This window comes from Geotrypetes seraphini, chromosome 7 (assembly GCF_902459505.1).
Source record: "Geotrypetes seraphini chromosome 7, aGeoSer1.1, whole genome shotgun sequence".
Lineage (NCBI taxonomy): Eukaryota > Metazoa > Chordata > Amphibia > Gymnophiona > Dermophiidae > Geotrypetes > Geotrypetes seraphini.
In genome coordinates this window covers 99,393,008-99,528,638 of record NC_047090.1, presented here as the reverse complement: position 1 = coordinate 99,528,638, position 135,631 = coordinate 99,393,008, and the positions used below count along the sequence as shown (strand labels likewise).

At 42.9% G+C, this 135,631-nt stretch overlaps 3 protein-coding genes across 7 annotated transcripts; 1 reads left to right on the top strand and 2 right to left on the bottom strand.

Moving 5' to 3' along the window:
* Positions 1 to 1,201: 1,201 nt before the first annotated feature.
* PIGH (phosphatidylinositol glycan anchor biosynthesis class H) lies at positions 1,202 to 20,563 on the bottom strand. Of its 2 annotated transcripts, XR_004540224.1 has the most exons (6): positions 20,271 to 20,563; positions 16,179 to 16,388; positions 13,842 to 13,925; positions 5,149 to 5,263; positions 4,201 to 4,338; positions 1,202 to 2,163 (listed from the first exon to the last, which is right to left on the bottom strand). XR_004540224.1 is itself a non-coding variant. In XM_033953486.1 (5 exons), exons 1-4 carry the CDS (start codon positions 20,448 to 20,450, stop codon positions 5,180 to 5,182), a joined length of 558 nt encoding a protein of 185 aa, XP_033809377.1. In that variant the 5' UTR covers positions 20,451 to 20,563; the 3' UTR covers positions 1,202 to 2,163; positions 5,149 to 5,179. The 2 variants fall into 2 exon arrangements, 1 of the variants encoding a protein (XP_033809377.1); XM_033953486.1 differs by lacking the exon at positions 4,201 to 4,338.
* An 8,582-nt stretch (positions 20,564 to 29,145) lies between these two features.
* On the top strand, positions 29,146 to 95,192 carry ARG2 (arginase 2). 2 transcript variants are annotated; one of them, XM_033952112.1, is made up of 8 exons: positions 29,146 to 29,445; positions 29,809 to 29,881; positions 71,722 to 71,899; positions 73,089 to 73,248; positions 77,915 to 78,009; positions 85,391 to 85,495; positions 89,543 to 89,679; positions 94,709 to 95,192. In XM_033952112.1, exons 1-8 carry the CDS (start codon positions 29,329 to 29,331, stop codon positions 94,912 to 94,914), a joined length of 1,071 nt encoding a protein of 356 aa, XP_033808003.1. In that variant the 5' UTR covers positions 29,146 to 29,328; the 3' UTR covers positions 94,915 to 95,192. The 2 variants fall into 2 exon arrangements, with proteins under 2 accessions (XP_033808003.1, XP_033808004.1); XM_033952113.1 differs by lacking the exons at positions 29,146 to 29,445; positions 29,809 to 29,881 and adding an exon at positions 33,732 to 34,009.
* On the bottom strand, positions 95,093 to 119,189 carry VTI1B (vesicle transport through interaction with t-SNAREs 1B). 3 transcript variants are annotated; one of them, XM_033952117.1, is made up of 8 exons: positions 118,957 to 119,093; positions 105,237 to 105,325; positions 105,071 to 105,089; positions 103,668 to 103,726; positions 103,113 to 103,304; positions 100,708 to 100,881; positions 97,789 to 97,850; positions 95,093 to 95,552 (listed from the first exon to the last, which is right to left on the bottom strand). In XM_033952117.1, exons 2-8 carry the CDS (start codon positions 105,237 to 105,239, stop codon positions 95,456 to 95,458), a joined length of 606 nt encoding a protein of 201 aa, XP_033808008.1. In that variant the 5' UTR covers positions 105,240 to 105,325; positions 118,957 to 119,093; the 3' UTR covers positions 95,093 to 95,455. The 3 variants fall into 3 exon arrangements, with proteins under 3 accessions (XP_033808008.1, XP_033808006.1, XP_033808005.1); XM_033952115.1 differs by lacking the exon at positions 105,237 to 105,325; XM_033952114.1 differs by lacking the exons at positions 105,071 to 105,089; positions 105,237 to 105,325 and having other exon boundaries at positions 118,957 to 119,189.
* Positions 119,190 to 135,631: the final 16,442 nt, after the last annotated feature.

The window sequence follows — 135,631 nt, the reverse complement described above, 5'->3', positions numbered from 1 at the left end:
GGGGTGCGCAGACTAGATGGGCCGTGGACCTTATCTGCCTTCTATTTCTATGTTTCTATGTAACATACATGCCAGATCAGTGCAAGGACCTGGAGAACTGTAGTGCCTGTGACTTTCCCCTTTATCTATTGTCCACTCTGTGGACCCTTAGCACTCTCCTCTAATCTGCTGTCTCACTTTTCTGCTTCTTTTCCCTTTTTCTGAACTTTCCTTTCCAATTTTTGGCATTCCTCTCTTTATACTTTAGTTTGTAAAACACTTGGCTATTCATGGCAGGAAAGTTTGTATATGTATAATCAAATTTAATAAACAAGATTTATTGTGACCAAGAACAAGTTACAGGGAAACCAACAGATAAAGGAAGTTTTCAAACACAGCCAGTTATATCAGAAGGAGAATGACAATGAAGTGGAGACAGTGATATAATAAGGGGGAGGCGGTGGGGGGACAGACCGCCCTAGCACCATCTTCGTGTGGGTGCCAGCACTACTTCGCTCCCCCCCACCACCACAATCACACCCTCCTCACCCAAACCTCACCCCCATACCTCTTTACATTTTCAACAGCATGAGCAACTTCTCCGGCCTGCTGCTCGCGTTGTCCTAGCTCCCCTCTAAACTTACTTCCTGGTCACGGGGCCAAGAAATGACATCAGAGGGTAAGCAAACACCAGAGTAAGTAGCAGGCCGGAGAAGCTGCTTGCGCTGGTTCAAGTTCAAGTTTATTGATATTTGATTAATCGCTTATTCAATTTGCTAAGCGATGTACAACCATATAAAAAAGAAACTAAGTTACAACAAAAAAACTAACAAAGTAACATGAATCTTACAATTAAAACAAACATGAATCGGGGAGGAAAAGAGGGAAAAGTTACAATTCTTTCTTAGAGGGAATAAACAAAAAAGGATAAAACGAAAGGGAGGGGAGAGAGTTAAAAGCCTAAAACAATATATCATGTCTAAAATTTAAATATTAAAAGCGTCTTTAAAAAGATAAGTTTTTAAAGATTTTTTAAAAGAAGGTTCTTTTCGTCTTTAATATATTGAGGTAATGAGTTCCACAATTGAGGACCCATTACGGAAAACATATCGTGTCTTCTGGTGCCTACTATTTTCAGAGATGGGATAGCTAAGAGATTCTGAGTGGTCGACCGAAGAGGTTGAGAGGTATTATGAGGGATTAGCATTCTGGTTATGAATTGGGGTTCATTAAAGATTAATGTTTTATTTTATTTTTTTTTGTAATTCTTTATTCTTTTTGTAATTCTTTATTCTTTTTCATTTCTTACATCAAGTGAAAATACATATTGAATACAATTATTTCATAACACTTGAATTACATTCAATTACTCTTATAATATAAAGTAAAGAAACCCCAAAGATTAATGTTTTTAAATACTAAAAGTATCACCTTAAAGGTGATGTGATGGCTTATTGGAAGCCAATGGGAGTCAATCATTAAGGGCGTGATGTGGTCGTATTTCTTTGCATTGTGGTAATCGCTTAACGGCTGTATTTTGAATAATTTGTAGTCTTCTTTTTTCCTTTTGTGAAATATTAAGTAAAAGAGAGTTACAATAATCCATTTTAGCTATAATCAAGGAATGAATTAGTATGTTGATAGTATGGTGAAGGTTTAAAGAGGTACACAGAGGTAGGGAGGACGCGAGTGAGGGGTGGGGGGTGCCATCACCCCGAGCATCTCCTAGCCTCGCTATGCCAGAGTGGAGAAGGAATTTATGTCAAACTCTGAGCACTCTGCAAAATCAAACAATTCATAAAACTGAACTCTCCATTTAAAACTTAGATTGAAGAATGATTTTAAAAGAACCTAAAAATGGTAAGGAATTTGAATGGATGGTTATGGTGCAGAACTCTATAAAATGTGGACAGCACAAATAAACATTTCACTCAAAGAAATATGCAAGGTCTCAGTATTAAGAAGAAACTGCTTGAATCATCCAACATAGCAATAATTGCAGCAGAACTGTGTATCTCCATTAGAACCCAGCTCATACAGACCTATATGTTTATTAAGTCAAGATGCTAACATTTTTGCTGGAGTAATTGCAAACAAACTAATTATTCCAGATAATGAGACGGGATTTGTCCACAGCAGATACTCCATGGTCTACATCTGTAGACTTCTGGCAGCCATCCAGTGCTGTAAAAGAAGAAAATGACAACCAATAAATCATCACTGTTGATTTGTGAATGTCTTTTGATTGTCTATCAAGCTCTGACAGATACTACATGCACTAAATTAGCAACATGAAATTTTGAAGGCAACGGAATCGTTTACCACACAGTACTAATACATAGGGTTGGTTTGATTTATTACACTAACATAGTAATATAATAAATGGTGGCAGATAAAGACCTGAACAGTCCATCCAGTCTGCCCATAAGTTATACCCATTTAAAAAATACATGATTAGATTAACTTGTCTCTTCTTTGATATTTCTGGGCCATAGACTGTATGGGGCTTATTTTCAAATCCTTAGACACCTGGGCCAATCAGGGCCTTAGACCCCTCCTAAAGCATTCCAGGATGAATCAGGAAGGGGAAGGCCCGCTATTGTGAACAGGCAGGCCTGCTGGCAGGAGGGAGTGGGCATCCCTCTTGCCGGGCTTCCTGTAAAGGTATGGGGCGTATTGGGGGAGGGGGGTCGTTCAGGCAGGAGAGAGTGGGCATCCGAAGCCAGGTGTGTGTGGGGGGGATGTTGGGGGGAGATCTTCTGCTCAGCTGATCACAGCAAGAGCATTTTTCCTGATCAGCTGAGCCAGAAGGACTCCTTGAAACCGCGGTTTCGGCAAATCCTTCTGGCTCAGCTGATCAGGGGAAATTCCCCTGCCACGATCAGCTGATGGCAAGCCAGGGTTTTCCAGGCCTACATTTCAGCCACCTATCTTGTGCCCACATAGACGCTTTAGGCCACCTAAAGTCACTTCTGGTGTTCACCATGCTTACTTTGGCATTTGGTGGCCTAAAGCACCTACATAGAACAATTCCGGCACCGTTTATTTAGGCGCCTCAACCTTGCCGTGTTTTGCCATTTCTAACACCATTTTTCAATTAATTTAGGTTATTGGTATGGCATTTTAGAATTTTTAGAATTTCCCCAAGTGACATTTGAAGAATACAATGAAATAATCACACAAGTTGAATGCAAAAAAAAATATCTATAATCAAAAATACATCCAAATAACATGCAATAGCTGATGCAGGGACTAACCAATAATAATTTAAATTAGTGGAGAAAAAGACCTCAGTGTCACTCAGGATAAAACTAAGACATATCCAAAGGGACTCAGCTACCTTCAAATTAACTTTATTTGAAGGAGGCGGCATATCCTTGGTCAAGAAAACTCCACTTTAATGCTCCTGTCTTTATTCAACAAAATCTGTTTACTACCAATTCGCTAAAAAACTTATATCAAAAAATATAAATTCAAGAGAAACTTATCTTTCAAATACTTAGTCCACTTGCCAGTCAGCATACAAGCAGAATCACAGGCTGGTATGTCCTCATCGCGAACAGGGGCCCTGCTATGAATCTGACAACTTTGCAGTTTGGATTTATATAGCAGCATGGAAAATAAGTGTATAACAGCTACGTGTACGTTTGTACCAGCCTGCTATTCCAATGTACAAGTGTCTGCAATTGTATCAGTCTGTGATCCTTCTCTTATGCTGACTGGCAAGTGGACTAAGCATTTGAAAGATAAGTTTCTCTTGGATTTATATTTTTTGCTATAAGTTTTTTTGGCGAATTGATGATAAACTGAGATTTTTTTTAAATAAAGACAGGAGAGTTAAAGTGGAGTTTTTTGACCAAGGATGTGCCGCCTCCTTCAAATAAAGTTAATTTGAAGGTAGTTGAGTCCCTTTGGATATGTCTTAGTTTTATCCTGGGCGGCGCCAAGGTCATTTTTTCCACTAATTTAAATTATTATTGGTTAGTTCCTGCATCAGCTATTGCGTATTATTTGGATGCATTTTTTGATTATAGATATTTGAAGAATACATACATAAAAGCCTTAGATTCCAATATGCCATTGTGGTGTATTTTCTCAAACTCCTTTTATTGGCTTTCCAGAAATAAAGGGGCACTATAATTATCCTGCAAATGTAACTCAGGTCATCAGACTCAGCCAATCAATTAAAGTCTCAACTAAGGAAATATCGATATCACTAACCAGTGCCTCGTTTCCCTGCCCCATTCCAGAGGTCTCTGGAATGCACTTATTAATCTCCTGCTGTTCTGATCCTTCTGTTGCAAGGTCCAATGGCTTTTGAAGATGTCCAATAAGTGATAGGTATCTTGAAGCACTAGTCTGCACAAGCAAAATTAAAAAATCTAATAGTAATATTTACAAGATAAACTTAAATCATCATAACTACTAGTGAAGTTTGTCTGCTTATTTTGAGGGGGCAAAAGGTAAGAGTCAATAAGCAGTGGAAGCGAGGGTGAGCTGCTCTCCATAGCCAGATCAAACTACACCTATGATTTTATATTCATTTCAATGTTTAAAGTATTCTTGTCTACTAGCTACATACAAGTTTTGGGTTGGTACCTTCAGTAATGGTAAATCAAAGAGTAAAGCTGAAATCCTTCATTTTCACACAATATAGTGCCATTAACAGGAAGCCCATCTTCGTCAGCCTACTCCATTAGCAAATGGATCTGACCCAATTCTGACAACAGCTCAAGTTTTAGATCAAAGAACTCTAGAATGTACCTCAGTCTTGCCCTACAGAACCCTCTAATTATCCAGCATTAAGATCCCCATTTGCATAACCCTGCCTCAATCCTGTCTCAAAGCAGCCCCTGCAAAAAGTATCAGTATCAGAGGCATGCATATTCTTCATACTGCCCCACCGCAATGTCCCTTACATCTGTGGTAGAGGCCCACTCAAGCCTTGGCATTTCTGAAGAGGCTGTCAATCAGTGCATCAATGTGATTCTAGTGATGTGGACATCACTGGGAACTGAACCAAGACCAATGGCTCAATCCCAGTTTTCTCTGAAGCTTTGCTCTACATAGATGGAATCATATGGGCAACACTGTTGCTACAAACTAAATTTTTGTAAAAACATATTTCCGCCTGCACAGAAGTTGTTAATTTGACAAAATGCCATCTACCTTGATAGATTCTTTTATTTATTATTTTTTTTTACAGAGATGTCTTCCTATGGTCCAAGATCTCTTGACAGCTTTTATACACGTCAACCAAACAGTCCAGTCGAGGCTTGGAGCTCTGGAATTTAATAAAAAAAACATTCATTGTCGTTTCACAGAAAAAAAAAGCAAGGAGAAATTTAACAGTCATTTTTACACTGGTCCAATATGATTAGTTATTAGTATCCTTACATTCTAGTTCAATATCATCACTGGCCCTTATTCATTTATCTATGTTATTGTTAGCTGAAGACACCAATTTTATCTTGGATTAGTGACTCAGCCTCATTAAATATAATGGAATGGCAGTAATTAACAGAGGCACTAACCCCTGGATTCTATATATCGCACCCTAATTTCTTTTTTTGTAATTTTTTATTTAGAAAAATGAACACGTCACTTAGGCCCTCTTTTACAAAGCCGCGCTAAGCACTTTAGCGTGCACTAAATCAACGCGTGCGCTAACCGCTAACGTGTCCACTCACTCAGCATCCTGAGGATGCACAAAGTGGAGCCTAATGCCATTCAAGGGAATTTTCCCTTAAATTAATGAAAAATTACCCAGTTTGTTTCTTTCCATCTGATTGAAAATCCATACTTAACATGGTTCAGTCACTGAGACTAGGATACAATCCACCCAGCAGCGCAGATGTTGGAGGGAAACTGCCCACAAGCTAGGCTTCCCCAGCTTGGAGATCTATAGGCTTCAAGGTGCTGACTTCATTTTCCTGAGTCCAGGACCCACCCAACTACCTACCTTATAGGTATCCATATAATTTGTAGAATGGTCTCTCTGTTTTCCCCACTTTTTTAATCAATCCCCCTTTTTAAGGTCCGTCACAAGTCCTTAGAGCCTAGTTTACTATTTTCCTATTCTGTCTCTATGGGGGAAAAGTAGTAGCTTAGCAAACAAGCTCCCCCTCCCCCAGCAAGCTAGCACCCCTGAGAAAGGACCCAAGGGGGAAAATTCTGTAAATAGTGTCTAAAAAGATAGGTGCCTATCACGTCAATCACACTGAGGCACCTTTTACAGATTCATACCTGCAATGTAGGCCAGGGTTTTAAAGGCCTACATTATAGGACCTAAGTCCTTTAGAAAATCTAATCTAATTTAACCTTCAATTTCTGGGTCACTGTAAAATCACATCTACTGACACCTAAGTCCTTCTCCAACCCTAAGCATGCCTACTTTGGCACTAGGCGCCATGCAATAGGTGCCTACCTTTTGTAGAAGACTCTTATAGGCCTAGGAAGCCTCTTATAGCATTCACATCCTTGCTTTATCTATCACTGTGGCACAGGATAACATCCTTCTCTTACCCCCAAAGTGGCCATCTCCCCAAAACAGCTACTTCTGCTTGGATCACTATTATGTGGCTTTCAACAAGTGCTGTCTAAACTAAACTAAACCTTGGGTTTATATACCGCACCATCTCCACGAATGCGGAGCTCGGCACGGTTTACAGGAAGAAAGATGAGAGAGGAACTACAGTGGAGAGATTAAAGAGTTAGGTGTAAAGGGGGAAGGTGAGAGGCCTAAGAGGGGGGAAGTATCCTAATCCCCACGCTGACCTCAAGTCTCACAAAACCAGCACCAGAGTTCAGGTACCGCACAGTTCAAACTCACCAAGAGCCGCAATAGTAAACCAAAACCAAACACTTATTCTAGAACAGTAGTGGTGACTGCTGAAGCAGTGCAAGAAACTCCTAGACATCACAGTGAAATTTTTGACCACTAAGGCAAGCTAGCACCCAAGATTTGTTATGTCCTTATGCACCTTTTGTCTATACCCCGTCCCTTCTGAGAGAAATTCTCCAGTGCTGCACACAGTATTCGGGGAAATATGTGTAATGGCATGACAATTTTCTGTTTTGTTTACAAATTCATTTGACTGCTGTTACACAATGGGCCACTGTTTTTAGTGAGAGCACAAAAACAACCGAAGCTGGGAGCAAACACAAGGACAAGCAGAAGAAATGTTACAAGGCGGTGAGGGATGCCAAAAAGGACTATGAGGAGAAAATAGCACAAGAGGCCAAAAATTTCAAGCCCTTCTTTAGATACGTAAAAGGGAAAAAACCCGCAAAAGAGGCGGTGGGACCGCTGGATGACCTGGGAAGAAAAGGGTACATCAAGGAAGACAAACAAATTGCAGACAGACTAAATTCCTTCTTTGCGTCTGTTTTTACGAAGGAGGACACCGCATCAATACCCGAAACAGTGAAAGCGTTCAAGGGAGTAATAGAGGACAGCCTCACCACAGTAGAAGTGGACTTGGACCAGATATACTACCAGATCAACAAACTTAAAAGTGACAAATCCCCTGGACTGGATGGAATTCACCCGAGAATCTTAAAAGAACTGAAGGTAGAAATCGGGGGACTACTGCAAAACCTTGCCAACCTGTCAATTAGAACTGGACAGATACCAGACGACTGGAAGATAGCGAACGTCATGCCAATTTTCAAAAAAGGATCAAGAGGAGAACCTGGCAACTACAGACCTGTGAGTCTTACGTTTGTCCCTGGAAAGATGGTTGAAGCACTGATTAAAGATAGCATAGTCCGGCACTTGGATACTCATGACCTGATGAAAGCCAGTCAACACGGCTTCAGAAAAGGGAAGCCATGTTTGACGAATTTACTTCAATTTTTTGAGACAGTGAACAAACAAATTGATAGTGGACAAATGGTGGATATAATATACTTAGACTTCCAGAAAGCATTCGACAAGGTTCCACATGAAAGACTTCTCAAGAAACTACAAAGCCATGGAATAGAGGGAGACATACTGAGATGGATAGGCAAATGGCTGGAGATCAGAATGCAGAGGATGGGCATAAATGTGAAGTTTTCAGACTGGGAGAAAGTGACTAGTGGTGTGCCCCAGGGCTCGGTACTTGGGCCCATCTTATTTAATATTTTCATCAATGACCTGGAAGAAGGAACGTCCAGTGAGATCATCAAGTTTGCAGACGACACAAAGCTATGCCAGGCAACCAGATCACAGAAGGATAGCGAGGAACTCCAGAGCGACTTGTGTCAGTTAGAGAAATGGGCAGAGAAATGGCAGATGAAGTTTAATATGGAAAAGTGCAAAGTAATGCATCTGGGCAGAAAGAACAAGGAGCACGAGTATAGAATGTCAGGTGCAACTCTGGGTAAGAGCAAACAAAAAAAGGAACTGGGTGTACTGATAGATAGGACCCTGAAACCGTCGGCGCAATGTGCGGCAGCGGCAAAGAAAGCGAATAGAATATTAGGCATGATAAAGAAAGGAATCACGAGTAGATCAGAGAAAGTTATAATGCTGCTTTATAGAGCAACTAGTCTTTAAGCCCGTTACATTAACGGGTGCTAGAATAGATGTGTGTGTGTCTTTCTTTCTTTCTCTCTCTTTCTCCTTGGCCGCTTTCTGTCTGTCTTTCTTTCTTTCTGTCTCTCTTTTTCCTCGGCTGTCCACCATCACCCCTTGCCTGTTCCACCTGTCCAGCAGTAGCCCTTCTTCCTTCCTTTTACCTTCCCCTGTCCAGCAGCACTCCTTACCTGCTCCCCCTTTCCCTCTTCCCTGTTCCCCCTGTCCAGCAGCACTTCATACCTGCTCCGCTGTCCCTCTTCCCTGCTCCCCCTGTCCAGCAGCACTCCTTACTTGCTCCCCCTGTCCCTCTTCCCTGCTCCCCCTACAGCAGCACTCCTTACTTTCTCCCCCTGACCCTCTTCCCTGCTCCCCCTGCCCAGCAGCACTCCTTACTTGCTCCCCCTGTCCCTTTTCCCTGCTCTCCCTGTCCAGCAGCACTTCTTACCTGCTCCCCTGTCCCTCTTCCCTGCTCCCCCTGTCCAGCAGCACTCCTTACTTTCTCCCCCTGTCCCTCTTCCCTGCTCCCCCTGCCCAGCAGCACTCCTTATTTTCTCCCCTGACCCTCTTACCTGCTCCCCCTGTCCAGCATGCGGCTCCTCTTCTTTAAAACAGCCTACTGATGATCTAAGAGTTTTAGATTCTGACCTGCCGGCTAGGCTGAACCAAAGCGAGGCAGACTCAAAGCAATTCGCAGTCTTGGGTTTCTCGTGTGATGAAGCACCGTGCCAGCACGGAGCTGCAATAATTAATTGGTCTATGTCTAATTTCTGTTTTAGAAATAATTGCATAGTTTTTACAAATATAAATGACTCCCCCCCCCCCCCCGAGATGCGCCATACTGAAAGCTCCGGGGGAAGCTGTTCTCCTTTCCCTCGGTGCTGCTGTTGCGCTGAGGGGGGAGGGGGCGTATGCTTCCGTCTCCTGCGTTCTCAGTGCTCCCTTCTGGAAGCAGCGACTCCGACCTTTACCGGGCTAGCCCGTTACATTATGAGGTGCACGAAACCTCCTCAGTGGATCCCAGTTGTTTAAAGTAGCGTGCCCTTCCCGCCGAAAGCTCGCGTGTGCAGCACTCTACACACGCTGCTTCGGGGCCTTCTACTGCCCTGATTTACTCTGGCATGTTCCTGATGACATCATCAGAGATGCGGCAGAGCAAATCAGGGCAGTAGAAGGCCCCGAAGCAGCGTGTGTAGAGTGCTCCACACGCTGCTTGAATCAGCGTTTGGAGTCGGGCCCGCGAAGAAAGTAGCAGCTGGAGTCTTTTTTTGGCGCTTCCCTTCCCGCCCCTTGAGGTGTCGCCGCGGCTCCTCTCGATCCCCTCTCGATTGCGTCAGAGGGAACGTGCTACCATGTGGAGAGCGGCCTGCGAGGTTCGTTACAGCGGCCGCGAACCTCAGCAGGCCGCTTTGAACAGGAGCGGTAGCGGCTGTTGCAGGAGGATTGGGGGGGGGGAATTCGTGAGCGGCGGCAGGACCATGAGGCGGGATTGATTTTTTCAGCTTCCCCTATCTGGGGAAACCGCTGTGCCGAACTGAACTGCGCGTGGGGCCGTAGTAAGCGCGGGGCATGCTGCAGTCTTGGCGGCCACGGACATACGGATCATGGAAGCACGCTGATAAGACTGCGCATGCGCCGCCTACGGTTTTATTATATAGATGGTCAGACCACACTTGGAATACTGTGTCCAACGTTGGTCTCCCTACCTAAAGGAGGATATAAAACTGCTGGAGAGGGTGCAGAGGCGAGCAACGAAGCTAGTAAAAGGTATGGAGAACTTAGATTATGAAGAACGACTTAGGAAACTGGGACTGTTCTCCCTTGAGAAAAGGAGATTGCGAGGGGATATGATCGAGACTTTCAAAATACTGAAAGGAATTGACAAAATAGAGCAGGAATAAAAGTTATTTACGATGTCCAATGTGACTCGGAAAGAGGTCATGGACTAAAGCTGAGGGGGGACAAGTCCAGGACAAATATCAGGAAGTTCTGCTTCATGCAGCGAGTGGTGGACACCTGGAATGCTCTCCCAGAGGAGGTTATTGCGGAATCCACTGTTCTAGGATTTAAAGGCAAGCTAGATGCACATCTCCTTGCAAGGCGCATAGAGGATACGGGTGACTAAGGTTACGCCAGGCTGGGCCTCTGCGTGTGCGGATCGCCGGACTTGATGGACCTAAGGTCTGATCCGGAGATGGCAGTTCTTATGATTCAAAGATCATTTCCTCAGTAACAATGGCCTAACCACAATCCAATACAGTATATGAAGCCTGGGGGATCTTTTTTCTTTTTACTTTGTATGCATTGTTCACACTTATCTATGCTGAAGTTTAACAGCCAATGTATCTCCTATCAACTAAGCCTGAAAAAATCTCTTTCATAACTATTTGTCATCTACTTTGGGTTAACAGCAATTCTGTGTCATATGCAAAACTGCTTACCTTTTCCACACTTTTTATTTACAAATATATTTAACAGCTCTAAAGGTGGAATTCATCAATGGGTGCTACCAAATTAGCTTGCGCTAAATGCTAAAGACGCCCATTATATTCCTATGGGCATCTTTAGTGGTTAGCATGTACTAATGTGGTCGTGCCCATGAATAAATTCCCCTCTAAATCACAGTACAGATACTCACAAGATGCCATTTTTTTCTTTCTACCCTTCTCCACTGAGAAGATGGACCATTTTATCCTGTTTCCTCTTCCAAACAGTTTTTTGGCCTAGGGAACACCCCCCTCCCTTCCATAATAATTTAGTTTCATTAACAGCCTGTCAAACATTCTATAAAAATATATCAAACCAATGGTTTCTCAGGCTTAGACCATAGGAAAAAGAATGTGAATCAATGCCAGAAAATACAGGATTTCACTCTCTATATTGTCTAACACTCTTAAAAAGTTGTGGTATACTCGATCCACTCTTTCACATTCTCACTCTTTCTTTCTATATTCCATCCTCTCCAGATCAATGCTTACTTTGGCGTTTGGTGGCCTAAAGCACCTACGTAGAACAAGTCCGGCGTTTTTTATTTAGGCGCCTCAACCTTGCCGTGTTTTGCCATTTCTAACAGCATTTTTCAATTAATTTAGGTATCAGTATGGCACCTACCCGTGCCTAAATGTAGTCGCTATTTTAGAATTTCCCCCCCAGTGACATTTGAAGAATACAATGAAATAATCACACAAGTTGAATGTAAAAAAAAACATCTATAACTAAAAATACATTCAAATAACACGCAATAGCTGATGCAGGGACTAACCAATAATAATTTAAATTAGTGGAAAAAAACGACCTCGGTGTCACCCAGGATAAAACTAAGACATATCCAAAGGGACTCAGCTACCTACAAATTAACTTTATTTGAAGGAGGCGGCACATCCTTGGTCAAAAAACATGCCTATAAAATCAATATCTTCCATGTTTCACTCTTGGCTTTTTATTTGGCATATTTAGCTTTTGCCATAGCCTCTTCATTTTGCCATCCCTATTAGTGCCTCTTCCAAACTGCTACTGCACAAACCCTCTCCCATCCAATCTCACCCCACTTTTCCACCCAATAAACTGGCTCCCAGTTAAACCTCTTCTCATTTTCAAACTACTGCTTTTCACCGCCTTCTCTCAGCATTAGTATACTGCTGTACACTTTTGTGCCCTCTGTTCTGCATTCTCTGCAGAAACAAAAGCTGCTTCTTACACTTCTGAGCAGCCCAACCTATTGCCTAATATCTAAGAAGCCACTCTTAGCCTAAAAGCAAAACAACACCTCTTCAAACTGCTTTATCCAAACTTGTAATTGCTCTCTCATTCACTGACTGACTCTTCACTGCTATAAGGGGCCCTTTTACAGACGTGAACTATTTAGCATGTAAATTAGCACATAGTAAACGTTAGTACATGACCACAGTAGTACTTACCACACCAATATAACAGAACACACCAACTCATACACTACTTGAGGTGGAAATTGGGTGTAGAGTACCAACTGCAGTTAGCACACGATCACTTACCACATATCAACTGTCACCGATGCAGAGGCACTGGGGGGGATTCTATAAATGGTGCCAAAAAAGAACAGCATTCAGCGCTATTCTATAAAGAGCAGTGGTTAGTGCCGATTCCCATGCTCATCTCTGAGCCCCAGACTTACACCTGCTGAAACCTAGTGGGAATGCCGGGGTCCGAGTTGGGTACAGAGACCCATTATTCTCTAACAGAGCGCCTAACTATTAGAATGCAACTGACACGCTCATGCCCCCTTCTGGATTGTATGCTATGGGATTTAGAAGACCCAACATTACAGGATAGCACGCAGCCAGATGTGCCCACAAATCCTAATCTATGCCAATTAATATCAATAATTGGTTGTTAGCATCCAATTCTTGATGGTTTTCAGCTTGTTCTCTAGTCGTGGGCTTGTCTTGCCATTGGGGCTTGAGCATATCTGAGAAGCTGAAAGCTATGCTGTCGGTAGTTTCACTACCAGCAGGGCCTCCCAAAGTGGACAGGTTTCAGTGGAGATGTCAGACTAACTATGTACAACCCATCTAAGCAGCAGCACACGGGGCAGTGCTGGAGGCGGAGGATCGTGTTTAATGCGACATCAACAACATCAAATTTATACTGCGCCCAGCAATCTACTTCTGTATTCTGTCACAAAATCTTGATGATGTTCATCAAGTCGCTAGGACTCGAACACAAGTCAATGGCACCTAACAACTGCTTCTTGGCCAATTAAGTTGTGCATGCATCTCAGGAGCGATTTGGGCACCATATATAGAATCAGGGGTTACTGCCTCCTAAGTAAGTGCATCTATGATCGTTATCTGTAGAGGTTTTCTGTACAGGAAGTGTATGGCAACATACTTTGAACACCTCCCCCCAACAGTTAGCTCATCTTAGTAAATGGGCTCCCTAAGTTCATGTTAGTTGCATTTGTTTTACAGTGAATTGGGTAGGCTGCAATGTAACAGCTGTAAATATAAGTTCACTCCCTTTATTCAGTTGGTAACATCCTCAAAGATATTCAGCAAATAAGCAAGACACAACTTCCTTTTCCAGAAGGCATAATAATAATAATAACAGTTTATATACCGCAGGACCGTGAAGTTCTATGCGGTTTACAATGAATTAGAAAGATTCTACAAATTGAATGGAACATTCATAGTTAGAGATTAGTGGTTAACAGTTTACGAGATCAGATTTGGGGGTGGGATTGTGATGGGGTCTATTGTCCAGATTTGTTACCTAGGTATAGTGATTCTTCTTCCAACATACCACCATTTAGCTGCACAAGCCTCACCTGGAATACTGGTACTACTTCCGATATCCCATGAGAGTCCACTGGATCTTTCAGAAGAATGCACAAGTAGTAGATAACTTTTTGCTAAGGAGAAAAAGATTTTTAAAAATCTGAGGCAGACTCCAATTTCAGTATTCAACGTGATATAAAAGGCATAGTTCCCTCAAAATATTTTCCATTTTAAATATCTTTAACTGGCATCTATGGCAGCTGGAGGGTAGGGGGGGTCAGTTCTGGGCAGAAAATCATCATTGCTGTATTAATCCTCTTGGATAGGTGGAAATAAAAGTAAAAACAATCAATTTGTATACATTTTTATTGGATTAACTTAATGTATCACCCCAAATTGGTTATTTTACCTTAATTTTCTGGTAAATTTCTCATCTTTCTGCTTGGTTTTGATTCCCATTCCTAATTCAAATTAGATTCTATAGGTAAAAAAACACTTGTCTCCTATCCATACCAGGAGTAACTCTCTCTTATGATTTATAGAACAGTAAGAAAAGTTAGTTTCTGCAAACCGCTAAACTACTCTTCCTCATTACATAGCTGCAAACATTCTTTTTTAAGCTTTCCTTCTTTCCACATCAATTACTTCACTAAAACAACCAGCATACTCAAGATTGTTCTCTATTTAAAATACTCACATGTTGTTAGCTGTTTGCACATTTAGAACTAGATTCAGTAAATGGTGTCCAAATCTGTGTTAAAAAAAATCTGCACGGAGTGCAATTCTATAAATGTTGTTCCGAGTTGCACGCTGATTTATAGAATAGCACTTAAGAGCCGATTTCCATGCCAAACTTTGGGCGCAAGGATTTATACCAACTGAAACCTGGCATAAATCCCGGTTTGTAAGTTAGGCATGGATCACCACTATTCAGCTATACTGCCTACATCTTTAGTGAATGCCCCCACTCACCCATGCCCCCTTCTGAGTTGCACTTTATAAGATTTGTGTGTACATCTTTATAGAATAGCATTTAGCAAGATGCAAATCCAAACTGTTGCCAATTAATGCCAATAATTGTTAGCACCAAATTCTGCCTGCATAAATTTGGGTTCATTTATAGAACTACCCTTTTACCGTATCATCAGAAATGTATCAAGTGAGTTTCATAAAAACCAATATGATAATTTTCAACTTAAAAAATTCATTTCCTTTTAAATTTCAGAGCATAGGAGGCATAAAAAAATCTAACTATGCAACATCTACAGAGAAGGCAGAGATCTCATTAGTGAGTGCTCCCCATGATTCTCTCCAGGAATCCTTTCAGTCTATTAACACGAGCCATGCACATTATACCTAAGCTGCATGCAGAAACATTTTCCTCGTATTTCAGACATATATTAATCAAATAATTGTGTCCCTAGTATAAACTATTGTGTGGGAACATGGGTTTCAGTATATTCAAGGCCATCTCTTAGCTAACTCGTGCCCTGTAGAAAAACAAAAAAAAAGTGTTTCTCCTTCCAACACAGCATTCTTTCCTCTGATAATAACAAATGGCTACAGAAAGAAAATCAGAGGGACTACAGACCTTATAGGCTTTATCTCCTAGCATAATCTACATTTCTGTGATTCATCTTAATAGCAATTTGATGCTATTCAGGGACTTTAGGCACAGCTCAAAATGTGCAGAGGTGCAGGAAAAATAAGCCACACACAGCTACGTGACTCATCTTCTACCAATCTTGCTACGCTCATGTCACCCATAAGAACATAAGAATTGCCGCTGCTGGGTCAGACCAGTGGTCCATCGTGCCCAGCAGTCCGCTCCCGCGCCGGCTCCTAGGTCAAAGACCAGGGCCCTAACTGAGACCAGCCCTGCCCCTCTCCTTAAGTTACTTCACTGGCTCCCTATCTGCCATCGCATACAGTTCAAGATCTTATTGCTGACCTACAAGTGTGTTCATTCTGCTGCCCCGCAATCTCTCTCCTTGCTTCTCTCTCCTTATACACCTCCCAGAGAACTCTGTTCCTCAGATAAGTCACTCTTAGCGTTACCCTTCTCCTCCACTGCCAATTCCAGACTGTTTCTTTCATCCAGCTTCCCCATGCCTAGAATAAATTGCCCGAGTTTGTCCGTCAAACCCCTTCCCTTGTTTAAAAGCAAACTGAAAACCTATCTTTTTGATATAGTTTCCAATCCTTAACCCTACTTCTCTGCTCTCCAACCCAGCCCGCTTATTAACCATTCCCCTTAACTGTATCCATGACATCCTGTTTGTCTGTCTTGCCCGTCTTGACTGTTTTCTTACTCTTTGTGACTCTGTGCAGCGCTGCATGCGTCTGGTAGCGCTATAGAAATAATTAATAGTAGTTTGAGCAAATACCATGTAAATGGCTTCATTGATGACAACATCCTTCACATTGTTCATTTCTATAAAAGTCGTGCTCTCCTTTCCTGAAGCATAGTATGAAGTCATCTGGATTCCAAGCGAGGCAATGACCAGCAAAGACTCCTGATCAATCTTCACAAAATGCAGGTAAAACAACAACCCAATCAAGGTAACAAATATGGCAGCTGACAGCACTGCAGTGTTCTGTCAAAAGACAATGAGAAGCATTTCAGCTGGTGTCATGTTTTATTTACACATTGTCTCACTAAGCAAAATTAACTTAAAGACATTTTTAGCAAATCTGCCATATAAAGCTAGACCAAATAAATGTATCCGTTAAGGGGGACAGCATCTTAACTTTAATCAGATAAGTTTAGGACAGCAATATTTCATGGTCCTACTTGAATAGCAAACAAAACGTTAAGCAAACATTTTACTCCCATCTATCCACCATCGTTCAGAAATCCTTTACAGTTGTCATGTTTTGATCAAAAGTTATTATGTAGTCTCTTACTGTGATGAGCAAAAGAATTACCCCCTCCTGATTTCCCCTATTATTTCATATGTCACAATGAATGGTTTCTGATCTTTAAACAAAATATTACACAATGGGAACCTGAATAAACACAGAACACAGGTTTTAAATTATTAAAATCATTTACTTAAGGAACAAAGTTATCCAATAACCATATTATCCATGTAAAAACGTTATCTGCCCCCACCCTCCCATAGTTACTTAAATCAATTAATCAAATTTAATTGATATTTTGATTCCAATAGAACACAGCCAAGCTTGATTGCAGTCAGCCCTCTTAAATCTAAACATCGCTATATATCACTATATATAATTTCATCATGAGAAAGGAATATCACCACAAAATATCTCCTGGTCTCTTTAGAATTCCTTTTTTTTTTTTAATTCTTTATTTTCATTTTATAGTATTGACATAATATTAGTCAAAACAAGAAAATAATACAACTCAGTACATACATTAAAATGAGACAATAGGTAATAATAAAAATATACAATTGAAATACAAAAACAGAACAAAATTTTTCTTTCTCATACGGCAGTCATTAAACCCAAATGTGAATTATTACTGGTTTGTATCTTTAGACCTCAATTAAGGGGGGAGAAAGCTTTACAATGGCTGAAATCTTTATCAAATAATACAAGAAATTAAAGATGGTAGCAGGAGAGAACAAAAACCAAAAAGCTTGTGCTTGAGCAGGTTGAGACTGAACTTCTCTCAGGAATGAGACTGAACTTCTCTCAGGAGAATTCCTTTTAAAATCTTAACATTAGTACACAAAATTATCCATCCCGGTCATCCACTTTATGCTTTCAAACTGTTTATATATGCCTACCAAAAGCCTGGATCAGCTCAGCAACATCTAATGCATTCAAATGAGTCAAACTTTTACTCTTCAGACTTTGCCTCAAAAGCTCCACATTGTTTTCTGCACACTTCACTACATATGCACAGAATAGCTAATAACTTTATTAACGGAGTTTAACTATGCTGTGCACTAATGTGTCCGAGACTTGTGCAAACTCATTTCTACAAAGGGGTCAAGCAATAAATTTACAATACAACCATGCCCTGCAACACCAATGCAAAAATGTAACTCCCAGATGCACTAATTAAATACAGTGGTATGCCACTAGACCAGTGGTCTCAAACTCGCGGCCCAGGGGGCCACATGCGGCCCGCCAGGTACTATTTTGCGGCCCGCAGCCTCTACTAGTGCTGTTCGCTCTTTGCAGTGTCCTCTGGCTTCCCCCTGGCCTCCCACTCTTACCTTCAGATAATTACCGCGGCCTACAGAGAGGATTGCCGGTGCTGCAGCGATCCTTGCAGGCTGCCGTGGTCCTCGGCAGCATGTTCCCTCTGCCGTAATCCTGCCCCTGACATCAGAGGAGGGGCAGGACTGCGGCAGAGGGAATGTGTTGCGGAGGCCGATGGCAGCCTGCAAGGAACATTACAGCACCGGCGATCCTCTCTGCAGGCTGCGTTAATTAGCTGAAACTAAGACTGGGAGGCCAGGGGGGAAGCTGGAGGATGCTTCAAAGAAATGGGGAACATGCAGGCCTTCAGGGGAGGGGGGGAAGTTTATAAACTATAAGGAGTTTTACCTCATGCAAAATTGTCATTTCTTTAATAAGACATTAACTATTTTTTCTGAGGCCCTCCAAGTACCTACAAATCCAAAATGCGGCCCTGCAAAGGGTTTGAGTTTGAGACCACTGCACTAGACCCAACACAATAGTATGGGGGCAGAATGCACCATGTACAGTGACGGGCTGGGTCAGAAACTGGTTGAGTGGAAGATAACAGAGGCACATCTCATGAAGAGGCACGTCCTGTAAGCAATCTCCCAACACCAGCACCCCTTCTCTCTGCCGGCCCTTCTCTCCAACTCAGGTCCTTCTCTCGGCGCAAGGCTCGTTTGAAGGGCCTTTGCACATGTGCTGACGGCAGCGCACTGATGTAATTCATTCGCATGACGCCATCATGCCGATGCCAGCGCACTTCCAGGTGTCTCGAGCTGGGGACATTAGGTTTAGTGTGTCCCGGCTCAAAAAAGTTTGTGAGACACTGGTTTAGGGGGTAAAGAACTTATGTGCACGACAGAAGAACAGAACTTGGGTGCGATTGTATGTCATGATCTTAAGTTTGAAAAGGAGACAGCAAAAGCTAGAAGGATGTATTGATGCTCCTGTATAAGACCCTGGTGAGACATCATTTAGAATATTGTGTACAAGAGTAACACATTCTGAATGGAATACATTTTGGTCAAAGACGAACAGACCTCTCCTGTCAGCTAGCTTATGTGGACGGTCACCTGGACTCTCTCACGTATGAAAAAAGCTGCACTTAGAGATAATGATAAATGCTGGCATTGCCTCTCATCTGAGGGTAATTTGCCTCATATGCTTTTTGAATGTGATGCTATTCGCCCCTTCTGGGAAGCTATATGGTCCACCATTAAAGTGATCACAAATTGTACTGCTGATATATCATATGATATCATTATTTTGTGTTCCCTACATACCTGTTTTGATAATTCAAAATGTAAACCAAAACTAATTGATTTGCTGATATCTATTGGCCTTCAGCAGGTGTTACAACATTGGAAATCGGCTTCTACACTCAACGATCCCTTTTGGTGGAACTCGGTGTGCTTATTCAAATGATACGAACAATATGCTGTTGAGAAATGTTATCCACTATTACGTCCCCACAGAATCAACTATGGACTCCTACTGACAATTTTGTAACTGCACGAAAATTGTAATTTATCATTGTCATAATATTCTTTGCTTTTATGACATGTCTAACCATAATCAAATTAACAGTTAGACATCTCCTCATAGTTCTGTTTACTGTTCTTTTGTATATTTGAAATATTCAATAAACAGATTGAACTTAAAAAAAAATATATTGTGTACAATTCTGGAGGCCGCACCTTCAAAAAGATATAAAAAGGATGGAATCGGACCAGAAGGCGTATGGGGACAGACTTAAAGATCTCATTCTGTATACTTTGGAAAAAAGGCAGGAGAGGGGAGATATGAGAGGGACATTTAAATATCTACTTGGCATAAATGTGTATGAATCTCTTTCATTTCAAAGGAAGCTCTGGAATGAGAGGGCATAGGATGAAGACTCAGGAGTAATCTAAGGAAATACTTTTGTACAGAAAGGGGTGGTGGATGCGTGGAATGGTCTCCCAGAGGAGGTGGTGGAAACAGAGACTGTGTCTGAATTCAAGAAAATGTGGGATAGGCAGGGGGAAGAGGTCATGGTTACTGCGGATGGTCAAACTAAATGGGCCATTCGGCCTTTATCTGCCATCATGTTTCTATATTGGTCTGTAATATTGTCGACTAAAGGTCTTACAGTTTGAATGCGTTTTACTTGCCTACTGCGCTACTCTTCAGCACTGAGATTTTACTCATATTTTCCTGCGCTAATACTCATCAATGAGATCAGCCAAAGAAAATCACGGGTTGGGGCAGCGCACGCAAAATTGCCGGTAAAGGCCTAGTGCAGCATGCTGCCGACGGTGAGCGCGCCTCACCTCGGTATAGGCGAAGAGCGCGTAGGCGGCCAGCCAGACAGCGCAGGTGCAGGCCGTGAGCCCGCGCAGGGACAGCTTCGGGGAACAAACCGAAAACTCGCGGCAAGAAGCGGCCTCATAGGATCTGCATTGCAGACTAATGGCGCCACCGTAGATATTGGTGAACTGCTGCTCCTGCATGATTCCGCAGCAGCTTTCTTCTGGGAGGGAGGGGGGCCGGGAAACAGTATCGCCCGCCTCCTGTTCCCGTTTAGTTAACCGGGGGCTCGGCTTCCGGCTTGTCACGGCGACGTCACCCTCGCCGCAGCCCCTCAAGCTGTGCGCATGTGCCGTACTCCCCCTCCCCCCTTCATATCCTCTATAGTCAGTGAACCATCGCCACAGCCTCCCCCTCCCCCCATATCCTCTACTGTCCATGAACGGCTGAGGTATAGGAGAGCCTTGTTGTAAGCAGCAGCAGCAGCTGTTTAACGGGGTGGAGGGGGGGGAGGGAGACAGTGGCGAAGTCCTACGAGGGTTGTTGCACGAAATCGGATGGGAAATAAGGTTCATTTGCTTTTCAATAGCTCTTCTTGCCGAGAAGCATTTGAGTTGAAGGTGGCGCTCCTTTGATAAAGGCTCCCTGGCAGTTCTTATACAGATTGTGAAGGGAGGAGGGTTAGTGTGTGTAAACAGGAGGCAGAATGGAGAGATATTGGACTCGGTGGGGTATTAGAAGGAAGGAAGGGCAATATGTTAATAGGGTAATGGAAAAGAGGAAGGGCAGAGAGTAAGGTGGGCTCGGGGAGGAAAAGGGTGTGGTTACTGCAGGGGCGAAGCCATGCATAGTGACCCCGCCCTTATTGCCCGGTACGAGTACTGGTACCTTTGTTCGTACAAAAAAAAAAAAAAGCACTATATGTTGTATATCAAAGGGACAGTAGGAGGTTCACAAATTAGTCGATTTGGAGACCAAGCTAGATAATTTAAGAGAGGTGTTGGCTGTTCAGGTGATTGATAAAGGAGAATCGGGTTCTGGAGAATTGAAAAAAGTGGAGCATACCCTGGCCTACAGTCTTGTAATTTAAGATTTCTGAATTTCCCAGATTGCAAGTTGATTTCTGCTACAAAAAAAAAAATTAAAAACATCTTCATTCTGCATCTCTCCCACAAATTGTTAAAGCATATTATATCTCTACCACTATTAAGAATGGTTTTTGTTTGGGGGGGGAGAAACAATCAAGTTCAAGATGTTAATTTGAATAAACTGGTAGAGACCTCTGTACAAGAGACCATTTAGAGAGCAATGTTTCTCATCTTCAAGACAAGTAACTACTAAACTGAACAAACTTCTACTGAATACCTCCAAGCTCAGATCAGGAGAGATTTGGGGCATTTTAACTAAACTAACTACTAGTGCTGAAAGGCGTAGGCAGTGCTGTACATTTAATATTCAATAGACTGTCCCTGCTTTGTAGAGCTTACAATCTAATTTGGCAGACATACAGGACCTCTCAGGGTTGGGGAGTTTCTGGTAGAAGGAATGATACTAAAGGACATTAATGGGTCCTTTTACAAAGCTGTGCTGCTGAACAGCACACTATAAATGCCAAACTATTGTATTCCTATGGGCAGCTCAGCATTTAACATGCACTGTTTGGCAGCACAGCTTTGTAATAGGCTACTGTATAAAGGCATTAAAATGTATTGCAGTATTTGCCTGTTAGCTTGTGCTAATCCATGTGTTACCTATTTTAAAAAAATATTTCCAGGAGGGGATATGTCATGGGTGGAGAGTGAGCATTTTTGCATTATCCAGCTAGCTCATTAGGATTAGTGTACTTTAAGTGGATAATGTGAAATTAATGTGGGAGTATCTAGCACCTCCTAAAAAGGAGGTGATTAAGTGTGCTGCTGTTAATTTTTTTTGCAGATACCTGTAGGACTAATTAGGTGATTAGCTGATAAACTACTTTGCTAATAATTACCCTGTTAGAGTTTGTGGGTTGTCTCATCTATTTAGAGGATAATTTTGCCCTAAAGTGATCCCAAAAACAAAGAAATGGTTATTTAATGTATTTATTCATTTATTCATTCAATTCTCATGAAGAGTTTGCTGGCAATATGAGGAAAGAATACCACACCTTTGAAATATATTGCAATACATTGCTAATATGAAATGTATTAAATATTATTGTCGCAAAGCAATTACAAATTTAGAAGCAAAGCTTATCAGTACTTGTCAGAATGATGAAGTAGCAATAGCAGTCCAAACAATACTTATTCCCGATAAGAACTAGATTCTCAAAAATCTGTGTAAAAATCCGACAGCCCCATACCTAATACATACCCATCTATGACTGGCCCACCACCATGCAAAGTGCCCTATCCCCATAGCCTACCCCTTACAAAACTACCTGCAACTTCCACACCAACACCAAACTGCCCTACCTCAGAAACTACTCCCTTAACTGTTGCACCCCGCAAAAACATTACATTCTGCTTTTATAATCTGCCATTTGTCTCAGCTAACTGTGATATGATAACTAAGCAGATGATACCTTAGCAGATCATTTAGCTATGATATGACAGGGAAGTCAAAGAAACTGGATTGGAAGGTGGTGTAGCTCAATGAGTAAAAGCGCTGTGCTGACCTTACAGAGGTTATGAGTTCAAGTCCAGGCCTGTCTTTTACTTATGGCATTCTACCTTGCAGGTGCACCTTGATGATGTCACAATGAGGTCAGCATTGTGCAGCTGCATACCTCCATTTGCAATAAACTAGAAGCCACATTCAGGTCTGTTCTGTGTTTTATTCTGTTTTTAAGCTTGGTCAAGTGAAGTTATGGGCTTTCTCTTTGCTTTGAAGAATGAGCTGATTGTTATTTAGAGCAAGGAATGATTTCTAAAAACATCTCCCAAATAACATCTGTGTGATGCCCAGAGAAAGCTCATTGGATGACCTAGGCTGCATAAATAGCATGTATCCTGCTAAAGCCTTTCTGGAGCTTAAACCAGGTCGATCGCGAAAGCAACGCGAGTCAATCGTGTTGCCTTCGCGTTCCACTTGCTTCCCGACTCAGAATTGCCGAGCCAACCAACTTCCCCCACAGACCAGAACTAGGCAGCTCACAAAAGACAAAAACTGAGAACACCATGGACATAATAGAAGTATACATACTCAACCCTTAACTTCTCTGTTATCATCATTACACAATTGATACATAATTTTGAAACTATCCTGTAACTATTCCATCATCTCACAAACCGTCCCACCCTCAAAAAACTAACTCCCATTCACAACTGCTTTTCATCCCACAAACTACTTCACTCAAAACCCCCCAAAACTACCCTTCCTAAAAACATTTCATAATGCCTCAACTTCAAACACTACCCTTACCTCTCCAAAACTACCTCTATATGTAATGGGCACAGCTAGCTTAAGACATGGGAAATTCTGCACATACTTTGGGGCTTATTTTCAAAAAAGATAGACATCCAAAAAACAATATAAACCAGTACTTGGATGTCTTACTAGTCAAAACGTCCAAGTGCGTATTCTCAAAACAGACCTTCTAGACATCTTTCTGGTTGTTTTGTCTCTAGTGCATCCAAATCTTAAGGGGGCATGTTAGAAGTATGTTTTGGGTGGGCTTAGGACTTGGATGTTCCTCAGGCATAATCAAACCTTGAACAAAAGGTCTTGGCCTTTTTTTAGATGATTGGAACTAGACCTGTTTTAAAAGTGTCTAAATGCTAAAAAGGTGCCCAAACTGACCAGATGACCACTGGAGGGATTAAGGCATAACCTCCCCTTACTCCTGCAGTGGTCACTGCCCCCTCCCACCATCCAAAGATGTAAAAAAAAAAAAAAGAAGTACATTCTAGCCTAGGGGTGGGCAAACTTTTTCACTCGTGAGCCACAATGGGTTCTTAAATTTGACAGAGGGGCCAGACCAAGATCATCTTTCTATCCCTCCATCCCTCCCATCCCCCTGTGCAGCAGAACCCTTGCCCACCTTCTATTCTTCCCTCCCATCCTTTGTGCAGCAGAACCCTTCAGCACCCACCCCTGCCGCACAGCTGAACCTCCGCTGACCCTCCATCCTTCCCTCCCATCCAAACCCCACCAACAGCGAGCCCTACATACCTCCCTCCAGAGTAGAGTTGGGTTGGCAGCACTCTAAACAGGCTGCTTTGCAGCCTTCTCTTGTCGGGGCCTTTTTTTTTTTTTAAGATGTTTGTAGCTGAGTGCAGCAGATTTCACACCTGAGTGCTACAGTATGGGTCCTTTGAAAAAGCCCAGGCGAAACACGTTAGCACCCAGAACGTGTTTCTGAGCCCTACCCAGCTTTTTTCAGATAAGTTTTCACGTTTTGAATTTACACATTGATTTCTTTGAATATGAATTTGTACACCATATTTCACGTGCAATGATTAGAGGTGATTACTTCAGATGATCTATCATGTGGATTTGTTCCACAGTCTGACAACTAATTCTCTGAGCACTTAAAGAGATATGCATATGAGTTGCAGTTTTGAATCACCTTTGCTTTAAAACAAGTAGTGTCACTTCCATATTTTGTTTTTTTTGGTATTTGCTCCTTTCGGAAGTGAGTTGTGAGTTTTGTTTCCCCGATTCTTTTGGATACTCTAAAATGTAAGCAGCTACTGTAATTAGGTTGAGAATCTAAATTTAAGCTCCTAGGGAAATATGAAGAGAGCACAAAAAAGTCCAAAGCAGAATCTTAAATACCCTACTTATAAAAGCATAATTGTTAAAACCCAATGTGGCCACATTTCACCCCCAGACCCCGGATTTAGAGATAGATAGAACTAGGGGTGTGTGCCCAAGATGGCATCCGCACGAGGACTTTTGTGTGATCTCTTTGGTTTCCTTTGATTATGTGGAAAAAGCGGAAGGGATGGTCTCAAAACTCATATTTATTCGACTCTTGTTTACTGGTAATATTATTTATTGTTTGCTAGTTATTTTTGTCCCATTGATTTCCTGTGAGAAGTTGATTTTGGTTCTCAATAAAAACTATTTAAACATAAAGGGAACGGGAATTGGGACTTGTATACATTTTTGTAGTTTTACAACCACATTTAAAGCAGTTTACTTACAGGTACTTCAAGCATTTTCCCTATCTGTCCCGGTGGGCTCACAATCTAAAAACATAAAGGGCTCCTTTTACATAGCCGCGCTAGGGCCTTAACGCACGGAATAGCACGTGCTAACCGCTACCGCCTCCTTTTGAGGAGGCGGTAGATTTTCAGCTAGTGCGCACTAATCCAATACGTGCACTAAAACCACTAGCGCGGCTTTGTAAAAGGAGTCCAAAGACTTTTGAAGAAATTATTAGCAGCAGATGGAGGGCTGTTTTCTACAAGAGGTTAAGCACAAATATAGTCTAAGGCAGTGGTCTCAAACTCAAACCCTTTGCAGGGCCACATTTTGGATTTGTAGGTACTTGGAGGGCCTCAGAAAAAATAGTTAATGTCTTATTAAAGAAATGACAATTTTGCATGAGGTAAAACTCTTTATAGTTTATAAATCTTTCCTTTTGGCTAAGTCTTAATAATAATATTGTAATTTATAGCTAAAGAGACATGTGATCCAGAAACTGTTTTATTTTACTTTTGTGATTATGGTAAACATACTGAGGGCCTCAAAATAGTACCTGGCGGGCAGCATGTGGCCCCCTGGCTGTGGGTTTGAGACCACTGGTCTAAGGTGTTTATGAGAATTCTGATGTTTATTCCCTCCTGAATTGGAAAGGTGTTCAGTGTGTTAATGAAGTTATTTTTCTTATTTTGTTCTACATATTGAGTCGCTCATTCCTCCTTCTGGTTAGGGTGTAAGGTAGCAACATAGATCAAATACATAGACCCCCGCCCCCCCCCCCCTTCTTTTACTAAACTGTGATAGCGGTTATTAGCGTAGGGAGCTAGATGATGCTCAAACACTGAGCAAAACGAGAAAGAAAGCAAAAGAAAAGCTCAGTTTAACACACCATAATAAAATAAGTTATATGAGAGCCGATATTCTACCTTCCCACAATGTGCAGTGCAGATCAGAAATAGAACATTTCTTTGAAGTTGACATACAAAAAAAAAAAAAAAGAAAAATCTTGATTTTCATGTTATCTGAGTAATATATTGCTCTCCACTACCAGGCATGTTGTGAAATACAAAATCTGAAAAGAGGCTTCATATTTTGTACTGAATACAGTACAAAGATATCTGCAATTAATATTTCCCAAAGCTAACATATTTCAATTAATAAATTCCAAATAAAACACTTATATAAAGATAGCAGATGTAAATTTAGTAAAAACCTGAGAAATAACAATCCCGGTGGGCTCAAACTCTATCTAGTGTACCTGGGGCAATGAGGGGATTAAGTGAATTGCCCAGGGTCACAAGGAGCAGTGAGGGATGGGAAATAAGAAAATATCATTTTATTGAACTAATCCATTTTTCAATTAGCGTTCAGAGACCAAATCCTCCTTCTTTAGGTCAGTACAGTATACTGCTGTTAAAGTATCTTGTCCTGACCTGAGGAAGCGGGTTTAGACAACTAAAATGGTTGCCTTATTTCCATTTCCTGTTTATAAACTTTTATCAATACAACTACAATCGTATTTTATTCTAAAGCAACAAAAAAAATATATTTTTCTCCCTTTTGTTGTTTCTCTTTTAATCCTCTTCACTCTCTTCTTTTCATACAGCATTTCTCTCTTTTCATACAGCATGTCCTCTCTCTGCCCCTTCCATCCACTGTCCGCCCTCTACCTCTCTGCCCTTTCCATCCACTGTCTGCCCTTTCTCTCTTTTCTATATGACATCTTCCCTCTTTTTATGCCTCTTCCATAAACTGTCTATCCTGTTTCCCTTCTCTCCTTTGTGCATGATTTATTTCAGCTTCACCCCCTCTCCATTTTTCTCTCTCTGTCTCCACTCTTCCCCTATGCTTTGGCATCACTCTCTTCTCCTTTCCTCCCTCCCTTCCTTCCCTTTCCACCCCACAGTTTGGCATTTCTATCTCCTTTCCTTCCCTCCCCCATGCCCTGGCATCTCTCCTCCTTCTCGTCCATCTTTCCCTCCCCCTCCATGATGTGGCATCTTCTCTCCTTCCTTTTCCTTGGTCTGGCATCTCTGTCTCCTTCCCTCCCCCCCCATTCCCTGGCATATCTCCCTCCCCCTCCTTGGTCTGGTATTTCCTTTCTTTCCCTCCCTTCCCCATTGTCTGGCATCTCTCTTTCCTTTTCTGTCCCTTCCCTGGTCTTCCTTATCCTTCCTTCCCTCCCTCTCTTGCCCTAATTGGGTGAATAATTTCTCTCCCCCTCCTCTCTCCTTCCCTCTCTTTCTCACCCTCCCCCCCCCCATCGACAGAGCAGCTCCACAACTGCAGCTTATGTTGCTTCAAGCCTTCCTCTCTACCAGATGGGACTTGGCAAAAGGCCAGATGCCGGCAGAGAAGTGAATTGTGAACGCTGCCACTGCCAGAAAAAGATCAAGACGCTGGCTCTTGGAGCACCCGGGGCAGACCACACACCCCTTGCCCACCCCTTGGTATGCCACTGCCTCCGAGTCCAATATTTGGCACCCTGCTGCCCTTCCTGGCATCTAATCTTTTCACCCTCTTCCCTCCCCCCTCCCCCTACCCTCTCCAATCGTCATTTTTTTTTTTCAATCCCCCACATCTACCTTTAGATTTGTCAGAGTGGCTCTGCCGACCCAGGAGCTTTTCTCCACTGTGGCCCGCCCCAGCAGAAACAGGAAGTTGTCAGGGCGTGCCGCAGTGGAGAGAAGCACCGGGGTCAGCAGGGCTGCTCTGTGAAATCACTATCGCTGCTGTCAAATCTAAAGATAGATGGGGTGGGGGACGGGGAGGAATGAAAAAAATGCCGATGTGGGGAGGGAGAGGGGAAAAAGATTAAATGCCAGGAAGGGGAGCGGCAAAGAGAGATAACCAGCAGGTAGGCTGGCTGGCAGCAAGATGCTGCTCCCTCAACAGTGCCGCCGCCTCAGTTGGCCTCATTTTAGGACCCCTCCTGGGGGTGGGTAAGGAGAAACTGGGAGAGGTCGATTGGTGATAAGAGGGTGACAAAAAAAGCAGTATAATTTTAGAGTGTGATAGAAAACCCAGATTTTTGTCAAGTCCTTTCTGATGGGTGTCGAAATACTTCAACGGTCTTGCTTACCCACTCCTACCCTCTTCCTATGAAATTGTCATTGGAATGCTTTTATGTTTCATTTATATATTCTGATATATGTGAACACTTGTATTGCCTTTAAAAGCTAATCAAAAATGTTTTGTTGGTCCAATATTTTCTTTTCTATGTTTTGTTTTACTTCTATTACTTGTAATGTCAAAAAAACATCAAGAGACATTGGAGCTCCTGACTCATACTGTGGGCTCAGGCTCTGCAAAACTGCACTAGGTGGGGGTCTATCTCTGTGTGTAAAGGAGTAAACCATGACATGGTAATTCCAGATGTGCACAAAATAGCAAGGCTGAAATGTGAGTCAGTAGCAGGCTGTCATTTTTTTCAAAGTCATGAGTTAGGAATCCTGTTTTGGACGGTAGCTACCAGTCTTCACCGCTGGTCAGACTCCTTATCCCAGAGCCCCCGGCGGCTCGTCCTTCCTCCACACACATCATTGACTGCCGCCGATTTCGGAGACTGTCCCAATTAGAGTACTCATAGAGTACTGACCTGGCCTGGGTAAAATGGGGAGAGAAATAGACGAGCACAGAACCACACCATCTGCCAACCAAGACTGTCTCAGGGTTGAGGGTGTTGCCTCTGACGTAAAGGCACACCTCCACCAGAGCCTGCGCTGATTGGAGAGCAGAGCGGAAAAGGGCGGAGTCAGCGCGGGCACAGCCTAGCCGGCTCAGTCTTAAGGGTTGAGGTCATGCTCTACAGCTAGACTGATTCCACTCCGACTACACCTGCTCTGCTCTTGGCAGCGTTTCCCCTCCGAACCGGCCGTCTTTATTTTATTTTCTCGTTTTTATTTATGTAATTAATTCTGCTTTTAATCTTCCAAATTCGAGAGGAGAAGCATGTCTATTAGAAGGAATTTCGTCCGCATGCTGAAAAAACAGTTTGATTCAGTCGCTGGGCAGAACAAATGTACCCACTCGGTGGCTGTGATCGGTGCACCTTTCTCTAAGGGACAGGTAAGAGAGCCCAATCTGGCCGTTCATTTGTTCCCCGAGCACCAACGATACGCGAAGACAGGCAGTGCCTTTAGATCGGAGATCTGTTGGTTTCCCTTCATTGTTCTCAAAGCATCTTCTTGTAACAGATGCGCTTGCAATCCGTTAAACCGTTCGATATCTTATTGTTTAAAATCATTCCCGCAGTCTTTTGAGAACCTACACGCAGGACAAATGCGGAATGGGATCCGTTATTATCCATCAAAATGGGTAGGAAAGGGGAAGGTTATATAAGCCTTAAGTGGCCTATATACAGTAAGGCAGCGAGATCATGTTTACAAATATAGTTTCCAAATTTCTTGTTTGTTTTCTATGGCACTCCAGAAAAGAAGAGGAGTAGAGCATGGCCCAGCTGCCATTAGAAGTGCTGGACTGATAGAAAAGCTATCTGGTTTGGGTAAGATCAACTTTCTTATGTGTCTGGGTCATGGTGATGGTTTGTTCTAAATACAAAAGTTGGCACCCCAAAAGTGGGCTTCCTGATAGTAAACTTTTGCAGATAGCTAGTTATATAAAAGTTTATTCATGGAAAATTTGGCCAAAACAAGCAAAAAATTGCTATTTACTCTTATTTTGGGGGAAAATCCAATAGAGCAATAAAGAAAATGCTCTCATTTTAATAAGATATATATGTATGTATATATATATATATATACTACTATTTATTATTTCTATAGCGCTCTCATTTTAATAAGATATATATGTATATATATATATATATATACTACTATTTATTATTTCTATAGCGCTCTCATTTTAATAAGATATATATGTATGTATATATATATATATATACTACTATTTATTATTTCTATAGCGCTCTCATTTTAATAAGATATATATGTATGTATATATATATATATATACTACTATTTATTATTTCTATAGCGCTCTCATTTTAATAAGATATATATGTATGTATATATATATATATATACTACTATTTATTATTTCTATAGCGCTCTCATTTTAATAAGATATATATGTATGTATATATATATATATATACTACTATTTATTATTTCTATAGCGCTCTCATTTTAATAAGATATATATGTATGTATATATATATATATACTACTATTTATTATTTCTATAGCGCTACTGAACGCATGCAGCACTGTACATTAAAAACTCAAGAGACAATTTAATTAAGACAGACACACAGGACAGATGTGAACCAATGCATGTTGCTTGGGTAGGGATTTACAAGGGGACTGATGAGGATAGGGTAGGGGACTATAGATGGAATGACACAGATGTTGGTAGGATTAGGACTTAAACGCAGCTTCAAAAAAGTGGGTCTTCAACCTGGATTTGAATACTTCCAGAGAGGGAGCCCAATGCACCGAGTCAGGCAGAAGGGACGGAGTCATGAGTTGGCAGTAGAAGAAAAGGTTTCCGACAAGAAAGACTTATCTGATGAATGGAGTTCTCGGGGTGGAGTGTAGGGAGAGAGGACAGATACTGAGGAGCCATAGAGTGAATACACTTCTAGGTCAGTAAGAGGAGTTTGAACCGTATACGGGTACGGACAGGGAGCCAATAAAGCAACTTGAGGAGAGAGATAATGTGAACATAACGACCCTGGCAGAATATGAAGCGTTCAGCAGCATTCTGGACAGATTGAAGGGGAAAGAGATGACTTAGTAGAAGACCTGTGAGGAGCACATTGCAGTAATCTAGGTGAGAGGTGATGAGGGTCTTGGCAGCGTACTCAGAAGGGAAACGCCAGATTTTAGCAATGTTGTAGAAATATAATCAACAATTTTGGCAGTCTGCTGGATAAACGATGAGAAGGAAAGATATGAGTTGAAGATGACTCAGTCCAGCAATTTTCAACTTTTTTCCAACAGAACGAAAAAAGTGGAAACTCATTGGACTAAGTATATAGCCCTCGATGGAGACTGCCCCAACTTTGTTAGTTGGACTGAGAACTTTTAGGCCCTGATTCTCCAAAAGTGCATCCCGATTTTAGGCAGCTGTAGACGTCCTACAGCTGTCTAATTAGCCAATCGGGATGCACGTTTTTAAAAAAAAAATGCTCCCCAGGCAGGCCCCCGGGAGAGGCGTCCTATACTAAACACCGATTCTGTAACCGGCGTCTTTAGAGAATCGGGTTAAATTAGACGCGGCCGCTATACTTATGGCAGCAAGGGATCTCCCTGCTGCAATATGTATAGCGGCCGCGGTTGTTGCGGCCGCCTGTCCCATCACCGACAGGAGAATGCCTAACTCCTCCTGTCGGAACCCCGAGCCCCCTCCCCCCCAAACTCGTAATCGCCAACAGGAGGATGCCCAACTCCTCCTGTCGGAACCCCGGACCCCCCTCCCCCCCAAACTCGTAATCGCTGACAGGAGGATGCCCAACTCCTCCTGTCGGAACCCCGGACCTCCCTCCCCCCCCAAACTCGTAATCGCCGACAGGAGGATGCCCAACTCCTCCTGTCGGAACCCCGGAACCCTCTCCCCCCCCAAACTCGTAATCGCCGACAGGAGGATGCCCAACTCCTCCTGCCGGAAAGCCCAACGACCCCCCGCCCCAACTAATCTCCCTCCCCCAACTAACCTTTCAATGTTGGTCAGCTGGACGGGTCTTGCTACCGTCCAGCCGACGGGTCTGCCTCGTGGAAATGAGATGGCACGCCCCTTCCCGACCCATCCACGCTAAATCTAAGGCCTGATTGGCCCAGGCTAGGCACCTTGGCCAATCAGGCCTTAGTATTAGTGGGGATGGGCGGACCCGCTATGCCTAAGGCCTGATTGGTCCAGGCTTCTACAGCCTGGGCCAATCAGGCCTTAGATTTAGCGGGGATGGGCCGGGAAGGGGCGTGCTGTCTCATTTCCACGAGGTAGACCCGTCGGCTGGACGGCAGCAAGACCCGTCCAGCTGACCAACATTGAAAGGTTAGTTGGGGGAGGGAGATTAGTTGGGGCGGGGAGTCGTTGGGCTTTCCGGCAGGAGGAGTTGGGCATCCTCCTGTCGGCGATTACGAGTTTGGGGGGGAGGGGGTTCCGGGGTTCCGACAGGAGGAGTTGGGCATCCTCCTGTCGGCGATTACGAGTTTGTGGGGGGAGTGGGTTCCGGGGTTCCGACAGGAGGAGTTGGGCATCCTCCTGTCGGCGATTACGAGTTTGGGGGGAGGGGGTTCTGGGGTTCCGACAGAAGGAGTTGGGCATCCTCCTGTCGGCGATTACGAGTTTGGGGGGGAGGGGGTTCCGGGGTTCCGACAGGAGGAGTTGGGCATCCTCCTGTCGGCGATTATGAGTTGGGGGGGGGAGGGGGTTCGGGGTTCCGACAGGAGGAGTTAGGCAACCTCCTGTCGGTGATGGGACAGGTGGCCGCGGCCGCTATACTTTATTGCAGCAGGGAGATCCCTTGCCGCGATCAGTATAGCGGCCGCGTTTACTTACAATGTAGACCAGCATTTTGCTGGCCTACATTTTAAGCATCTCTTCCTCTACTAGGGAGACGCGTAGGGCCGCCTAAGTTCGCCTAAGGCTTGTAGGAGCTTAGGCATCTTGCAGGTCTCCCTAGGCTCCCGGAGGCGCCTTCAGGCCTGCCTGGGGAGCATTTTTTTTTTTTTAAAAGTGCATCCCGATTGGCTGATTAGACAGCTGTAGGACGTCTACAGCTGCCTAAAATCAGGATGCACTTTTGGAGAATCAGGGCCTTAGTGTCTATATATATATATATATATATATATATATATATATATGTGTGTGTGTGTATATATTGTAAAAACAAACAAAATGACCCCAAAATAAAGTCCATTAAGGAACATCATCATTCCACAGAGTTCTTTTGGTTTCTTGTATATATATATTGTGACAGGGAAGCTCCCGTCACTGATTCAAAATCTACTTTAAACCCTGCCACTAAAGCAAATGTGCCTATTCCTAAGCCAAGGAAGCTGCCCATTAACTCTTGTTCCCAGTGCTAAGATCAGACAGGCAGGGCAGAACAGAGAAGGATTGGCAGAGAAGAACAGAATACCTGTTCCAAACCCCTATAATTCCTTTTATAATCCATCTGTTTATTCTTCGGTTAAACCTCTGGTCAGGCAAGCTGACACAGCAAGGGTTAAGTAAAGGGGTGGAGCTGACAGGCAGAACGTGCTCAGAGTGCAAATGAAAATTTCACAGCAGGATAAATCAAGGCCAGCTGAGAACCCACACAGGCAATCGGGAACCTGGAGGTAAGGACATTCCTCACAGAACAGGGAACTGAAAGTTAGAAGCTCTGGCTTACTGCCTTCTGCTAAGAAACCCCCTGTCCAACAGCACGGCCATGCGGACAAAACTCTGCTTCCCAAGCAGAGGCTAATTGGCAGGGAAAAGCTCCATGAGCAGGGCTGGTCAAACGCTGCTCCAGAGGATAGCTTGTACCCAGCTTCAGAGACTGAGGAATCTCTTATGGAGATACAGGGAGATGTCTTTGAGGGGAATTAAATGGACTGCAGCCCAGAAGCCCTAGACCAGTGGTCTCCAACTTGCAGCCCGGGGACCACCTGCAACCTGCCAGGTACTATTTTGAGGCCTCGGTATGTTTATCATAATCACAAAAGTAAATACAGTTTCTTGATCATGTGTCTCTTTAGCTATAAATTACAATATTATTATTATTATTATTATTAAGACTTAGCCAAAAGGAAAGATTTATAAACTATAAAGAGTTTTACCTCATGCAAAATTGTCATTTCTTTAATAAGACATTAATTATTTTTTTCTGAGGCCCTCCAAAATGTGGCCCTGCAAAGGGTTTGAGTTTGAGATCAATGCCCTAGACTATCTGCTTCTTTTATAAAGCCGCGCTAGCAGCCGCTGTGCGGCAACAGCCCCGAAGCCCTTTAAATCTCTATGGGCTTCAGGGTTGTTAGCGCAGGGCAGCTGCTAGCGCTGCTTTGTAAAAGAGGCCGTATATGTCTGAATGCAGCATGAGTCAGTAAGGTACTGTGTGGGGGAAGGGAATGAAAGTTTGTTCTATAACAATGGTCTAAAGTGCAGAAACATTTTTGTCCTCCTGGGGGACCCCCAGCCAGTCAGGTTTTCAAGATATCCCTAATGAATATGCATGAGAGAGATTTGCATATAATGGAAGTCATAGGCATGCATATTCATTAGGGATATCTTGAAATCCTGACTGGCTGGGGGTCCCCCAGGACAGGTTTGGGAACCACTAGTATAATGAATGAGTGTTTGATGTATGAAGGTGAGGATTGGTTAGCAACAGAAATTAAACCAGAATCCCTGTATGCAAGCAAAGCATAGTGAGTGGGGGATGAGTAATGCTAACTAACCTTAGAAGGAGAAATAAACCCGGAATGGATTCAGTGACCTGACATTGCACATCCCTATTAGTGGGAATTTATGGGAGGGGAATTTTAGACCATTAAAACAAGGGTGGATGGTTCCCAGCCCACTGCCCTGAAACAAGAAGGGGCAGTGGGATATTTATAATTCAGGTAGTCAGGTGGGGAGAACTTCCTGAAAACCAGTGGGCTAAGCCTAGCAGTGTGCCAAGCCTAGAAGGAGTGGAGCTAAAGCCCAGGGCCGGCTGGTCCACAGGGGCTCTTGTATATAAATTCTTGAAACCAGAATGCTGCCCAGAAATGTGCAAAGCTTGGCAGCAGAACTGTGAGCAAGAAACCCGGTTTAAAGGGAAATGTTTTTGGGAGGGTTTCTTTCCTGATTGAAGCAAGGACTTGCTGTAAAAGAGAACTTTATTTGTGATAAATCTTTTCCAAGCTGGATAATAAAGAACTGGATAATAAAACTTGGAACTGGAAATTATTGATAGAAAGTTTTGTGGGGGTTTTTTTCTTTTTCGTTGCTGTGCTTATTCCAGAGTGGTCCTCCAGAGAGTGTTATTCCTGCGCCTGGGGTGGGAGCCGGGTTGCCAGTGCTGGGCTTACCCCTAGCCCCGGCACAATATATATATTTATATATATATAAGGCCCCTTTTGTATGTGTGTGTGTGTTTGTATATATTCTTTTGGGCAGCTCTGGAGCCTTTTTATGAAGCAAAGGAAAATGCATAAGGAGGCTACTGGCAAGAGTATCAGTCCACCCCCCCCCCCCCTTCTCCATAGACCTTTAAATCACTGATATGTTAGTAGTCTGCTGACCCTCCCCTCCCCAGCAGATTTAAACTTCCACCCCATCCCCTAATAAAAACCTCAATATGGAGGTCAGACACTGTCATTTTCCAAGATTGAAGAACCAGGCAGGGCAGGATTAATTCTTCAGTGAAACCTAGGCACACAAGTAAACTGGCCTCACCCCCTGCCCATGATTCCATTTATTTATTTATTTACCTGCTTGCTTGCTTGCTTATTTACTTCTTTATTTCCAATTGATTTCCTTTATTTTCTCTTTATTTTAAAATGTTGAGAGATTTTTTCTTCATATAAAAAAAGTTGGATCTGGAGGTGTGTCCCGCCCCGAGTCTATCTTGTCCTTCCTTTAAATAATCCTACTTGAAGCACTCAAAAAATGGCTATAATAGTTATATTATTCCAGCCTTAATATCCGTCCATATAATACAGTAGTTTAATAGTAAGAAGTAGGACTAGATACCCAATCCTCTCATAAAGTGGTAGTTGGTTAAATGCATTTAACCAACTACCACTTTATGAGAGGATTGGGTATCTAGTCCTACTTCTTACTATTTAAATAATCCTAGACAGATTGATTCTTAACAAAGTTGGATCCAGAGAAGAACTCTAGATCCAGCTTTACTGTGAAGAAAAAAATCCCTACCTTCTGAGGCAAGGCAGCAGAGCAGAAGATTTGGCCAGAGCAGAGCCTATTCAGCCAGATCCTCTAGATTTCATTGCTTTTACTTACCATATTTCCCTCAACTCCTCTCAAGGTTAATAATTTCCCCCCCCCCCCCCTTTAAGATCATCCATGCCCCTACCAAGGCTTAGTATGCCCCTTCCATATCATGCTGCTCTCACCCCAGGCTTAGTATCCCCTCAGATCACTCTAGCCAGGCCCCCACCCCACTCAAAACCTTTCTATTTCCAAAATTCAAGATCACACTCCCCCTACACAGACTCAAACTACTCTCCATCTCACTTGTTTGCCCCAAGTTAGTCCCTTTGGCCATTTCGTACCTGCCACCTCTTGGCTCCTACAGCAAGCAACTCTTTTCTGTTTGGGTCAGCCACATGTGCAGGCCCAAGAAGCAGTGGCTCCTGTTACTCCTCCTCTATTGTGAGGCCGTACATGGGCCTAATCTTCGGCATTCAACTCTCCATTCTGCTGGAGCATTGGCAGTGCACATCAGAAGACTCCAAAGCACAGAGTCCTCCTCTTCCTTTCAAGGGCTGCTGCAAGTCTCAAGAAAACAATGAATAATGGATGCCGGCAATGTCCACTCCCAACATGTTGCTGCAAGAGTGGGACATTGGCGTGGCTACACATGATGACATCATCAGATCAGCACACCAGACCCCACCTAAACCCTTCGGCCCGAGGCATATGTCAGCTTTGCCTATCCTTTTATCCTGTCCTGATACCAGGACAGCAGACAGTGAGGAGTTCGCTTGCCCCCTACTGAATTTGGTCTTTTGGGAGTGAATTGGGGAGATGGGGATAGGAGCAAAATGGCAGCACACATCTGAACATGAACTGGAATCAGTGGCATAGTAAGGGGGGGACGGTCTACCCCAGGTGCAATCGGTGGTGGCACCGGCACCCATCCTCCTTTCTGCCATCCCTCCCCTGCTCCTTTCCTGCCTTCCCACTACCATTCCCTTCTCCCAATCTCTTTAACGTTCCCGGCACAAGCAGAAACCCCAACCTGTTGCTCGTGCCAGCATCGGCTGTTCCTCTGACATCACTTCCTGGACCCGCACCTAGAATGTGATGTCAGAGAAAGAGCCGAAGCTGGCGTGAGCAGCAGGCTGAAGTTGCTGCTCACGCCAGGAAGGTTAAAGAGGTACAGGAGAAGGGAAGAGCTGCGTATGGTAGGAGCGGATGGGGATGGGAGGGTGGAGGAGAGTGCGGAGGAGTGGTGCCACTGCCCTGGGCGCTTTTCACCCTCCCTACACCACTGACCATAATGCTGCTCTGTGCATAAATATTAGCCTCGCAAAAATAATTCTTGCGAGGCTAGTATTTATGCACAGATGAGCGCTGATACTTTCCTTTTGTTCCAACATGGACACAGAGTTGTTAGATCTGTCTTTTTAAAGTTGCAAGCGTTTGGTCACAGGGGAAAAAAAGAAAAAAAACTGGCCTTAAAATACTAAAATCTGTCTTTAAATCCACTCCGCTAAGGGGCATATTTACTAAGCTATGGCAGGTTTTATTGAGCGTTAAATGCTAGTACAAATCCACACTACCTGCTAATGTACCTTAAAACAGCCAGTGTGATAAAAAATCCCACATTAGCTGCTTAACACTGGAAGGAGTAGAGACTAGGTATGACAGGAGTAGAGCAGACGCGTGGCTGTTGAGAACAGCTACTGCATGAGGTGTCGCCACATGCTAGCTGTCATAACTTTCCTTAATGCCGCTGCAAGAGGATACTTCTACCACAGGTGTATAAGTTCAGCACTATTGGCAGTCCGATAGTGTTGCTACATGTGCCTATTCCATTCCACTCAGCATCCCCCCCGCATCTACTCTCCCCATCAGCCTCCCAACAAGCATGATGCCACCACCTGAGAACCCCAAACATCATGTTTTCATCTCCTAAGCCCCTCTGACATCAAAGATTCCACTTACATGATCCCCCAATAAGCAAGACCCCCCCCCCAAGCAATTATGATGCACCTATCCAGGTATATTTTCCCCTTTCCCCCCTTAAGGACTCCTGCACTCAGTTCCTATCTCTGGGACCTTCCGTTCTCACCTGGTCTGGCTCCAACTTCAAAAAATTGGCCACTGACCTTTAATAGTAGTTTTGCGGTACTTCCACTAGGGGTCATCCTTCCATATAAGGAAAAAACAACCCAGACCTAGCGGTAAATTTCACACACATGTTCTTTAAATTCAGCTGATTGCTGCTGTATATTGCAGAAGTATACCTAATGGACTCATTACTAGCATATTAAAATATAATATATTATGCACCCATGTGTACTGCATGAGTTAACTTCTGCGCTGAACCCCTTTGTGCATTATGCACTCTAGCTTTCTCCATCAACCCATAATCATTTACCGCCCTCTAGTAGATATTTATGAAATACTCAAGATTAATTGACTGTCTTTGGCTTCAATTAACTTTATATTTCTGGTCTGGAGTTTCAGAGATTTATCAGTAGGATATTTTCAGTTGAATCTAAACTAGTGAATTATACAGTCGAAATAAATATACCCTTTTAGACTTAGGGGTCCTTTTACAAAGCCGCGCTAGCGGTTTTATCACATGCACCAGATTAGTACGCGCTAGCCGGAAATCTACCGCCTGCTCAAAAGGAGGCGGTAGCGGCTAGTGCGTGCGGCAATTTAGTGCACGCTATTCCACGCGTTAAGGCCCTAGCGTGGCTTTGTAAAAGGAGCCCTTAGATTTTCTCTGCAGTTTGAATAAGTATTGCTGTTCTAACCTTGACAGAAGATAACATGATGTAAGAACTTGATTACATCTTTAACGGTAGCTTTGTAGGGGCTAAATGAAGTGTCTTTACTGTGTTCAGTGAGTCAGCCTTTAGGCTTGCCTTAAAGTGTGGAAAATAACAGCTGTCTTTTTTTGTTGTTTTTGGTTTTTTTTTTACTACTGCAAAATTTCCTGTATTAAATTTACAATCAAGGCTGCAGTGTTGTGGTTCACAGAACCTCTAGGAAATTTGTGAGATGGCTTCTGTTTATTCTGTAATCCATTCAATTTCTGGCTTTTTCCAGCCCTTTTTTCCCTATGATTGTGGGAAGGATTTGATGACCTCACATCATCTGCCTTTTTCCCAACTTGTGATACTTAAAGTAATAGGAAATAATAATAAATTAAAAAAACTAGACAATTTTATGTACCATAAAAATTACAGTTATTGATTTGTAAGCTTTATTTTCTGATTTTAAGCATTTTCTGAAAACTTGCTTATCTATGTTTTGCTTTGTTTGTGTGCATGTTGAGGGGCTTATTCGATAGGATGTCTACGTATGACTTTGGATGTTTCCTGCAAAATGTCCAAAAGTCAGGGTGGGGAAATGTCCAATTTTTTTTTTTTATTGACTTATTTGGCCATCTTGGCCATCAGGGCTTCCAGCCTTAGTTCACCTAACTTTGTTCGCCATTTTCAACCACAAAAAAATGTCCCAAGTTTAAAATGTCTAAATCCAGATCATTTAGACATGAGCGGGGCCAGCATTGTAGTGGACTAGCTGCACAGACATTCCAACAGAGTAGTGGGGCACCTTAGAAGGCACTGCTGTGAACTTCATATAAAGGGTGCCAGATGTACATCCCACCATAACCCCTTATAATATATGGTTAGCCCTTCAAAACTCCCCCAAAACCTTCTATACCCACCTATCTACCGTCCCAATAGCCCTTATGGCTGCAGTTGACACCTACATGGCAGTACAGTAGGGTTTTGGTGGAATCACACTTTCTACCATAAATATAGTGTTTAAAATGGCTTATCTTCTTCTCTATAGTTCACTAGCCCATCTACCAGGCTACTTAAGACACCTGTGTGCTGCTTTAGTAGACTTTCTCATACCAAGTGCTGCTGTACTAGAGATAAGTATGTATTATGGGCTACATTCACTAACCTGCATTTCGTTCATGATCCGTGTCCGATCCGTGCAGGCCCGACAAATTCCTAAAACAGAAACATTTAAATGAGGGCAATCGGAGGAATGCCCCCCCCCCCCCCTCCGACAACACAAATTGCTAGTGTGCGATCCCGACGCATGTGCAGACCATCTGTGAGCCATAACTTTTTTTTTTTTTTTTTTACTTTACTTTAGCCCAGCGAGCCCGTGGTTTTAACCCGCTTTAAACCCGCAGGTTAAAACCACTGGCTCTCAGTGCGGGGAAGGGCAGGAGAGATTCAGGACGGCAGGCAATACCAGGATCAATCACACTTTGCTCCAGAGCATGGTTTTTTTTCGGATCACAGAGCAGGAGATCGGGGCAGAGAAGCAGGGCGGCAGGCAGGAGAATCAGGGCAGAGAGCAGGGCGGCAGGCAAGAGAATCAGGGCAGAGAGCGGAGAGACCAGAGTAGGAGAACCGGGACAGAGAACAGGATTTTAGCACAAGCGATTGGTCCTCACCAGTTGCTTGTTTTTTGATTGGAGGATGATCCGGGACACAGGTTAGTGAATCGGGTCAGAGGGAAATCGGGTTGCAAAGGGCTCGTAAACCCTTACATGATCGGTTTGTTTAGTGAATCTAGCCCTATTTCATTCAGATATTTGGGGGTTGGGAGGGGAGTCGGTGACCGATGGGGGATCATTACTTAATCCCTCCAGTGTTCATTTGGTCAGTTTGGGTACCTTGTTGACACTTAAGAGACCTTTTAAAACAGGTCTAGCTCTGGATGTTTAAGTTCCATCCTGGCCATCTTGGGAAATGTTCGATTATCACCACAAGATGTCCAAATGCCAAGTTCATCCATAACACGCCTCTCAACATACCTTCTCAAACTTTGGATTCACAGGGGCTCATTTTCAAAGCACTTTGACACAAAGTACCATAGGCTTCTATAGTACTTTGTATGTTTGAGTGCTTTGAAAATGAGCCCCACAGTGTCTAAGAAGTCTAAGAAGATGTCCAGAAAGTCGGCTTGGAAAATCAGTACTTGGACGTCTTGTCTGGTAAGGCATCCAAGTGCCATTTTGTGGACATTTTTCTTTTTTGAAAATTAGCCCCATTATCTCCTGAATGACCCATTTAACCTACAGTAACCTAATTTTCAGGACTGCTACATCTAAAAGCTAAAATCTTACATAATTTCACAGAAAAATTATGATTCTAGTCTAAAATAATAATAATAAAAATCTTCACTTTAAACTGGGCAAACCAGTGTTGATACAAAGGGGTCAGTTAGTCTGGTATATTGTTCCTTAGAAATATTATCCTGATTGTAATTCTATAGATATGTCTTTTATTAAAACATTTTAGTTTAAGAAATCAAACAGGGCAAAAAGCACATAAAAGTTAAAAAAAAATTGTTATAATGGTTTATATATAATAGAAAATTGTCATAAACAAGATTTTCTGTAGCTGCACTGTGTGCCAGCATAATATTGTTTTAGTACAAAATTAAAAGCACATTTTAGTTTGGGAAAACATTTTACTTCTGAATAGTAAGTCTCTGTTGAAATAATTTGCAAAAAAAGAAGTAAAAAAACACCAGTGGGGAGATATTTCATTGTTTCCCCAGCACCTTAAGACCCTTGAATTTCTAACATTTAAAGTGAAAATGCTATAAGTCATTTGAATCACAAAGCTGAAGAGCAGGAACAGTTTCTGAAGATTTCAGCTGCTCAAGCATAGTGGTATTGCTGAAACAACTCTATTGTCTCTTTCACAGGCTATCATGAGCTTTGTATAAAGCCAGATTGCTGTGACAGGGAATGGAGGCTCCTCTGAACTTAATGTGAATAATAAAGCAAAGGCATGGCTGATGGGACCTGCACAAAGAACTCGTGGGCCCATGCTCAAAGCCTAACCCTGGCATTAAAGCAATTAGCATTGGCCTTAGTGTGCTGCACAGGCACTGAAATCATTAGGACAGATCATTTTTAAATGCATACCCCTGCAGCATGCTTAAAATTAAAAAAGCACTATCGGGTGTGTTTAGTGCCAGAAAAAAATACTGCCCGGTCCAGGGCAGTGCTAGAAGGGTTGGTTGAGAGAGAGGGTGTCTAATGATACCCCTTCTTTCCCACCAACCTGACCACTTTGCCCCGAACAGGCTTGCCCTTAAAAAAATTTCACAGTGATCTGATAGACCCACTCCCCTGCCCCATCACAAAGTGCCCTGGTGGCTCAATGGACCTGGAACCCCCTCCCCCCCCCTAAATCTAGACAAGGCCTTGGTGGTCCAGTGGGACCCATGGCTTGGCCTGGCCAGATACCCCCTACCACCACCATTAGGAGTCTTCCCTGGTAGCCTAGGGTAGCCCTAGCCCGACATATCTAAAGTAGTAGGGAGGAGGGAATAGGAATTCTTCCCTCCTCTCTCCTGAGCAACATCATGAAAATGATATCACTCCACCTCACCTGGTGCATTCTGGGATACACTGGTTGGGGCCTAACTACCAAATAAAGGGAAACACCTTGAACAAAAATTATCCTATTTTATTTAGATTTAGCAGCTCAAGGCAGGCTACGTTCAGGTACACTATTTTTCTACCTCCTTCAGAGCCTAACAATGTAAGGACTTTTTTGCTAAGCTGTGTTAGTTCTACCATCATTTAGAGCTCTTGACCTGGGGGCCGCCACATGAGTGGACTGCTTGGCACGATGGACCACTGGTCTGACCCAGCAGTGGCAATTCTTATGTTCTTATGTTTTTGATCCCCTGTCCCGTTGTCCCCACACACAGCTTCGGGACACTGAAATGTTCTGTTTTCAGGGACAGCGTCCCGAAACTGTGCGCGGGGACAACGGGATAGGCAATTGCTTCCCCTCCCTCCCTGCCGCTACAAAGCTAGTCTCCCTCCCTCCAGTGCCAATTCAACCCCCCCCAGCCCGCTGCTGCGGCTTGCCACCCAGAAGCCTTCTTCCCGAAGTCAATTCTGATGTCGGAGAGGAAGTTCCTGGCCAGCCAGGCAGCGATTGGCTGGCCCAGAACTTCCTCTCCGATATCAGAATTGACGTCGGGAAGAAAGCTTCTGGGCGGCAAGCAATGGCAGTGGCAGCATACCTAGGGTGGTGGTTTGAATTGGCACTGGAGGGAGCTACCCACAGAAAAAGCAGAGGAAAAAAAAGATTCAGGAACTGCAGAGGAGACAGTGACAAAAAGGCACTCAAAGAAAAGGGTCAACAGAGTTAAGTGTAAAGCAGGAGCAAAACAGTAATTGCTAAGGAGATGGAGGGAAGCAGGGAAAAAGTGACCAGAAATACAGAACATGAATTTCACAGAAGAAATAGTCATTGTCTGTGATTATCCATAGCCATTGGTGTAAGAAAAAATACATCCCGAGTCTTCTGTTCTGTTATCACCATGCAGTGCAGTGATTTTACCCAGCAAACTGAGCATAAAATATTTCCAGAGTCTGTCTTTCTCTGGAAGAGGTAGCTTTTTTATTATTTTGTAAGCTTTTCTGGTATGCTTTTCTTCCTTTCAAAAGTTACCTCTGCTCAGTATACTGAACATGGAAACAGATCTTTTATTTTTTTTCCCCAAATGATTTCACCTCTTAAAAGGTTTCCAATGTGATGTGTCAAGATGTTCATTATCTTTATACAATGCAGGTCCTAAAGCTGATTTCAGGTGTGGCTGTATCTAACATGCGCGTGGCTTGCTTCACACTCCGTCGCTGGATTGGTGTACACAAGTGATTATGACATCACTGGCCCACCACTGGGATGTCACAAGGTATCCCCGGTAGAGACTGACAGACCCGGCAGATGGGATAGAGCCAGAGCTTTTACTATAGTGAGGGACAGGCTCATATAACCAAGGTTCCCTAATGCTGATCCTCTTTGGTTCTGCACTTGCAACTGTTTCATACTTGTCCAAGCTACCTGTGACTATTTCCATACTATCTTTGCATTTCATGTTGGAGCCACAGTGTACAGAGGTATTTGTTCTTTCCATGCTATTTATTTTATTCTGTTGGGTACAGGCATTTTTTATCCTGACCCAGGGTTTGGGCTTGCCATCCACTGCTGCAGGAGACTGAGCCCAGAGGTGTAGCTTCCAGCGGGGAAGGGGGTAGCTGCCCTCCAATTTTTGTGACCATCTCTCTGCTGTTTACTGGGATTACCTGGCTGTTTTCCTCTGAATGGCAAGGCATGGTTTTCGCTTTCACTTTAATTTTGCTTTCCCCCCCCCCCCCCATTTCAAGCCAGGGTAGGGGGATGGGTCAACCTTTTGTGAAGCTGCTTTTTCAGTTCAGTGCTGCCTTTGGGTTTGGCCCGGAACTTCTTCTCCGACGTCAGAATTGACATCGGGGAAGAAGGCTTCTGGGTGGCAAGCAGCAGCGGCAGACCTGAGGAGGGTGGTTTGAATCGGCACTGGAGGGAGGCAGGCAGGCAGGCTGGCTTTGGCGCGGCAGGGAGGGAGGGAAGGAGGCAGGCAGGCTGGCTTCGGGGGAAGGGATGGGACAAAGGCTGGAAGGCAGTGAGGGGGACATAGGAAGGAAGGAGGGAGGAAGGAAGAAAGAAGAGGAAGAGACAGAGAAAGGGGGGGAGGTTGTAAGTAGAAGAAAGACTAGAGAGAGGAAAGGCCTGGACCAAAGGCGAAAGACAGGAGGCAGATGCAGGACTAGGGGAGGTGCAGACAGAGGGGGAGAGACCCTGAGGAAGAGCAGAGAGAGGCAAGATCATAACAGAGGTGGGAGAGAGAGGGAGACCTGGAACAAAGGTACAAAGGAGGACTGACACTGGATCTGGGGGCACTAAAGACATAGGAAGGGGCACTAAGGACACTAAGGACATGGGTAGGGGCACTAAGGACATGGGAAGGAGGCATTGGGGGCACCAAGGACACAGGAAGGGGCAATAAGGACATAGGAAGGAGGGAGGGAATAAAAAGGGACAATTGTTGGGCCTGAGTACAGAAAAAAAAGAAATGAAAGAAAGGATACACAGTCAGAAGGAAACGCAACTGGAGACTCATGAAATCACCAGAGAGCAAAGGTAGGAAAAATGATTTTATTTTCAATTTAGTGATCAAAAAGTGTCAGTTTTGAGAATTTATATCTGCTGTCTATATTTTGCACTACATTTGTCTATTTTTCTATAGTTACTGAGGTGACATTGCATATTTTAAAGTCATCTGCCCTGACATCTTTGAAACCCCCCAAATATAAATGCTAATTAACATTTTCTCTGTGTATAGTGTGCTTTGTGGGGTTTTTTTTAATTATATGGTTACCTTTATGAATTAATAAGATATTATGTGTATATGAAAAATGAATGGAAGAAATTGGGGGCGGGATTGGGGCAGAGTTGGGGGGCAGGACTGACAATAGATGTCCTGTTTTGATGAAAAAAATTAATGGTCACGTTATGCATGCCAGCTCTAATGCATTAATCTGAAAAGGGGGCATGGCCAGAGGAGCCTGGGTGGATCGTTGGCATTGCTAAGATTTATGTACACTGTTATAGAATACACGCAATGCACACATATGTTAGGTGCAGATATTTAGGCCTGGTTTTCCTTGGTCTAAATGGGTGCGCCTAAAAGTTATGTAATGCACTGGTGCTTAGCACAATTCTATAAGGTGTACTGTATGTACTTTTTATAGAATCATGCTAAGCGCCGTTCTAGCCAACACCAAATTTTTGGGTGCCATATACAGAATATGGCCCTTAGTGCACAGGAATGACCCATGTAAGGCTGCACTGAGCCCATTTACTAGCGCAGCTAAGTAAAAAGACACCTAACTTTGTTCTTGAGGCAGTGGAGATTATGGGGGATTACTAAAGGGGGTTAAACCCTTAATATGTGGTGAATGCAGAACACTTTAAAGCATTTTTTGGTATTTTGCCTGTTAGCATGTGGTATCCCAAGCATTACCTATTTTTAACAATTATTTTTAGGAAGAGATGTGTCTTGTGTGGCGAGTTGACACTCATAAGAACATAAGAATTGCCACTGCTGGGTCAGATCAGTGGTCCGTCATGCCCAGCAGTCCGCTCACGCGGCAGTCCTTAGGTCAAAGACCAGTGCCCTAACTAAGACTAGCCTTACCTGCGTACGTTCTGGTTCAGCAGGAACTTGTCTAACCTTGTCTTGAATCCCTGGAGGGTGCTTTTGCTTCCCCTTCCCCCCACCCATTTCAAGCCAGGGTAGGGGGATGGGTCCACCTTTTGTGAAGTTGCTTTTTCAGCTCAGTGCTGCCTTTGGGTTGGCCCGGAACTTCCTGTCCGACGTCAGAATTGACATCGGGGAAGAAGGCTTCTGGGCGGCAAGCAGCGACGGCAGACCTGGGGAGGGTGGTTTGAATCGGCGCTGGAAGGAGGGAGGCTGGCTTTGGCGCGGCAGGGAGGGAGGCAGGCAGGCTGGCTTCGGGGGAAGGGGTGGGACAAAGGCTGGAAGGCAGTGAGGGGGGACATAGGAAAGAAGGAGGGAGCCTCCGGAAGAGCGTTCCAGACTTCTACCACCCTCTGGGTGAAGAAGAATTCCTTACGTTTGTACGGAATCTATCCCCTTTTAACTTTAGTGAGTGCCCTCTTGTTCTCGCCACTCCTGCATTATGCAGCTAGTACATTAGGATTAATGCACACTAACTGGATAATGGGTTCATAGTCTTGTCACGTGTGAGACACCAGCGCGCCAACAATTTGGCTCAAGAAAGAAGCACGCTGCGGAAAAACTTAATTTTAAAGAGCTCTGAAGCGGGGCGTGAGTAGGGGTCCCCCCCCACACACACTTTACTGCATAGTGTTCACGCTGCTGTTGGGAGGGGGTTTGGGGGTTTGAACCCTACATTATAGAGAAAACGGAACTTTTCTGATTTTTTTTTTTTTTTTTTTCTTCAGGAAAAGTTCTGTTTTCTCTAATTGCAACCCCCACACCCCCCCCAACAGCAGCGCGAATACGATGCAGTAAAGTGGGGGGGGGGGGTTTCTCCCCACACACCCCCGTCGGAGCTCTTTAAAATGAAGTTTTCCCGCCGGCACGCTTCTTTCTTGTGCCGAATTGTCAACGCTGACTTGTCGGCATGCTGGTGTCTGGCGTGCGATTATCCCATCACCGGATAATGTAGGGTTAATACAGAATCGCTTAGCACCTCTTAAATAGGAGGCAATAAGTGCTCCCAACTTTATTTTTTTGCAGGTACAGTGCACTAAGGGGAGAATTAGCACACGACCATCAAATGTCCTACAAAAATGCTGCAATAAATCTTAGCATAGCACACAGGAAAGTCCCATGTCAAAACACGCTAGCACACTAGAAAAGATACAGTAGCTGAACCCTAGTTTATTTCTCTAAGCATTAGACTACTCTGCCATAACAAACAGAATAATACAAAATCACATAAATCATCATAATATAGTTATTGACTCATTAGCGCTTGAGGAGAATCAAACTGACTGCTTGATAAACTGAAATGTGTCACCTTGTACAATGAAATAAAACCAGATCATTCCTCTATTTTCCATGGGATAGGTTTTGCCATAGTTTATTTTGCAAAAGTGGAGATTTGAATTGTAGTGTTCTGACTAAATTCTGACCCATTTGACCTGCTAAAATTACTTTTTCAGAAAAAACATAACTAGTATAGAGAAAGAAGCTTATAGGCACTGTGAAATCTCTAGTACTAATACTAACCCTATGAAAATAGGTAACTGAAGAAAACCTAGTTTCAGCAGTTGACATTCTTTCCAGTCAATAACCCAACAACCCAGCTCGCCTAAAAAATCCTGCAAAGTAGTAAACACTGAGGCCCCCCCCCCAAATGTGCTATTTGATCTGAAAACTTGTTTTGGGGAATTGGCCAAAATGAACATCAGTGTATGGAGTGGCTTCTCATTAGGTTTCATATTTTAAAACAATATGGGAACCTTAAGAACAGCCTTACTGGTGAGACCAATGGTCCATCAAGCCTAGTAGCCCATTCTTATAGTGGCCAATCAAGGTCACTAGTTCCTGGCCAAAACCCAAGGAGTAACAACATTCCATGCTACTGATTTAGGCAAGCAGTTGCTTCCCCCATGTCTGTCTCAATAACAGGCTATGGACTTTTTCTCCAGGAAATTGTCCAAACCTTTCTTAAAACCAGCTACTCTATCCGCTCTTACCACAACCTCTGGCAATGCGTTCCCAAGCTTAAATATTCTCTGAGTGAAAAAATATTTCCTTTTTATTGGTTTTGAAAGTATTTTCCTGTAACTTCATCGAGTGTCCCCTAATCTTTGTAATTTTTGACGGAATGAAAAATCGAACCACTTGTACCCATTCCACTCCATTCAGGATTTTGTAGACTTCAATCATATCTCCCCTCAGCGGTCTCTTTTCCAAGCTGAAGAGCCTTAACCTTCTTACTCTTTCCTCTTTCCTCATAACAGAGGAGTTCCATCCCCTTTATCATCTTGGTCGCTCTGTCCTAAGCTTTTCATGTTCTCTAATAAGAACAGGTCATATGATATTGCAATTCTTTGCTATGGAGACCTATAAATAAGCATGGAGGGGTTACATGGAAGATTTTCAGGTGTTGCAATCTTGCTGTTGGATTTAACTGATGTAAACAACTTATGAAAAGCTATCAGATATTTTAACATGCTGATGAATATCCAACCCACATTCTTCCTTGAAGATCAAGTGCACCAAGGCAGCAGAAAAGGCATATGGATAGAAACAAATATAGTTGACTTCATCTAAAAACAGAGGCCACAGGGATAATATCCATTTAATTAGAGGAGGGAGAGGAATGGGACCAGATTCAGTAAATGGCTTTCAAAGTTAGGCATCAGGAAAAATCTGTGCTAAGTATTATACTATAAAATGAGCTCTGGGTTGAGCACTGTTTATAGACTCCCAACTTAGGACAAGAGAATGTACACCAGTTGAAACCTGGTGCAAATCCTGGACACAAGTTGGGCGTGTAATCCCATTATTCTATAACGGTGTCTCTCAAACTTTTTTAGCTCCAGCACACTAAACAGAGCAAATGTTTTTCACGGAACACTAAATGGAGCGAATGTATTTTATAGCACACTATAATTGAAATTATAAAATTGCAAAACTAACAAAAAATTAAATTTGAGAGTTATTTATTTAAAGTTCTTTAATCTATGTTTAGGTAATTGTAATCAATGTGATGGATGTGTTTGTTTTTTGAGTTCAAATTAATTCAAAATTTGGCTCGATAGTCGACAAGCAAAAACACATTTCATCATCCATCTGCAGTCGTTCTCTTTTTTTTTTTTTTTTTTTTTCCAATTTAATTTCTGTCAGAGCTGAAAATCCAAGTTCGCAAAGATAAGAAGATCTCAAATGGTAACAAAATCTTGATTGCTTTGTTGTTCAAGTTAGAGTAACTACTACATAAAAAATAAAATTACTTGCCGTTAGTTTTCAAGGACCAATCGCGTCAAAGAATGATGCTTGTCTGGGAAGTTGTATCTTTAATCACACAGATACTCATAACATTGACAGACTCTTGTGTATGTGATGTACATGTCATCTATTCTAGTGTATACTTATGAAAGGAATTTTTAAAAATAAGTGTATTGATGTGTCATAGTGAGGTGAATTAGAGTATACCATAGTGAGGTGAATTAGAGAATACCATTTGGGGGGGAGGGAGGGTTTTGGGTGGAGAGGTGGAGGGTATTTATGCTTCTTATTTTATGTTATTTGATGCATTGTTGTTGTATCTAATATAATAAAACGGTAAGCTGCGCATGCGCACTTCCTATGCGTGTGTCCGTTTTCCGTGAGCTGCAACTAGGAAGTGCACATGCGCGGCTTACGGTCTGGCCTCGTGACCAGAGTGCGTATGCGGAGGACAGATCGTGAAAGCACAGCACAGCACAGCCGGCGACTCCCCCCCTCACTCACTGCCAAAACCACCACCTCCTCCTTCTCGCCGGCTCACCCGCTTCACCCGCTTTTAAATGCTGTCTTAACGCTGGCTTTGCTGTCTTCTGTCCACTGCGGACCGCCCTCTCTGACTACTTCCTGTTTCCGCTAGGGTTGGCTGCAGTGGATAGAAGACGCCGAAGCCAGCGGCTGTAGCCGCTAATCTCTGTTCCTCCGGGGGGGGGGGGGTCTGGGAGGAGAGGGATCACGGCCACTCAGCATCCCCATCGAGGAGCCCAGCAACTTTCCGCTGCCCGGGACCCGACTCATTTGCCGCCCCCTCCCTCTTCCCTTACCGCGGGCCCGACTGGCGATTTAAGCAGCGTGTGCAGCAGTCTTCACCCGCTGCTTCGGGCCCTTCTACTGCCCTGATTTGCTCAGGATGTGCCAGAGTAAATCAGGGCAGTAGAAGGACCCGAAGCAGTGTGTGAAGACTGCAGCACACGCTGCTTGCATCGCCATGTGTAGTCGGGCCCGCGGGAAGGGGGGGGTGGCAAAGGACTCGGGCCCGCGTTTGTAGTCGCGACTGTGGGAAGGGAAAGAGGGTAGAGGAAACGCTAAAGCAGACACAGGGAACTGGTGTGGGGGGGGGAAATGGAAGGGGGAGGGAATGCAGCTTTGCACAGACAGACAGAGGGAGGAAGGGAGACAGAAAGACAAGAAGAAAGACACAGGGGCAGGTGCACAGGGAACTGGTGTGGAGGGAGGGAATGCTGCTTTGGGCAGACAGACAGAGGGAGGAAGGGACACAGAAAGACAAGAAGAAAGACACAGGGGCAGGTGCACAGGGAACTGGTGTGGGGGGAGGAAATGCTGCTTTGGACAGACAGACAGAGGGAGGAAGGGACACAGAAAGACAAGAAGAAAGACACAGGGGCAGGTGCGGGACAGCGGGAGTCGCGTCAGGAGGGGTGCGGGATGCCGCAGAGGGAACTTTTCCAATGGGTGCAACTGGGTGGCTGTCGGGAGCCTCTGATCAGGGGCAGAGCAAGGTAAGTGTATCATAGGGATAAGAAGGAGGAGGGGGGGAGAAAAAGGAAGGGACGCCTACTGCTGGACAGGGGGAGAAGGAAAGAGGTGCTGATGGACAGGGGGGGTGAAGAAAAAGGAACGGAGGCCTAATGTTGGACAGGGGGAGAAGGAAGGTGCTGCTGGACAGGGGGGAGGTAAAACAAAGGGAGAAGGCCTGCTGTTGCATAAGGAGAGCTGTGAAGGGGTGGTCGTCGACTTAGGGGAGGTAAAAGGAAGGGAGAATGGACAGGGGGAGCAGGCAAGGGGTGGTGATGGACAGCCAAGGAAAAAGAAAGACAGAAAGAAAGAAAGCGGCTAAGGAGAGAGAGAGAAAGAAATAAAGAGAGACACACACACATATATTCTAGCACCCGTTAATGTAACGGGCTATAAGACTAGTTATAATAATGTGATACTCTTATGTTGTTTTTGATATGGTATGCATCAATAAAAATTGTTTGAATCTAAAAATAAAGTAAGTTTCTGGAATCTCTCGTGGCACACCGCTGAGTCATGGCACACAGTTTGAGAGACACTGTTCTATAACTTTGCACCAAAATTTTTGAAATGCCCCTGATGTCAGAGAAAGGGCGGGACCGCCGGAAGAGGAAGCAGCGTAGCGCAGGGCTCAGAGAAGGGGCAGGACCGCCGGCAGAGGAAACAGCTGGGCTCACTGGCATCCGGAAACAAGGTAGACAGCTTCTCCATGGGGGAGGGGGGGAGGCTGTGGGGGTGCGAGCGGTCCATTGGGGTGGGAGTGAGAGCAGGTGGGGGTGCGAGCGGTCCTGCCGGATGATGAATCGGGCGTCGGGGGGGGCATCAGGCTTTCAGGATGGGGACAGGACTTCAAGGGGGACAGGACTTCAAGGGGGGACAGGCAGACCTTCAAGGGGGTCAGGACTTCAAGGGGGGACAGGCAGACCTTCAAGGGGGGACAGGACTTCAAGGGGGGACAGGACTTCAAGGGGGGACAGGCAGGACTTCAAGGGGGGACAGGACTTCAAGGGGGGACAGGCAGACCTTCAAGGGGGGACAGGACTTCAAGGGGGGACAGGCAGGACTTCAAGGGGGGACAGGCAGACCGAAGGGAGTGAAAAAGCTATAAAATAAACCCACCAGCGTGTCAATGTGTTGAGAGGAAGAGATGTTCTGGGAAATTCTGCTGAGAAAACTCCGGGTCCATTTCCACCCCCCAGTTACCGTAGTCCACTCCACTGAACTGGTTCACACACTGAGTGGTGTTGTGCCTGCGTAGTTGTTTTGGGATCTCTTCTAGTGGTTTGTCAGTATCTCCTTGTGGTCCAAGGAAGGAAACTTTGTTAACCTTAGCATTGACCTTCAGAATATATTTGTGTGGCATTAGGCTATGTAGTGATCGAAAGAAAAAAACAGACCTTTGCACATTTTTGCACTATATGGTGGGTGTATGAGGAGATTCACATTTCCTGCACAGCTAAGTCCTTGTGAAGTTACCTTGTTCTTTCTGTATTTGACATCTAGCAAGGTCTCTGTTTGGAAGGAAAGATTTAAGTTATGGTAAAAGCAGATAGCGTTGCTGGTTTTAAAAAGGTTTGGACAAATTCCTGGAGGAAAAGTCCATAGTCTGTTATTAAGACATGGGGGAAGCATCTGCTTGCCCTGGATCCGTAGCATGGAATGTTTGCTATTCTTTGGGTTTTGACCAGCTATTAGTGACCTGGATTGGCTACCATGAGAATGGGCTACTGGGCATGATGGACCACTGGACTGACCCAGTTAGGCTATTCTTATGTTATGTTCTCATCTGTAGGGGCCTTTGTTTTCACTTCTTATTTTAATGTATTTTTTTCTGGAAACTTATCAGTGTTTTTTATAATGGGAACAAAAATGGAAGAGAATTACCGTAATGTGTGTGGAATGGGGGGGGGGGGGTGTTTAACTACCATAATTTCTTCAGCTAAATACCGGTAATTCAATCCACCTCAACCAGACATATTAGAACTCACGCACCATTCACACACCCTCCAACCAAACACGTGAAAAGAAAAAACTGTTCATTCTTATAAACAACCGTATAACTTTTAATCTAGAGTTAGTGAGTATGAATTCAGCAACAAGAACAGAAATTACATGTTCATTCTTATAAACTATAACATTAACCGGTAGATCAAACGAAGTATCGAGGACAAAATAATCTAAATACAGTTACCGTAATTACGGTAAAGTTGTAAATAAACAAAGTTTACAGGTTTATTCAGTCATCATCATCACAGTCATCTGAATCCTTGAATCCATCAGAATCCGAATTGTCATCATCGTCATTAAATAAAGTGAGCACGGCCTGCAGACGATCCTCGTTTATTTCCGAAGTAATATCGTCATCATCGTCATCATCGTCATCATCATCACTGATATCCATGTTGTTGCCTCCTTCCGCTGCACTGGTAGTACCCGTAGTGTCATTGGTTTCATAAACAATGCCCGCTTTTCTAAATCCGTTTCGAATGGTATCTGGTGTTATTTTGTCCCATGCTGAAGCCACCCACTTGCAGACTTCTGTGAAAGTTGCCCGCTTCAGCCGCCCCGCGGGTGTGTACTCGTGCATGCCGCTCTGCATCCACTCCTCCCACTCCTTTCTAATAAAAGTCTTGAATGGATGATTCACTGCGATGTCAAGTGGTTGCAGCTTACATGTCAGGCCTCCAGGTATCACAGCAATGTGGGCACGAGTAGAATTAATGTAGGCCTGAACATTTTTTTCTTTGTGGGCAGCCATGGCATCAAAAATTAACAAGGATTTTTTTGCAAAGAATCCACCCTGTCTTGCCCTAAAGCATTTATCTACCCACAATCTCATTACGTCGCAGTCCATCCATCCCTTCTTGTTGCAGTGCACAACCACACTGATGGGCAGCTTTTCACGGGGCATAGTGACCCTTTTGAAAATGAGCATGGGCTTTAACTTAACCCCGCTAGCTGAGCAACCAAGAACGACTGTAAAACACGTTCTTTCATGCCCAGTTGTGGTGATGGCAACAGATTTAGTACCTGTGGGGGCTATGGTTCTTGTCGCTGGAATGTCGAATGCCATTGGAATTTCATCCATGTTGATGACGTCCTTTGCAGTGATGCCAAGTTCAGATATTTCTTTGGCGACAAAGTCACGGAAATCAATCAATTTTTGCTGCCAGTCATCTGGAAGTCGCTGGCCAACAGTTGTTCTCATTCTAACTGATAGTCCGTTCCTTTTCATAAATTTTGAGATCCATGTGAAGCCAGCTTTGAAGTCGGGTATTCCTCTTCCATTGGCAAGTAGTTTTGCCTTCATCTGAATCACAACAGTAGAGACTGATTGATTTTGCTCCCTTCTCGCCAGAATCCACTGCTTCAAGTCATCCTCCAGCTGAGGCCATTTTGGTTTGGCCCCACAATGTGCCCGTTTTCGCGGATTGCATTTCTCCAGTTCCTTCTTATCTTTTCTCCATTCACGCACCGATGTTTCTCCAACATCGAACTCTCTCGCTGCGGCCCGGTTGCCTATTTCCTCAGCTTTCACAACGACTTGAAGCTTAAAGTCCGCTGTATATGACTTTCGTCTCATTCCTGCCATTATGGCGGTAAATTTAAATTTAATTGATAAACTCTACTACCGGGTAGATATATGCAGAATACCAATCTGAAGAGATCAAATTAAAATGTGGGCTCTACATGCAGCATTAATCTTTTATAGGCTTACCCAAAGGCTGAGATGCTGTTGTATAGTCAAAATAGTATTCACTGGGCAAATTACAAGGCCAGATAGAGGGGGGCCACAGCCACGTGGTGAAAAGCACACCGCCAGAAAAACCGCCTTGGCGACAGGTCAAAAGCGCGCCCCCACAACCCGGCGCAGAAAACTAAGCGGCAAGCATGCTCAGACCATTGCGCATGCTTACAGAGCTGGGAGCAGGGCAGGGCGGGTGAAAGGAGAGTCGGGGCAGCGAACAGAAAGTCGGGGCAGCCAGAGGAGAGTTGGGGCAGCCAGAGGAGAGTCGGGGCAGTGAACGGAAAGTCAGGGCGGGTGAACGGAGAGTCGGGGCAGCGAATGGAAAGTCAGGGCAGCCAGAGGAGAGTCAGGGCAGTGAACGGAAAGTCGGGGCGGGTGAACGGAGAGTCGGGGCAACCAGAGGAGAGTCGGGGCAGCGAACGGAGAGTCGGGGCAGCCAGAGGAGAGTCGGGGCAGCCAGAGGAGAGTCGGGGCAGCGAATGGAAAGTCGGGGTAGTGAACGGAAAGTCGGGGCAGGTGAACGGAGAGTCGGGGCAGCCAGAGGAGAGTCGGGGCAGCCAGAGGAGAGTCGGGGCAGCCAGAGGAGAGTCGGGGCAGCCAGAGGAGAGTCGGGGCAGCCAGAGGAGAGTCGGGGCAGGTGAACGGAAAGTCGGGGCAGGTGAACGGAAAGTCGGGGCAGGTGAACGGAGAGTCGGGGCAGCCAGAGGAGAGTCGGGGCAGCCAGAGGAGAGTCGGGGCAGCGAATGGAGAGTCGGGGGCAGCGAACGGAAAGTCAGGGCAGCCAGAGGAGAGTCGGGGCAGCAAACGGAAAGTCGGGGCAGGCGAACGGAAAGTCAGGGCAGCCAGAGGAGAGTCAGGGCAGCCAGAGGAGAGTCGGGGCGGCATGCACGGTATACCCGTGAGCGCAGTATATAAAAATTTCTTTACATAAATTTGTGTTTTCCGCACGCTATACCCGTGTGCGCGTTTTACACGGGTGCGCGTTAGCTACGTGAAAATACGGTATACTTTCAGCCTAATGCAATTAATTCTTAGTCTAACAAGAAATTGTAAAAATTTACTTTTTTGTTAAAATGGTTTGTGATCCATAATTTTAAACATGATTTTCATGATCAGCAGCCAAAAATCTGTAAGATTGCACCCGAAAGTGTTGAAGAAGCAAAACTTTGTTGTCCAGTGTTATTGATGGTTCATTAACTACTTTGCACACGGATCTCGGATCCAATCCCAGAATCGGGGGATGATGGTTACAAAATACTCTGGCAATTCATCTGACCTATAATTTGGTGCTATATAGCACTAGAGGGATAACATGCAAGCATGCAGCCTAATTGGCTGACATGCCTTTTGTCTCTGATTTCCCCAGGGAGTTTAACAGTTACACAGATTTACATTTTCAGTAGAAAATCCTGAATTTTAACATTTCCCTCTTTTCTGCTCCAGGTTCCATACTCCCAATCACCTGGAAACATGTTTTTCTACTTGACTGGCGAGGCAAGCTCCTCTATGCATTTCCTCCAATTTCTCTACTCAGGAAAATGCTACTCAAGCTTCGCCAGGAACCAGCCACCATGATATTCATAGCACCTCAGTGGCCATGTCTACCTTGTTTCCCTCTCCTCCTGTAATTGAGCGAGCGAGACCCAATCACTCTACAAATTTTTACAACACTGCTGACTCAGAACAAGGGTTCTCTACTGCATCCCAATCTACGTTCTTTAGCTCTCACAGCTTGGTATCTGTCTCCCAACCAGTAGATACTCTTTTGCTGTCTGCACTAATGTCAGCTATCATTGAATTGTCTAGGAAACCTTCCACACAGTGCTGTTACTGCTTCAAGTGGACTTGCTTTTCATTGTGGTGTAGTATTTAATCTCTGGATCCAGTAATCTGTCTTCTTCCATCCATACATTATCTTCTACACCTCTCTAATTCTGGACTACAGACTAATTCAGTGAAAGTTCATCTGAGTGCTATAAGTATTTTTCACACTCCACTGGATAGGAAACCTTTTGGCAATACTGTACATTCCTCTGGTTTCTAGATTCATGAAAGGCCTTTACAATACCAAGCCTCCTCCAGTGTCATGGGACCTTAATGTGGTGCTGTCCACACTAATGAAGCTTCCATTTGAACCACTTTTGATTTCATCTCAAGCATCTCACTTGGAAAGTGGTCTTCCTCATTGCTCTCGCATCAACATGCCAAATCAGTAAATTCTAGGCGCTAGTAGCAGATCCACCTTATACTATTTTTATCCCAACAAGTCATTTTGGAATTTCATCTCAACCAGTCTATCAAACTTCCAGTATTATTTCCAAAGCCACATGCTCACCTTAGTGAGGAGGTGCTTCATACTTTGGACTGCAGACATGCTCTAGCTTGCTACCTGGATAGAACGAAGCCTCACAGAACTTTTACTCAGCTGTTCCTGTCATTTGACCCAAACAAGCTGGGAACCCCTGTGACCAAGAGAACTATCTCCACATGGGTTGCAGACTATATCTCGTACTACTGTGTTTGGACTGGTCTGACACAAGAAGGCTATGTTGCCGCTCATAAGGTGCAAGCAATGGCCACTTCGGTAGCTCACCTACGCTCCATTCCCATTAAAGACATCTGATTCATGGCCCACTACTGTTTGGAAAATCTTTCCAGTAAGGATAGTCAGTTTAGCCACAAAGTTCTCCAAAATTGAATCTCCGATTAGAAGCCAAATTCCCTCCAACTCTATTTGTTAGCTGGACAGTCCTCACCTGTGAGAATATGTTGCCTTCTTGTCCTGGGATAAAGCACAGTTACTTACTTGTAACATGTGTTATCCAAGGACAGCAGGCGTATAATCTAACAACCCACCCTCCTCCCCTTCTTGGCTTCTTAGCTTTGTTACTGAACTGATGGTCCCGTGAGCTGGCAGCAGGCAAGAGGTCACCCATACATGCATGGTATAGGCAGTCTTTTAAGTTCTTAAAGTGACAGTTCACTTTAGACGGTCTGTGCTGGGTTCTGTGGACGACGTCACCCTTACACATATGAGAATATCTGCCTGCTGTCCTTGGATAACACCTGTTATCGAAAAGTAGCTGTGCTCAAGTGACCTGGCGCCCAGGTTTTATTTCAGGCATAAACAGGTGATTTAATATGATAGACAAGGACATGCAGCAAGTGAAAATATTTTGGCAATTATTTGGCAACAAACTATGGTAACAAGTGAGGAAACTACAACTCAAATAAATGAAATCTAAGACAAATGGAACCTAAATATAATGGGTTTCTGAGTTTTAGAGTCGGTAGCATTTCATATCCTCTGATGTCAGTTAGTTGTAATAGCTTCAGCATTAGTTTCCTGTAAATAGTTACTAAATAAACATGAAAGTATGAGTCAGAGGGAAAACCTGCAGGGCTTTTATCGTGAGGCTACTGAACTGTACGTGTGATCAGCTAGATGAATCGCCAGTGTTACAGTAAATTTATGTATATTATGAAGGAAATTTATGAAGATTCCTGGTTTTTGTTGTATTCATACCTTGTAGTCGATTATCAACTACAGAAGTACCCATAGACCATGTACTTCAGTAAGCTAGTGAAAATTATTCCAATAATGCTATACTGTACTTCCTTTATCAAGGCAATAGCCCTGGTGCTGCTCCACTCTCTTCAGTTGCATGGGTTTCCTGTCATTGTGGGAAATCTATGTGAGATGTGGGATACCACAAGGCCCTCAGGGTGTCAGATCTGGTAGTGATATAGATATAATTATTATTATTATTAATAGTAGTAGATCTGGCAGTCCCATGTTGAATTTTTTTTTTTTTTTTACTACAGTTACGTACTGCTGTTTAGTGATTAAAAGGACAAGACCTGGAAACACTCCAGCACCTGTCAAAATTCGGTACTGAAGGCAGTTGCCTAGATTGTCTGTCTAAATCCAAGATTCCACACATAGAAGGAACTTTCAAAAATTCCACAAAAAACCTAGGAGCCTAACCTGTATGAGGAACTGGAATTATCATGCATTCTCCCTACCTCTGATCTCTCTGCAATGTCATTGAATGGCCGATGCAGGAAGCCGTGCGGTAGAGCATCTGCCGATGGCTGAGTGCACAATTTCTACCTCAAGCTTAATGAGAAAATATACTATGGTGATGCAAAGTTAACAAGTGCAGAACTTATTCACTAATTAAGGAGGGTCTTGCATATAAAAATTTTATGAATCTAATATTTATGCACAGAACATTCTGGTTCATGTGCAGATGTGTACTGTCACTTTAATTTTTGTTTGGACACATGCATAGCGCTGTTACTGCTCCTTCTGTCTTTTAAAGTTCTAGAAAAAAGAAACGCGAGGCATTTAAATCCCAAAAAGTGGCATTAAATCCTGTCGACTAACCATTCTTTGCAGCCATGGATCTTGCTAAGCACTATTCTATAAAAATGCATGTACACATTTTTATTTACATGATTGAAAAGGGGATAAGGCCATAGGAAGGGCATAGGCAGGTCCAAGGCATTCACAGTAGCCAAGGGGGCCAACCTCCTAAGTGGGAGTTTTAGGCCTGCCCCATCCTGCCTTTCTCTGCCCATAACTCTGCCCAGCCCTGTCCACAACTCCACCAAGCCCCATCCATAGCAGCACTACTACTACTATTAATTATTTCTATAGCGCTAGCAGTAGGGTTAGCAGACTTCCCCAGACATGTCCTCCTATCGACATCTGGATGGTCCAGATGGCTTTTCAAAACCTGGCACTTTGGCTGGGTTTTGAAAAGCTTCCCGACAAAATCACATTGGGAAGGGGCATCCGAGCATGTGCATTTGCGCGTGATGTCATTGCATCGCATCTGCACGGATATTGTCTGTGGGTGGGGGTGGGGAGTGGAACAGGGCGTGACAGAGGCAGAACTTGGCATTCCTGGGGGCATGGCCATGGGTTCAGATTTTCCTGAAGGAAAATCTGGTAACCCTAGCTAGCAGCAGCTTCTCCTTCTAATGACAGCAGAAAAGATCTTCCTAAAATGCCATTTCCTGCTGCCGATGGTCCTCTACAATGGTAATGCGGGGGATGACCTGCAAAAGCGGGAGTCTCTCTGAAAGCAGGAGACTTGGCAGGTTTGCAGTCAGTCAAGATGTGCACAGTGTTATAGAACGTGGCAGATTCACACCTAATGTGGGCAGAAGGATTTACACCAGGTTTCGGTTAGCGTAAATCCTTGTGCCTAAAAGTAGGGCATCAATCTCAGAGATACATGCTATTCTATAAATGTCACTCAACTCAGAGCACCATTTGTGGAATAGCACTCATTGTTTACCAAATTTATTCCTATATGTATAATTTATGCACATAAAGTTACGAACAAAAAAAAAAAGTTAAGTAGAGTTTCAATTTCTCTTATAATTTGGAATTTGGCTTGTTTAAAAAAAGTCATGTTGTAGATTTTTCTCAGCCTTGTTACTACAGTGTTTCCCCAAAAATAAGACCTAGCATCATTTTCAGGGTACATCTTAATATAAGCCCTACCCCAAAAATAAGCCCTAGTCCCAGGATTCGCAAGTAACTCTTTAATCCGCCCCCCACCACCACCACGCAGCCGAACCCCTGCTGACCCTCCATCCTTCCCTCCCCGCCGACCGCGAGCGAGCCCTATCTTCAACCAAAGCAGTGTCGGGCCGGAAGCACTCTAAACAGGCTGTTTCAGCTTTGCCTATCTGGGATTTCACTCTGCAATGTTACTGATCAGTAACATGGCAGAATGAAATCCTCGGCTGCAATAGAGAGACCAAGTTCTGGATGCTGTAGGCGATTGCTTCCTGGAACAACTTGTCAAGGAAAATATGAGAGGAAATGCAATTCTGGACTTAATTCTAAATGGACTACGAGGACCAGCGCAAGGTGTAGAAGTAGAAGAGACGCTGGGAAGCAATGATCACAATATGATTCGCTTCAACCTGGACATGGGCAAAACATCGATGCAGAACGACAGCCACGGCACTGAACTTCCAAAAAGGGAATTACAAAGGGATGAGACTCGTGGTGGGGAAGAAGATTAAGAAGAGGATAAGCACTGTAAAAACGCTAGAACAAGCATGGGCCCTTTTTAAGGACATAGTCACCAAAACGCAAAATCTATATATACTGCGTTTTAACATGGGATCCAAGATTAAAAAGAATAAAGAACTAGCGTGGCTCACTGTAGCGGTGAAGGAAGCGATAAGAGACAAGAAGACTTTGTTTAAGGAATCGAAAAGGTCAAAAATGGACGAAAACTGGAAAAAGCACAAACGACATCAAAGCGGGTGCCATAAGAGGCGGTAAGAGGGTCCAAAAGAGACTACAAGGAAAAAATAGCCAAGGAGGCAAAAAACTTCAAGCTGTTCTTTCAATTATATTAAGGGGAAACGACCCGCGAAGGAAGTGGTGGGTCCGTTGGATGACCATGGAATAAAGGGAGTGCTAAAGGAGGACAAAGCCATCGCCGACAAACTGAACACATTTTTTGCGTCTGTATTTACCGAAGAGGATATACACAACATATTGGAAGCCGACAGGCTATATGCAGGAAATGAAGACGGGAAACTGACAGGGTTGAAGATTGGTCTAGAAAAGGTATGCAGGCAGATTGAGAGGCTTAAAAATGATAAATCCCTGGTACTGGATGGCATCTATCTGAGGGTAATCAAGGAACTGAAAGGGGCTATAGCTGAACTGCTTCAACTAATAGCCAATCTGTTGATCAGATCGGGAAGGATTCTGGAAGACTGGAAAGTGGCGAATGTTATGCCAATCTTCAATAAAGGTTCGAGGGGAGATCCGGGAAACTACAGACCGGTGAGTCTGACCTCAGTACCAGGAAAGATGGTAGAGGCACTGATAAAGGACCGCATCATTGATCACCTTGACGGATAAAATCTGATGAGGACCAGCCAGCACGGCTTCAGCAAAGGAAGATCTTGCTTGACGAACTTGCTACACTTCTTCGAGGAAGTAAACAGGCAGATAGACAAGGGTGACCTGGTCGACATTGTATATCTGGATTTTCAGAAGGCGTTCGACAAGGTTCCGCATGAACGACTACTTTGAAAAGTTGTAAGCCATGAAATCGAGGGTGAAATACTCGCGTGGATTAAAAACTGGCTTGCGGATAGGAAACAGAGAATGGGAGTAAATGGACAATACTCGAACTGGAAAAGCGTCACGAGTGGAGTGCTGCAGGGTTTGGTGCTTGGACCCGTGCTCTTCAACATATTTATAAACGATCTGGAAATTGATACAACGAGCGAGTTGATTAAATTTGCAGATAATACGAAGTTATTTAGAGTAGTGAAGACGCAGGAGGATTGCGAAGACCTGCAACGTGACATAAACATGCTCAAGAATGGGCTGCGACATGGCAAATAAGGTTTAACATGGATAAATATAAGGTGATGCATGTCGGTAACAAAAATCTTATACACAAATATAGGATGTCCGGTGCAGTACTTGGAGAGACCCCCCAGGAAAGAGACTTGGGAGTACTGGTTGAAAAGGGCGAACAAAATGCTAGGAATGATTAAGAAGGGGATCGCAAACAGATCGGAGAAGGTTATCATGCCGCTGTACCAGGCCATGGTACACTCTCACCTGGAATACTGCGTCCAGCACTGGTAGCAGTACATGAAGGACACAGTACTACTCGAAAGGGTCCAGAGAAGAGCGACTAAAATGGTTAAGGGGTTGGAGGAGTTGCCATACAGTGAGATATTAGAGAAACTGGGCCTCTTCTACCTTGAAAAGAGGAGACAGAGAGGACATGATTGAAACATTCAAGATAATTAAGGGAATAGACTTAGTAGATAAAGACAGGTTGTTTACCCTTTCCAAGGTAGAGAAAACGAGAGGGCACTCTTTAAAGTTAAAAGGGGATAACTGGAACGCTCTTCCCAAGGGTGTTACAGGGGAAAACTCCCTCCAGGGATTCAAGACAAAGTTAGACAAGTTCCTGCTGAACCAGAACGTATGCAGGTAAGGCTAGTCTCAGTTAGGGCACTGGTCTTTGACCTAAGGGCTGCCACGTGTGTGGACTGCTGGGCACGATGGACCACTGGTCTTACCCAACAGCGGCATGTTTTTAGGAGGAGATGGAAAGGGGAAAGAAGCTTTAACTTTTAGTCAGCCACCAATTGCAAAGCTAACTCAAGTTAAGTGCGGGGATTGTAGGAGTACAGGATCCTGTGTGGCTGCTCCTGTCACCCTGCTTAAAGCTGGCCTTGAACCCAGTCTGCATGTACCCTGAGGCCAGCCACTGGGCACTGCTGATGTGTGATGGCTTGGACTCAATTCCAGCCAGGGACTGTGAAAGGTACCTATCTAAGAAGCTCTTGGGGCATCAATCCAGATCCTCTACAAGGCCACATGCAGTACTGCCACTGAACTGGCCCTTCTAAAACTTATTTTTATCATTCTCTTTGCTTCTTATAGTCTACAATAGAGAATGACGAGAGGACAAATTTTTCCCCGTCTCTGCAGGAATTAATTTTCCCATCCAGACCGGCGAGTTTTTTTCCTGTCCCTAACCCGTTCCTGCAAGCTCTGTCCTCATCTGCACAAGCCTCAAACACTTTAAAATCATGTGTTCGAGATTTGTGTGGTTAAGGGTTGAGCTTAAAGGAATGGGACAGGGACAGCGACAAAACGTGTGAGGATAGGACAGGGAAATTGAGTTCCTGCAGGGATGGAGAAAAATTTGCCCCCATGTCATTCTCTAATCTTCAATCCTTGATGCCATTCTGTCTGTCCAGAAATGGGTACAAGATTCTAAATGTGGCCTCCTAATTCCTTAGCATGTTTGATTTCCTCCATTACCCTAGTTGATGGCTATTTCTAAACTTACCTTTTGCCTTCAGCATTGACTCTTGAGGTTATGCTGTGTGCCTACAGTAACATTTTCATTTAGCAAATCAAAAAAATCAATCATTTCAGATGGCTTCAAATAAGAGGTGCTGTAGTCTGAGAATAAAATGCTGATTCTGCCGTACTTTCATGTTGTGTATGTCAGAACCTTGTCTTTCTTACGACTGGGTCCCATCAGTCAGGACTCAATGTGTTACTCTTAGATAAGAACCCACATTGGGTTCTAGCAGTGGTTCCTGAACTAAGAGTTAGGACCCCAAATGATCTTCCTCCTCTGGACTTCTACTTATGTTCAGAAGTGACAGTCAGCCTATGTGAATGTTTAATTCACAGGCCCTGACACTCTGTTCCTGTTAGTTTGGAAATCCATGGAGAGTACCATGGTCTGTGAATGCATGCGAAAACACAGGGCCCTCCCTCTGCATCTCCACTGTGACCTATACTTACTGCCAGTCAGCATGGGGCCTGTGTGGGCTAAACATTCAAGGCCCCGTCACTCTCTTCCTGTTAAAACTGGAAATCCATGGAAGGTATTAGGTTCTCTGTGAGTGCACACAGGCCGCCTGCTAACTGTTGCGCTTTTCATGTTTTGTATAGATGGGGGAGGGGAGGTCTACCATTATGTCTCCATTGTTATCTAGGGTCATGTGACTTAAGTTTTAAAATGGGGGTCATATTGGATAAAAGTATGAAAAGCAATTGGGTTAGAAGTAAAGGCTAAATGTTACAAAAATAATAAATTACAACCAGTTTTTAGATTTCTTATCTTACATGTAAAGAAACATGAAAGGCCTTTAGCTGACTTATTACTTGTCAGACTGCCTTTCTTCATAATGCTGACATGGGCTGAGAATATGCAAGTCATCCCATGAAACTTAAACTGGACTCGGTGTTCAAGCAGGCACAGATCCGGTATAAGATAAACACATTCTTGAAAAGTGCCTTAGCCTTGAACTGAAGGGGAGTTCACCAGCAATCATGCTAACATTTAATGTTTTTTCCCTCCAGCCAGCAGTGAAATACTGAAAATTAAAATGCAATTGGAGTATATAGGTGATTTGTACATACTGTTTCTACTGGCACACATTCAATATAAAAATCAAAATATACAAATCCCTTATCTGTAGTCGCACACTCTCCCCAGGAAACAAATAAAGCTAGAATGCTATCTCGGTATACATTCAAAACAAATGCTATACATAAATAGGACTCGGGTCTCTGACACTGCACAGCCTTTGAAATTAATAAACTGTCCAGGAGGTAGGAAAAAGCCTCAGAACCCCTCCCACACCGGCCAATAAAAGTGTGGAAGCAACTTACAGGGGTAAGTGTACCTCTTTGGCATAAAAATCCTCCAACTGGACTTCACCCAAAAAGAGCCTTGTGCAATGCAGAGAACAAAAGTCATGAAAGCAGGAAAAGTAGAACTTGAATACTTATCCAAATAGGAAATCCACCACACATTGACAGTGGCCAGCATTTTGCCAGTCTCGGCTGCCTTAGGATGTGAAGGTATAAAAGGATTCCCACATTTGCACTCTGCTTAGCAACCTGGCGGCTTCACATTCAACGTAATACATTTGGGTTGCTCCCTGAAAGTGGTTTATGGAATATTTTCTTCCTTATTTTTCATCACATCTGAAATATGCTTTTGCAGTGATTCATTCTGGCCTTCTGTCCATCTATCCAGAAGCACAATAGCTTCCAATAAAGTGTATGAATCAGGTTTGGACTCCCAGAGAGTCAAACCATTATTTTCCTGACTCTGAAGTCACCTCTTGTTGTTTTTGATCCTCCCACGCAGTTGGGACCAGGACTAGGAACTGATGCCATAAGATTTAATTTTTACCTAGCCCAGGAATTTGTCCACTGTTTTAAAACCATCCTTCCACAATTGCTCTGTTTGGTCATTGTAATGATGGTCCTCGGTCAGAGGTCATGCCCCAGTACTGCGAGACATGCATGAAACAAAAATACATTCTACTTAACTTAATACACTTGGGGCCTGTTTTACAAAGCCGCGGTAACGGCCCCAAAGCTCAAAGAGATTTAAAGGGCTTTGGGGCCATTGCCGCGCGGCAGCCACTAGAGCAGCTTTGTAAAACAGGCTGTTGATGTGCTTGATATTTGAAATGAGAAAGCCAGACCATAAATGCTCCCAGCTATTGAACTGATATGTTTCATCTGATTCATGGTGGTTCTGGGTCAATAATTGAACAACAAGGCTTTTTTTTTTTCTGTTTTTCTCACTTGAGTGTGGGTATGCTCCAGTTCAAATTCTGTTCTGATTCAGAACTAATAAAGATTTGATCCTGCTTTATATTCAAAGTCAGGTTCAATTTTACTGTCTTCCCCTACTGAACATTTCTACAGTTCAAAATGTGAAAAGCTGAAATGGGTCTGACTAGCTTGTTTTAATGAAGAGAGAGGGAGGATATGATTAATTGATTGATTTATAAACTGCTTTAATCTAAGCGGTGTACAAAATATCATACATACACCAACAAAACATCATAAAAAATACTACAATAAAATCAACTTAATCTTTCCAATTCCCCCTTAATACCAAAGTTTACTGAAATCCAGAAAAAGCAAAACCCACTGAGTTTAGAGAAAGGCGTCTACAAATAGTTGTGTTTTTAATAATTTCTTAAATGACGTACGATCTTTGCATAATTTCATTGTTCCCGGGATGGAATTCCAGAGGTTTTTACCAGCAATGGAAAAAGATACCAGATTTTGCATCTGGGAAAAGAGGATGCATGGCTCCGCCCCTGGGCCCACCCCATTCCGCTTCCCAACCCCGGCCCACGCAAACTTTGTCTCTTCGGGCCGAGTCTGGAGTGTATCTGTGTATGCGCATTTGTGGTGTGATGACATCGTATGCATGTGCAGATGCACTCCAAACTCAGCCCTAATCTCAACAGCTTTTCAAAACCTGGACGAAGTGCCAAGTTTTGAAAAGTCATCTGGACAGTCCTCTAAAAAGAGGACATGTTCGGGTAAATCCAGATCTCTGGTAACTCTATTCTAGAAGGCAGGATGTAAATAGATCACTTTATTGATGAATAATACACCCTTGGCTCTGCCCTCACAACTCCCCCTTTGTGTGCCTTCGTCATGTTGAGGCCTGTCCTTGGCTTCCGATTCAGTAACCCTATTCTAGAGCCCATGGGCTCTAAAATCTGGTCAACAGATCTTACTCTTAATGAGAAGCACAACTTCGTCCCTTCCAGGAACTGCGAGTGCTCCCTCTGCAGCATCCCCTGGCTTAACCAACCTAGAATATGACAGCCCAAATCTGGGACAAACTATGGACTTTCTGCATAGCCATCAAGCTGCCCATGACTATCCCTATTTGCTGAATATCTGATCCAGCTTGGTCTGATCAAGTAGGTTTCCTGATGTCTATGCCAATACATTGCATGTTTTCAACCCAGGCAATGAGTCACTCAGCCAGTCAAGTTTTCCAGAAACCCACAATGAATTTGTATGAGATAAATTTGCATATAATGGAGGTTTGCATACAATGCAGATTTATTCATCCATATTCATTGTATTTATCTTGAAAACTTGACTAGCTAGCTGTGTCCCAAAAATTGTGTTGAGAACCCCTGGCATAATGCTTTAGAAATATAGCCTATTTTTGAAAATGGTTATTTTTGACTTTAAAAACATCTTTCAGAAACTTTATACTTGTTGACTATTACATGTTCTATATTTCTGTCTTGTTTTTCCACTACAAATGAGTTTGATGTAATATCCTAATGTGCTCTATAGTCTTTTATCCTTTCAATATGTTAAGATCTTAAAACAGAGAAGTGTTTAGTCGGCTTTGATCAGTGGAGAGTATGCCAGGAAGGCATCTTTAATTTCTTGTTTACCCTGCACATGCTGAATGCATTGGTCAGCATCCAAAAAGCTTCTCTGCTGACAAATTATTCCACAGCCAAGCCCAGCTAGATCAATGCACTGGATAGACATGACCACCAATGCAGAGATTTATAACATAAATCATAACTCATTTATAAGCATAAAAGAATACAAGTACAAATCATTCCTGTACCTTCAATTGTTTTTGGTTTTTTTTATGTGTATGCTCTGTAACTAAACAAGACTGAGTGTTGGATGCACTAAAAATGATGGTTAAGACTGTGTGGGTCGCTGTGGGCCAATTTTTTGACAGATTTTCAAAACGGCAATCAATGTTCAAATGGCTTCCCATGCAAATGACTTTTGCGGGAGTCTGTTATAATCCCATCCAATTGATTGTTCAGAAAGTGACTTGCATACACATAGAGCTGGCAGGGGAATCCACAAAGCAGCCTCCTGCCTCTCAGCTGTTCAGGGCAGGAAAACCTTTATTTATTTTTTTCTTTCTAATGGCACAGATGTTGTGCATGTTACATATGCACAATACCTGTCCCCATTAAAAAAAACAAAACTGTGCCGTCTCCGACAGCTGCACCCTCCCCCTACACAACGGACCCTGAAAAAAAGAGCAACAGGAGGGATGCCCACTCCCTCCTGCTGCCAGGTGGCTCACCACAGAACCAATCCTTGATGCCACAAACCCTTCCAAGCCATGAATTACCTCCCCTTCCCCACCCCCGAACTTTGGGGAAAAAAAATCAGCAGGAGGGATGCCCCCCTATACATTTATTTCAACTAATTTTTGTCTGAGTTCTTTTATTATAACATAATAAAGGTCTGCACATCTTTAATAGTCCATGTTGACACACAAACATTGATGATGATCATTGGTCACAGATGGAAGTAGATCTTATAACTTATGCTCTTATAATCCAGTTTGAGTGTTTTGTCAACTGATATTATTGCCATATTTGGATTACTGCAATTTTATTTACTGTGGAGCATCTGAAAAGGTTTTTACTAGATTACGTTGTTTCAAAATACAGCTGCTAGACCAATGCTGATAAATAAAGATCTGTATTGATAGTTTGATTCTATTGGTCCAAAATCTAATTTTTATATTCCTTTTATCATTGTACTGTTTGCATTTTCCCCTGTGTTTCTCTGTATGTTTATCATCTTGATTCCACACTCGCCTTTTCCATTTAACATACGTTATATCACTCCTGTCTCCCGTTTCTCCAGTTCATCTTACACTTTCCATTGTTCTCACCTCAGCTGTCCATCTGTCACTGCATCCTACTCTTTTTTTACAACCCTCTATCAGTTGACCTTTCATACTCTGCAATCTGCATCTCCCTTACATCTCAATTTACCACCCTTCCATTTCTTCTGCCCTCGCTTCTATTTTAGCAACATTTTCCTTACACTTCCAAATCCCTCACCCTCCAACTCCCAATTCTCTTGCTCTGCTTTTACTCCTCAGCAGCTTCTACCCTCCTGTGACCCTGCAACATCTACCACTTCTTCCTCCAGCTCCTTCAATTACCACACTCATGCTTTAGAGCAGTGTATCAAACTGTGTGCCTCCTGAGATATCTGGCATGCCGTGACACACTGACGAGGAGGAGAGTCATTCACGCCGGCTGCCTGCTTACAGGACATGCCTCTCACCGCGAGAGGCATATCCTGTAGGAAGTCAGCTGGCGCAGCTCACTCTCCTCCTGACCGGCGCCTCTCCTCTTCTGATAGCAACTCCCGGATGGCTGTAACAGCAGGGTCATGGCAAGACGGGTCTCCACGCATGCGTGGACATTGACACGATGACATTGACTTCCGGGTACTTTCCGGTCGGGGCACTGCATTTAGTGTGCCACCGGCCAGAAAAGTTTGCGAGATACTGCTTTAGAGAGAGAGAGAGAAAAAAAAAGCAGATAGAGTTAAGCTCTTGGAAGTCACAGCAGGACCAGCACTAGAGAGAGGAGGGACTCATGGTCTTCATTTTGCTGGTTGTAAGCCAGGTATTATGCCAAAGTGAGGGATAAACTATGCTGTGAAGGGGCAGGGAATAGAGCATATCTATTGATATACACAATAAAGATGGTGAGACCCACTGGTACAACTCCAAAATAGCGAAAAGATCCCACCGTTCAAAGCTTTGAACAGTGGGATCTTTTTGTTATTTTAAAGGAGCACATCCCCGGCTCCTCTTGCTGACCTACAGATGCATTCTCAGCTGCCCTCCGCTACCTGCCCCATGCCCCCCCCTCCCTGTGAACTGTGCTCAGTTGGTGGTCCCCTCCTGCCTGTCTCCTTCTCCTCTGCCAACTCCAGACTCAGTCCCTTCTATCTTGATGTGCCACATGCCTGGAACAAACTGCCCAAATCCCTAGGGCGGGCTCTGTCTCTGACAGCATTCAAGTCCAAGTTAAAAGCCCACTTCTTTGAGAATGCTTTCAACTCCTAGCTCCTCTTACCTTGGGTTCTGCTTCCCCAACCTTATATGTCATGTCTCTGGCCAAGTTAAATTGTAAGCTCCTCCGAGCAGGGACTGTCTATTATACGTCAAAATGTACAGTGCTGCGTAAGCCTTTCAGCTCTATATAAGTGATAATTAGTATTACTAGGGAGGATGACCTCTGCAATGACAATGGAAGATGGACCTCTGCATAGAAAGCAAATTCAGGCCTATGAAAACAGCAAGATGAGGAGGAAGAGAATTCATGAATGCATGCACCCCCACCTCTTCATGTATTTCCTCAAATACACCTGACATAATGTTTGTGGTGTGACAAGCTTAAGAATAGCACATCCATGTTCTATTCCGTTGGGTGGGGAGATGACTGGAGACCCATGCTGGTGGAGGAGTACTTTAAGGATTAAGTTCTCCCCACCCACTATCACCAAGGATGATGTTAGGCTTGCAAACTATTAATTATTATAAGGCATATCCCATATTTTGATTTTTAAAAAGTTGTTCATTGCAGAATGGAAACACTTCCTTATTTGGATGTATTGCATACCTTTTCAGTAATGCCTCAAGATGAGTTGCACTCAGGTCCAGTAGATATTTCCTTGTTCTCGGAGAGCTCTTGATCTAAGTTTGTACCTGAGCCAGTTGAATATGAATTGACTTGACTAAGGTCATAAAAAGCAACAATAGGATTTAAACCCTGGCTTCCCTAGTTCTTAGCTCATTGAGTTACTCCTCCACTCCATTTTTTTATCACACTGTTGGCAGCCCTTATTAGTGTATTTGCAGGCAGTAGGTCAGAAGCACTTATATATAACACCTCATCTTCTAAGCTCAGCTGAACTACTCTAGGAAGCAAATTACACATTCCAGAGGCCAATGGTGCAATGAAACTCATCTTAGTATATTCGAGAACAGAGACCAAATTAAAAGGTCAGATTATAAAATTTATCTACTGTACAAAAACAATTCTTGTACTTTTTTTCACCTTTCTACTTTGAACAATACCCCATCCTCACAATTATTAATAATAATAATAATAATAGCTTTATTCTTCTATACCGCCAATAATCATGCGACTTCTAGGCGGTTTACATTTGAAGAGAGCTGGACAATCAGCCAGTTACAATATGCAGATAGTCAATGAAATTACAGTATGTAGAATCTTGAAATACAGCGAAATACAATATACAGTTTGTTAAGTATTTTCAGAGGGGACATGTTAGAAATAGGAGCAAATTACAAAATACAGTTTGTTAAGAGTTTCTGTGGGGCATTGGATAGAAATAGAAAAGAAAAGGATTAACAGAGTTACTATTTAGGTGATATATCTGTCGAATAAGGCAGTTTTTATGGCTTTTCTAAAAACGACGTAGGTCAGTCTAGCTCCATTAATGTAGACAGCACAATCCATTTATTTTAACCTACTCTTGTAGTGCTGTAAGAAACTGCCCTCCAGAAGATCCACCAAGCTGAGAGAGGGAGATTCACAATAGATATGCCTCAACTTATCTTTTGGAGCAATCCAAAGGTATATATTTTAACATACAATTTGGGTTTGCTTGCCTTTTTTTTTAATTTCAGGTTGCAGCGTGTATGACTTTGGAGATCTGACTTTCCCTCAAGTGCCCAATGATGAGCTCTACAAGAATACCATCAAGTACCCTCGCTCAGTTGGCTTGGCTGCTCAGATCCTGGCTGATGCGGTTCACAATGCAGTAGGCACTGGGCACATGTGCTTAACCCTGGGTGGAGATCACAGGTGAGTGTCATCTGAAATATGAATCATTGCTTTACAGGGTGGAGCAGGGACAGATTTACGTGTATTGTGGTATTTAAGCTGTAATAAGTACCTCGATTAAGTATGATGGAAATTTTAGGTTTAATAATTCTCCATGGTAGCAAGGCCTGAGGCACCTTGTAATGCGAGGCTCTATGCTGTAGTTTGTCTAGCTCATACGTAAATCCAACACTGCATAGAGGTGGGGCATTAGTCTCATTCCCATCTATCATATTTATTTGCTACCTTTTGCTTAATTTTTTTTTTTTTTAATGAAAAATCAAAGGGTAAATTATGTGGATAATTCAACATGAAGCAGAAAGAATGAATAAGAATGGCAGCTGAAAGTCTTTACAAGTTTAAACCAGATTACGACAGGTAGTTACAGTTGGTAAGGGTAGAAAGCTGAAAGCCTTGGGTGTGGGAAAAGTGTGAAAATGGAGCTAGAGCTGGGTGGAACTATTTTTCGCACAAAACCAGGAAACATTCTATTTGCTAACACAAGTAAATGAACAGAATGAAGACAATTTTGATTACTTTTGAAAGGAATCAGCATTAGAAATGGAGCACTGTGACCGAGTAGTTAGCACAGATACCCAGTGGTCAGTAGCAGAGAGTGTGGCACAATGGTTAAAAGCTACAGCCTCAGCACCCTGAGGTTGTGGGTTCAAACCCACGCTGCTCCTTGTGACCCTGGGCAAGTCACTTAATCCCCCCTCCATTGCTCCAGGTACATTAGACAGACTGTGAGTCTACCGGGACAGACGGGGAAAAGTGCTTGAGTACCTGAATAAATTCATGTAAACTGTTCTGAGCTCCCTTGGGAGAACAGTATAGAAAATTGAATAAATAGTGTAAAAAAACTTCAGCCTCTGATAACCAGAGCTGGTATTTTGACATCATAATGCCTCATTCCACCAATGCCTAAGAGCCTACCTCATCAGTGATGTCACAATGGCTTAATTGTCCTATACTTGGCTCACTTTTACTACATTTTGATTTCTAGAGTGGCATAGTGGTTAAAGTTACAGCCCCAGCACCCCGGGGACAGACAGGGAAAAATGCTTGAATAAAATTAATGTGAACCATTCTGAGCTCCTTTGGGAGAATGGCATAGAAAGATAAAAGTACTGCTACTCTATTGTGCCCTCTCCTATTTCACCCATTTCAGCTTGGCAGTAGGATCAATCAGTGGCCATGCCCAGCAGTGCCCAGATCTTTGTGTGATCTGGGTGGATGCACACGCAGACATTAACACACCTCTCACCACAGTGTCCGGAAACCTCCATGGGCAGCCAGTGTCCTTTCTCTTACGAGAACTTCAGGATAAGGTATAGTATGTTTTCTCATTTGTGGAGTTTATATTTAGTACAGTTTCATGTTCCAGCAAGCTGAGAGGCTTGGCAGAGGCAGGTCCTCCATGGCTTCTCCCATTGGCTGCTACAGGCAAAGTATCCAGCAAAGCAGCTGCAATTTCATTCCTTTGTGATCTCTAGAAGTGCGTTAATTATTGAAGAGGAATTTATTTCAGCATTTTAATTAATCCTTGCTCTTTGTGTCTTGTTATGGTATCATGTTTTGCTGAATGCATTTAGCATGTCCAGCATAGCTTTTGACTGTATATTATAGCCTATCGCCATAAAATAAATTTTGCCATTAGAAAAGTAATACAAAATAGGAAGTGTCCAATTACCTATGTAATTTGTAGCACATTGCATCTGATTTCATTTTTTTGTGATAATAGGGGAAACAAAATTATAGAACTAAAGTATCACACTGGACAGCTCCCTTGCTAGAGTCGTGCTTCAAATTGGTCAGGTCCGGCATGGAGAATGTATTGTTCTTACCAATATTATCTTGGTGTAATGGGCATCTCTGTTCTGTGTCCAAAATCTATTTTACAGTGCCTTGACTAGTTTCAGCCATATTTAAACTTTAAGACATGGGGGGGGGGGGGGGGAGGATGGAAGAGTGTTCAAGGCCAGCACATTGGACAATATTTGGGGCATTGTAAAATATGCCAGCAAGCCCGTGTTCATTTTAAAGGGCCCAGTGCGCTCTCTTTGATGGGGTTTTATAGAATATTTATATTATAGAATAGTCTTTATAGAATATTTTTAAAAAATATTTCCAGCGAAGCCTCTACCTAGAGTCTCTGTCCAATATGGTGCTTTTATTTTTATTCTAATTAGGTATCCTATTGTATTATCTTTTCCCCTTTTCCATTATACAATTTTAGTTGGTTATTGTAAACCACTTAGATATAGTTTTATAGGCAGTATATAAAATAAAATAGAAATATTAAAATATGAATGGTGATAAATTCTAGATTAATAATACCATGTGTAAAAGTATGCCAAAACCACGTTTCATCCATCACTTTTTAGAACAGACTGGCTTTGAGGAAATAAGAGCCAGAGTTTTTTTATGTACTTTTCATGTGCAGCTCTCTTGTTCCTCAACACTAAATTAATCACCGTAGCTAGAGGATGACTAGCTAGCTAGCCGGCTGGCCTATCCAACCATCAGTCAAACAATTGTGTTTAATGCTGTGATATTTATTTTTTATTTTATTTCTTCCAATTGTGTGTCGCACATACCTATACAAGCTCTAGGCGACATTACAGAGGAAGGGGTTAGAAGAGGGCAGGAAGGACTTTGGAGGGCAGGAAGTAGTGGAGAGAAGAAAAGCATGTAGAGTATTTCATAGAAATTCTTAACTTTACAGATAGGAGCACCATCTATGTAAATATTATCTAAATGAATTAAAGTAATATGTAAATAGGAATAGAAGAGAGGAACCATTAAATAATAGAATTCAGCGAAATTCAATTAATAAAATAAAATGAATAGGGGTAAAAACAATGGAATAAAATTTTAAAATAATTCATAAACAAACTGGGGGAAAAAATGAAATAAGTCTGCCAGAAGTCCAATTTCCAGAGGCAGCTCTGTTGCCTCAACATATTTTAAATAATCTCAACGGCAAAAGTCCAGATGGGACAGATATCTGCTCAGGCTTTCCAGCTACTGGAGTCCCGACAAAATGGATTCTACTCCTCTGAAATGGCACAATGCTCATATGCTGGACTCCAAAGGAACCCTAAAGGGGCATTGGAATAGAGAGTTGCGCGGGGACAGAAATCCTACCTGTCCCTCCCCACCCTTCCCCGCCAAAGTCCCACCCGTCCCCGTGAGGACTCCCACCTGTCCCCGCAAGGAATCCCTCTATCCCCACCCGTCCCCGTGAGGAATCCCCTCCGTCCCCGCCCATCCCCGCGAGGAATCCCCTCCATCCCCGCCAGTCCCTATAAACTTCAGAAATAGATATTTCATTTAATTATGCTACTGAATTAAAGGCTCTGGTAGAAACCCATTTAAAAATAAGCAAAAAGACTTTATTAATTTGGAAATATTAATTGGAAAGAATACATACTTTGTAAACGGGTTTCTACCAGAACCTCTAATGTTTATAAATTTTTATCAACACAACTAATATACTACTTTATCCTGAAGCAAAAAAAAAAGAAATATAATTTTTTTTCCTACCTTTGTTGCCTGGTTTCTGCTTTCCTCATGTTTGCATTCAATTCCTTCCATCCACTATCTCTCTTCTCTCTGCGTCTTCCATTTGCTCTGTTACTGTGCCTCTCCCTTTCTCCCCCCTTCAAAATTGATCTGGCACCCATCTTTTTCCCTCCGCTCCCCCCATAGTCTGGCACCTCTGTCTTCTTCCCTGCCAGCGTCTTCTCCCCACTCCCTCTTCCCCATTTCCTTTCAGCATCCTTCTCCCCACTCTGCCTTCCCCATGTCCTTTCAGCGGCCTTCTCCACCCCTGTTTTCCCCATGTCCTTTCAGCAGCCTTCTCCACCCCTTTGTCTTCCCCATGTCCTTTCAGCAGCCTTCCCCCCCTCCTCCCGTTTTCCCCATGTCCTTTCAGCGTCCTTCTCCACCCCTTTGTCTTCCCCAGTGCTTTCAGCGGCCTTCTCCCCCCCTCAGTTTTACCCATTTCCCTTAAGCGTCTTTTCTTCTCCACTCCACCTTTCCTCCCTCCCTGCCCCTTACCTTTGTGGCACTTCCACACCTGACCGACAACAGAACAGGCTCGGTCGGACAAATCTCCCTGTCCTGTAGCCGCAAATCTAAATTACCTTCTTACAGCAGCTGGAGTATTGAAGCTGCTGTAAGAGGTAATTTAGATTCGCGGCTACAGGGCAGGGAGGTTTGTCGGCCGGTCCTGTTGTCGGTCGATTGGGGGACCTGACTGGCTGTGCACACTCCCCGGGGCGCACCCCCCCCTCCTCTTTCGTACGCCATTGCCTTCTTCCTACCTGCCCTGCTGCACACAGCCGACCGGAAGTCTTCCCGATGTCAGCGCTGACGTCGGAGGAAGGGAGGGCTTTGCTTAAGCCCTCCCTCCAACGTCAGCGCTGACATTGGGAAGACTTCCAGTCGGCTGTGTGCTGTGGCAGGGCAGGTAAGGAGAAGCCTAGCCTCACGGCTCGAGTGCACTAGGGGGCATCCCCACGGGATCCCCGCGACCCTAGGGGGCATCCCCATGGGATCCCCGCGACCCAAGGGGGGAACCTGCAGGTCCCGCGGGATTCCCGTTGTCCCCGTTCCCATGCAGCTCTCTACATTGGAAAGGGGTGACAAGGCGCATCAATACTCCTGTGAAAGAGTATTATACATCGCCACTGTAGCAAAAAGAGTACTGAACCTTTATACAGCTTTCAGTGGAGGAGTCTAGTATCTGTCTTCCCCAAGACTACCCAGAGCACTGGTACTCCATTGTAGTAGCTTAGTTATAAGACAAAAAGAACGAGGCACTAAAAATGGAAGGTAAAACTTCTAGCTAGTTATCAAGAAAAATCGATAGTTCCAGCTATAATCATTTTTGAGCTGAAAACCCAAAAGATGCCCAGTAAACAAAATGTAAAAAAAAAATGCCTAAGCCATTTTTGGCACTATTTCTGTGAGTCTGCAGCTCTCATTACTGCCGAGCTTGGTTCTAAATTTAGTACAGCAATAGCAGAACTATTGGTGAATATTACAAGGTAGGGATTATATTACCTTGGAAAGCAGATGGCAGGCAGGACATGAGTCTCCAATCTTTCTATAGTGACAAATTCACTCTAAAATATCTGGGCTTTTTTTATCATTTTCTTTTATTTTTCTTCCCTTCCTGTGTGATATAAATAAGCTACTGTTTTGAAATTCAGAATATTTGCTTACAATGAATACTTTGAATGTGCTTCACATATTAAGATTAAAGTTAAGATTAAGGAGGTAATATAAAGAAGGCACCAAGCTGTAGCAGCCAGAATACATACAAATGACAGATCACTGTTGCACACACAGGCATGTCTGCACATACATGTGTAAATGACAATATTTTAACTACAAACTATTCTATTAAAGGCACCTGAAGGCAATGATGTGTAGCTTGAGGGTGAGTTTGGGTAGAGCAGGGGTCAGCAACCTCGGTTCTTAAGGGCTACACTCAGTCAAGTTTTCTGGATTTCCTCAATGAATATACATGAAATCTATTTGCAGGCACTGTGTTCATTATATGCAAATAGATTTCCACATAGTCTCTGGGGAAATCCTGAAAACCCAACTAGGTTGCAGCCCTCAAACTGAAGCTGACCATCCCTATGGCAGAGCATAAGTAGGGCACACAGTCACAGCTTAGAATATAGGCTAATGTATACAAATTCTTTTGTAAATTAAGTACAATCATTATTACAAGTTCTATAGCTGCTCTGAGTGATCACACCTTTATTCTAGGTGTGCAGGTGGCATGTTACACTAGTACTATATAAAGAAAAGTACATTTGTTCTTTTCATTATAGAATAGGCTACAGGTAGGCGCCCATTTATTAAACTGCCCTCTAAATCTGTCCAGTACTCAAATAACCAAAGTTGCCAACCTTTCTAGCTACAGCATGTTTCACTACAACATAAATGTGAAATTCTCATTTCTTATACTTTCAGGTGCCACTTCTTCCTGGGTTCTCCTGGACAAAACCCTGCCTCTCAAGATCAGACATTGTATATATTGGTTTAAGGGACATTGACCCTGCTGAGCAGTAAGTAATAATTGCTTTCTCTCTCTCTTTTTTTTGTCTGAGCCCACACTTTGTCATATAACATAAAATTAGGGCTAGTTGTGCGTTTTATCGTTAAGCCTCTAAAGGGGTAACCTGTATGGCTTGGACCTGATCTGAGCTCAGATTTGCTACAGGACACAGATATAACAGCAGAAGAGGTCAAGGAATGAGGTGACTGAAGATTGCATTCATATAAATACATTACCTTGCCTTGGTTACTGTCGCCCAAATAAGACTGAGATTTAAGGAAGAAGTTATAGCAGGACTACACTAACTGAGCAGTTCAAGATTCTGGGAAGGAAACTGAAGCTGAGAACACAGAAGATAGCATTCTCAGAGATCCTGCCAGTACCGAGGGCAGATGTGAAGAGGCAGTCCAAGCTACAAGCAATAAACGCATGGTTGAGGAGATGGTGTGAAGAGGAAGGTTTCCACTTTGTGAAGAACTGGATAACTTTTTTTGGGGAAGAACAAGCTCTTCAGGAGGGATGGACTACACCTGAGCACAGCAGGAACGAGACAGCTGGCGAACAACGTCAGGAAAGGAATAGAGAAGGCTTTAAACTGAGAAGAAGGGGAAAGCCGACAGTCGACCTGATGTCGACGGTTCGGACAAGAGTATCCAATGAAGATACTGAGCAGGAAAAATGCTGGGAAGAAACAAAAGACAAAGTACAGGGGTCCAAAGATCAAGAGAAACTAGAGAACAAAAAGAAGAGTAAACAGCAGGAGCTAGAGGAGCAGGTGGAAATGAGAAAACAGGTTGAGGACGAAAAAGATGCACCACAGGAAGAGGAAGAACGCAACGGAATCCAGGGCCTGGCAGCCCACGAAGGGGACGGCAAGAGGAGCAAATCACAAGGAAAAACAGCAGGAAAGAGAAAAAACCAGGACTTAAATTGCTTGTATGCGAATGCAAGGAACCTAAAGACCAAAATGGGAGAACTGGAAGTCACGGCCAAAAAGGAGGACCTAGACATCATTGGAATCATGGAAACATGGTGGACTGAGGAAAACAAATGGGACGTAGTACTGCCAGGGTACAAACTCTATAGGAGAGACAGGACTCACAAGAAGGGTGGAAGAAAACAAATAGAGGAGGGTGGAGGACTCACAAGAAGGGTCTTTAATAGGCTTAACCTCGAACATTCAATACTACCTAGACCATCACAAATCTGTCATTCTTTTCTCTTTAGACATCTCTGCCGCCTTTGATACCATCGATCACGATCTGCTTTTAAACAGGCTTGAAGAAATAGGAATAAATGAGAGAGTTCTTGCCTGGTTTACTTCTTACCTTGCTAACCGTACTTCTTTTGTCAGATTTAATAATGAAGAATCTACTTCTTATTCTTCATCATTTGGAATACCTCAAGGATCCATTCTGTCCCCTCTACTGTTTAACATTTTTCTCTCACCACTATTAGGAATCTGTCAGTCTATAGGCTTCATTCCATTTTCATACGCTGACGACATTCAACTCATTCATCCCTTGGACCCAGAAAATAACATTGAAATTACATCTATTAACCATAAATTGGAACAAATACAAAACTGGCTTAATTCAAACAAATTAGCGTTAAATATCAATAAGACCAAATCGATGTTATTCAATTGGAAAAAAGACATAATACTTTCAAAACCGTTCATCCTTAATAACATCCCACTTAATTTGGTATCCTCGGTCAAAATTCTCGGCGTAGTACTAGATGATAAATTAATTTACCACGAACACATTTCTCTTATCGTTAAAAACTGTTTCTTTAAATTACGTCAGATTCGCTCAATCGCCAAATTTCTTAGTTCAACTTCAATAAAAATACTTATTCACTCCTTAGTAATATCAAAAATTGACTACTGCAATGCTCTACTTATTAATATTACACAGAAAGAAAAAAGGAGATTGCAGTTAATACAGAATACGGCCATAAAATTAATTTATAACGCGAAAAAATATGACCATGTTTCCCCACTACTAAAAGACGCTCACTGGCTACCAATCGGCCATAGGATTATGTTCAAAATAATGCTTCTCATTTTCAAAACTTTAGCATCCAACGAACCACAATTTATTTCTAGATCACTAATCCCATACAAAACCCAACGCCCACTTCGATCATCCGATCAAAATCTACTTTCTGTACCCTCTTTGAAAATTATAGGGACAAGGAGATCAAACATGTTCACAGTGATGGGACCACAATGGTGGAACGCCCTTCCTCAGTATATTAGAATTGAACACGACATCGTAACATTTAAAAAACTTTTAAAAACTTATTTATTTAATGATGCTTTTAACACTTGAAATTTATTTGCTTTAGGGACACTTCTTAAATTGTGCTTTGGTTTTATAACCCCGTACCTTTTGCTTTTACCTTTTTTACCGAACCCAAGATTGTAACTTTTTAATTTCTTTCCTCCCACCTCAAGTATGTACTTTATGTAATTTTATTGTTAATATGTTAGTTTCTCTGTTTCTTTACTTGGATGATGTACATCGCCTAGCAATTTTAATAGGCGATTCATCAAATGTTTAATAAACTTGAAACTTGGAGGAATAGCACTATATATAAAGGACACCATTCACTCAACCGGAATGGATACGGCAGCGAAGGCGTAAGGATTGGAATCATTATGGGTCAAATTACCGGGAAGAAATGGAGCTGACATAAAATTGGGACTGTACTATCACCCACCTAGACAAACAGAAGCAAACGACAAAGAACTGGAAGCAGAATTGAGGCGGGAATGCTAAAGCGGAAGTGTGATGGTAATGGGGGATTTTAACTACCCTGGGATAGACTGGAATATTGGAAACTCCTACTGTGCAAGGGAGGCAGAATTCCTAGAGGCTGTGAGGGACTGCTTCATGGAACAGATTGTCAAGAAATCAACACGCGGGGATGCCACACTCGACCTAATCCTCAACGGGCTAGGGGACCTGCAAAGAATGTAGAAGTAATAGGACCACTAGGAAACAACGATCACAACATGATCCAGTACAAATTAGAAGTAGGAACATCAAAAGTGAAGAGAACCACAGCGACAACGCTCAACTTTAAGAAAGGGAACTACGATGCTTTGAGAGCAATGGTGAGAAAGAAACTCAAAAACGGCCCAAAAAGGATGGAGACCGTAGAGAAAGCCTGGTCCCTATTCAAAGACACGGTGCAAGAAGCACAAAGCCTGTATATCCCCAGGTTTAGGAAAGGGTGCAAAAAAAATCGAACAAAAGACCCAGCATGGATAACAAATGAAGTGAAGAAAGCGATAGGTGACAAGAAAAAATCATTCCAAAAATGGAAAAAGGACCAAACCGGGGAGAATTGGGAGGAACACAAAAAAACACCAAAAAGAATGTTACCGAGCGGTTAAGAAAGCAAAAAGAAAATACAAAGAGAGGCTGGCTGGGGAAGCAAGAAACTTCAAAACGTTCTTCAGATACTTTAAAGGGAAGCAACCGGCGAGGGAGGAAGTAGGACCGTTGGATGATGGAGACAGAAAGAGAGTGGTAAAGGAGGAAAAAGAGGTAGCTGACAGGCTAAACAAGTTCTTCTCGTCTGTCTTCACAAACGAGGACAAATCCAATGTACCAGAACCCGAAGAGATCATAAATGGAGATCAAGACGTAAAACTGTCGCAATTAGAGGTAAGCCATGAGGATGTCCTCAAGCAGATAGATAGATTGAAAAGTGACAAATCACCAGGCCCGGACGGAATCTACCCAAGGGTACTAAAAGAACTAAGAAACGAGATAGCGGAAACAATCCGACAAATTTGTAACCTATCCTTGAAAACTGGGGAGATCCTGGAGGACTGGAAAATAGCAAATGTCACACCTATCTTCAAAAAGGGATCAAGGGGTGACCCGGGGAATTACAGGCCGGTAAGCTTGACTTCAGTTCCGGGCAAGATGGTAGAAGCACTGATAAAAGACAGCATCTGTGAGCACATAGAAAAAAATGGACAACTGAAAGTGAGCCAGCATGGCTTCTGCAAGGGAAGATCGTGCCAAACGAACTTACTGCACTTCTTTGAAGGGATAAACAGCCAGATGGACAAAGGGGAACCCATAGACATCATTTATCTCGACTTCCAAAAAGCCTTCGACAAGGTACCTCATGAGCGGTTACTTAGGAAGCTGTGGAACCACGGGGTGGAAGAGGACGTATACAGATATAAACACTGGTTGGCAGGCAGAAAGCAAAGGGTTGGAGTGAAGGGCCACTAATCCGACTGGCAGAGGGTCACGAACGGTGTTCCCCAGGGGTCGGTGCTCGGACCGCTGCTGTTCAATGTATTTATAAATGACCTGGAAATGGGGACGAAGTGTGAAGTTATAAAATTTGCAGATGACACCAAACTCTGTAGCAGGATTAGAACCGCGGAAGAATGTGAAGACCTACACAGAGACCTAAACCAACTGGAAGAGTGGGCAAATAAATGGCAAATGAACTTTAATATAGAGAAATGCAAGGTCATGCATATAGGGAAAAAGAACCCGATGTTCAGCTACAAAATGAGGGGATCAGTGCTGGGGGAAAGTAACCTTGAAAAAGACTTGGGTGTGCTGGTGGATACAACAATGAAATCAATGGCACAATGTGCAGCAGCCTCAAAGAAAGCAAACCGAATGTTGGGTATTACAACAAGGACGAAGGAAGTCATCATGCCGCTGTATCGCACGATGGTGCGCCCGCATCTGGAGTACTGTGTCCAATATTGGTCACCGTACCTCAAGGACATGGCGATACTTGAGAGGGTTCAGAGAAGAGCGACGAAACTGATAAAAGGTATGGAGAACCTTTCATAAGCAGACAGGTTAGAAAGGCTGGGGCTCTTCTGCCTGGAAAAGCGGAGACTCAGAGGAGACATGATAGAGACTTTCAAGATCATGAAAGGCATAGAGAAGGTAGAAAGGGACAGATTCTTCAGCCTATTGGGAACCACAAGAACAAGAGGCCACTCAGAGAAATTGAAAGGGGACAGGTTTAGAACCAATGCTAAGAAATTCTTTTTCACTCAGAGGGTGGTGGATACCTGGAATGTGCTTCCGGAGGTTGTGATAGGACAGAGTACACTACCGGGTTTCAAAGAAGGATTGGATAAATTCCTGAAGGATACGGGAATTGAGGGATATAGATAGAGGTAGAGATAGGCTATGAAAGGGTATAGATAGAAGGACAAGGGGGATTAAAGGGTTTAGACAGGGATCACCTTACAGGTCATGGACCTGATGGGCCACCGCGGGAGTGGACTGCTGGGCATGTTGGACCTCTGGTCTGACCCAGCGGAGGCAACCAAGGTTTGAAGAATCTGTCCCTCCCATTTTCTCTATGCTATGATCTTGTAAGTCTCTATCATGTCCCCTCTAAGCCTCCGCTTTTCCAGGGAAAAGAGCCCCAGTTTCTCCAATCTTTCAGCATAGGAAAGGTTTTCCATACCTTTTATCAATCTTGTCGCTCTTTTCTGAACCCTCTTGAGTATCGCCATGTCCTTCTTAAGGTATGGCGACCAGTATTGGACGCAGAACTCCAAATGCGGGTGCACCATTGCCCGATATAATGGCAAGATAACTTCCTTCGTTCTGGTTGTAATAACTTCCTTGATGATACCTAGCATTCTGTTCGCCTTCTTAGAGGCCGCTGCGCACTGGGCCAACGGTTTCATTGTCTTGTTTACCAGTACCCTAAGTCCCTTTTTAGGCTACTTTCACCCATTACCAGCCCTCCCATCGTGTAGTGTTTCTGTTTCCTATGTGCAAGACTTTACACTTCTCTACATTGAACTTCATCTGCCATCTTGTCAGCCACTCCTCTAGTTTGTTCAGGTCCCTTTGTAAATCTTCGCAGTCCTCTTTAGTCCTAGCTCCATTAAATAATTTGTCATCTGAGAATTTTATTATTTCGCACTTCGTCCCTGTTTCTAAATCATTTATAAATACATTGAATTGCAGCAACCCTTGCGGAACACCACTCGTGACCCTCCTCCAGTCCGAGTAGTGGCCCTTCACTCCTACCCTCTGCTTCCTACCCGCCAACCAGTTCCTGATCCATCTGTGTACATCTCCTTCCACCCCATGGTTCTTCAGTTTCCGAAGTAGGCGTTCATGGGGTACCTTGTCAAAGGCTTTTTGGTGTGTGCTTAGTGCTAATTCTATAATGGCACTCAGGCAAACCTAGGTTGTTGTAGTGCAAACTCACTTTGGCATACCAAATGTTAGGCACAATCACTTATGCCAGGTCAATGGCTGATCAATGCATGCAATTAATAGTATTCTAGAAGTTGTGCATGTTTGGCAACATGTCTATGGCTCACCCATGTACAGTATAAGCTTCCTTGCAGTTATGCACCATAGCTCTTGGGCACTACCTTATAAAATAGCACCCAATACATATATACATGTCCCTGCTAATTATTCATACATACTAATAGGCGCCTATGTTTAGAATTGCCCCAACACTGTTTACAGTCCAGGGGTGGCAGGTAGGTGGGAGTCAGTCTTTGCTCCAGTGTGAAAATGAGGACGAATCGGAGTAGAATCAGGAATAAGACCTGCATGAAAATGTAGGCGGAAGATGACACAAGCATAAAACCTCCATATATTGTAGGAGAAGACCCCTGTGATAACCCTAAATAGTTATATTCCCAAGAGAGACAGACATTATGCATATGAATTCATTCTTCTAAGCTATCATTTTCCTCGCTGTCAGCAAAAGAGAGAGAGATTCACCTTTGCTCCAGAAACCAGCAGTCAGATTTCCTGACTGTGGCCTTATTGTTTTGGGACATGATATGATGTTCTCCTAAGAAGCACTAGTGAAGGACAGTGTAACTCAGGGGGGGGGGGGTGTCTGTTCTCCAGTGTTATTAGCCTTAGTATTGGAAATGCACTTGTCAGGGAAATATAGAAAGGTCAATTTTGGCACCAGGTAATGTCACGTTTCTGTATGGCTCCATGATAAGTATATAAGTAACTAGGAGGTACCCTAGTCTACTGATATAATGTATACAAGAGACATGCTGGGTGGCATAAGAAAGAAAGAGAAGGGAGAGAAGAGAGAGGAGTCATACCCAAGAGAACATTAGATTGCTATTTCGTATGTATGCTATCCTCGCAGCAATCTTATTAAGACCCAGTGGCTCTATTCAGGAGCCTTGCTTGTGGTTTGCTGCAGAAAACCTTGGAATAAGGCTCTCAGCTAAGGGCTATCACTCAAATTAGCAGACTAGTTACGATAGAGAGACATTGTAAATGAATGTTAATAGCAGCAACATTTGAAGCCTAGTTCCAACTGAACTGCAAGGATAAAAAGTGGGTCAAAAAATCAGTATCTACTTTATTTTCATTTTAAAATAGTTACATTCTGAAGAACTATAACATCCCGTACTTTTCCATGAGGGATATTGATCAGCTTGGCATCCAGAAAGTCATGGAGAGAACGTTGGAGCAGCTTTTGAGCAGGTATGTGTTTTTAATATAAACTTATTAAAATCATTCTAGAGATTCTAGGCAGTTACTATAGTCCAACAAATGAGAGGGTGCAATACGAGGTGCTACCCAAATGTTCAGGGAATTCAATGGTAAAAAAAAATATTTTTTTTTTCCAAATTCTTCATTCATTTTTCCATCTTACATCAAGTACACAATATTATATCAGTTAAAACTTGTATACATCACTTGAATTTTTTTCTAATATCTTAAATACATAAAATTATACCCTCCCCACCCACCCTTCCCACAAATATTTTAGTCAATAATCATATAAATATTATATTCTTATTTATTGATTAAACTTTTAATAAAACTTAATACCAACCCCCCTATATATAAATGTACTTTCAGTGGACAATGGTGTCTAATCATTGCAATATTTTATCAGTGGCCCCCAAATCTTTTCAAAATTATTATAATTCCCTTTTTGTATGGCAGTTATTCTTTCCATTTTGTAAATGTGGCACAATGAATTCCACCTGAAGGTATAGTTAAGTCTACTGTAATTTTTCCAATTACTGGTGATATGTTGTATGGCGACTCCTGTCATAATCGATAAAAGTTTATTATTGCTTGATGAAATTTGACTTTTTGTTCTCATTGACATACCGAACATAATTGTATCATATGATAATGCTACATGGTTGAGACCAAATTGATTTCCAAAAGGCCATGATACAGGGACAATAGAATATTAAATGATCCAAAGTCCCTGCTTCCAGATTACAATGCCAGCATCTATTAGACTTAGAGCTATCTAACTTTTGTAATCTAACTGGGGTCCAAAATGCTCCATGTAAAAGGAAAGACCAAGTTTGTCTCATAGATGCGGACACAGTACATCTCATTCTTCTAGTTTCCACCGTCTCCTTCGAAGTAATCCCCTTGGGAATATATACAACGACCCCAGCGTTTTTCCGTGAGTCCATGCATCTATGAAAGTCATCTTGGGTGAGTGCCTTAAGGACCTCCTGCGACTCTGCCTGGATCGTTTCAATCACGTTAAAACGGCAGTCGTAATTTTATTGTGGAGAATAGGAAAAAAATCTCAGGGGGCAAGGTCAGGCGAACAGAGATGGTACGTAATCACTGTAATGTTTCTGGAAGTTCCGAACAGACAAACGCGATGGGCCTTCTGTTCACCGGTTAGCAGTCTTGACACATATTTTGCAGAAATGTGTCTCGTGTTCAATTCGTCCAACAAAATTTGTTGAACTGTTCCATATGACTATCCTACTATCTCACAAACACCGTGGATAGTTTGCCTACGATCTGCAAGGATAGTTTCATTAACTTTTGCTATGGTTTCCGGTGTTGTGCTTGCCTTCGGTCGGCCAGAACAGTCATTGTCGTGGATAGATGTTTGTCCGCTCTTGAAGCGTTTGTACCAAAGAAAGGTTTTACTTTGGCACATGGCATTATCTCCAAAGGCTTCCTGGAGCATACGATGGGTTTCTGCAGCAGTTTTTTTAAAAAGTTTGAAACAAAATTTGATGCAGATTCTTTGCTCAGTAAAATCTGTCATATTGAAATCGCCAAGTCACTAAAACACAACCTTACAAAATTGCACAGAACAAAACGCAACCACTCAGCTGCACACTGATTCACAAAGCATACTGCTAGACCTCTCTAGCAGTGGAAGGGCATGCTATATCCAATTCGCGTGCGCTGTTCACATTCCCTAAACTTTTGAGCAGCACCTCATAGTCTGCTATGTAGATTCCAAAGCAATTCACTACTAGGCACAGGGTTTAAAACAGGGGTGGGCAACCTCAGTCCTCAATCCAGTTACACTTTCAGGATTTCCCAACCAAATATGCATAAGATCTATTTATAGGCACTACCTCCATTGTATGCAAATCTGATGCATATTCATTGAGAAAATCCTGAAAACTGAAAACCCAACTGGATTGCAGTCCTCGATACCCACATAAGGACAGTGTAACACCCTAAGAGAACAGAGCTCTGGCCTGGAAGAACTAGGTCACTTGAACTCCAGTTATTTGCAACTTAGCACTAAGTTGTTGTTGTTTTTTTTGTACTTTTATGTGTAGCTTACCACTGCAAGTCAGCACAGCTGAGTACCCTCTAACACAGTGTTCAACTTTTTGACACCTATGGACTGGCGGAAATAAAATAATAATTTTGTGGACCTGCACCAGTCTGCAGCCCGGCAGTTGAACACTGGGCTAAGTTGTGGACCAGATCCCGCCATCTCCACCCAAACCCCGCCCCCATCATAGTACTAATTGTAACACTATTTTTTCCATTTATTTTTCACATATACACACAATATAATCTTATTAACACTACATAATGGTTAACCACAAAATTAAACTACACAAAGCACACTGTATGCTTCTCAACATTCATTCCTACCAGAACAGATAACCCCTATGCAAATACGGGACCAAAAACTAAAAGTACTAATATATACAAACAAACCCTAAGATGCAAGACTATGCATTCAGTACAACCCCAGAGAAAAAGAAACAAATGCATTTCTTCCTGAACAGACAGCAGATGTAAATCAATCACTAAATTCAAAAATAAAATCAATCCTCCTACTGTTGGTGTCTCCTTCCCTCCATGCTATGCCTTGCCTTCGGGCCGGCTCCCTCTTCCTCAGTGCTGCAGTGAACAAAGTCATGGACAGTGCGTCCCACGCTTCATCTGAAAGCGTTCCCTCCAACGTTGCAACGTCAGAGAGAAGGCTTCCGGTTCAGGCGCAAGATGCGCATAGGAGCCTCTGCCTGCAGCTTTGTGCGCTGCAGGTACTGAGGAAGAGGGAGCCAGCCCAAAGACAATGCTGCATCAATCGCACCGAGGACCGGTGGCTGAAGAGCACTGTCTGGGGCCCGACGCACGTGCTGGCCCAGGAAATTTCTGTGGACCGGTCCACAGACCGGCGGTTGAACACTGCTCTAACATTCTTCCTGCAGAACTTTCCCTGTGGTGTATTACACAGATGCCGTTACCCAGTTTCTGACCACCCCATCCTGGTGTATTATGGGACTTGTAGCACTGATTTCAGTGGGCAGAACAGGCACTACAAATCACACACTGCTTGAGGACTTAAATTCAAGACTAGGTGTGGTCAAAAAGTCTCCAACTTGGAACTGGGTAACTTGGCATCTATGCTAACAGTAGGCATCAGTAGTGCAGGAATAGATACTATTTTCACAAAAAGCACTAGGGGTCCTCTTCTGTTTTAGGGCTTCTAAAGGAAACTAAAAGGTTACACCAAATGCCTGAAGCAAGTACCCAACTTGTAGAGAGCAGTAATGGAGGTGAAATTTCAGTCTAAGGCTCCTGCTTAATTTTACTATATACATTCTTTAATCTTTCTCCTACAAAACAAGGGCCATTTTTTTTTTTTTTTTTGGGGGGGGGGGAATATTGTAAATGCCAACCCCCCTTATGTCAGGGGCAGCAGAACATCTGTTTGCTTGGAACAGTCAAATGAACCAAGCTTTTGTCCAGTCATCCCTCTCTCTCTCTGGTTGCTAATACTGTGTGAAGCAAAAATTGATAGGACCGTGGCCTCTTTGGCCCACCTCATTCTTCAGCCTATGCCTCATGGGGTGGTGTGAGAGGAATCCTTGTAAAATACTGCATTGTTAGAGTATGAAAACTATGCTCTTGTTGGAACGGTAAGGGCATAAATCCCAGTTCTGCTATTCAGGCCTAGCAGGATCTAGCCTCCAAATTTTGCAAAACTATGGTGCTAGTATTACAGAGGGAGTGATGGATGAGGAAGGTTTTCACATACTCTGTAGGGTGGATGGGGTGGGGGGCTGACTTTCACTATAAACAGTATAAAGTAGCAACTTGTTAATTATAAAGAAAGAATACATCAAATCAGTTTTTCTAATAATTCTACAGAAAGTTATGCTGCTTACATGAAATACATAGAACTTTGGCTAGATAGCAACTTAGTTTCATAAAAGGATCTTTCTAGATAGCATGATTTAGACAGGAAGAGACTCATGGGTTTTTGGTTTCACCTTTCTTTAGAAGAAAAAGACCAATTCATCTGAGCTTTGACATTGATGCCTTTGATCCCACATTGGCTCCAGCGACAGGCACTCCTGTTCTGGGAGGATTAACATACAGAGAAGGCATATACATAACAGAGGAAATCCATAATACAGGTAAACTGAACTGGTGCAGTGCTAGAGGGTTTGCAAATCAGGTGAAAAAAAATGTTTAAGTTTTACAGCAAGTTTTGTTATCCAAGAACATAAGAATTGCCACTGCTGGGTCAGATCAGTGGTCCATCATGCCCAGCAGTTCGCTCACGCGGTGACCCTTAGGTCAAAGACCAGTGCCCTGAGATTAGCCTTATTTGCGTACGTTCCGGTTCAGCAGGAACTTGTCTAACTTTGTCTTGAATCCCTAGAGTGTGTTTTCCCCTGTAACAGCCTCCGGAAGAGCGTTTCAGTTTTCTACCACTCTCTGGGTGAAGAAGAACTTCCTTACGTTCTTAACCCAGTCCTTAATAATGAATATGTATAAATCAGATCTACATAAGAATGGAGGCAGTACATGCAAATTTGCATACTCACGGTGGATATATGACAAAGTTAAGAAAGTAGTGTTGAAGATGTAAGTCAGTACTGCTCGAGCCACACCTTACTACTCAGGATTACCACCATGAATATACATGAGAAATCTACATGTACAGACAACCTATTAAATCTAAAACTCTCACATGGACATTCGTTATGGTAATCCTGAAATATTTTTCACTCTACACCTTTATCCCTATATTTTACAGATTGTTGTTTCATTCTTAATATGTAAGTAGAAATGAAAGATAAAAGTATAAAGTGAAAAATATAATATACATGGGGGGTTGACAATACTATGGACTTATTACCCAGTAATAATCTAAACTAAACTAAACTAAGCCTTAAGTTTATATACCGCATCTTCTTCACGGAAGTGGAGCTCGGCACAGTTTACAAAGCTTAAAAATATAAGAAGAGAAAGGAGAGAGATTTATTATTAAAATTTGATAATTCTGAAAGACTTACTGGCTTAGTGTGCCTTCAGGAGAGTTGAAGCACTGCTGTAAACAGATCAAGTATGAATTAAACTGAAAATGTGGAGGGTAATTTTATAGGAGGTGCCAAGTAAGCACTTATATTGGTTATTGTATAAAGATATACCTTTATATACTCAAATATAAACTGAAATTTTGGGGCCCAAAAATGAGGGGCTTGGTTTATATTCAAGTCACCTGATCTGCATCCCCTCCCCCCAGACTTGTTGTACGCCTCCCATAAGACTACCTTAAGCCCTGGTTACCCAGCAGCAAGGTAAGACAGAAGCAATCCTTCCTGGATCCTCCCAGGTGACTCTAAACCACCCCGCATCCCTGCCCCCTAACTAAACTAAGCTTTGTATACCGGGTCATCAACTAAAGGAAGCTTGACACAGTTAACAATAATTAATAAATTGCAAGAGAATTAATTTTTAAAATATTTTGCAAATAGGAAAGTTTTTAAAGGTTTGGAAAGGACCAGGACATCACAAGGTTAAATGAAGTACATCGCTTTGAATTTGATTAAGCGATTAATCAAGAAAAATAATAAACTTGAAACTTGAAGTTCATTCCATATTTGAGAAAATTTAAAAACCAAAGAAAGACAAAAATACTTAATTCCTTTCCTAGAAGGGAGGGAAAGCTTAAATTGTTAGGTACCTCTCGCATAGGAAAATCTGTAAACGTTCCATGATAGAGGAACAAAAGGAGCAAAAATAGCATATAAAATCTTAAAAATAATACATACACATTTAAATTGAATTCTAAGATGAACCGGGAGCCAGTGGAAGCTTAAAAACAAAGGAGTCACGTGGTCGAACTTGCTCTTTACATAGATCAACTTCGCAGCGGTATTCTGAATTAACTGAAACTTTTGAAGGCAGATCTTTGTGATGCCAAGATAGATAGCATAACAGTAATCTAGACAAGATAGTATAATTGATTGGATCAGAACAGAAAAATAGCGTTGATGGAAATAAGATCTAACCTTTCTCAACATTCGTTACCTAAAAAAACCTTTTTGACCAGAGTTTATTTGATCCTTAAAGGTAAGGGAAGAGTCCAAAAGTATTCCCAAGATCTTGGAAAAGAACTCAATTTGCAGAGAAACCCCAGAATCTAATAGTATAGTGCAGTGGTAGGCAATTCCAGTCCTTGAGAGCCGGAGCCAGGTCAGATTTTCAGGATATCCACAATCAATATGCATGAGATAGATTTGCATCTCAAGGAGGCAGTGCATGCTAATCCATCTCATACATATTGATTGTGGATATCCTGAAAACCTGACCTGGCTCCGGCTCTCGAGGGCCGGAATTGCATAACCCTGGTTTAGTGGAAGGGAGACAATCTAGTTTTGGACCTAACCACAAGAGTTTTAGTTGCATCTGGACGGACATAGCCCAAGCCTGAAGTCTGAAAATGCAATGATTTATTTTAAAAACTAAATTGGTAATGATTGAACCAATCTCAATCAATATAAAGATATCATCCACATAGTATAGACCAGGGATGTGCAATGTCGGTCCTCGAGGGCCGCAGTCCAGTCGGATTTTCAGGATTTCCCCAATGAATATACATGAGGTCTATTTGTATGCACTGCTTTCATTGTATGCTAATACATCTCATGCATATTCATTGGGGAAATCCTGAAAACCCGACTGGATTGCGGCCCTCGAGGACCGACATTGGACACCCCTGGTATAAACTATAGAGCATTTCCCAAGGTGACAACTTAAAGGTGTTCAGAGTACTCATATAAAGATTGAACAGGATTGGGGAAAGCGGAGAACCCTATGGAACCCCACAAGGAGGCTGCCAGGAGTTAGACATACTTCAATACTGACTGAGTAATACTTCAATACTGACTGAGTAAGAATGAGACAGTAAAAATTTAGAAAACCAGTCAAGAACAACCTGATTAATTCTGATATCTGAAAGTAATTGAAGCAAAATATCATGATGCAACACATCAAACGCTGCAGATAAATCAAACTGAAGTAAAATAGAACATTTATTTTCCAGTCGTAGTTGTTTAATTTTAGAAAAATCGAGAAATCAATAAAGTTTCAGTACTAAAATTAGAACGAAATCCATGTTGGAAAGGTTGAAGTAATGAAACTTTCTCCAGGTAATTGGTACCTTTAAAGTCTTGGTGGTCTAGCAATGAAGTGGGGCAGGAGCGATCTTTCTATGCTCCTTCTCCGTGAAGAGCCGCAATAAAAAATGGCTGCTATTTTTGATTGTGGTTATTCACGGGGCAGGAATGTAGAAAGATTGCTCCTGTCCCGCTTTACTGCTAGTGTACCAGGACTTTAAAGGTAAGGGCTTGAGGGGGCAGGGATGCGGGGTGGTTTAGAGTCACCTGGGAGGATTCAGGAAGAATTGCTTCTCCTTCACCTTGCTGCTGGGCACCCAAGGCTTAAGGTAGGCTTATGGGAGGTCTACAAGAAGTCTGGGCGAACAAGCAATTCACATCTTTTTTCCACTCCACTCATTATTTTATAGACCTCTATCATATCACCCCTGAGCCGTCTCTTCTCCAAACTGAAGAGCTTAGATTTTTGTTTTTCAATATGGCCAAAGTAGGCAGGAAAAAGCATAAACATTTAGTTTCAATTTGTAGGATGTCCAGAGAATCTACTAATGAATTCATGACATGGCCGTACTCATCCAGAAAAATTACTTCATGATGACTGGTTAAAATCAATTGATTGAAAAAGATTTTATTTTTTTTCTGGCACTGATGCCACATCATCATACTCGAGTTTGTAGCTTACCAGACACACCTTGCTCCCAACATAACATCTTTTTAACTTACAAAGTTAAAAAAAAAAAATATATATATATATATACTTATATGTCAAAGACCAAGGCATCTGTATCACTTCATGCAATTTCATTTAAAAGGAAGCATGCTGGAAATTGGAAGCAGCACAATAATGGGCTTAGTGGCACAAAAAATTGGATGAGTATTGCTAAAAAGTAACTTTATAAAAGTACGCAATTAGACATTATATTACTCATTACAGAAAAGTGTATTACAGTTACTTATTACTTTTGCATGAAAGTAATCATTACAATTACACATTACTTTTAAAAGTAATGTATTAGCAGTAATATATTACAACCCAGCACTGCCAGCAGCCTGGGAGCAGGTGTAACAGAATGCAGCTGCAGTACACACATTGCTCTACTCAAACTCCTCCTCCAAACACACCTACTTCTACATAACCCATGTGTACAGGCATGTTCTAATTTGGAGGACTTTTTACACATTTCAAGGCATAGCCACACAAAAAGCTTTTATAAAATTACCCTATGTTGTAACTGACTAAAACTGGCTCCATTGCTCATTGTAGCGAACAAAATCAAGTGACACTCATTTTGTAACATTTATACTTCAGCTGAATGTGGTCTCATGAAATATGAAAGAGTGTAAAGAGAAAGTAAACGCTGCAAGATAATAGAAGATTGAATTTTAATAAAACGTTTCAAAAAAAAAAAAAAAAAAAATGAAAAAATAGAATAAGTTAATTGAAACCTTTTCTAAATAAAACAGGCTGAATTTAATGGTTTAGAATAAATAAAAGATACTGGAGTAAGGCCAATGATTGGAGAAAAAAGGAGCTAATACAACTACGCTGAATATCCCAGTCATTGAATACGACTACGCATAGGCTCCATTACTGAGGCCGTCTCCTGTAGATAGAATAGATTTTGCACTCGACTATAAGTGGGAATCGTCGGATTTATCATATTTTATATAGAACATTTGTACCTCTCAACTCCACCCAGCCCCTACACAACAACTGCATTTAAGTGTACCATACTTTTGTACATCTGTACTGAGTCACACAGTTTTAGAGTAACCAACTGTATGAAGGCTGATCCTTACCCTCTGCCTTTCCCCAGGATGCTGGACACACCCTATAATATCTCCAGCTAGCCCAAGACCAAACAGCAGCACTGCCATTGAGCCATAACAATGGCTGCATATTGTGTACTAAAGCATATTAGCTGTTCAGTCCACACATCAGAGCTTTCATAAGTAAATTAATTTGCAAGGATAAGCAGCTTATTGCCATATAGTCTCTTATTCTACCATTTTATTGTTCCTGCTTTGTCTTTTCCAGGAGCGCTCTCTGCCATAGATATGGTTGAAGTAAACCCTCTGCTTGGAGCCACAACAGCAGATGCAAACGCTACTGCCAGGCTCGCGGTAGATGTCATTGCATCCTGCCTTGGCCAGACAAGAGAAGGTGCACATGTCGTCATTGATGAACTCCCCACTCCCGATTCGACGTATGAATCGGACCAGGAAGAAGAAGTGAGACTTTAGAAGCCATGCCAGCATGTTTCACACTGTGCGTTCCAGAGCTCCGAGCCAGCATGTGCGTGGAGGGATATTACAATTGGCTGTGTCAATACTGTTTGAAAAGAACGTCGTGCGTTCAATTATTGCAGGGATATTTTTGTTTTAAAAAGACTAAAAAGTGTACTGTTTCTTGACCAATATCTGCTGTACGAGTTAGATTTTATTATTTTTTCGTAGAATGATTAGATAATGAATTCTAGGGCTATTTAAATGAATAATAAACACAATCATTTCCACACTGATTATTATTGACCAATTATATATTCTATATAGAGAAGGCTTTCCTACAGTTTTACAAGTCCATAACCAGCCCTCAGTCCAAGATGCATTAGAGAGCTTCACAGATGGCCCATAAACTGGTTGCCTGTTTATTCCTCCTAGGAAGTCACCAGTAATTTTTTTGCAGCCTTTACCTTCATTGGGGGCATTCAAAGTCAAGCCATTATTCAAATGTTCGTTGACATAATTGGACATATGACAAGAGAAATTAGAATACCCAGGAAACTCAGCTCTTATGAAAGAACTTGTAATAAATCACACCTCCCAAAATGGCAAGCTCCAAGAGAATGACAAAGGACAAGAGCAGCTTGTTTGTCATAATTCTGAAAAAAAAAAGAAAAAGCAGAAAAATGTGTAGCCGCATTTTACTTTTTACTGTACATAATACAGGCAATGAACAAAAGCACTAATGCTTTACTAACAGAACTGTAATCTATTATAGTCCCTATGGATGTTAGATATATACTGAATCATTTTCCATTTGTTTTGTGTACAAATGAAAAAGAAAACCAGACATTGAAAAATATGTGTTTCACTAACCGAGAATATTAAGCAAAGCAGGATTGACCCAAGGAATAAGTCTGAGAAAACCAGGCGTTTCACACACAAATACTTGATTGAAGTTTTCAAAGCTGATAGATCAATGACTCAACACCACCATGTTTCAGTGAACAGAGCCTGTATCAGGGGTCCAATTTATATACAATGACCTCATCATTTAAAGAGCATCGGGCAAAGAAATAGCAAGTTCTTCCTTGAGGGCAACTATTTTTGTGCTTGATGATCTTTTAACGATATTTCCATTATCACTGTACATAACTGATGCTTTATATTATCCAAAAAAATGAATTAGTCCACTGACTGGAGGCATTGTTTGATTAAACTTGGCTGTGTTGGGTCACTGGATCCCTCAACTTTTATACTTCAGTAAAAGTGCTATTTGTGTGAAACTCTGGTCTTCTCAGACTTATTCCCCGAGGCAATCCCACTTTGCTTCATGGTCTTTATATCCATGGGGTACAGGTTCTTCCTCTGTGCATCACTAATTGAAAAAAAAAACCCCACACTGCTAACATGATGAATGGAAACACAATCGTATGGCTGAAATGAACCAGTATGTTGTAAATTCTTTCAAAATAGCCTTGGGTAATAGCTGATACAGATGGGAAAGCGGGGATATTTTGTGCAGTTTAATATTGGCTAGGGACTGTTTAGCCATGCTGGGACCCAAGGCAGAAATTAAGGAGAGGACCCCCCCCCCCCTCAATCCCTTCTCCTCTGATTTCCCTACCTGCCATTACTACCACACACAAAAAAAACTTTAAATTACTTCTTCACTCACAAAGCACAGACACATGTGTATGTACCTTCGACAATTACATACTAAGAGCTAGATGCATTAAACAGGGTTGGTAAAACCGCATGGGTCCGCTGCAATCCGATTTTTAGCTGATTCCAAAAAAGCGATTGATACACAAACAAGTTTGCATGTAAATGGTTTCTGACAGATCACTGAGAGCGCAACTCTCGTACATGCGCAGAGCCGGCAGGTGAACTCTGAACAAATGAGATGCAGGGGAAGCACCGAAGCAGCCTCCTGCCACTTAGCTGTTCAGGGCATGAAACCTTTTTTTTTTCTTTTTAATGAACACCCACACACAACATCCGACCACATTAAAAAAAAAAAATAAGTCACACCAGCCCCCTTTCTGACCACAGCCATCACAACCCCCCCCCCCCCCCTCCATGAGACAGGAGGGATGCCCACTCCTTGCCTCAGCAACCCACAGTAGTGAAAATGGCAGGAGGGATGCTACTCCCTCCTGCCAATGGAGGCCCCCCACCTACCAGGCATTCCGCCCCAAAAGGAACCATTCCCTCCCCTTCCCCCCAAAAAAGACAAGAGGGATGCCCACTCCTTCCTGCCAAGGGAGAGGCCCACCATGCCAGCCACCTTTATGAACCATCCCCTACCCTCCCAAAAAAGGCAGCAGGGATGCCCACTCCCTCCGATCACTGGATGCTCCTCCGAACCTTTCCCCCCATACCTTTTTTTTTTAAACTATATTAGCTTTATTTCTCTAATAGGGGAATAAAGCTAGAGTAGATAAGAAGGGATAATAACCTCACTTGTTCAAAATGATATAGCACTGATGACTAGGAATACATGGTAACTGCAAAGGCTTTTTGTTAACTACTGGGGGCATTACCAACATTTTGCCACTTAGTTAATGCAGAATAAAAAGTTCTTTACTGCATATTAACTGAATGGCAGAAAAAACAATGCAGTTATCTACATCTATTCCAGATAGTGTTAACCATACCGCAGAATAACAAGCTACAGTTCCATTCTATTAGTTAATGCAGAATTACCACAGGTCAACAATAAAGGCACCACATGCTAATTTCTAACTAGGCTATTAACAATCACTTACCGCTGATACATCTGACCAAACCAACCCCAAGACACAACTGTGGAACAAGCAGACTTGTCCCTTTCCATCTCAGGCCCACATCATCTTTCAGTGACCCAAACAGCTTTCATAAACTTAAACTTACTTTCTTGACATAGTGCGCAGAATCTTTCGACTTTTACTCAAGTTCTCACTGGTGTTTACCAACTGTAAAGAAAGATACACTCTTGGTTATTTGTATACCTCCAATTCAAAAAAATATGGCACACTGTCCAAAAATCAAATGTATCACAAAAGTATCTGAAGACAAACTGCAGGTAAATTTTTTTTTTTTTTTAATTCATTGGAAACTTACAAAACACAACAGTATAACCAGGCAAAAATACACAGACAAAATAAAGTCATCCGTGTGGTTCCTTCACGGAGAATTAAAGATACCATACATCACCAAAAGAAAATCATTCCCATCCCCCTTCCAAGCACTCCAGTGTCAAAAGTTCAAAATAGAACTTATGGGACAAACCCTCCCAAACAGGGGCCCAAATACCCTTAAATTTTCTCCACTGACCTAGGCCACCCTTTTTGATATCCATGTATTCAAATTTTAACAAAGTAAACAATTCGTTCCTCCACATTGTAATTGTGGGCACTTCAACTTGCCGCCACAGAATAAGAATACATTTCCGAGCCAATAAAGAAGCTTTTTGCAGTAACAGATTCCCCCCCCCACCCCCTCTTAGACAATCCCAGAGTAGTGACCTGTGCAAAAAGCAAGACATCTGCCCTCAAAGGAATCCTCTTATGCAGTAAATATAGTTCAACAAAAGACCAAACCGTTTGCAGTCTCTCGCACGTTCAAAACATGTGAAGCAGGCCAGCAGGAGTGGGCTGGCACTTAGGACACCGAGTATGGGATGCATACCCTGAGACATAAGCCCAGTAGGGAGACACATAAAGACGTAGGAGAAATTTATATGGCTGTTCCTGCAAAACAATGGAGCAAATCAAACGAAGTAGATGTTTCATAAGACGATGCAATCCATCACCTGTGATATGTGCGGAAGGGGAAAGATCCCAATTCCACACTGCTGTCAAACTGTCATAATCTCAAGAGGCACTGAAACCTCCTAAGCTGACCTGGTGAAAAGACAAACTGATCCTGGTCAGATGCGATAAAGTTAAGGTCTTGCACGCCACATCGGCCATATCTTCATTCAAAGTAGTAGTATCCAAAGACTGAAAATAATGTGATACCTGACGATAGTAGAGCCAGTCCCTGACCTGTAAACAACCTGTAGCTTGTAAGTCGTGAAAGGAAAGAGGTGTACCCCCTCAAACACCATATCACGCACATAGCAAAGGCCTTTATCACTCCATCTCTGCAAGTAAAGTTTAGTAGCATCAGGATCCAAATCAGTAGGTAAAATTTTAATTGGTATATGGCAAAGAGACGCCTTCTACACAAAAGAGAATAAGCTGCCTTATCTAGTGTCTAAAATGTAAATTAATAGGGCAAAGAAAATGTCTTGTTAGCTCTCAGTTTTTCTTGTGTTCCCAGCAATTGATGGGAAGACTACTAAAACATCAACCTGTTCACAGTAGACCTTAAGCCACATTAAAGATTTGGTATATACATAGGGCACATGGGATATACAGAAAACATATGGGATAGAAAAAAGGCAGGAGGTGGTGGGCATAAAAGATTACAAATGAATACAAGACGGGAACTTGAAATGATATAAATATAAGAGGTTCTGAAGATCGACGTCCATATAGATATGATATGCCCACCATTCTATTTGATAATTTTATTGAATTAGCAACAGGTTCAAAGGGAAGGTGTAAAGGGGTTTCATTTTAAGAAATAGAAAGAGATTCACATTGATATTTATGAGAATAGGTCATTGTGACAATTGAGGTTTATTCTGAAAGACGTCCATAAAAAGGAATGTTTTGATCATCTTTAAAACCCATTTTTTGCTACTATAGGTAACTGTGTTACTGACAGGTCTGCCTGTTTTTATTTTTCTTTTTTTTTCAATGCCACAGATATTTTATGTATTTTACACAAGCAAAATATCTGCCCATAAAAAAAAATGAAAAAAATCCCCCACTGCTGCCAACACCCCCCTGAAGAAAAAGACCCCTCCCCCACAAAGAAAAAGGCAGGAGGGATGCCAACTCCCTCCTGCCCTGAAGATACTTGCCTGCTCCCCGAAAAAAAAAAAACAGCAGGAGAGATACCCATTCCCTCCCCTGAAGGCGCCTGCCTGGAAAGGCCTCCCCCACTCTCCCGAAGAAAAAGGCAGGACAAATGGCCAATCAGGGACTTCCTTAGGCTCCTTCCTAAGGAAGTCCCTGGATTGGCTCAGATGCTTCAGCCCCTCCCAAGGGAGGAGCCCGAGGCATCTAAGCCAATCAGGGCATTAGGCCCCTCCCTGTGCATCACATGATGAACCAGGGAAAGGCCTAAGGACCAGCGTCGTCATCAGGGAGGAGGAGCAGGAGGTGTTTTCAATACCTCCTGCTCCCAACATCAAGGAAACAGTGAGAAGGCTAGATGCTGGCGCTCACAGTTTTTCATATGCTTGAAACAAACTGCCTGACAGTATGTCAAGCTCCAACTCTGGCAGTATTCAAATTCAGACCCAAAGCCCACTTCTTTGAAGCCACTTCCAATTCCAAACTCCAATCCACCTGCTACGCACCAATATCTGTCTTATTCCTGCTGTAATTCCCCCACCTGAGCCCAATAACTATCCCCAGTTCATGTTCAAGTCCTGTGCAGTAAAGAGGAACCAAAGCACCACACTAAGGAAGAAATTCTGCTCTTTAAAGGCAAACTAATCATGGTTATGGAAATGTTTAAAATAACCAGGTTATTGTTCAACAGTCAACGAGAGTATATCACTGTAACCAGAGGTCTGGTCACTGACTGTATCACTCTCAGATAAGGAAAATGTGTTTTATGACGAGCTCATTCTTACTGAAACCTTTATTTGCCAGGGTAGGGATACACCTCTCACCAACAGCACCTGCTCCCATTGTGCCTGTAAACACTCACACGGCCTTTGGTGCGCTCCAACTGCTCACGCTGCTGTCCGAGCTCCTCGATGATTTCAGAACCAATCTGATCCGTTTCAGCAGCTATCCTGTGGCTGCGTTCAATGCTCTGCGTTGCTCGGTTCAGACTGTCTGTGCCCTGCACTAGTAATACCCTCTTTGCTTGTAAATTTGTCTGCAAAACAATAAAAAGGCACAGCATTTTATATAAACAGCACAACTTAGCTCATCTAGCTGTACACTATCTTCACAACACTTTTGGACAGTTTATTCTCCTCTTCAAAAGATTGGAAAGTTGAATATTCTTTTAAAAAATGTAAATTTTCTTGATTATTAGGATATCTGTAGTCAAAAGATAGAGAAAATAAGTGGCAATAGTGGATAGGAAATAAGAGCAGGCAAGGTGGTCATATGATAGGGAGTGTAGCATAACAGAGGTAGAAACCAAAACCATGTACAATGATGATCAGGCTTTTTTGGACATAGAGGAGCACAACAGAAATAGAAATATGAGGAGGGAGAGTAAAGCAAGCTGTTTTATATTTTGCACTGGTATTTTAGCTCTAGAATTGTTTCATATATTAAATTGTTACTTTCAATCTTTGTTTTGAGAACTAGCAAGCTACAAATATTTATATCTACATGTGAATAGATATACAAATAGTTATAGATTTAATTTTTCACTTGAATTGACATCTCTGGCCTACTTTGTACACCCTTGCCTTGAAGGCAAGGGTATACAAGAATAACCCTCCTCTCCAGCCTTAATAAACCTGCTGCCGGAACCCCATTTTACATCAAAATACAACATCTATATATTATCCTTCAAAAATCTAGGTCCCTCCCTCCTTCATTTAGTACAAACTCAGAGCCATATTCTCAAAGCTCTGACACAATGGTAAAAAAAAAATAAAAATAAAAAAAATACCGTGGTGGGAGCAATTTTTGTTTTACAGGCAATTCTCAGCACAATAACATGTAAATTATATCCATGCTATGTGTACAGAAAATCACCGGTAAAGGGGGGGAGGGGGGGTCTGAGGACCTGTGCCTAGTGCATGCTCAGACGAGCAATCACTAGCTTGCTGCAAAAAACAAAACAAAACAGCCCCTGCTCTCCCTGCCTGAACCAGTAAGCAGGGGCTGCTTTTTTTTTTTTAATGGGTGCCACTGTTGTGTGTGCACAACACACGCATAAGAGCTACACCTATTAACCCCCCCCCCTCAAAAAAACAAACAAACACACACCCCGATAATGGAAGCCCTCCACACCCCCAACATCAGGGTACTTTCTTTTTCTGAAATATTGGCAGGAGGGATGCCCATTCCTTCCTACCACAGGGTTGGAGGGACCTCCCCATGCCGAGGGACCCCCCCCCCTGAAAGCAAGCCCTCCCCCCCAACAGCTCCCTACCACACCAAGCCTGGTGGTCTGGTGGCTCAATTTCCCCCCCCCCCAACCCCCTCATACCTCTTCAAAATTGCAGGCCTTCCCCTTCCCAGCACACCCTGGGATGTACCAGTAAGGAGCAAATCTTCAGTCCTGCAGCACTAATAGCAACCTTACTAACAGGTTGTCTAATGCCTGCATCGGACCCTTTCCATTATGACCCATCCTGCTCCTCCCCTTCTGTGAGCAAGGTTGCCACAAGTGCTACAGGACCAAAGACTTGCTCGCTTACTAAAAGGTGCAAGGGGGAGGGAGTTGGGGAGGAGAGCCAGGCAGTGCCAGGAGAGATGTGTGACTGTACAGAGCGTCGCCACTGTTGGGGGGGGGGCCTTGGGGACCTGGCCCCATCACTTGGGCTCAGGCTGGCACTGCAGGGCCAACAACTTGCTGCCTCATTGAAAAGGTACATGGGGAGGGAAAGAGAGCCACAAGGAGGGCTGAGAAGGGAAGGAGAGAAGCCAGATCTGAGAATCTTGAAAATCCAAAAATCTAGATCGACCCAACCCCCAAGCAGATTTTCAGACCTGTACCATCATAGTATGTGACAATTCTGTAGTCTAAGCACATACCTTCTAGGAACTAATCAGAGACCAACCAGTAATCAAGAGAAGTCTCCACAGATGAAAATCTAGGCAGTAGTTCAAGCCTGTCCTTAGGATAAATCCAGCTATTTTCATATGCAGGATATCAACAATGAATATGCATAAGCTAGATTGCATACAAGAAAGAAGATACATGCAGATCTCTCATATGCATATTCATTGTGGAAATCTCAAAAAAAACAGAAAAGCTGGGGGTGTCCCAAGAACTGGGTTGAAAACCACTGTTTTAGGACAATGCACTGAAGCTTAAGAACATGGCATTCACTACAATACAGGGCTGTAGTAAAATATTCTGGCATAGAAATTCCAAAGTATTAAGAGCTGCACAAATAAGATGGTGTGCTCATTGCTCACACTCTGCTCATTTTCAGTGTTGTAAATCCCATATCGGATGTCATTCCGTGATGCTGGTCCCACCCCCAGGTCTGTGCTTCTCATATCTCGCTGCAGCTTTCCAAGGTCTTTCTTGTAAGATCGAAGTTTGGTCATCATCTGATTGCGAAATATCACTGGGGCATACTTCAGTTCTTCTTCCATTTCTACCAGCTTAGGGAAAAGAGCACATAAGAATGTAAACGGCTTGGTCGGCTTGGGATTCTACCATAGGGAACCACAAAAAGAGTATTTTACTATGAGGAGGTCAGCAAAATGAACACCTGACTACACAGTAAGTAAAATGAATATCCTCAGGCAAGATATACAAAGCACTGTGACCATACACACAAAACAAAAAACATTTTTTGGCCGATCGAGCTTTCTTCTGTAAATTTGGATAAAATATGAATCTACAGGTTGGAGAAAAAAGGAAAAACCAATAGAAACACCTAACGAAAACGTAAGGTTTCCATTTCTTTGAAGAACATCAATACACAAAGAAAAAGCAAAAACCCACCTTTCTGCTTCTCTTACCATCTCATTGGCTTCCTGTTGCTTCTCATCAAATTCTCGTATCTGTTTCTTCTTTTCCTCTACAAAATAAAATGGCTGTGCCATTAGTACTAGGAAAATGCTTCGTGTAATGAAGCTGTACTGTATTGTAGAAATCTTCAAAAAGAGAGTTTGCAATAATCCAGCACCGTATCTACCTCTCCCATCATCTAATCCAGTGTTCAACCTTTTTACACCTATGGACCGGCAGAAATAAAATAATTATTTTGTGGACCGGCATCGGTCCACGGACTGGCAGTTGAAGAACACTGGGCTAAGTCGTGGGCAAGACCCCGCCCATCTCTACCCAATCTCCACCCCAGTCCTCACCCCATAATAGTACTAATTGTAACACTATTTTTTCCATTCAGTTTTCATAGATACATACAATATAATCTTATTAATACCACATAATGGTTAACCACAAAATTAAACTACACAAAGCACACAGATAGCAGATGTAAATTCTCAAAATTGACATAATTCAATCACTAAATTCAAAAATAAAATCATTCCCCTCCCTACCTTTGTTGTCTCCCTTCCTCCATGCTATGCCTTACCTTCTGGCCTGCTCCCGCTTGGCCATTTTATGCCGCCCCCGGTGTTATCTTCAGGCCGGCTCCCTCACTGATGCGGGCAGCGGCTCCTTGCACGTCCCGCGCCTCCTCTGGAATCTTTCCCTCTGCCGTTGCGACGTCAGAGAGAAGGCTTCCGGTTCAGGCGCAGGACGCGCGTAGGAGCCACTGCCCGTGGCTTTGTGCACCGAATCAGTGAGGAAGAGGGAGCTGGCTCGAAGATAACGCCGCATCGATCGCACCCATGGACCAGCGGTTGAAGAACACTGTTTTGGGCCTGATGCACGTGCCGGCCCTGTGGACCGGCAGGAAATTTCTGAGAACCAGTACCGGTCCACGGACCGTTGGTTGAAGAACACTGATCTAATCAACCAGCGGCTCCCCCAACTTCCAAAGGCTAAGTTACAAGGTCACCATAGAAGCTGTGTTTTTCTCTTTTCTCCCCCTCAAAGAAATGTGTGTTCTTGGTGCAGTTCAATATATGTAAAGTCCCACAACAATAGAATCCAAAGCGAAAGTTAATTTGAACATTCAAATTTTAGGAGGAAAAGATTTCAGTGGGTAACCACAGGGGTTATCTATGTAACTCTCCGTGAGAATTTTAGTACCCCATCACCGATCAGAAAAACCTCCTTAAAAAATTGTCCACTGGCTTATTTGCTATTTACTTTTTCATACATATTTATAATCTTCTTTCATACTCCATTACAGCAAAAATCATAAACTTATCTTAAATTTCAGCAGTAATTCAGACAGACAGCAATGTTCAACAGAGTCCATTTTACAACTGCTTCATCAGGAGCTACTTACTGCCCAAATGCTTTCCACTCTAAAGAAAAAAAAAACAAAACAAAAAAAACAGAACATTGTTGCGATTTTACACTTATGGTAGATCCGGCATTAAAGTCTAAAAACTTCATGGCATTCCCTGCCCATGTAGCATTATTAAAGATATTTAGTCTCAATAACACCTTACCATGCTGCCTATCCCAATTCAAGAATGCACCCTGCTTCACCGCTCTCTACCTATTCTTCTGCTTGCAGTTCTCATGATCTTGAGGACAGCTTTAAAGGAAAAAAAAATTTTTCAACTACTGCAGTCTCTCAAAGCTCCAAGATTTTCAAAGCGCCAGGATTTTCAACTGTAGCACCTAATGACTTGGATACTATTTAGGACAGGGATCTCAAAGTCCCTTCTTGAGGGCCACAATCCAGTCGGGTTTTCAGGATTTCCCCAATGAATATGCATTGAAAGCAGTGCATGCACATAGATCTCATGCATATTCATTGGGGAAATCCTGAAAACCCGACTGGATTGCGGCCCTCAAGGAGGGACTTTGAGACCCCTGATTTAGGATGACATAAGATGCTATATTTTGATGTACTAAATTCTTAGGTGCAACAGATTTGGAGGTTTTTGGTAACATCTCTTTATTAAATAGAAACAGACAAGCATACAAACACCACAATCAAGAGTAATACAGGATAGAAAATCACATCGCTAAAACGGAGGGTCTTACTCACAGGCTGTCCAAGGCCTGCACCAGGCCCTTTCCTTATGACCCATCCTGCCAAAATCAAACAGTGGAAGCCTAGCGAACATAGAACCAAATAAACAATGTAAGTAAACCGAACCCTGAGAAGTCCCCCATTCCCTAAAACACCCCCTTCAATTACCCTCCTCTACCTCCCCTATATCAATGGGATAGCAATACTTTGCAATGACAGGGCAATTCTGCCGAGACTGTAACCTATTCAAAATCTGGCTCTGAGCCATCAGGGACCTAATAGTTAAGTAGGAAGTCCAAGTTTTCAAGAAACTTTACGTCTTTGATTGGAGAATAATGCTTGAGCCTGAATAATTTGTAATCCGCACAGAATTATAGGATACTAGTATTTAAGCCCGTTACATTAACGGGTGCTAGAATAGAAGTGTATGTCTGTCTTTTTTTCTGTCTCTCTCTCTCCTTGACCGCTGTCTTGTCTTTCTTTATTTCTGTCTCTCTCCTTGGCTGCTATCTGTCTGCTGTCTCTTTCCTTGGCCGCTGCCTGTCTGGTTCTCGTGCCTCTTCTCCCACCTACTTATCTTTCTGTGTGTGTGTCTTTATTTCTGTCTGTCTGTCTATCTCCGTGCCCCCTGCCTATCTTTTTATCATGGCCCTGCTCCCACGTACCATTTTTTTGTTTGGAGTGCAAAGGGTAACTGACCGCACAGAAACCGCTGCTGGCTCAGCTGTAGGAAGTGTAGGAAAGTGCTGAAAACTGCCATCCGCACACGCGCCGCTACTACCATGTCTCTGCCACGGAGCTACGGATCACGGAGGCAGGGATCACGGAGGTAGGAGTGCACATGCGCGCTTAGGGTTTTATTATTATTGATGTGGAATATAAATTATTGAAAAAAGAAGAAATAGGCAGCTCTCACTTTCCAGTTCATCGAGCTTGTTCCTCCAATATCAAAAAGGCGGAGGTTCCAGTAACGACCAATGGTTCAGAATACATTTCTCCTCAGCTATATAGCATTTACTGAGGAACAATTTCTCTGAGGTAGTGAGCATTGCCAAAAAAGAAAATTTCGAGAGCAGAACTGATAATGCATACATGGAAACTAGGGATTTCAATACAAGCTGTAAAAAGGAAACAATCTTTCTCCAGAAGGTTTGGATTTTATCACATTCACACAGACTGTGAAAATAAAAGTTCACTTGAATATTACATTTTATACAAAGTTGTGTTATCAACACTACCTACATAATATCCTTGACACTGGGAAAATACGCCCTAAGCAGCGTGCGAAATTGGCATTTCTGCAGCTCTGCACAGTGCAACTTTCCAGGAATTCTCTTAATAGCATATTGCAGAGCATCCACCCTTAATTCCCTGCCCAAATTCCTCTGCCAGGAATTCAGTATAGAGGAATAATTTTTAAGTGGCTTTAAATCAGTCAATCAATCTCATAAGAAAATAAGACACTGAGATTTTGGTCTTCAGCTTGGCTTCCAAAAAAGCCCAGAATTTACGACCAAATTCTTAAGACAGGGATAACTGAGAGGGAAGACACGTAATACGCTAATTGCAAATAAGCATACTGTATGCCTATTGCCGAGACACCTTTTTTGTTGCAAAGACATGAGTTAACAAAAAATACTGCCGCCACTTTCCAAAAACAGAGGGAGCAATATCAGGAGAAAACATTAAGTTCCCCACACGTTGTAACAGCACATTAACATGAGGGTCCTGACCCCATAAAGAAACGACCTGTTTCCAAACTGGCCAGAGCGGTCGAAATATGATACTACCTCGGACATGTTTAGATAGATCTTCCAAGTGGGCATGTTCAATTTATTTTTCTATAGAGTGCAAAGCATTCGGGCAATAAGCAGCTGCTAATGAAGAAGTTGTGAAACGGACTCTCCATTGAGCATTGCTATCTGCCAGCTGAAATTTAAGATGTTTATAATGATTTTTGCTTTACTGGAGTATAAAAGAAGATTAAGAATATGAATATGTATGAAAAAGTAGATAGCAAATAAATCAATGGACTTTTTTTTAGGTTTTTCCGATTGGTGATGGGGTACTAAAATTCCCACAGAGAGTTACATAGATACCCTCCTTGAATTTGAATGCTCATATTAATTTTTACTTTGGATTCTATTGTTGTGGGACTTTACATATATTGAATTGCAGTCTGTACAGTGTTATGGGTGCAGCACACCCTATCTCAACTTCCCTTGTCAATGGCTGAGCTGCAAAAGGCAGTAAACATAGGCCACCACATAGGCCTCAGGATACAAATTACTATGATCACTTAGGACTCCTTTTACTAAGCTGCGTTAGCGTTTTTAGCGCACACTAAACCCGCGCTATGTGGCTAGACCTAACACCAGCTCAATGCTGGCATTAAGGTCTAGCGCGCGTGCTATTCCGCGCGTTAAAGCCCTAACGCAGCTTAGTAAAAGGAGCCCTTAGTCTTATTTCTAGATACATACAATATCAGGACCCCTAACAATTTTCTTTTCTACAAAAACAGACCTGTGCAGCTTTTTTCACGTTTGTTTTTGAAATTTGTATTAATGAGCTGCCCTGCATGATTTCTATCACATCAGCTCATTAATGCTTTGACTGCAAGTCAACTACCGTATATACTCGAATATAAACTGAGATTTTGGGGACAAAAAAATGGCCCAAAATGGAGGGGTCTCTGTTTATATTCAGGTTAGCGCTGACTTGCGCCCCCCCCCCCCCCAAACCTTTTACAGGCCTCTGCTGGGCTTGCCCTGAGACCTCCTGCCTCCTGTCCCAGTCAATTCTAAGAATTTTTACCTCCCCTGCATACCTTTAATATTCCTGGTGGTTCAACGGTGAACCGTGCCAGGAGCAACCTTCTTTCGCCACTAACTGATTAGCTGCCATGAACTCGCAGCAGCCAAATCAGTTTTTGGAGACTTGTGGTTTTCAGAATTTTGGATACAGGATTATGTACTTGTACTTTTGTTTTCTTTGGACATGTGCACAGTGAAGCTGCTGTTACTTCCAATGTCTTTCAAAAGTTGCATGTATAAATTCAGAGTCAACACACGCCACCTACTCTCACCAGATGCTGCTTAGTGTAATATGTTTTATTGTCATGTCTATATTGTAAATTATAAATACCTCTTATTCCAAGTGATTAATATCCATTGTGATTTATGATTCAACCACTCTTAATAGCTACAAATTTCATAACTTTACTGAAGCTTCGGACCTCAGAAACACCACTCATTGCTCAAATGTTTATCATAGCAATAAGCTTGACGTGTTGTCTCCTCACTGGCCCACTTTTTTATTCTAATTGGATTTCAATATTTAAAGTGCAGTTTTTTAAAGTGCAACAGTTTCAAAGTGCTACTAGTCAAATGCTTTTACATATGTATTAAAGGTTTATGACTTATCTCAGTTTTTATGATCGGGAAAACTCGGATCCGACATGTTTCACGTATTCAACACTTTATCAAGGATCGTTTCTCACAATCATTCTGTCGTCACCCTATTAAGAGTGGTCGAATCATATATCACAACGGATATTTATCACTTGGAATAAAAGGTATTTGAGCTATATGCAATTCCAAGTTAGAGTACTAATGAAGAAATAACCATCTTAGTGGGACTATATTGTAAATTATTTCATCTCTGCCCTGTCTCGATCATATTGTGGATGTACTTTGTAACCCGTTCTGGGCTCCTTTGGGAGGACAGGCTAAATAATCGAGTAAATAAATAAATAAAATTTCCTAGAATTGAATTATGAAAAATGTCTCCCAGTAATCTAACTCCTTCCCCCTTCTTATTATAGTGGTCTAAGGAAGAAACTAACTCCAAATCAGTATTTTCTTTTTCCTTGGATTATTTTTTTCATTTGGAAATGGCTCTGTATTTCTGTGACAAGTGTTCATAACTTGCAATGATTTCATAAATTACGGTAATTAAAAAAAAGTTGCATGTATATAATATATGGTCAAAGGAAAAAGTGCCAGTAACTAACTCTTCTACACTGCCATGGACCTAATGGTAAATTTCTTGCATTATGGCCCAGATTCTGTAAACGACACCATTATCGGCAGCAGCCATCAAAAATGGCCACTGATCGCTTGTTAAACATGGCATGGTGCCATTTATAGAATTGCAGCTAAGTGAAAGGTAGGTAACGGAAATGTAGGTGAGGGTTTTAAAGGCCTACATTTCCAGCACCTACCTTTCATGAGAATCGCACCTAAGAAAGCACCTTTTGATTCCTAATGCCACTTCCAATGTTAACTACATCTACAGTGGTGTTAGGCATCATGCCTCCATAAGTGGGATAAGGAAAAATTATGTCCTTACCTGATAATTTTCTTTCCTTTAGTCACAGTAGATGAATCCAGAGACTAGTGGGATTACGTCCATCAACCAGCAGGTGGAGATAAAGAGAACCGAGTTGTCCTCAGCCATATTGGATGAACAGCCTCCTGCCCACTCAGTTTAGGTCTTCTCAGAGCAGCCGAAATAAAGCATATGAAACTCCTTTCCCCCACATGTGCTACCTGAACAATTGAAACTTAAAAACCGAGAATGCAACTCCTGCCAAAAAAGCATGCCAAAACTGCACCTTAGCATGACAAACACCTAAACTGAAACAGGGTGGGGCTCTGGATTCATCTGCTGTGACTAAAGGAAAGAAAATTATCAGGTAAGGACATAATTTTTCCTTCCTTGACATCAACAGCAGATGAATCCAGAGACTAGTGGGATGTAACAAAGCAGTCCTAACTTAGGGAGGGGGGGGAAAAAAACCCACTCCCCAAGCCCAACGCGCTGATGGCTATTCCATAAGTAGCCCCACACCCAGACCACCACTGTGGACACTTAAGAGACCAATAAACAATTGTGAAATCCTCCACTTCCAATCATGCCCTGCAGCAAACATTCAAGGAGATACGAAAACACAAAGCTCCAGAGAAAATGCGTAGAGAAGGCAGTAAAGAGACATAGCCTCAAAAGAACAGCCCAGAGATACAGAAAAGGAAGAGATAACAATAATTCTACCAGTGAGATCCGGATAGAATAAACTCAGGCAAGCTGCTATAGAAAGAAATAGACAACACAAACCAGGTCCGAATTTCTCCATGTGGCCAGAAAGACCCACTCAGGCCAGGCTCATTCCCTTTGCGACAGCTTCACCGATGACAGCCCATGCGACAATGACGCTGGTGGCTTCTTCTGGATAATAAAGAGAATACAGTTATATCCCAACCAAGACGCCAGGCCACCTGAGCGTCCTCACCCAAAAGGAGCCATCAGGTAACTCACAGAGTGGTTGTACTCTGGCCACACCTAAGTTGGATCAGTGATATCAAGATGAATAAAATTTGAACCTATATTCTCATCGATGTAGGAGCATAAAACCAGAAAACCTGGAAAAGCCAGGCAACAACTTGGAGAGGACTAGCATGGCAAGGACCAGAGACCCAAAATTCCTAGTCTTATCTGAAGCCCCCCATGGAAGGGAAGAAAGGCCACCCCCCCCCAAGAGGGAAGACCTGCATTCAAGTAGATGAACCTGGCGCTAGCCAGCATCAAACGAAGTCATTGACCTGCCAAAGAGAGAAGAAAACTCGAGGGTTACCAGGACGCCCAGAGAACTGTACCAAGACAGGTGGCAACAAAGCTTGCGATGTAAGAGTAGGTGACATAACCACTCCAAAGCCTACTGCCTCATCATAAAAGAAGCTGAGCGCATTGGTGTAGCCTGAAATCGAAGCAGCTATTGCCCCTACATATCTCAAGAGGTGAAAACTGCCTGACTACCAGAGTTGAATATTTTGCTAGTTAGAATCAAACGAAGACAATGACCTGTGAGACTGAGCGAGAAGAGAAGCAAGCTCAGAACCCTCTATATAGGCAATATGAGACCCAGTAAACTGTCAAAGACAGGAGAAAACCAAGTCAGCTACTGCTGCTGACGAGGCTACTAGGTCCCCTGTTTTTAAAGAGTCCATTATTGAAATGGTTTGGGGAAAACCACTGCTTATGCCTTTGAGTTGACCACTGACCCATGAATGTATGCACAGCAAGATGTGGTTTGTCACTGCCTTCTCTCTATGCGGAATGTGCTCCACTGCGAGAGTGAGTGCGATAGACAGATATGCATGCCAGCACCAAGAAACGTGACACTATTACCAGTGCCACTAATGTCCGTCTCCTGAAGGATTTAAGGATGATAGCCCTGGAAATCAAGGTTCAGGGCCAGAGACAGAAATGACAGCTCACCTACCTGAACCTCCAGTCTACGTGAGCGCATCTGCAACCCCACAGTACAAAATGTGCCTGGGACAAGTGCCGCCCAAGAACCTCACCAAAGTACCTGAGGCACTGTGGCTGAAAGAAAAACATCAACACTGCCTACCCCCAGGCCACTGCATCCTCTCCCTCACAAAAAAAGAGCAGCCCGCACTGTCAGCCAACTGGGACAGGCCAAGGCTCCCATACGCCCAATGGAATATCCTAGCAGCAGGCCACGACAGCATAGGAACCTGCATAGACAGAAAAATCACACTTGAGCGTAAGCAAAATGGTGCCCCCCGTCCAACGCTCAACCACCGCCCCTGTGGCGGCGACTGGGGCTGGTGGAGGAGGCATCCCTCCTCATATCGAAAAATGACTGACAGCCGTGGAGTCGGCCCACCCCAACCTCCTCCGTGCCGCAGCGGAAGAGAAGAGCCTAAGCCGACTGTCGCCAGGGCATCCTACTGCCCGCCGCTGCCTGTCCGAGTTGCAACATGATTGGCGACCAACAATTAGCCCAACCCCGGCAAATACCACAGCCACTATGACCCCACACTCGCACACACACACTGCAACAGCTGACCCGGACCTGCATAGGGAGCAGGCAAGTAAAACAGCAAAACACCTCCCTGCAACACCATGGCAGCCATAAACTCAAAAAAAGATCCCCAACCCCCACCTGAAAGACAGGGAGGGAGGGAACGGATTAACCAACCGCACTCACGAAAAAACCTATGCTGCCAGGCCAAGGTTCCCTCCCTGTTCAAGAGAGGAACGTGAAGGAGTATGGCTCCAGCCTCCAAAATAGGCGGCAACAAAGTCGCAGAACAAATCCGCTCTTGCCGAAGAGAGAAAAGGGTGCATGGGAAAGCATCCTTCAACACCCTATCAAGCACCACTGCCCCAAAGGCGCTACAGAGATCCCCATCGGAGCATGCCAGAAACATGCCAGCACCAGGGCTTCTTGCCAAAGCCGGCCCCCACCAACACCTGGACCATTGTCCCGACCATTTCTTGCACACACCAAAATTGCATGTGTGCAGAATTCAGGGAGAACAAGCTCAAACCTGAACTACCCCGAGTCGAGCCCCAAAGCGCTTTCGACTCCACCAAGACAAGATGGCCACGAGCAACAGAGCTGAACGCCGTCACCCCTCTCCTCACATCTTCTGCAGACCCATAAGAAAAACTCACCAACTGAAGGAGCCGGAACACAGACCTCTAGAAGTCCGAGAGATGTAGCCTACAATGGTGTAAGTAGCTGTTGAAAGCCATCACACCTTAAAACTGTGCACTTTTTTTTTCTTCTTCTGGGAAATGAGAAAGCACAGAAGGTAGAATGTCCAATAGGGAATGGGACCTGCGGTGAGGTAAGGAGCTGGGAGGGCCCAGGTGTAACCTCCAAAGCTGGCAGCATTCTGCCAGACACCCCTCCTTCCAAACAGCCAAGCCTGGCTTGAAATCTACCAGAATCCAGGAGCTGTGAGGAACACATCCTGCTGGCCAGGAGGTTATGCATCCAATATGGCTGAGGACAACTCGGTTCTCTCTATCTCCACCTGCTGGTTGATGGACATAATCCCACTAGTCTCTGGATTCATCTGCTGTTGATGACAAGGAATGGCGGCCTTTTTGGAGGTAATCAGGCACCTCTGATTTTTTTTTGAGTTTTAATTGTTTTTTTAATCAGCATAGCCAATTAGTGCACTAAGTAAACCAAGTAAACCCAATTAAGTTATGTGATGGTAGTATGCCTACCGCCGCCCAACTTTGGAAGGCATTATATGTAGGTATATTTAAATCCCCCCCTTTACGATTACTTATGTGCATTGTGGAAGGAATACCTAATGGCCTCACTATCAATTAAATACTGCGCATACATATATACTATGCAATATAACTACTGCAATGAACCCCTTTCTGCCTTGTGTGGCTAGTAACATGTATGCCTATTAGAAAATGACACGGTGGTTGTTACCCACGGCTAGCGGAGCGGAGGGAAGAAGATGGGTGCCAGACCAATTGGGGGAGGGGGGGGTGAAGGGAGAGGCACAGTAACAGAGCAAATGGAAGACGCAGAGAGAAGACACACAGTGGATGGAAGGAATTGAATGAGAAGATGAGAAAAGCAGAAACCAGACAACAAAGGTAGAAAAAAAATATATATTTATTTTCTTTAGGATAAAGTAGTATATTAGTTGTGTTTTTAAAAATTTATAAAAAAAAAAAGCTCTGCCAGCTGAACATCTGTTTCTCTAGTTCAGCAGCCAGAACTTTGATTTATAAGGAAGGAATAAGCTAAGTATTGCAGTACTGAGGCTTGTATGGATGCTACAGGGACGGGGTGGTGAATGGGATGGCAGTGACGGTGATGGGGTGGTGAAGGGGATGGCGGTGACGGGGCGGTGAAGGGAATGGCGGTGACGGGGCAGTGAAGGGGCCGGTGGGCCGGGGTAGTGACGGGGACAGATTTTTTCCCCCGTCATTCTCTAATGCAGTGGTTCCCAAACCCTGTCCTGGGGGACCCCCAGCCAGTCGGGTTTTCAAGATATCCCTAATGAATATGCATGGCAGTGACAGGTATGCAAATCTCTCTCATGCATATTCATTAGGGATATCTTGAAAACCCGACTGGCTGGGGGTCCCCCAGGACAGGATTTGGGAACCACTGCTCTAATGCATATCACTCAACCATGTGCTTCTGCAGAACAAAATCTGGCTTTTTCATCTCACACCACCATCTACTATGAGCTGAAGGTTGTCATGTTTAAGGGATTTGCCTGCCATCTGCTGGTCGTAAGATGGTCAGTGTCATTCAACTTTTGCTGAACTCTGATAATTTCTGGGAAACATTTTTAGCCTCCATGTCATGCTTCATCAACTTAGAAACATGCAAAAGCAGACATCAGATCTCATCTATAGATTGGCAGTCGGCTATTATGTAGACTAAGATTAGACTGAACTGCCTCACTTCATCACTTATTTCACAGAAATAAAATAGAAGGCAATAGCTTTTTACCAAAATGGCTTAAAAACATTTCTTAACTAGTTTTGGGGAACTAATACCACCCTCCCCAATCTTGCTCAGAAGAAAATGAGTAAAGACATCCACAATGAGGCAATTCTATAACAGGGTATCATGATGCTGCACAGTGACAAACTATTTATTTATTTATTTAATTTGATTTATATCCTGTCCTCCCCAGAGAATCAGAACAGGATACAAGGTAACATACATAACAATTAAACAAACGAGATGCAAACAATTAAGACAATATGGGCTATTCTATAACTACACTGGGAACCCAGATTCCATAGAATACCAGCAAAACACTGTTCTCCTTTGTCTCATTACTTCCTTAAGCAGTTTGCAAAGGGAAAATATGCAGCTTCTTTCCTACTGAAAACTGGGGCAAAGTCTGAATAAATTACCCACATAGTTTGAAAACTACCTCAGCAAAATAACCACCGTAAACTAGTACAAGCCTCCATCCTGAGTACTCTGGACTACTGCAACATCATATTTCTGGGAGCATACAAAAAGTCCCTCCACAAGCTAAGATTAATTCAAAACACTGCCGTCCGTCTCATCTTCGGACTCAAGAAATGGGAACATATCTCTCCATATCTCCAAATACTCCACTGGTTACCAGTAGAATCCAGAATGCTTTTCAAGTTTGCCTGCATCAGCTTCAAAGCAATCTTCGAGATGCTACCAACTTACCTAGCTTCCCAATTCCTCACCTACTGCCCAATAAAGACCTCCCGCAGAACAAACCTCTTTACTTACCCATCCCTGAAATCATGTCACTACAAGAAGTACCTAAACAGAATGCTTTCTTTCCAGGCAGCCCAACTGAACACATGGCTAGCAAAACCAATACTCGAAGCCACATCATACGCGGACTTCAGAAAATCTCTGAAGACCCGCCTCTTCAACACCACCTAAACTCTCCCCCTACCTAAACTCTCCCCCCTACCAGTTATAATACTCCTCAAAAGTCCTCCCCCTTCCCCCAACGCTTAATCCTGTACACCACTCTAACGCACATTATATATATCTAGCTGTAAACAGCATTGATTTCTTGTAACTGTTCATATTGTATCATCCTATAACTTAGTATAACATCCTGTATCTTATTGTAAACATTCTGTAACTGTTCTCTTGTTAATATCTTGTACCTTATTGTAAACACCCTAGTACCCGGTATCTTATTGTAAACATCCTGTAACTGTTTTCTTGTTAATATCTTGTACCTTATTGTAATCACCCAGTACCTGCTCACTTTGTATTATCCTGTATCCTACTGTTAACACTGTACTCTCTCTAGACACGACTTTCACTGTAAACCGCTTCGAACTTAGGGTATAGCGGTATATAAGAAATAAAATTATTATTATTATAAAAGGAACCTCTTTATGACATTGTATAAAAATGTAGTAGATCTGGCCAAATTTGTATATAGTGCCTGTGTTTCTTTAAAGGCAAGGTTTCTGCTCCACAGAAACAATGTGCATAGCACTGAGGAAGGGGGTTTCAGGCACTATGCAATGGCAACACTTACTGATCAGACTCATGGCTCATGTCAGCCAGGTTCTTAAAGGAGACCTAGCATATGGATGACGGAAGGCTTTTGAGCAAAATCTAGGTAAGACTAAAGGTGAGAGCCCCATTGCTCTTGGAATGCTGCTAACAAGTGATTATCAACAGTGGTGGTTGGATGCCTATGGCAGCAGTGCAAAATGCAGTTTCCCAAGTATTAGGTTTCCTCTGCATGTTACTGCATACCCCATAAGAGAAAGCCAAAAATAGATCTGCCTTCTTCACCTGTGCAGAGCACGCTCCATTCTGCTACTGTCTATTTGTCACTATTTTATTACCGTAGTGTGCTATGCAGCTTGCCAAGCTCATCTCAGTATTTTCTTAAAGCTGAGAAAGCATAAGCAAATCTATAACAATTTCTTAATTCATAAAAAGAACCTCTCAGAGAGCTCCACTGCCTACACAAATCACAATATATTCCCTAATATAAAGGCAGAAATTACAATGGATTCACAGCACTTAATTCATCTTTCAGGATTTCACTGTGGTTTAGTGAACAGAAATTCCTGCTGTTGTCATTAAAACATTTCCAGGTAGTTATATCACAACTTCTACTCGGACTACCACACATTAAGATTCAAGAATTTTTGGAGTAAAATTATACATGGAGTTTCCAAAACAGCTGAATGTTGACACATTGGAGTGCTGTATCTTCAGATATTATCCCATTTCTGGTGAAGCCAGAACTTTGTGAAATGGATTGGGTTTTTTTTTAGAGGATTTTTAACAACTGTTTGCTCTACTAGGAGAGGTGGTAGTGTGATCTTTCAGGAGATAATTAAGCAACCTCAAATTTCCACCGAGATACATAAGAAAATTGAAGCACTGGAGAATTTGTGAATTTTTCTCAAGTATCTATTTAAGCATCTGAGATAGAAGGTTTGTGATAAATGCTCTGAAAACACTTCAGGAATCAGTGTCACCCCTCTTTATGGCATACTATTTACCTTAGGCTAGGAGAAAAGCAAATAAAGAGCCAGTCATTCTCCCAGGTGTCTTGATGGTTTGGATTTGATTGATTTCTTTGTGAAATCTGGATCCAACCCATTGGAAACCTCAATGTCATTAAAAACTTATGCATTTAACCAGAACAGAAAGTTTGTTTGTTTTTAAGATCAAGGATCCCATATTTGTGAACTGCCAGATGTTGCACAGAAAAGGCAGATTTTGTTGTTGACACCAGGCACCTGCAGATTGAAGGTCTATTCTATGCTTAAATATCAAGGTGTACACATATTTCTTGAACCTCAACATGATTCAAAAGAGAAACCTAGATGATTTATCATACAATATGCACTCATCTATCGATTATGCTTCCTTTTGGAACCCTTAATATTATGGATTGGTAGAGGTGGTCCAATGATTTGGGTATTTTTCCTCTAATCATTAATTGGCTTTTCTTTATTGCAAAATGTATTTGCTAGTGTATTTAATTTAAAATTAGAGAAATAAAGCTTTGGAGGAGTAGACTTCCCCTGCTCCCAGCATTACATACTCTTTGTATCTCCAGATTCCAAGAAGCTCTTTTATCCATTTTCCCATAAAATGGACCTGTTCAATAAGAATGATAAGTTGAAGCAAAATATCTCTCACCTTCCCAGGGCTGGATCAGAACTTAGGCAAATCAGATACATGCTTCGGGCCCTAACAGTTGAGGGAGCAGATTTCTGCACCAGTAAATCAGTTGGCAGTCAGCAGAGATTAGAGCAAGGGCAGGCTAGAGACAATGTTACTCATAAAGTCTGGCCATCCTCTTCTATGTTGTCCTCTAGCTAACAGAAAAGCTGGTTAGCATGCAGTTATTACTAACTGCTTCCTACTCTGAAGGGTTTTCTTTAGCCTCCGGGTGGTGCAAGGAAAGGGCAGAACATTTTTTTTATTGGAGTTCAGCTGAACAAACCAACTTCTCTGCCCCTACCCTATTAAGACTCCTTAGTTGCTACTACTGGGGGCAAAAAAAAAACCCTCATCAGACTATGATCCTGGTAGCCCATTCCATTCCACCACAAATAATGCAGGGTCCTATAGTCTTCAAAAGCTAGCAGCGCCAACTGCAGAGGTCATAGGTCAAAAACATTATGTGCTAACCTCTGCCTTCTAGGGGGACAAGTTATCTGGTGCCTCCCACATGCCCGCCTGTACCTGGTTAAAACGATAGGTGGAAAGTGTGGAAACACAAAAAACAAAGATCTGCGGCATTTAAGGGTCATACGAGCATTTCAGTACTGTACTTCCAGCATCCAAAACTGCTTTACAGTCCACTACGCCAACTAATGACGCCGCCAGCCCTTACCTGCTCCATGGCAGCCGTAGACCCGCTCGGGGATAGCCTGCAGATCGGCATAGAGCCCCAGGAAAAGCTCCTGCAACTTTTCAAACTGCTCGGACGACATGATACCTTCTACCCCGGGCTCTGAGTCCAAGCGAGACTTCCTCTTCCCTGTCGGGGTCCTCTCATCTCCGGTTCCCGGGACTGCCCGACTCCCATACAGCGCCTGCTTGTTCAGCCCAGCGGACCTCAGCACCCCCGCCTCACTTCCCCCCTCCCCCCAAAGAAAACCCCCAACCCCTCCTTTTCTCCAGCAGCAGAGTCGTGTCAGGAAACCCGGCAACAGTTTGAAAAGCCCTATATAATCCAATCCTTTAGTCAGGCACTTTCAAACTGCCTCGAATCACATGCAGAGTGGTCCTCCCAAACACAGCATGATGGGAATTGTAGTGCTGCAAATCTCCAGCGGGTTTTTCTGTGGCAGTTTTTGAGTTCTAGATTCAATAAGCTTTATTGACTCGACAGTTTATAGATATGTTACCAAATTAATACATGTGGGGAGAAAGATTTTATATTAGGGGGGGGGGGGTGCTGAAATGTTCTCAGCCCAATCAATAAGAGAATGATGGAGATATGGTTCAATTCAATGAGCTGAAACAATGTAAAAAGCCCCCAAGAAAACATAGCATTTTGTTTCTGCAAATTAGCACTTAAAGAAATAAGATAACACTCTTTTCAGCTACAGTAGCAAAATAAGGCTCAGAATTTAAGAAGTTTGTTGGTTGGGCTGAGAACTTTTCAGCACACCCTCATATAACACAACAGGCATGCATATAAATTGTACCAATTTTCTAAAGGAAAGTACAGTAAGCACATATGTTCCTTTGTATAACAATGATTTCTGCTCTGTGTTCACAGATGAAGAGCCAAGAACTGGACCTCAGAATATAAACACAAATAGGAATAGAGGTGACATGGACCTTGAATGATTTTCAGGCTATGTTCTTGTAAAGCTAACTAAATGTGAGACAGTGATGGATTTGGATTAAAGGAATTTAGGGCAATTCTTTCTGTTCTGCTGTCTGACAACTGCTTCAATATAGGAGTGGTCCCAAGGGACTGCAGAAGAGTGGAAGTGGTTCCTTTCCAAAATAAATTAAATTACTGTAATTAAATAAATAAAAAGGCAGAAGTAAAGAAGAAGAGGATGGGAACTATAGGATGGTTAGTCTAAGCTTGGTAGTAAATTAATGGAAACACTGCTAAACAAAGAATATTGCTGAAATGTAATGGGTTAGGTCAGTTCTGTGGCAGCTTAGCTTTACTAGAGGTAAGACTTGTGAGATGAATTTGATCAATTTCTTTGATTGGGCAGCCCTTGATCAGTCAGGTTCTTTGGAAGGTGGTGAATTACCTATTTCTAGTAATCCTAGCAATTACGGACTTGACCCCTCATTGGGGGAGGCCAATGCTCTTCCAGAGGGAGAGGTAGGGAGGGAATCAGAGTTAGGGTGCCAGATGCTTTTTTCAGGGGGGAGGGAGAGTATGGCAATGCTCTTTGTGAAAGGAGAGACCATAGGACTTAATGTCATCTGCATATTTTTTTGGGAACTGGCCAATATTCCACGCCAGTGCCCAGATCACTAACCAAGCAAAGATAGGAAGGTTTTTTAAAATATCACCCTTGCTAATTGGAAGGGTGAAATTTTGCAGTGATCTGTCAATTACTGCTATAGTTTTAACACAATAATAATTTTCAGTCACGCTGCAGGTAAATTTACGCTGATGCCTGTGGGATATCAGACCCCCCCCCCTCTCGAACAACATAACTCACTGGGGTTCAATTCCTCATTCCTACCAACATGGCAGAAGCTTTCTTATGTTATCATTTTATGTTGATTTATTATTTCACTAGTGCTTAAGCCTGTTACATTAATGGGTGCTAGAATAGATGTGTAGACTTTTAGCACAATGAGGTGCTGAGGCGTTTCTTTCTGTCTTTCTTTCTCTCTCCCTGCCCCCCTGTCTCTCCATGGCTCCCTGTCTGTCTTTCTTTCTTTCTGACTCTCTCCCTGGCACTCTATCTTAATAAGATTGACAGAATATCAGTCCCAAGTATATAATCAAAATGAATCATCTCGATTCCAGAACCTGGGTGAAGCAAGATAGCAGTGTGATTACTGGTCTCCTCCCTTGGCAGTCTATTCAGTTTCATTTATCAACGTGGAAATACAGCTTTTCCTCTTTGAAGGAAGATATTTTTTTATAATGGCTTCAGGAAAACAAACACGATTGGAGGAAGCTTTTACTGCTAAAAGATCAAGTAAACGTTTGAAGGCTGATCTCATTCCTCCTGCACAAGTGCCTTTACCTAAAGACTCCAGAGAGTTATTAGAACAAATGATGGAGAGCTTGAATAGTGTACAAGTGTTACTTCAAGATAATTCAGCTAAGCTGGCATCACTGCAAGAAGAAATGGGAAACTTAACCAAGTAAGTACAGATTTCAAATGCCAGGTTGGAAAGCTGTGAGCATCGGATAGAGGCTTGTGAGATCAAATTGCTCCAGTCTCAGTCTGACCACAAGGCTGTCTTAAGCTTGAGGAAGGATCTGGAAGATTTGAGCAACAGGGAACGAAGAAATAATGTACGAATGATTGGGATCCCAGAGAATGCAGAAGGTTCAGATCTTATAAAGTTTTTAGAGAACTTAATACTGAAAACCCTCTCATTAAAATTTACACAGCTGTTAGAATTCGAAAGAGCTCACAGAATCCCAGTAAGGAGGAATAACAGCTTTAAAGGTCCCAGACTGGTAATTTTTAAGTTGCTACGTTTTTCACAGGTAATGGAAATACTGAAGATGGCAAAAGAAAAACGAAATATTAAGTGGCAGGATTCAAGGATTCTTTTCCTTCCTGATTTTAATGCTCCGCCCACAACTCCGGCAGATAGAAGCAAAGCATGGGCTCTTTTATCCAGCAGTGATGAGAGTCACTCACCTTAATAAGACTGTTAATTATGAGGAACCAGGGAAATTACAGGAATACATTGATCAGTCTACATGAGAGATGTCATAAATGTATGTGACTGAATATTATTTGGTCTTGTTGCCGGTCTGGTGAGGAGTAACTTACGAGTGAGAGGGTAATAACCTTTATTTTTCTGTGATTTTACAGTTCATATGATTATACAAGTTAAGGATATATAAGTTCAGCTGGAGACAGTTAATAATAAAAAAAAAAGGCATTGTTAATGTTCTATTAGGAACTCTTAGGGGTCCTTTTACAAAGGCGCGATAGCGGTTTAACGCACAGAATACCACGCGTTAAACCTCCTGCCGTGCTAGTACCTAACGCCTCCATTGACGAGACGTTAGAATTTTAGGCTGCCGCGTGGGTTAGCGTGTGATGAAATGTCCGACGCGCTAACCCCCGTAGTGCGCCTTGATAAAAGGAGCCCTTAGTCCTGGTGCTGATTTTCAACACTTATAATTGGATAGGAATGATCTGTTTTGATTGGATAGTAGAGCTGTCAATCCAGGGAAGATGTCGAGGTCAGAAAATGGGTGTGGATATTCAAATATTCACAATGGAATTAAACGTCACAGCCTGGCTTTTCTACATTAGAAGCAGCCAACACCGATACTGTATATGCATCTCTGAGCTGCAGGAAAGACTTCAGCAAAGGAAACTGTAACAACCCATTCTTGTAAATTGAACACTATGAAAAATGATAATCTTATTAATGATTCCATGGTTCAAAGTTTTGCTTTGAATCAAAATCTGCCAGTAGTGAATTTCCTACTTTTTCAAGCACAGGCCATGGTTACTAAAATCCCTATAGTCTCATCAAGCCAGTGAAAGGAGTCGTCTTTCCTGCGAAAGCATTACTTTTGCATCTCTGCTCTAACTATGCCCTTGGATATCCTTTTTTTAAAAAATTCTTTATTCATTTTATATTTTACATCAAGTGTACAGAAAATAACAAGATTTTAAATATACATCACTTGGATATCCTAAACTAAACTAAACCTTAAGTTTATATACCGCATCCTCTCCACGGAAGTGGAGCTCAGCACGGTTTACAAGAACTTAAAATATAAGAACATAAGCAGTGCCTCTGCTGGGTCAGACCAGAGGTCCATCCCGCCCAGCAGTCCGCCCCCGCGGCAGCCCAACAGGTCATGACCTGCCTTAATCACCAGAAGGGGCCCCCTTGCCCCCTAGGTTTCTCATCGAAGTCCTATCTTCCCATCAATGTCCTAACCCTCCGGCCTTGCACCTGCATGACCTGGTGAGCTGTCTATACTTATGCAACACCCCAGCACCTCCCTCAGTACCCCACGATCCCCTTTTCCCTCAGGAATCTGTCCAATCCCTGTTTGAATCCCTGTACTGTACTCTGCCGGATCACTTCCTCCGGGAGCGCATTCCATTTGTCCACGACCCTTTGGGTGAAGAAAAGCTTCCTTGCATTTGATTTGAACCTATCTCCCTTCAGTTTCTCTGAGTGCCCCCTCGTACCTGTCGTCCCTTTTAGTCTGAAGAACCTGTCCCTGTCCACCCTCTCTATGCCCCTAAGTATTTTGAAGGTCTCTATCATATCCCCCCTGAGCCTCCTCTTTTCCAGAGAGAAGAGCCCCAGTTTATCCAGCCTCTCAGCATATGGGCAGTTTTCCAGCCCTCTTACCAGTTTCGTTGCCCTCCTTTGGACTCTCTCAAGAACTGCCATGTCCTTCTTGAGGTGCGGCGACCAATATTGAACGCAGTATTCCAGATGTGGGCACACCATCGCTCGATACAGCGGCATGATGACTTCCCGCGTCCTGGTTGATATGCCCCTCTTGATGATGCCCAGCATCCTGTTGGCTTTCTTCGAGGCTGCTGCACACTGTGCGGATGGTTTCATGGATGGATCCACTAGCACACCCAAGTCTCTCTCAAGTCCGGTGTCTTCCAGCAATCTCCCCCCCATTTTATACTCGAACAACGGGTTCTTTTTCCTTATGTGCATGACCTTGCATTTATCTACGTTAAAGCGCATTTGCCATTTGTTTGCCCAGTCCTCCAGCTTATCGAGGTCCCTTTGCAGTTCCTCACACTCCTCCCTGATCCTAACTCTGGCGCAGAGCTTGGTATCGTCTGCAAATTTTATAACCTCACACTTTGCCTCCGTTTCCAGGTCATTGATAAATATGTTGAAGAGTAGCGGCCCCAGCACCGATCCCTGCGGCACACCGCTCGTGACTCCCCGCCAGTCAGAATATTGGCCCTTTACTCCGACCCTCTGTAGTCTACCTGACAGCCAGTGCTTAATCCATCTGTGTACATCCCCGCCCACCCCGTGGTTCCACAGCTTCCTAAGCAGCCTTTCATGTGGCACCTTGTCAAAGGCCTTTTGAAAATCGAGGTAAATGATGTCTATGGGTTCCCCTTTGTCCACCTGACTGCTTATTCCCTCAAAGAAGTACAGAAGGTTTGTCAGGCACGACCTTCCCTTACAGAAACCGTGCTGGCTTGTCCGCAGTAGGCCATTTTTCTCGATGTGCTCGCAAATGCTGTCCTTGATCATTGCTTCCACCATCTTCCCTATAACTGAAGTCAGGCTCACCGGCCTGTAGTTCCTGGGGTCACCTCTCGATCCCTTCTTAAAGATAGGTGTGACATTCGCCAGTTTCCAGTCCTCTGGTACCTCTCCAGTTTTCAAGGATAGGTTGCAAACATGCTGGATTGCGCCCGCTATTTCCTGACTCAGTTCCTTTAGAACCCTTGGGTGGATCCCGTCCGGTCCCGGTGATTTGCCGCTTTTCAGTCTGTCAATCTGCTTGAGGACATCCTCCCGACTTACCTCTATATGCCCCAATCTTTTGGCCTGCTCCCCACTCATGAGCTCCTCTGAGTCCGGTATATTGGACATGTCCTCGCTCGTGAAGACCGACGAGAAGAACGTGTTCAACCTCTCAGCTACCTCTTTATTCTCCTTAATCACTCCCTTCCTATCCCCATCGTCCAATGGCCCCACCTCCTCTCTCACTGGTTGCTTCCCCTTTACGTAACTGAAGAATGCCTTGAAGTTTTTCGCCTCCCTGGCCAGCCCCTCCTCGTATTTCCCTTTTGCTTTTCTAATCTCTTAAAATATAAGAGGAGAAAGGAAAAGGTTTACATGAGCTTATACAGTGGTGCCTCACACAACGAACTTAATTCGTTCCAGGAGCAAGTTTGTTATGCGAAAAGTTCGTTGTGTGAAACGCGTTTTCCCATAAGAATACATGTAAAACAAAATAATTCGTTCTGCAGCCCTACATTTCCCTCCCTCCACCTCACCTTATATGCAGAGTTTGCCAGCTTTCTTTTTCACCCAGCCGCACGCTTTCAAAAAGCTGTGCACGCGCAGCTGCTGGAGTTGATCAATGTTCTCCTCTCCTGCAACTTCCGGTTTCCGGTTGCGTCAGAGGAGAAGATTGAACAACAGAGCATGCGCGCATGTGCTGCTCTTTGAAAGTGTGTGGCTGGCCGAAAAAGAAAGCCGGAAAACTCGGCATCTAAGGTAAGGTGGAGGGAGATGATGGAACACTGCATTCAGACAGGAGGGTGCTGCTGTTCCCGGCTCACATTAGGAAGCGGCGAGAGTAGTTCCGCCCCCCCCCGGGCCCCTCGGGCGACTTCGTTGTGTGAAACGAAGTTCGTTATAGGGAGCAAGACAAAAAGTTCGTTATGCGCAGCGTTCGCTGTGCGAGGCGTCCGTTATGCGAGGCACCACTGTATATAGAATGGAAGAGTAAGGGGGAAAATAGAATTACATGTTAGAGAAGACCCAAGTTTTCAGTTGCTTGCGGAATAGTTGGAGAGAGAGCCCAGGTTCCGCAACGGGATAGTAAGGTCGTTCCAGAGACCTGTGATTTTGAAGAGAAGAGATTTTCCCAGTTTACCTGCATAAAGAATACCGTGTAGAGAGGGGAAGGATAGTTTATATCTTTGTGCGGGTCTGGTGGAGTCAGGACTCGAGGAGTTAAAGGATAGTGGGATTAGGGGCAGTGCTCCCTCTAAGCGGGCGGGTGTTGTGAGCAAACTTTTTTCACTGTGAGCTAAAAATATCGGGCGCCAGCAAGTTATGAGCCAACTCGCCCGATTCTCCTCTCGCCGCCCTGCCATCTGCCATACGCCTCTTCCGATCGCCCCCCTCCCTGCTCGCACCCCCACCCCGACGTCCGATTCCTCCCCCAGCCTCCCCTTACCTTTGCGACGCGTTACATGGACTGCCAGCTCGCCTGCCTGCAAGCACGTGTGTGCGCTGTGACGAGAAACTTGTGCGCTGCGATGTAATATTTTGTGCGCCAGCGCACGCCAGCGCAGCTTAGCGGGAACACTGATTAGGGGAGCAGTTTAAAGTAGCCTGAGCACCTGACACTTTGGTCACACTTTTGGCATTTGGAGTGATGAACTGTAATGAAAACAGTACATGTGACATAGTAAATGGCAGGAAATAAAGACCATAGAACATGATTGGTGTTAGTAATCCAAGAGTGATAAAGGAGAAAGTGTCCATCACATGACTGGTTAGGACAGCGGTCCTAAGAAGAGGTTTAAGATAGGATGAAGTATTTCATATTGAAATACAGTCTGGACTGGAGTTAAGAGATTGTATAGTAATGGTTTTATATTCTTTAATGTGAGAATGTTTTAGGAAGTGAGTTATGTTATAATTTATTTTCCTTTTTAGGAGAAGAGTTAAGAGCTGTAAGAATGAAAGCTGAATGTAGTTTAAATGAAGAAAAGGGGTATTTGATTTAAAGTTTGGATTTTGGATTGATTGAGAAAGGTGTGAGTGAATAGAAAGAATGGGTGTGTGGAGATGAGGTACCAGGTCTTATTGGGGTATAAAGGGTAATTGGGTAATATTAGATTTTAAAAAAATAATAATAATAATAATTGCATCAGGGGATCAAGAAGTTGAAGCTCACGAAGTCTCCGGGACTGGATGGGTTTGGCCCTGAATACTATAAACTCTTGCCTGACCTTCTTGCTCAGCCTTTGGGGAACTATTTCAACTTCCTCTCCACGTCCGCTTCAGGTATTAGCAGTAATCTAGCTCATATCACACTGCTCCCGAAGCCGGGGAAGGATCCTACGCAAGTGGGCTCCTATCGTCTGATTTCGTTACTCAATGCCAAATACTCAATGTTGATGGCTTCTATCTTGGCAGCACGGCTGAATCGGTTTTTACCCCAGCTCATTGAAGGCGATCAGGTGGGATTTGTTCCCCAACGGTACACTTCTATGAATCTAATTAAGGCAATGACGGCACTTCATGAACACCGGGGCGGAGGGGGCACATCGGCGATCGTTGGGCTTGGCATGGAGAAGGTCTTTGATAGTATTTCTTGGCAGTACCTTTTCTGGGTCCTGAGGGAGTTTAGATTAGATGGGACTTTTCTCACTTGGATCCAGGCCCTTCATGCCTTGCCTTGGGCCCAACTTATTATCAACTGCAGCCTCTCGCCTTCTTTTCCGCTGTGCCGGGAGACACGAAAGGGTTGTCCCCTCTCTCCCTTGTTATTTGTCTTGGCTATCGAACTGCTCGCCATTAAGATTCGATCTAGTCCTGAGTTGCATGGTATTCTCATAGGGAGTGCAGAATGTCGTGTCACCCTGTTTGCGGATGACATCTTCTTCTTTTTGGACCAAGCACCCCTTCACTTACCGGTGGCGTTGCACTTTGTGGCTGAGTTTGGCACTCTTTCGGGCCTTCAGGTGAATTGTGAGAAGTCTGAATTGCTGCCCTGAGCTGGGACTGAGCTGGGAGCCCTGGCATGCTGGTTGCAGATCCCTCCGGTGAGTAAACCGGTGCGCTACCTTGGCATTTATCTGCACGCAGACCCTGGGGTGCTGTATAAGTGCAATGTTTTGGCTGCTATAGACAAAATTCAGGCCCTCTGTTATGCTTGGCATGATCTCCCGTTGTCCCTGTTGGGGGGAGGGGGGGGGCAGTGCTGATTAAAATGATCTTTCTACCCAAATTATTATATCCTTTTGGGTACTCCAATGGGACATTAGGAAAATTTGTTCACTTTTCTCTGCCTTTTTATGGCGTCACCGGACAGAGTGCATTTCTTATGTAAAGTTATCTCTTTCTAAGCAGGAGGGGGGCCTGGGTCTCCCTGATGTCCGAGCGTATAATGTGGCGGCTCTTATGCGCTTTATTCATGAGGGGGTGACTGGGGTTGCTCGGTTTTCTCCTCCAGGGTAGATGGCGGGTTGGTGTGCACCCTTTACCAGTGCTGATTAAAATGATCTTTCTACCCAAATTATTATATCCTTTTGGGTACTCCAATGGGACATTAGGAAAATTTGTTCACTTTTCTCTGCCTTTTTATGGCGTCACCGGACAGAGTGCATTTCTTATGTAAAGTTATCTCTTTCTAAGCAGGAGGGGGGCCTGGGTCTCCCTGATGTCCGAGCGTATAATGTGGCGGCTCTTATGCGCTTTATTCATGAGGGGGTGACTGGGGTTGCTCGGTTTTCTCCTCCAGGGTAGATGGCGGGTTGGTGTGCACCCTTTACCTTTTTGAATCTATTGCATATGCCCAGAGGTATAGGGGGAGCCTTGCCTTCCAAATTGCAGTTCTTGCGCCCGTGCTGCTTGGCATGGCAGTGGTGGCGTCGGACACAAGCTCGCTTCCCGCAAGCCTCTCCCTTATTGCAACTCCTGGGTAATCCTAGTTTCACTCTGGGGTTGAGCCATTTGCCGTTCGCCACCTGTGCCTCTAGGGCGGTTTCCATTCTCTCTCATATGGTAGATGGGGATACGGGGGCTTTCGTTTCATTCGCTCACTTTAAGGATCAGTGGGAAATTCCCAATCAACACTTCTTTGCCTATTTACAAGCCTGGCATTATTACCAGAGCCTTCATCAACGGTTTGGGGAGGACTGGACTTGTGGACCTCTAGATGCGTACTTATTCAGTGTACTGGCCTCCCAGGGATCCCTCTCGGTCTGGTACAGGGTGGTTCGGTCCTCTTCTTCCAGCGGGCAGTTGGCTATTCTGCGCGACGGGTGGAATCGGGACCTTGCTGCACAATACAGCCCTGAATCCTTTTTGGAACTTTTTCATACCTTACATACTTTTGTGAAATCAACAGCTTGGCAGTAGATCCAATTTAAAATCTTACATAGGGCTTACATCACCAAAGAACGGGGCACTAGCATGGGCTTGTGGGGGGAATCTCTGTGCAACAAATGTCGGGGGGGCCCCTGGGACTCTATTACATTCCTTTTTAGAATGCCCTGAACTGTCCATCTGGAACTCCTCCTTTGCGCAGCTTCAATTAGTTCAGCAGCGCGACATTGAGTGGGTCTACAGAACATTGCTTCTTGGTGATCAGGTCCTGCTGGAGGAGCAGGGCCTCACAATGCCTCAGAGGCGATTCATTTATTTGACTTTGCTGACGGTCAAGAGAACAATCTTGCGCTACTGGACTCAGGAGGGCCCTATCCCTTTGACATATTGGATCAACCAGATGATTGAATTGGCCCGCTTTGAACTCTGCTACCTTACCCACTTAGCTAACTGTGAGGTGCTGGCCTACCTAGCCTTATGGAAGGTGTTCTTGCGGTTGCCTTTGGTCTCCCGGAATGGGATGGGGGGGTAGAGAGGGGCAGGTATGAATATGGTGAGTAACTGGAGTGTGCATGTTTGTATGGGTTGTGTTGCATGGTGTGCCTATTTTTCCCTCCTGTTGATATAGGGGGAGGGGGGGCATGCCATGTTGTCAAACGAAACAAAAATTGTCGAGCCAATGTGAGAGACAGGCTGTTTTTGCTTTTTGGACAGTCCTGTAGTTTCATGATGTATTATGTTTTCTTGGTAATGGCTGTTGTTTTCTTCCTCTGACTGCCATTGTTTGCCTATTTTTACCCTGTGTTCTGCTTCTTTCTCTTGTTGACTCTAATAAAAATGATTCCAAAAAAATACTTAACTTTCTAAAACAACAGGATGCGGATATATGTTTCATACAAGAGACACACCTGTCTGATTTTGAGTCAAGAAAACTGGAAGAAGGATGGGTAAAACATTGTTTTTTCACTCCTGCTGTGGGCAAAAAAGCTTCTGGTTTATAGGAAATGTTCAGCAGTATTTCATTTGAGATCTGCAGATCCCTCAGGGAGGTGGGTTCATGTTTACATGAGCTTGGGTAATAATTCATTGGCACTCTTCAATATCTATGCCCCTAATTCTAATCAAATTGAATTTTTCAAAACTCTTCAGAGGCTGATACTACCACTGGCTGAATCTAAAATAATAGTGGTCGGGGACTTTAACGCTGTTATGGATCCATTAATAGATAAAAAATCCCAGTGGAATAATCAAGTTACTGGGTTTAGATAACATGGTACAGTCTTGTGGTCTAAAAGATATATAGCGGATCCTTCATTTTAATGTTTGGGAATTTTCGTTTTGTTCCCCTGTTCATAAATCATTCTAACGAATAGATTATATTTTCGTTTCAGATCAATTAGTTCAGCAAGTAACAAAATCCACCATAGATTCAATCATTTTGTCAGATCATTATCACCCATATTATTTAACCTCTTCATAGCATCCCTAGGCATAACCCTAGACGCCCTAAACACAGTATCATTCAGCTACGCGGATGACATAACTATCCTCCTCCCCTTTAATATTCAAGACCCATTATCCACAAACCACCTGAAAATAATAATGGAAACGGTAGAAAAATGGATGTCAAGTCATAAACTAAAACTGAACTCGGAAAAAACTAAATTCCTACTACTAGAGAAGGAAAAAAACCCATCTCTCACAGAACTAGAATTAAATACAATCAAGTACCCAATGCAAAGTACACTCAAGATCCTGGGAATACAACTAGACAGAAACTGCACAATGCAGTCTCAAATCCACAAAATCATCCAAAGAGCTTTCTTCACAATACGTAACCTAAGAAAAATAAGAAAATTCTTCAACAAAGATCAATACAAGATATTAGTACAATCCCTAGTACTAAGTATTGTAGATTACTGTAACAGCCTATACCTATCATGCCCAAACTACATGATAAAACAATTACAGACAGTTCAGAACACAGCCCTCAGAATCATCTACTCACTCGGTAAATATGACCACATCACCAAAGCATACCTAGACTCACACTGGCTACCAATAAAAGCAAGATCCCAGTTCAAATTCTACTGTCTACTATACAAAGTAATACATGGAACAGCCCCCAGCTACCTAAACAACAGACTACACCGTAACCTCTCACACAGACTAAGGAGAACTCAGAGCCTATTCATTCACCCCCCTCTCAAAGGAACACGACGAAAGAAACTATACGACAGCCTTTTAGCGACACAGGCAGCAAAGATCGATACTACCATCACCAATCTACTGACCAAATCAACAGACATTAAAGTATTCCGAAAAGAAATCAAAACTCATCTCTTCAAAAAACACTTCCCAGCATCATAACCTCACAAAAGTATTAGAAAATGCTCTCATGACCACCTCCATCACCACCACCAGCAACACCCTGAATCCAGACAGTATTATCTCTACTCGTTCTAAACAACCTATCACTATCTACTACCTGCTATCAATTTCTCCTGGAAAAGTCCAGACTAACAATTGTAACTGGACACATTCCTGATTACATGTACTGCAATGCTACTGGAAATGTCCAGTCCTCTAACTTGTAATCCGCTTAGAACCGCAAGGCACAAGCGGAATAGAAATCACTAATGTAATGTAATGTAATGTAATCATGGTGGAATTTGGATTGAATTGAAAATGGATGAACAAGATTCTAGTAGACCTGTATGGAGATTTAATAATACATTGCGGATTCAAAATTTCTTGAAGAACTTCAATTACAGATGAAGGAATATTTTCAAATCAATGTCTCAGAAGAAATCTCATTAGAAACAATATGGGATGCTTTTAAAGCTACCATGAGGGGGCAGATCATTTCATATGCAGCACATGGTAGGAAAGATGTCTACACAGAATTTCAGTGTATGGTCCTGGATCATGTGCCACTTACAACTAAAGGAGGAGATAGGCGACGGATCCTCATGCAGAAAGAACAGGAATGGATTTTCCGTTTGGACACTGAAGAGCCCAAAGGATTAAATGCTAAAGTAGAGTGGCACATATTTTTTTGATTTTGAAATGAACAACTTTATGGCTAATGACACAGTGATCATCAGTTTCCCATTCAAAGAATAGGAGGTGAAAGCCCTTTCAGACCATTGGATGTTGCAATCAGGCTCCTCCCATGTGATGTCATATGTTAGTAGTATAAAACTGGGCAGTTCAAAGCGGCGGCCATCTTTGCCATTTTGAGCGTTCATACATTCGCCGAGTAAGTAGAAGTACGGAAAGAAGTATTCTGGCATTGGTCTTACTCTAATAGCGCTGTTTTTTGCATTATTTTCACAGGAGTCCACTGCCCTGATGCAGCTATACAGCGAAACGCCAGCTAGCTTTACGGACTGCAGGACTGACTGCAGCAAAGAAAACAGAAGCTGAGAGATATAAGAACTCATAAGAACTCCCTGCCTAATTGAAGCTAAGTTTATTATCAGTTTTCGTGAGAGTTTTTTGATATACATCATCTTAAAATTAGGCAGGAGGGGGAGAGTGCCAATGAGGTTAGTTCCCTATCTAGTGCTGTTGTATAGTTAATCACTGGCAACGCACGGGGATCTGAGGCCTCTCCTCTATAAAGAACTTTAAATGTGTGATCAGTGGAGAGAAGTCTGATATGAGAAAACTTCATCACTGTTTCTAATTAAGAATTTGGAAAATTGAATAAAAGGGAGGTATTTTTGTGAATGTATTGGATCCTCCCTGAGCTCATGGAGCATCTGTCAGACTGGCTACACCTGGAATGGAAAATTATGTCCCCAATGCGACTTTCTCATGTATTAAATATCAGATTATCTAGCTATGCTAGGGACAATATAATTTTATTGGATACATGGAAAACAATTAAATTTATTGATAAACTAACAGATGTACCTATATTGAAATCTACTTTACAGTCCTTATGGTTAAACTCCAAGATTCAAGTGGGTGGTGCTGGGATCGCCTGGAAGAATTGGATGCAGGCAGGTATTCGGACATTGGATGATGTTATATCCAATGAGAATCTGCTGAAATTTTCACAGCTGCAACAATCATTTGGCATTTTAAAATCTCAACAGTATAGGTGGTTGCAGTTGAAGCAGGCCATTCGGAGTGGGTTCCCTGAATGGAAAAATTGTAAAAATTATTATAGCCTGCAGATCCTTTGCTACCAGACAGATTTAGTAGGACATCAGGTTGCCCAGTGGTATAAATAATTTTTGAATTAAAAAACCTAAAAATAGTCTCAGAGATATTTGGAGCATCAAGATTAAACAGTATATTTCTGTATTTCGTTGGCCACGAATTTGGACTTGGAGGTTGAAATGTACAGCGTCAGCATCTATGAGGCAAACATGGTTATTTTTATTACATAGGATTTTTTGGACCCCAGTTTGTTTGCAAAAATTAGATAGTTCCAAATCTAATAGATGCTGGCAATGTCATGCTGATATAGGGACTGTAGATCATCTGTTATTTTTTGTCCACTGATATTTAGTTCCTTGAAGTCAATTTGGGGACAAATAAATATTGTTTTAGAATCGGATATTCCCTTAACATATGAAGCCATAATTTGTGGTACTATGTTACACGTTAAACCTCTCCTTGATAAATATAAAAGCCGTCTTTTCCTGGTTTTGACTGGAATAGCTGTTCAATTGATCATGAAAAATTGGAAAAGCCATGATAGATTAAACTACACATTTTGGTGGACAAATGTATGTAATACATACAAATATGAGAGAATGAATGCAGACTATTTGGGGTCAAGTGTTTCATTTAACAAAGTATGGAGTCCATTGGCTTTATTTGCTACTTCGCATTAATGGTTTATGTATTTTTCTTTAAGTTTTTCCTTACACATCTGGGGTGGGGGGGAGGGAGAGGTAATTGAGAAATTGATATTAATTCTTCATATCAATGTAATAAATAAAGTTTTCTTGTATTAATAATTGATAGATGGGTGGGTGGGTGGGTAAAGTTATGGTTCTATATACTAAGAGGGGCATAATAAAAAAAAACCATCTAAGTCCCCTTTTGGCCTAATGCCTTAAACGTTGAAAGTAGAAGCAGGGAAAATGTCCATTATCAAAAAAACATCCAAAAGGAGGGTTTTTTTGATAATGGCCTGCCTCTACGTTCAGCTGTTTAAATGCCCAGACCACCACTACATCTAAACTTATACCATATAATCAACCTAAAATAAGCCTAAGCCCCAAACGTCCAAAACAAAGGCTTTTAGGCGAAGGAGGAGCCAGTCCTTCGCCTAAAAGCTGGATTCTGTAACCGGTGTCTGTCAAAAAAAAAAAAACCGGTTACAGAATCCACCCCCCTCGACAACATCGGGGCAAGAGGTAGCCCAAGCCCTCTTGCCCCGCCAGCCGCGACCCTCCCCGACAACATCGGGGCAAGAGGGAGCCCAAGCCCTCTTGCCCCGCCAGCCGTGACCCTCCCCAACAACATCGGGGCAAGAGGGAGCACAAGCCATCTTGCCCCGCGATCTCCCCCCTCCCCCCCACACGATCTGGCCAAGCCCTCCTGCCCTCGACGAACCCCCCCCATGACACCTCTGAACCCCTGATCGCCCCTCCCCCCCCCGCCGACTGAAATTTTGGGATTAGTTTTAACATGTTTGTGGTGTGGGTTGGTTCCTGTTGGGGACGTTGATCAGGGATTGTGTTTATATTTGTGATTTGCTATATTTCTGTAATAAATAAGGTCTTTATTTTAAGTTGTTTTTATAATTGTATATTCCCAAGTTTAATTTAATTTGACATTAAATCTATCTACATTGTCATATCACCTTAGGGGCATTAATTACTACCATGGTAACAACTAACTCATTTATAAATATTGCTCCTGAGCAAAACCTGGGCTCAGAGCTTCCAATTGTGCAATAATTTCCAGAAGCTTTAATCAGGTCAACTTAGAATCACATTCCATTCTGGGTGGGAGGGGGGAATGGAAGGGATGGAGGGAAGGTGAGGAGGGGGGGGGGGGTTGGGGGGATTAGGTTTTATTATATAAAATATTTGGATGAATGATTGTATTTAATAGAATATGTGAATTGAATTTTCAAAATGTATGAAATCATTTGTAATGAATATCTATTTTAAAGTTTTATTTGGATTGACTACAACCTCTCTCTCTTCCCACTTTGACTTTTATAATTCAAATAAGAATATACGAAAAACCTATTGGTTTATGTTCCCATCGGTAAAAGCATGTCGCAGCAAGAAATTCTTAGGAAAAACTTTTGCATTCCAGGCTAGTGCAATGAATTCATGTTGGAATGCTCTTATTCCCCAAGCTCAGTTTTACTATTTATTCAGAAAAATTCTTAAAACTTACCTGTTTGATAAATATGTGCATTAATTGCCATTTGTATTCTCTGAGAAATATTTGATATGCTTATGTATGCAATTTACTGTTTGTACAGCATCTTCTTGTGAACCGCCTTGAACTGATGGTTTGGCGGTATATAAGAATAAGTTATTATTAAAAAGAGTTTGTTGGAAGCATATAAGAGAGAAAGAAATCTGAGAGATTTGCTT

What these genes read in the sequence shown, in the direction of transcription:
- PIGH (XM_033953486.1), bottom strand. Translation starts at nt 20,450, where the DNA reads ATGCAGGAGCAGCAGTTCACCAATATCTACGGTGGCGCCATTAGTCTG. An exon ending in TCAATGAAGCCATTTACATG is followed by an intron (nt 13,926 to 16,178) that starts GTATTTGCTCAA and finishes TTTTCTCCTTAG; the next exon opens with CAAAAAGTTATCTACTACTT. An exon ending in AAGTAGTACCAGTATTCCAG is followed by an intron (nt 5,264 to 13,841) that starts GTGAGGCTTGTG and finishes ATTAAATTCCAG; the next exon opens with AGCTCCAAGCCTCGACTGGA.
- ARG2 (XM_033952112.1), top strand. Translation starts at nt 29,329, where the DNA reads ATGTCTATTAGAAGGAATTTCGTCCGCATGCTGAAAAAACAGTTTGAT. An exon ending in CACCTTTCTCTAAGGGACAG is followed by an intron (nt 29,446 to 29,808) that starts GTAAGAGAGCCC and finishes ATGGCACTCCAG; the next exon opens with AAAAGAAGAGGAGTAGAGCA. An exon ending in TTGGAGCAGCTTTTGAGCAG is followed by an intron (nt 85,496 to 89,542) that starts GTATGTGTTTTT and finishes ACCTTTCTTTAG; the next exon opens with AAGAAAAAGACCAATTCATC.
- VTI1B (XM_033952114.1), bottom strand. Translation starts at nt 119,056, where the DNA reads ATGTCGTCCGAGCAGTTTGAAAAGTTGCAGGAGCTTTTCCTGGGGCTC. An exon ending in CTACGGCTGCCATGGAGCAG is followed by an intron (nt 103,727 to 118,956) that starts GTAAGGGCTGGC and finishes TTTATTTTGTAG; the next exon opens with AGGAAAAGAAGAAACAGATA. An exon ending in ACACTGAAAATGAGCAGAGT is followed by an intron (nt 100,882 to 103,112) that starts GTGAGCAATGAG and finishes ATTGTTTTGCAG; the next exon opens with ACAAATTTACAAGCAAAGAG.